The sequence below is a fragment of the Petromyzon marinus genome, unplaced genomic scaffold (assembly GCF_048934315.1).
Source record: "Petromyzon marinus isolate PM22_M1 ecotype Great Lakes invasive population unplaced genomic scaffold, UKy_Petmar_22M1.pri1.0 PM_G_Scaffold_17, whole genome shotgun sequence".
NCBI lineage: Eukaryota > Metazoa > Chordata > Hyperoartia > Petromyzontiformes > Petromyzontidae > Petromyzon > Petromyzon marinus.
Genome location: NW_027422728.1, coordinates 3,597,417 through 3,740,238, shown reverse-complemented (window position 1 = coordinate 3,740,238; position 142,822 = coordinate 3,597,417). Strand labels below are relative to the sequence as shown.

The following is a 142,822-nucleotide window of genomic DNA, read 5'->3' as shown; positions in this document are numbered from 1 at the left end:
AGAATGAGAATAAAATAATAAATTGATCAAATGAAATAACACAATAATATTCTCACGACGTTTCGGCCACAACACAAGCGGCCTTCATCAGGTGAAGGGACGAGACTGTCTGGTAGGACAGCGCTGGAGTGAAAGAGCCACGTTCAGATCACGACCTTTAAGCTGTGTGAGAGGAAACAAAGCGCCTTGACAGGTGAGCTGAGTTAAGTACAGAAGAGGTGGTCTTACCAGTGAATGGCTGCAAGGTCTCAGATATCGGGCCAGTTCGTAGGTGGGTGAGCCAATGGTGGAGACGATGGGACGGAGTGGTGTACCTTCTTTATGGATTTTTGGTAAGCCATATAATCTGGGTGGTCTAGCAGCAGAAGGTTTTAAGGAAAACCGTTTGGTCTGTTCAATTAATGAAGCTGAATCAGTGATGATGCTGTTCGTTTTTGTAACGAGGCTGTTGGTGGGATCTCTTTAAATTTTTTGTGTAGCTACCATCATTAAGTAGCTCCTGAATTGTTATTGTTCTATGTGATTTTGTCCATGATGACCGTGGCATTGCCCTTATCGGCTGAGAGGATCATGATATCATCTCTCTTTTTCAATTGAGATAACTCAAAACTCTCATCCTTACTGACATTGCTGACTGGCATCTTAGCGCTCTTGAGGGTTGCAGCGATCTCAGATCTTGTCGCGTCTGCAGCGACGTGCCCCCAAACCCTTAAGAGCGACATGGACCTGGGCAACGATATCATCCGCTGGTTTGTGGTGACTACAAAGTTTAACCGTTAGCCAAAGCCGGCTTCAGACCGTTGCAAATAGGGCTATTACTCAAGATTAATAACAACCTCGTCAACGTCAAACTTTTTAACGTGTTGATCTGACTTCTTATTGGAAAGGAGGTTGAACTTGGAAATCAGGTTATCTTTACATTCAGCTGACACGTTATCTACATGTTCCCAATCAGACGTAGACATTTTATTTCCCCCCCGTCATTGTTAAGTGCGATTTCCAGAGTGTCTCGTCCGCGTGATCTAGTTCAGCGTGTAGCAGTCTAATTCTCTCTTAGATCAGGGGCCAAGCTATAGGCCCCTGAACAAGATTCGTTTGGCATTGGAAGACGTGATGTGTGGTGCCACCGGAGCGGGGCAGCTCGGCCTCCCCCCCCCCACGAACGCACGCACGCCCCCACTAAACACTCGCATGCGCCCCCCGTAGGGTCTCGAGGAGGGATCACGTGGTATGATGGGTTTCCACCCGAGAACTCCATTAGCAGGGATCACGTGGTACGATGAGTTTTCACCCGAGGACCCCACTAGCAGGGATCACGTGGTACGATGGGTTTTCACCCGAGGACCCCGCTAGCAGGGATCACGTGGTACGATGGGTTTTCACCCGAGGACTCCACTAGTAGGGATCACGTGGTACGATGGGTTTTCACCCGAGGACCCCACTAGCAGGGATCACGTGGTACGATGGGTTTTCACCCGAGGACCCCGCTAGCGGGGACGTTCCACGGTTTCCCCGAACCAGGAAATTTTCCGAGCCCCCCCAGACAGGATTATGTGGCGCCCTCCCCCCACAAAAAAGGGGGGCATAGAGCTTAGAGCTTTACAGGCCGGCCGCGATGAAGCATACACAACACGTGGGGGTGGTGGGAACTTCATCCAGCACCCAGTGTCGGAGTAAACAGCGGGCTGGGAGGGTTAAAGCAATGGGCCGATAATAAGTAGACACAGAGAGACAATGGGGAGGGGGGTGGATGACGCGACCACCCCCTCCCCCCATTCCCAACGGCCAGAGCGCTCCTAACGGCCCCAAAGAGGATTCGATTGGATGCGCAGGATGACGTCACATGACCCGGGGGAGGGGGTGGGGGGGATTCGATTGGATGCACAGGATGACGTCATATGACCCGGGGGGGTGGGGGGCGGGGTTAAGGGGCTTGGGACATATATAAGGGTGGTGCAGGAGGGAGAATTTGTGGCAGAGTCCTTCTGGAGCGGCGGCGGCGGCGGGAGACAAGCTAGCCGTCCTCAGGGTCCGCGCTCGGGACGCCCGCAGGGTGGAGCTGAGAGCGATCGACGAGACAAAGTTTTCCAAGGCGAGAGAGAGAGAGAACATCTCCCTTGGCCCCGTCGGGCAGCAGCAGCAGCGGCCGCAGAGGTGAGCGGCGGACACGGACAAGGGAGGCCAGTTCGATCGGCTCGGGCTTAGGCGGTAGACGCACTCTGAGACGGGTAGGTGAGAGAGGAGGAAGGGCTGCTGCTGGCTGGAGGGAGACATACACGGGAAATAAATCTTAGCGCAGACTGCTGACTTTGTGACGCGTGTGTGCGTGTGTGTGTGAAGAGCGGTTACGGCCTTCATAGGTGCTGCTCGCTAACAGCACTTGCCCCTACAGTCTGTTAAGGCTATACAGGGGATCTTTGTGAAGAGCGGTGGGACAGCGATCGGCGTACCACGCTGTGTGTGTGTGGGTGGTTTAATCAGCATAGGCACCCATAAATAAATAATTAAACAGAGGGACGTTTGACCTTCACCGCGAGCGAGCGCGCAGAGATTAATTAATTAATTGCTTACCGAGCGCGCGCCGCGTATTAAACAACCCTACTGCGGCTGCCCGCACCCACGCGCGTGGGGCGGGGGGGTCACGTGGGTGGGGGAGGGCCGTCCAGCGCCCGTTGGCTGTTGACAACGGCTTAGTATAAATAAATAATTAACTCTGAGCAGCCGCCAGCGGCGAGTGGGGGGGGGGTGGAGGGGTGCTGACGTCACACCCCACCCGCTCGCGGGGGAGTGAGGAGGGGGAGATCAGCCCCCCCCCACCTAGTGGTGAGTGTGGAGGGGGGCATTAGCCCCCCACAGATGGAACCAGGGGGGTCGGTGTGTAAATGAGATCAGCGTTCCCTTTGAGAGTGGCTCACATCTCTTCAGGACATGCGAGCGACTCGATCGGGATGGGCTTTCTTGTGCTCGGGAGTTTGTTAAAAGATCTTCACGGCGACGTGGAGACGCTCCCCGTAGAGGCTTCACAGCTCTTGGGATTCTCCTCCTGCAAGCTGAACACAACAGCAGCCTCCATCTGTCACGCACCGGGGCTGTGGGCGGGGCTGTGGGTGGGGCTGTGGGCGGGGCTGTGGGCGGGGGCGGAGCCTGTGAGGGGCGGGGCTTTGTGGGGTAGTGAGTGTGTGTGGAGTGTGACCTCTGTGGAGGAGGAGGCTCGTGAAGGACGCTGCTGCTGCTGGGTAGTTGGAGGCAGTCGCCCTCCAACAACAACGAAGGGTGGAGGAGCGACGCTCACAACAACGAGCGGAGCGCCAGCTGGATAAAGCACAGCAGGTTGGCACAGTAGGGGGCACAGGTGGTGCATCAGCCACTCATCTCGGTCACCCGTGGCACCTGCTGGGTCTGCCCCGTGACCTCCTGCCAGCGGGCGTTCGACACTTCACGTGACTGCCTCAATGTGCACCTAGCCTGGCACAAGCGTCGTGGTGACGTCACGTTGTGTAGTGTGAGGCTGTGTGTGTGGTGTGAGGCTGTGTGTGTAGTGTGAGGCTGTGTGTGGTGTGAGGCTGTGTGTAGTGTGAGGCTGTGTGTGTAGTGTAAGGCTGTGTGTGTAGTGTGAGGCTGTGTGTGGTGTGAGGCTGTGTGTGTTTAGTGTGAGGCTGTGTGTGTACTGTGAGGCTGTGTGTAGTGTGAGGCTGTGTGTGGTGTGAGGCTGTGTGTAGTGTGAGGCTGTGTGTTGCCCTGGCTTGCCCTGGCTTGCCCCGGCAACGTCACGTGGTGTGCCTCGTCACTGCTGCTGCTGCCACCACAACACGCTTAGGGCTTTAAGGCTTTTCTGTTTATTATTAATCTGTCATTTTCCATGATTAGTCTGTGGTTTTCATTATTAATCTGTCATTGTTCATTATGAGTCTGTCATTAATCTGTCATTTTTCATTATTAACCTAATTTGTGTGTATTATTAATCTGTCATTTTTCATTATTAACCTAATTTGTGTTTATTATTAATCTGTCATTTTACGACGGCAAAAACGTGGTAGTCACGGCGACATTTGTCATCAGTGTTGTGAGTAGCCCGCAGTGAGAGCACGACTACACACACACAGACATACACAGACACACAGGTTGTGTGTCTGTGTGTGTGTGGGGTGAGGTTGCACAAGAGACACACACACAGACACACAGAGACACACACAGACACACAGGTTGTGTGTGTGGGGTGAGGTTGCACAAGAGACACACACAGACACACACAGAGACACACACAGACACACAGGTTGTGTGTGTGTGTGGGGTAAGGTTGCACCACAGACACACACAGAGACACCGACACACACAGACACACAGAGGTGGTTGTGTGTGTGGGGTGAGGTTGCACCAGAGACACACACACACAGACACACACACAGACACACACACAGACACACAGAGAGACACACACACAGACACACAGAGGTTGTTGTGTGTGTGTGTGGGGTGAGGTTGCACCAGAGACACACACACAGACACACACACACACACAGACACACAGAGAGACACACACACAGACACACAGAGGTTGTTGTGTGTATGTGTGGGGTAAGGTTGCACCAAAGACACACACAGACACACACACAGAGACACAGGTTGTTGTGTGTGTGTCTCTGTGTGTGTGTGTCTGTGTGTGTGTCTCTGTGTGTGTGTGTCTGTGTGTGTGTGTCTGTGTGTATCTGTGTTTGTGTATCTGTGTGTGTGTCTTTGTGTGTGTGTCTGTGTGTGTGTCTGTGTGTGTGTCTCTGTGTGTGTGTGTGTCTGTGTGTGTGTATGTGTGTGTATCTCTGTGTGTCTGTATGTGTCTGTCTCTGTGTGTGTGTTAAGGTTGCACCATGTCGAGCCCATTGAAGCTGATCGTGAGCGCCGATTCCAACCGTGGGGGGCGGCGCTACATGGAGAACATCACAGAGGTGGGCGGAGTCTCTGTGTGTGTGTGTCTGTGTGTCTGTGTGTGTGTGTCTGTGTGTCTCTGTGTGTCTGTGTGTGTCTGTGTGTGTCTCTGTGTGTGTGTGTCTGTGTGTGTGTCTCTGTGTGCCGGACGGGCAACTCTGTCGTGGACAGTGCTGTGGGGGGAGATCCAATTTTGAGTGGCTCCTCCCCTCATGGCATATGTGTCCACCACAGGGGCTAAACGGGGGCTCTGGACGGGTGCGAGGGGCTGGTAACCCCTCCACCTTCAATTAATTACCACGAAACCACGAATTAAACTGAAATATGTAACTAATAAGCTTGTGCCGGAGGCCCCGGGGGGCCAGGCGTCTATGACGTCTCCTGGCCAAACCCCAATTGGCGGAGCCAGGAGATTGAATACCTACCCTCGGGGCTACTCCAGAAACAACGAAAAGCAACTACGGGTGGCCACGTGGAATGTTCGAACGCTCACTGCAGAGGAGAGGCTGCCACTCCTCTGTCGGGAGCTGGACCGGTACCGCCTGGATCTATGCGGCATTCAGGAGGTCCGGTGGACCGGCTCTGGCTCCTGCCACCATGAGGGGTGGACAGTCCTCTACTCGGGGCAGCAGACTGCCAAACAACAGGGTCTGGATCTTCTTTTGAACAAAAGAATGAAGGGGACGTGGGAGCGTGGCGGTGAGGTGTGGGAAGCTGTAAGCCCCAGGCTACTTTGGGCTCGCCTTCCCATCAACCGGAGGCGAGGAATGGTGGTCGTGGTTACTTATGCCCCCACCGAAGATGAACATCCGTGGAGGGATGCAGGCAAAGCCGATGAGTCAGATGCCTTCTATGACCTCCTGTCACAGGTGCTGGCTAAAGTGGCCCCTCGGGATAGAGTCATCATGTTGGGTGACTTCAATGCCCGAGTTGGTTATGATACTGGCACCTGGTCTGGAGTGATTGGAGGGCATGGGCCAGATCAGCTCAATAACAACGGTAGGAGGCTGCTAGATTTTTGTGCAGCCCATGGGCTTGTAATTACCAACACGCTGTTCCGGCATCGGCGCATCCACACAACATCATGGATGCATGCCGGGTCCAAGCAAGAACATCTGCTGGACTACATAGTGACGGACCAGCGAATGCGAGCCCATGTCCTTGACACCAGGACCTACCGTGGAGCTGATCTGCCCTCTGACCATCGACTAGTCATCTGTAAGTGGCGCCTGCCATTCTTCCACTCCGGTGGTGGGTGTACACCCAGGACCCCATTCCAAGATAAAGTGGCCTGGTCTCAGTTATCTGATGAAAGTTGCAAGCGAGAATTTCATCATCGCTTGCGGCTGGGATTGGCATCGTCCCCGACCCCTCCTGATGTCGAGGGTAAATGGGCGAGGTTTAGGACTGTGACTCATGCAGCTGCAATGGCTGCTTTGGGTACGCGGTCCAGACCTCCCCAGAGACCCTGGCTGACAGAGGAGGTGTTCAGGATGGTTGAGAAAAAGCGACAGGCCCACTGTCATCGGCTACAGAATCCCACGTCAGAGAATGAGGAGGCTTACCGCAGCCTTCGCTCGGAGGTTCGGAGAGCCGTGAGGCGCTGCAAGGATGGGTGGTGGTCGCGGGTTGCTGAGGAGATGGAGTCTGCCTCAGTGGCCCGTGATCACAAATCTCTATTTAACTCCATCAAAAAAGTAACCTGCAGCACCACACCTATTACCATCATTAGGGGAAAAAACGGTGATCCAATCTCCGATCCCCAGGAACAGGTTCGCAGATTTGCTGAGCATTTCTGTAAGGTCCTGGGGGAGGGAAAATCCCTCAGCCAGGAAAACATCGTGGCACAAAGTGAGGATGACCCTGCTGAGGCTGCGGTGCCTCAAATATTGGAAGAAGTCACCCCCTGTGAGTGGCTGGCTGAGGTGCCATCTGCTGAGGAAGTATTGAAGGCGATCCGGAGTCTGAGACCAGGAAAGGCAGCGGGCAGAGATGATCTCCCAAGCGAAATGCTGAGGGAGGGTGGCGTTTGTGCACAGACTGCCCTATATGACATAACAGTCTGGACCACTGGACGGGTTCCGCAGGATTGGAAGGATGCCCTGGTGGTCCCCCTTTTTAAGAAGGGGGACCGCACAGACTGTAACAACTACAGGGGCATCTCACTCCTCAGTGTGCCGGGAAAGATCCTGGCAAGGATTATTCAGCATCGCCTTGCCAGGCACGCTGAGGAGAGGCTGGCGGAGCCCCAATGCGGTTTCAGGAAAGGGCAGTCCTGCACAGATTCCATATTTTCTGTCCGTCTGCTACAGCAGAGGTGTAGGGAATTCCAACAAGACCTACATCTCTGCTTTATTGACCTGGTCAAGGCCTATGATACCATCAGTAGGCCTGGGCTCTGGGTAGTTCTTCGTGCTTTTGGAGTACCTGACCCTCTGCTCACGATCATTAAGGACCTTCATGATGGTGAGCGGGCCCGGGTAAAACTACGTGGCCGGGAGTCAGAGCCATTCCCTGTACACCTTGGGGTGCGACAGGGATGTCCTCTGGCTCCCACATTATTTAACATCTATTTTGACCACGTAGTTCGTGAAGCCTTCAATAGCTGTACCGGGGGAATCTCCATATGGTACAGATATAATGGGAGGCTAATCGATGCCCGGGTGCGGTCAAGGGATGGCTCCCTATTGCTCAACCACGTTATGTATGCTGATATGGTAATAGCTGCTCAGTCAGAGGAGGAGTTGGAGACGCTGCTGCTGAGACTGGAGCGTGCCACTAAGAGGTGGGGCCTTACCATCAGCCCCACCAAAACTAAGCACCTGCCTGGGTATTTTGTACCATCGGACACTCCACCCCCACAACTCCCAATCGGTGATGGGGCAGTTGTGGAGAGAGTGGAGAGTTTCCCATACCTGGGCAGTGTGCTTATGACTGGCTCCAGTTTAACAGCAGAGGTCTCACTCCGAATCAGTCGAGCGGCAATATCTTTTCATCGGTTGCGTAACGCTGTGTGGAAGCTACCTGGTCTGTCGCTCCGCACTAAGCTTCAGGTCTTCTCGGCCACGGTCATTCCCTCCCTTCTCTACGCTTGCGAAACGTGGACCCCCCTAATGGTACATCTTCGCTGGTTAGAAACATTTAGGCTGGCCTGCCTACGATCCATCCTGGGTTTAACCAGACTGGATTGTGTGAGGAGCTCACAAATCCTTGAAAGATCTGGGCAGGGTCCCATCGGTGAGCTCCGGCAGGCAAGGCTGCGATGGCTGGGTCATGTAGCCCGCATGCCCAGCCACCGCATGCCGAAACAGCTTTTGTTTGGCCGGATTGAGGGGGGTAAGCGGGTGCGGCACGGGCTAGAGAAGAGACGGAGTGATGTGGTACAGGAGGACGTGGAGCTGAGTGGACTTGCCGATGACTGGTACCAGCGGTGTCAAGATCGGCCTCTGTGGAGGAGGCTCGTGAAGGATGCTACTGGGCAGTTGGAGGCAGTCGCCCTCCAACAACAACGGAGGGCAGAGGAGCGACGCTCAGAACAACGAGCTGAGCGCCGGGTGGCTAAAGCACAGCAGGTTGGCACAGTAGGGGGCACAGGTGGTGCATCAGCCAGTCATCTCAGTCAGTCGACCCGTGGCACCTGGGTCTGCCCAGTGACCTCCTGCCAGCGGGCGTTCGACACTTCACGTGGCCTCACGGTGCACATAGCCTGGCACAAGCGTCGTGGTGACGTCACCGCCACTTAGTGGCGAATGGCGGTTGTTGTTGTGTCTCTGTGTGTCTCTATGTGTGTCTGTGTATCTCTGTGTGTGTGTCTGCCTCTGTGTATGTGTCTCTGTGTGTGTGTCTCTGTGTGTGTGTCTGTGTGTGTGTCTCTGTGTGTGTGTCTCTCTGTGTGCGTGTCTGTGTGTGTGTGTCTCTGTGTGTGTGTCTCTGTGTGTGTGTGTCTCTGTGTGTGTTTGTCTCTGTGTGTGTGTCTGTAAGCCTCACGCAGCCCGTCAGGGAGACTACACGGGGAGACATTTGTGTTGTCTCTGTGTGTGTGTCTGTGTGTGTGTCTCTGTGTGTCTCTGTGTGTGTGTGTCTCTGTGTGTGTCTCTTTGTGTGTCTGTGTCTCTGTGTGTCTCTGTGTGTGTGTGTCTGTGTGTGTCTCTGTAAGCCTCACGCAGCCCGTCAGGGAGACTAAACGGGGAGACATTTGTGTTGTCTCTGTGTGTGTCTCTGTGTGCGTGTCTCTGTGTGTGTTGTGTCTGTGTGTGTCTGTGTGTGTGTCTCTGTGTGTCTCTGTGTGCGTGTTTCTGTGTGTGTCTGTGTCTCTGTGTGTGTGTCTCTGTGTGCGTGTCTGTGTGTGTGTCTCTGTGTGTGTGTGTCTCTATGTGTGTGTCTCTGTGTGTGTCTCTGTGTGTGTGTCTCTGTGTTTGTGTGTAAGCCTCACACAGCCCGTCAGGGAGACTACACGGGGAGACATTTGTGTTGTGTCTGCCTCTGTGTGTGTGTCTCTGTGTGTGTCTCTGTGTGTGTCTCTGTGTGTGTGTGTCTGTGTGTGTCTCTGTGTGTGTCTCTGTGTGTGTCTCTGTGTGTGTGTGTCTGTGTGTGTGTGTGTAAGCCTCACGCAGCCCGTCAGGGAGACTACACGGGGAGACATTTGTGTTGTCTCTGTGTGTGTCTCTGTGTGTCTGTGTGTCTGTGTGTGTCTCTGTGTGTGCGTTTCTCTGTGTGTCTCTGTGCGAGTGTCTCTGTGTGCGTGTGTCTCTGTGTGTGTCTCTGTGTGCGTGTTTCTGTGTGTGTGTCTCCCTGTGTGTGTGTCTCTGTGTGCGTCTTTGTTGCCTGTGTGCGTGTCTCTGTGCGAGTGTCTCCGTGTGTGTGTGTCTGTGTGTGTGTCTGTGTGTGTCTCTGTGTGTTTCTGTGTGCGTGTCTGTGTGTGTCTGTGTGTGTCTCTGTGTGCGTGTCTGTGTGTGCGTGTCTCTGTGTGTCTCTGCGTGTTTCTGTGTGTGTGTCTGTGTGCGTGTGTCTCTGTGTGTGTGTCTGCCTGTGTGTGTGTCTCTGTGTGCGTCTTTGTTGCCTGTGTGCGTGTCTCTGTGTGCGTGTCTCTGTGCGAGTGTCTCTTTGTGCGTGTTTCTATGCGTGTCTCTGTGTGTGTGTCTCTGTATGTGTGTTTCTGTGTGTGTGTCTGTGTACGTGTGTCTCTGTGTGTGTGTTTCTGTGTGCGTGTCTGTGTGTGTCTCTGTGTGTGTGTCTGTGTCTCTGTGTGTGTCTCTGTGTGTGCGTGTCTCTGTGTGTCTCTGTGTGTGTGTTTCTGTGTGTGTCTGTGTGCGTGTGTCTCTGTGTGTGTGTCTGCCTGTGTGTGTGTGTCTCTGTGTGCGTGTCTGCCTGTGTGTGTCTCTGTGTGTGTGTCTCTGTGTGTGCCTCTGTGAGTGTCTCTGTGTGTCTCTGTGTGCGTGTCTCTGTGTGTCTCTGTGTGCGGTCTCTGTGCGAGTCTCTGTGCAAGTGTCTCTGTGTGCGTGTTTCTGTGCGTGTCTCTGTGTGTGTGTCTCTGTGTGCGTGTGTCTCTGTGTGTGTGTCTCTGTGTGTGTGTCTCTGTGTGTGTCTCTGTGTGTGTGTCTCTGTGTTTGTGTGTAAGCCTCACACAGCCCGTCAGGGAGACTACACGGGGAGACATTTGTGTTGTGTCTGCCTTTGTGTGTGTGTCTCTGTGTGTGTCTCTGTGTGTGTCTCTGTGTGTGTCTCTGTGTGTGTCTGTGTGTGTGTGTGTAAGCCTCACGCAGCCCGTCAGGGAGACTACACCGGGAGACATTTGTGTTGTCTCTGTGTGTGTCTCTGTGTGTCTGTGTGTCTGTGTGTGTCTCTGTGTGTGCGTTTCTCTGTGTGTCTCTGTGCGAGTGTCTCTGTGTGCGTGTGTCTCTGTGTGTGTCTCTGTGTGCGTGTTTCTGTGTGTGTGTCTCCCTGTGTGTGTGTCTCTGTGTGCGTCTTTGTTGCCTGTGTGCGTGTCTCTGTGCGAGTGTCTCCGTGTGTGTGTGTCTGTGTGTGTGTCTGTGTGTTTCTGTGTGCGTGTCTGTGTGTGTCTGTGTGTGTCTCTGTGTGCGTGTCTGTGTGTGCGTGTCTCTGTGTGTCTCTGCGTGTTTCTGTGTGTGTGTCTGTGTGCGTGTGTCTGTGTGTGTGTGTCTGCCTGTGTGTGTGTCTCTGTGTGCGTCTTTGTTGCCTGTGTGCGTGTCTCTGTGTGCGTGTCTCTGTGCGAGTGTCTCTTTGTGCGTGTTTCTATGCGTGTATCTGTGTGTGTGTCTCTGTATGTGTTTCTGTGTGTGTGTCTGTGTACGTGTGTCTCTGTGTGTGTGTTTCTGTGTGCGTGTCTGTGTGTGTCTCTGTGTGTGTCTGTGTGTGTGTGTCTCTGTGTGTGTCTCTGTGTGTGCGTGTCTCTGTGTGTCTCTGTGTGTGTGTTTCTGTGTGTGTGTCTGTGTGCGTGTGTCTCTGTGTGTGTGTCTGCCTGTGTGTGTGTCTCTGTGTGCGTGTCTGCCTGTGTGTGTCTCTGTGTGTGTGTCTCTGTGTGTGCCTCTGTGAGTGTCTCTGTGTGTCTCTGTGTGCGTGTCTCTGTGTGTCTCTGTGTGCGTGTCTCTGTGCGAGTCTCTGTGCAAGTGTCTCTGTGTGCGTGTTTCTGTGCGTGTCTCTGTGTGTGTGTCTCTGTGTGTGCGTGTGTCTCTGTGTGTGTGTCTCTGTGTGCGTGTGTCTCTGTGTGTGTGTCTGTGTGTGTGTGTGTGTCTCTGTGTGCGCCTCTGTGTGTGTGTCTGCCTGTGTGTGCGTGTGTCTCTGTGTGTGCGTGTCTCTCTATGTGTGTTTCTGTGTGTGTGTCTCTGTGTGTGTCTCTGTGTGCGTGTCTCTGTGCGAGTCTCTGTGCAAGTGTCTCTGTGTGCGTGTTTCTGTGCGTGTCTCTGTGTGTGTGTCTCTGTGTGCGTGTGTCTCTGTGTGTGTGTCTCTGTGTGTGTGTGTCTCTGTGTGCGCCTCTGTGTGTGTGTCTGCCTGTGTGTGCGTGTGTCTCTGTGTGTGCGTGTCTCTGTATGTGTGTTTCTGTGTGTGTGTCTCTGTGTGTGTCTCTGTGTGCGTGTCTGCCTGTGTGTGTGTCTCTGTGTGTGTGTCTCTGTGTGTGCCTCTGTGAGTGTCTCTGTGTGTCTCTGTGTGTGTGTCTCTGTGTGTGTGTGTCTCTGTGTGCGCCTCTGTGTGTGTGTCTGCCTGTGTGTGTCTGTGTGCGTCTTTGTTGCCTGTGTGTGTCTGCCTCTGTGTGTGTCTCTGTGTGCGTGTGTCTCTGTGTGTGTCTCTGTGTGTGTCTCTGTGTCTGCCTCTGTGCGTGTCTCTGTGTGTCTGTGTGCGTGTCTGTGTGTGCGTCTTTGTTGCCTTGTGGGGAGCGATAGTGTAGCGGTTAACGCGCTGCGCTATGCACCTGGCGACCCGGGTTTGATTCCCGCTCACGGCCAACACCAGTGACGATTATCTGAACCGGTCCCGGGCCTCCCCTAGGTCGACTCAGCCTCAAATGAGTACCTGGTGCGGTGTGTAAACATTGCCACTAGGGAGACAAAGGCGGTCGGGCGTGGTGCTGGCCACCCACCCCCTCGTGTACCGTTCCGGCCTTCATAGGTGCCCGCTAACAGCACTTGCCCTACAGTCTGTTAAGGCTATATGGGGGATCTTTGTCTTTGTTGCCTGTGTGTGTCTCTGTGTGTGTGTCTCTGTGCGCCTGTCTCTGTGTGTGTGTCTCTGTGTGTGTGTCTCTGTTGCCTGTGTGCGTGTCTCTGTGTGTCTTTGTTGCCTGTATTCGTGTCTCTGTGTGCGTCTTTGTTGCCTGTGTGTGTGTCTCTGTGCGCGTGTCTCTGTGTGCGTGTTTCTTTGTGTGTGTGTCTCTGTGTGTGTGTTTCTGTGTATGTCTCTGTGTGCGTGTCTCTGTGTGTGTCTCTGTGTGTGTCTCTGTGTGCGTGTTTCTGTGTGCGTGTCTCTGTGTGTGTTTCTGCGCGCCTGATGTCTGCGAGTGTGTCTCTGTGTGTGTCTCTGTGTGTGTGTCTCTGTGTGCGTGTCTCTGTGTGCGTGTCTCTGTGTGTGTGTCTCTGTGTGTGTGTCTCTGTGTGCGCGCCTCTGTGCAAGTGTCTCTTGTGTGCGTGTTTCTGCGCGCCTGATGTCTGCGTGTGTGTCTCTGTGTGTGTCTGTGTGTGTGTGTCTCTCTATGTGTCTCTGTGTGCGTGTCTCTGTGTGCGCGCCTCTGTGCAAGTGTCTCTTGTGTGCGTGTTTCTGCGTGCCTGATGTCTGCGTGTGTGTCTCTGTGTGTGTCTGTGTGTGTGTGTCTCTCTATGTGTCTCTGTGTGTGTGTCTCTGTGTGCGCGCCTCTGTGCGAGTGTCTCTGTGTGCGTGTTTTTGCGTGCCTGATGTCTGCGTGTGTGTCTCTGCCTGTGTGCGTGTCTCTGTGTGTGTCTCTGTGTGCGTGTCTCTGTGTGTGTCTCTGTTTGTGTGTCTCTGTGTGTGTCTCTGTGTGCGTCTCTATGTGCGCGTCTCTGTGCGAGTGTCTCTCTGTGAGTGTTTCTGCGCGCCTGATGTCTGCTTGTGTGCAGTCTCGGCCCGAGTCATGATTCCCATCGGAGCCCTGACCTCCTCCTTCTCATTGGAGGGTCACCAGGACCTCAAGATCCTTCAACCCTGGTGGGACGTGTTGTGCGACATGCTCTCCGTGCCCATGTTCATGATCGGCATCTTTGCCGGGATGCTGCAGGTGCGTCGTTCCAACAACGCTCCAGAGAGCCCCCCCACGCACATTCATCAATGTCGCCGCCTTGCTCATGGACATTGTATAACATCGCGCCACGGTGGCCGGGAGATATTGACGACCTCGCCTGGTATGTAGGAGGTCATAGGTTCCATCCCCGACCCCTGCTGCATATTTGGACTCTGCGTATGTCTCATCAGCACGGTGGCCGCGAGATGTTAACTACCTCGCCTGGCACGCAGGAGGTCGTGGTCTCCAACTCTGCGTGCGAGCTAACTCAAAGCGCTGGCTAGAGAGCGAATCTTGGGTCGATTTGGGTTGCCCCCCCCCCCCGTATACACCGGGAATCGCGCAAAGTGAACCACCTGCGTGGAGCGGCGTCCTCCAGGAGACCACACGGTGTCACGTGACCATGACGACCGCTCGTCATGGTCACGCGGTACCCACTTCCCCCGCCTCCGCCCAGAACATGAACGAGCGCATCCTGTGTGTGCCGGTGCCGAGCGGCTTCGACGTGGATCTGAAGGAGTGGAACGAGACCGTGCTGAGGGACCTCGTGGCCAACCCCAGGGCCCACAGGGTGAGTGAGGGTCCCCCTCGGGCCGGCTCGGCACCACCTTGTTGCCAGCGGAAAGGCCGGCTGCGCCACCGACAGTTGCCCGAGGAATAGTGTCGTGTATAGTGTAGTGTATAGTGTAGTGTATAGTGTAATGTATAGTGTCTATAGTAGTGTAGTGTATAGTGTAATGTATAGTGTAGTGTATATTGTAATGTACATTATAGTGTAATGTATAGTGTAGTGTAATGTATAGTGTGGTGAATACTATAATGTGGTGTGTAGTGTATAGTGTAATGTATAGTGTAGTGTAATATATAGTGTAGTGTATAGTGTAATGTATAGTGTAGTGTATAGTATAACGTGTGGTGTGTAGTGTATAGTGTAATGTATAGTGTAGTGTATAGTAGTGTAGTGTATAGTGTAATTTATAGTGTAGTGTATATTGTAATGTACATGATAGTGTAGTGTATAGTGTAATATATAGTGTAGTGTATAGTGTAGTGTAATGTATAACGTGTGGTGTAATGTATAGTGTAGTGTATAGTGTAGTGTAATGTATAGTGTAATGTATAGTGTAGTGTAATGTATAGTGTAGTGAATACTATAATGTGGTGTGTAGTGTATAGTGTAGTGTAATATATAGTGTAGTGTATAGTGTAGTGTAGTGTATAGTATAACGTGTGGTGTGTAGTGTATAGTGTAATGTATAGTGTAGTGTATAGTAGTGTAGTGTATAGTGTAATTTATAGTGTAGTGTATATTGTAATGTACATGATAGTGTAATGTATAGTGTAATATATAGTGTAGTGTATAGTGTAATATCCTAGTACAGCACACCAGTGTGTTGGAGAGCAAAGCCACAACATTGACGATCTTGAGTACGGTGACGTTTCGCCAGTAATTACAACCGGCATCATCAGGCGAAAGCCAGATTTGAGCCAGCTCTGTCACCCTGCAAGGGAGGGGCATGCGATATCACCGCCACGCCAGTTCACTTTGCCCTTCTGCGTGCGTTCCCACACTCGCCCAGACCGGCTTCGACCAGTACCAGTACCGGTTGATCAACCAGTTCTGCTACGACAACGCGGTGCTGTGGATCAGCAAGTACTTCCCGCACCTCGTGGTGCTGCACACGCTCGTCCTGACGGCCACCAGAAACTTCTGGTTCAGGTTCCCGGAGACGAGCTCCAAGATTGAGCACTTTGTGTCCGTGCTGGGCAAGTGCATGGATTCGCAGTGGACCACGCACGCCGTCCACGAGGCCGCGCTTGACGGGGTGGCAACAACGGCGGCGGCGTTGCGGCCGCCGCTGCTCGCCACGGCGGGGAGCTGCAGGTCAGAAGGGGGCTGACGGAGAGACGGCCCACGGCTCCTTCCTGGTTATTATCCCCTCTCTTGCCTTTGTCATTCCTTCCCCCCTTAAGTAAAAAAAAACCTAAAAAGTTCCCCTTTCACCCTGCAGGGGGACCCCGCGTGGGTTTGGGGCAGCGAGCCCGTTCACACATATCTCTATCCCCCTGCTTTTCATAACCGGTTTGGCTTACGGTTGGCGGTGTGCGTGTGTGTGTACGTGTGTGTGTATGTGTGTGTGGGGAGCGGTAGTGTAGCGGTTAGCGCGCTGCTGTGCTATGAACCTGGCGACCCGGGTTCGATTCCCGCTCACGGCCAACACCAGTGACGATTATCTGAACCGGTCCTGGGCCTCCCCTAGGTCGACTCAGCCTCAAATGAGTACCTGGTGTGGTGGATAAAAACATTGCCACTGCGGAGACTAAGGTGGTCGGGCGTGGTGCTGGCTGCCCACCCCCTCGTATACCGTTCCGGCCTTCATAGGTGCTCGCTAACAGCATTTGCCCCTACAGTCTGTTAAGGCTATAAGGGGATCTTTGTTTTGTTTTTGTGGGGAGCGGTAGTGAAGCGGTTAGCGACCTGCGCTATGAACCCGGCGACTCAGGTTCGATTCCCCCTCACGGCCAAGACCAGCGACGATTATCTGAACCAGTTCTGGGCCTCCCCTAGGTCGACTCGGTATCAAATGAGTACCTGGTAAACATCGCCACTGGGGAGACAAAGGCGACCAGGCGTGGTGCTGGCCACCCACCCCCTCTTGTACAATTCCAGCCTTCATAAGTGCTCGCTAACAGCACTTGCCCCTACAGTCTGTTAAGGCTATACAGGGGATCTTTGTGTGCGTGTGTATGTGCGTAATGATGTGGGTGTCTGTGAGTCTGTATGGGTCTTTGTGGGTCTCTACGGGTCTCTGTGAGTCTCGATGGGTCTCTGCGGGTATCTGTGAGTCTCTATGGGTCTCTGTGGGTCTCTATGGGTCTCTGTGGGTCTCTGCGGGTCTCTGTGAGTCTCTATGGGTCTCTGAGTCTCTAAGGATCTCTATGAGTCTCTATGGGTCTCTGTGAGTCTCTATGGGTCTCAGTGAGTCTCTATGGGTCTCTGAGTCTCTATGGGTCTCTGTGAGTCTCTATGGGTCTCTATGGGTCTCTGCGGGTCTCTGTGAGTCTCTATGGGTCTCTGTGAGTCTCTATGGGTCTCTGCGAGTCTCTGTGAGTCTCTATGGGTCTCTGAGTCTCTGCGGGTCTCTGTGAGTCTCTATGGGTCTCTGTGAGTCTCTATGGGTCTCTGCGAGTCTCTGTGAGTGTCTATGGGTCTCTGAGTCTCTAAGGGTCTCTGTGAGTCTCTATGGGTTTCTGTGCATCTCTGCGTCATGACGCGTTGCCCGATGTCCACGCAATCCCACGTACGCAGCGACCCGAGATCCGGCGAAATCCCCATGGAGAAGCTGCCTCCTGAGTCTCCGCCGGGACCGCCCCGGCCCTCCGTCCAGTTTGTCGACCTCGGCGAGGCCGCACCACCCGACCGGTCCCCCCCGGAGCAGAGCGAGGACCGGCGGACGCCATCGGATGATCGCATCCTGGACAAGAAGGAGGGCGAGCAGGCTAAGGCTCTCTTCGAGAAGGTGAAGAAACTCCGCGCTCACACGGAGGCGGGCGGCGGGCTCCACAGGATATACGTGTTGCAGACGGCGGCCCGCTTGCTGCAGGCGCTGGTGGTGCTCGCGTACACCGGCTACGCCTGCCCCAATATGCGCTACCACATCCACTGCGTGGAAGGCGAGTACATCACGGGCTACAGGAACTTCTACTGCGTCCACGGGCTGTGGCGCATCTTCCGCATGATGTGGATGGCCTACGCGACCACGATGTGCGTTTACGCGCTCACCTGTGCCTACGTCGTCTACTGGGTGGTGACCTGCAGGTGAGAGGGGGGGGGGGGGCGGCGGTGCTGCCGCAGAGCGGTTGTGTGGCACTGGATCGCCGTCCGGCAGCCTTCTGGCTTTGGCCTACGGGCTTTTCGGCGATCGTGGAGATGCGGTTAGCGCGGACGGCGACACTGCTACGAAGATCTAAACGTAACGTTTTACTAGTGGCTTCGTGGGAGATCTTCCGCGTCAGGACGAGGGTCGACGGGCGCTGAGTTCTCTGTGCTGGGGGGTGGGGGGGGGGGGCGCTGACACTGCAGGCTCAAGGAGTACAGCTTCGCGGAGACGCGCCAGGAGACGGGGGTGGACGACATTCCGGACGTGCGCAACGACTTCGCCTTCCTCCTGCACCTAGTGGACAAGTACGACCCTTGCTACGCATCCAAGTTCTCCGTCTTCCTGTCCGAGGTGAGGAGAAGCCGCTCGCAGAGCACGCTGTGCGCTGCACGCACGCCGTACACTGGACGGAGCCGACCGCGCTGATCAGAGATGCGGTGTTAGGACAACAAACTGTGGGTCTCTGTGTGGTGAGCGTGGTGCTGGCCACCCACCCCCTCGTGTGCCGTTCTGGCCTGGCCTGCATCGGTGCTCGCTAACAGCACTTGCCCCAACAGTCCATCGAGGCTATAGGGGGGATGTTGAGTCTTTGGGTCTCTGTTTGAGTCGTGTTAGTCCATGTGTAATGACAGGGTGTCACCTGTCGGCCTGGAGGGGTAATCGCAGTTATAGGCAAGTTATGTAATGACTAATTATAAGGGGGGGGGGGCGTATCGGTAGTAAAGGTCAAAGGCTGAGTCAGACCGCAAGCACCGGGAACCTGCTTGAAGATTCTGGAAGGGGGCGTGGCCGGAGGCGGGGCTTGGCCGCACCGGGGTGTACATGAGGGGGTCCTGAGTCCTGGCTGCGTCGCCGCTCGCCGTCATCTCTCTTTGCCGTCCTGCCACGTGGTCGATCTTCTGCAGGGCTCTCATCGTCGCCGTCGCTGCGCTAAGTCAAGTAACTGTGTAGTTGGACGCCGACGATGGGGTTGTGTAGCCACGTAGAGACGTTTACATATACGTATTGTCCAGTGTGAGAATAAATAAGAAGGCCTCTACACGATGTGTCTCGGAAGTTGCTCACTACATATGTATAACATGGGGCGGTACGGCTCATTGGGCCCTCGCTGCTGAAACAAATAAAATCCATCCACGCTTGGCTGCTGGTGCTGTTGCTGCTGCTGCTGCAGGTGAGCGAAAATAAGCTGAGGCAGGTCAACGTGGATCAAGTGTGGACCCTGTCGCATCTGACGGGGCTGCTTGAGATCAACGCGCAGGGCGAGAGCGAGCTACGCCTCTGCAAGCTGGCAGCGGTGCCAGTGGACACATACCGCCTCACTCAGATACAGGTGCCCGTGGACACACCCATGCACCCACCCACCCACCTGCTCACTCACCCATCAATTCACTCACCCAGACACCCACTTACCCACCAACTCGCCCACACACCCACCCAACCACTCTCGCACACACCCACCCACTTGCTCACTCACCCACTCGCTTGCCAACACACCCACTCACGCACACACCCACCCACACACCCACTCACTCACCAACCCACTCACCCACACACCCATCCACTCACCCAGACACCCACCAACTCACACACCCACCAACTCACTCACCCACACATCCACTCGTCTACCAACTCACCCACTCGCCCAACCAACTCACCCACATACCCACTGACCCACACACCCACTCACCCACTCACCCACCAACTCACTCACCCTCATACCCAATCCCCCACCGAAGGTGCTGACGCTGGACTCGATGCACGGGGTGACGCTGGGGGCGGCGGTGGTGCAGTTGGTGAACCTGCACCAACTCCGGCTGCTGAACTGCACCGTGAGCGTCGACAATCGCGCACTCGCCTTCCTCAGTGAGGAGCTGCACCAGTTGGAGGTGCGTGGGTGGGTGGATGGGCAGGCGGGCGTGAGGGTGGGTCGGTCGGAGCGGTCCATTCGGCTCCACTGACCCGGCCGTGACATCACCAAAAAGTCACCTCCCCCACCAAATGTATTTAAGTCGCAGTGTCGGGGACCGATATTCACCGTTGCCGTTCGCGGCGTCCGCCCCCCCCCCCGCGCCCTCTTGCAGGTGAAGTTTGCGGTCAAGGCGGAGGTCCCGGGCTGGCTGCGTGAAATGCGCCACCTGGAGGAGCTGTCCCTGGAGGGGCCCCTGACGCCCGCGCTCCTTAAGCCGCTGGGCGGCCTCAGGCGCCTGCGGGGCCTGCGCCTGACGACAAGCGTCGCCCGCCTCCCGCCCGGCCTGGCCGCCGTCGCTAGCGGCGGCGTGCGCTCGTTCGCCCTCGACAACGGCGGCGTGCGCCTCGAGTCGCCGGCGCCCCTGAGCAAGCTGCGCGGCTTGGAGACGCTGCGGCTGACGCGCTGCGGCCTGGAGCCCGCCGAGCTTCCGCGGCCGGGTTGGTCACCCGGAAAATATATCCCCGCTCCGGCACACCGCGTCCGGTATACCACGGAGTCGAGCGCCACCTACCGCAGTTTACCGGCGACCAGGTGAACAAATGGCGAGGCGCCAAACCCCGTGAGGGGGACCCCTGGAATACCGCATGCCGGGTGCCGCCGACGCGCGGCCGAGCCGCCCGCGGCGGTGGCGCCGTACCGGCCTTGCTGCGCTGGCACGCCTCCGCGGCGAGGGCGCACGACATGCTGACGATGCGCTCCAGCTCCTGCACGTGCACCTCCGCCTTGCCCCGCGTCGCCTCGCAGCTCGCCGGCGACGGCGGCGGCGCTGCGTTCTGCACGCTGGCAACGCGGAGCGGGCGGGGAAATGTGACGGCGGGCGGTCGCGGCAGTGCGAAACCGGAAGGCGGCCCCGGTTAATACCGCGACGCACCGTGACGCGTGCGTGACGACGCGAGCGTGACGACGCTGTACCTGGACTTGGCGAGCATCGCCTTGATCCGCTCCGTGTTCTTCTGCCACGCCTCCATTCCCAGGGGGATCGGCGGCTCCTCGGGGTCCTCGTCCACGTGGCGCTCGGGCACCGTCACGTGGCGACGAGGGGGGGGCACCTGCGGGCCGGGGGGAGGGGGCATAACCGTGACCGGCTCGTCATCAACATCATCGCTCCCGTTATCATCGGTAAACATCATCGTCATCGCTCGCTGTCATCGTCACCATCAAATGCCGTTGCAAACATCGTAACCATGGTCATGAATAGTGACATCGTCATGGCTCTCTTTACCACTGTCATCGTCATGACAATCGTCGTCATAACTACGGTTATCATTGCTGCCTTTGCCATCATCATATACATAATTAGCATTGCTATAATCAAAATCATTTTCTACATCACAACGCTACCATTGCATTTATGGCTGTGATCACCAGCACCTAACAACAGACACAGAACAATGCTCAGATTTGGATCTCTCTCTCCGTGACCTCCTGCCCGGGTCCAGCTGTTTTCGCTCCTGACCTCCGACTCCTGATTGGAACCCAGGCCTCGTAAGCCCAAAATCCCAGAACTCTCAGCAGCATTTGAAACATCACCGCCAAGCGCCACATCTCTCACCATCCCAACACCCCCCCCCCCCCCCCTCTCACTCATCAACCGGATATAGCTCTCAATCCAGACCCGGATCTCTACCCACTGATCTCTAACCCTGGATCACCTCTGACCTTGGCTGTGTCTCACCTCTGACCTTGGCCGTCTCTCACCCCTGGCCCTAGTGTGTCTCACTCCTGACCCCGGCTGTGTCTCAACTCTGACCCAGGCTGTGTCCCACCCCTATGACCCTGCCATCTCACCTCCCACTTTCACCCAGGATTTGGCTGTCTCTCACCTCTGACCCTCACCGTCTCTCACCCCGAACCCCCGGCTGCATCTCACCTCTGACCCCGGATCGTAGCTGCCGTCGAGCTCCGTGCATGCGGTGCGGAGCCGCGCGATCTCCTGCGCCGGCGTCTCAGGCGCCGGCGCGTCCTGCACAGCGCGCTCCATCTCGGCGATGTCCAGGTCGTCTTGGCGCTGCCTCAACTTCGTGAGCTGCAATGACGCGGCGGCGGTGTTGGATAAGGCAGGCGGACACCACACCACCACGGCCTCATGGCCCATGGCCTCGTGGCCCAAAACCTCATGGCCCAAGGCATCGCCCACCGTCTCGCCACGGTGTCTCCCCCGCGATAAAATGCGCCACATCGGTTGACGCCAGGCCCACCGAGTGGTAATGACGCGGAAATGGCGGCACCTCAACGTAGCAACGGCGCGAAAAGCCACGGCTCGTGGAACGTGTCGACTGACTGGGATGGCCGTCCTCTCTGTGCTACTTTGTACGTGCCATGGGTTGACTGACTGAGATAGACTGGCAAATGCACCACCTGTGCCCCCCTACTGGTGCCAACAAACAAACCGTCGGGGCAAACGCTGCTAGCGAGTAGCAGCACCTATGAAGGCCGGCACGGCACACGAGGGGGTGGGCTGGCCAGCACCACGGTCGTGCCAACACACACACAGGGCACGTGCCATCTTCAACCCACACATACAGGGCACGTGCCAACCCCAACACACTCACACACCCGCGAGACGTCCACGGACGCGGGCCGTGTGGGCGACCGCGCCGCCAGGACGGTCCGGCGGTCGAGCGTCATCGCGTGGCCGCGTCGGCCCGATCCCCCCGGGGTCACCGTCGTCGCCGCGTCCCCCCCGACGCCGCTCCCGGCCGCCGCCGCCGCCGCCTTTTGATTAAGCTTGAGCCGCTCCAGTTGCTCCTCCGCGGTCATCTTGCCCCGGGCGGCACCGCCCGCGGGACCGCCCGCCGGGTACAGCGCGTCCATCGCGCTCTTGGGCCGCTCCTAGCAATGACAAAAACGATGGCCACGATGACGATGGCGGCGACGATGGTGACGATGATGACGACGGCGGTGACAAACAATGGGCGACGCTCGCAACAACGAGCAAACGGTCACAACAACGAGTGATGGTCACAACATTTGTGGCCAGGTCGCCTCTGATTGGGTGGGGGATGAGAGGGATGGGGGGGGGTGATCGGGTGGGGGATGGGTGGGTGGGAGGATGGGAGGTTGAGGGGATGGGAGGGTGAGGGGATGGGGCATGGGGGTCCCTCTCACCCGGCTGAGCCGGGCGCCGTCTGCACGGAGGTGCACGAGGTCAGCCTGCAGCAGCAGCCGTTGCTGCTGCTGCTGCTCGTGTGAGCGTCGCTGAGCGATCTGCAGGTGCAGCACCTCCAGGGACGACTCGATGCACGCCTGCGCCGCCACGCACACACGCACGTACCCACACATGTACGCAACCACGTACCCACACATGCACCCACACACGTACCCACACACGCACGCACCCACATACACACGCACGCACCCACGCACCCACGCACGAACCCACGTACCCACGTACCCATGCACACACACACACACGCACGCACGCACACACGCACGCACACACACACGCACAAAGATAAAGATGCCTTCCATCCACCCGGGTAGCCTTTGCAAGCTGTCGGGGCAAGTGCCGTCACGGCGAGTAGCGTCGCCACGTCCCCCCACTGCCGATGATTCCACTTCGCACAGAGCACTCATTTAAGTCCGAGTCGACCTCGGTGAGGACCAGGACTGGTTCAGATAATTGCCGTCACTGATGCAGGCCTTGAGCGGGAATTGAACTCGGGTAGATGGGGTTTCAGCGCAAGCGTGGCCCTAATCACTGCACCATCGCTCTCCAAAATCAAATAAAAGTGCCTTGACAGACTGTTGGGGCAAGTGCTGTCAGTGAGTAGCAGCAGCAGTGCCTATGAATGAGACAAAGATCCCCCATATAGCCTTAACAGACTGTTGGGGCAGGTGCTGTCAGCGAGTAGCAGCATCAGTGCGTATGAATGAGACAAAGACCCCCCGTATAGCCTTCACAGACTGATGGGGCAAGTGCTGTTAGCGAGTAGCAGCAGCAGTGCTTATGAATGAGACAAAGATCCCCCGTATAGCCTTGACAAGACTGATGGGGCAAGTGCTGTTAGCGAGTAGCAGCAGCAGCTATGAAGGCCAGCACAAGCGGGTGGGTGGTTGGTCAGCATCACGCGCGCTACAAAGACAAACATCCCCTGAGTAGCCTTAACAGACTGTTGGGGAAAGTGCTGTAAGCGAGCACCTATGAAGGCTGGCACAGCACACCACTCCCGGTCGCCTTTGTCTCCCCAGTGGCGATGTTTAATACACACCGTACCAGGTACTCATTTGAGGCCGAGTCGACCTAGGGGAGGCCCAGTACCCGGTTCAGATAATCGTCACCAGTGTTGGCCGTGAGCGGGAATCGTGAACTCACCTCCTCACTATCGTGACCTCACCATCGTGACCTCCCCTCCTCACCATCGTGAACTCACCTCCTCACCATCGTGAACTCACCTCCTCACCATCGTGACCTCACCTCCTCACCATCGTGAACTCACCTCCTCACCATCGTGAACTCACCTCCTCACCATCGTGAACTCACCTCACCATCGTGAACTCACCTCCTCACCATCGTGAACTCACCTCTTCACCATCGTGAACTCACCTCTTCACCATCGTGAACTCACCTCCTCACCATCGTGAACTTACCTTCTCGTTGCGCAGATGCCTCAGCCTGGTCTCCTGCTCGTGAAGTGTTTTGTTGAGGTCACACAGCCGCGTCAGCTTCATCTGTCGCAGCCACAACAGACAAAGATCACCCCCTGCCCAGTGGAGGCCTTGAAGAGACCGCTGGGGCAAGCGCGTCTCGCGGCCACAGGCACACACAGACACACAGACACAACCAGACCCACAGAGACACACAGAAACACACAAAGACAAAGATCCCCCATATAGCCTTAACAGACTGTAGGGGCAAGTGCTGTAAGTGAGCACCTATGAAGGCCGGAACGGTACACGAGGGGGTGGGTGGCCAGCACCACGCCCGACCGCCTTTGTCTCCCTAGTGGCAATGTTTACAAACCACACCAGGTACTCACTTGAGGCTGAGTTGGCCTAGGGGAGGCCCGGGACCGGTTCAGATAATCGTCACTGGTGTTGGCCGTGAGCGGGAATCGAACCCAGGTCGCCAGGTTCATAGTGCAGCACGCTAACCGCTACACTATCGCTCCCCACACACAAAGACAAAGATGTGTGTGGGGAGCGATAGTGTAGCGGTTAGCGCTATCGCAGACCCACACAGATACACACAGACCCACACAGAAAGATGCAGACAGACACACGCAGACACACAACAACAACCGCCATTCACCACTAATTGGCGGTGACGTCACCACGACACTTGTGCCAGGCCATGTGCACCTTGAGGCCACGTGAAGTGTCGAACGCCCGCTGGCAGGAGGTCACGGGGCAGACCCAAGTGCCATGGGTCGACTTAGATGACTGAGATGACTGGCTGATGCACCACCTGTGCCCCCTACTAGCCAAACTGCTGTGCTTTAGCCACCTGGCGCTCCGCTCGTTGTTGTGAGCGTTGCTCCTCCGCCCTCCGTTGTTGTTGGAGGGCGACTGCCTCCAACTGCCCAGTAGCGTCCTTCACGAGCCTCCTCCACAGAGGCCGATCTTGACACCGCTGGTACCAGTAATCGGCAAGTCCACTCAGCTCCACGTCCTCCTGTACCACATCACTCCATGTCTTCTCTAGCCCGTGCCGCGCCCGTTTAGCCCCCTCGATCCGGCCGAACAAAAGCTGTTTAGGCAAGCGGTGGCTGGGCATGCGGGCTACATGACCCAGCCAACGCAGCCTTGCCTGCTGGAGGAGCTCACCAATGGGACCTTGTCCAGATCTTTCAAGGATTTGTGAGCTCCTCACACAATCCAGCCTGGTGAAACCCAGGATGGATCGTAGGCAGGCAAGCCTAAATGTTTCTAACCGGCGAAAATGTGCCATTAGGGGGGTCCACGTTTCGCAAGCATAGAGAAGGGAAGGAATGACTGTGGCCGAGAAGACCTGAAGCTTAGTGCGGAGCGACAGACCAGGTAGCTTCCACACAGCATTACGCAACCGATGAAAAGATATTGCCGCTCCACTGATTCGGAGTGAGACCTCTGCTGTTAAACTGGAGCCGGTCATAAGCACACAGCCCAGGTATGGGAAACTCTCCACTCTCTCCACAACTGCCCCATCACCGATTGGGAGTTGTGGGGGTGGAGTGTCCGATGGTACAAAATACCCTGTGACCCCATCGTGTGACCTGGAGACCCGCCTGTGACCCTCCGTGACTGTGTGTGACCCCCGTGTGACCCCCCCCGGTGGCCCCGTGACCTCCCGCGTGACCTCGTGACCCCTCCCCCCCCGTGCCGGACCTGTGACTGGTTTCTCTGCAGCTGGATGAGCAGCAGGGTCAGCTCCTCTGGCTGTGCGTAACCACCGCCATCACCGTCGTCGCTGCTATCATTATCATCATCATCGTCGTCGTCGCGTCAGCATTATCAACACCGCCATCGCCGCACAAACGGAGCAACATCGGCCGCCACCCCGTTACCATTGCACCGGCGTTGTCCACCCCGATAGCGGGATTGCCGTGGACGCACCGACCAGACAGCCACCGGGTGGCGCAGCCGTCGGGCGGGGCGAGAGCGGTTTGACTCGCCGTCGGAAGGAAAGGTCAAGAGGTCAAGAGGTCAATGTTCGTTGAACTTCTTTTGCGAAGGGTGGGGGGGCGTGGGGGTGAGCGGGAAGGGTGAGCGGCGAGGGTGAGCATGGGGGTGAGCGCGGGGGTGAGCGTGGGGGTGAGCGGCGAGGGTGAGCATGGGGGTGAGCGCGGGGGTGAGCGGCGAGGGTGAGCGGCGAGGGTGAGCGTGGGAGTGAGCGCGGGGGTGAGCAGGGAGGGTGAGTGGGGAGGGTGAGTGTGGGGGTGAGCGGGGAGGGTGAGTGGGGAGGGTGAGTGTGGGGGTGAGCAGGGAGGGTGAGTGGGGAGGGTGAGTGTGGGGGTGAGCGGCGAGGGTGAGCGGCGAGGGTGAGCGCAGGAGTGAGCGTGGGGGTGAGCGGGGAGGGTGAGCGGTGAGGGTGAGCGTGGAGGTGAGCGCGGGGGTGAGCAGGGAGGGTGAGTGGGGAGGGTGAGCATGGGGGTGAGCGGCGAGGGTGAGCGTGGGGGTGAGCGGCGTGTGTCTCACCGTGCGGCCCTGCAGGCTGGGCGGGGTGGACTGCGGGGTGGACTGCGGGGTGGACGTGTGCACCATGGACGGTGTGGGCCTCCTATCCAGCGTCTGCATGCACTGCGAGACCATAGGGAAAGACAGCCAGACAGTCAAACAGCCCGATACACAGACAGCCCGATAAACAGACAGCCCGATAGACAGACAGCCCGACAGACAGACAGCCTGACAGCCAGACAGTTAGACAGCCCGATAGACAGACAGCCCGATAGACAGACTGCCTGACAGACAGCCTGATAGACAGACAGCCCGATAGACAGACAGCCCGATAGACAGACAGCCCGGCAGACAGACAGCCTGACAAATAGCCAGACAGTTAGACAGCCCGATAGACAGACAGCCCAATAGACAGACAGCCCGATAGACAGACAGCCCAACAGACAGACAGCCTGACAGACAGCCAGACAGTTAGACAGCCCGATAGACAGACAACCCGATAGACAGACAGCCTGACAGACAGCCCGATAGACAGACAGCCCGACAGACAGACAGCCTGACAGACAGCCAGACAGTTAGACAACCCGATAGACAGACAGCCCGATAGACAGACAGCCCGACAGACAGACAGCCTGACAGACAGCCAGACAGTTAGACAGCCCGATAGACAGACAGCCCAATAGACAGACAGCCCGATAGACAGAAAGCCCGACAGACAGCGCCATACGTGTGTGGGGGGGGGGGGGCAACCGTACCCGCGCTCCGTGGCCGTGGCTGAACTCGGCAGCGCGTTGCCGGCGCGCCCCCGGGGCGGCCGCCGCCACGTCCACCCCCCCGGGGGCGCCCACCACCACCACCAGCGACTGGCGGTAGCTGGGCATGGACCTGGGCAGCGTCTGGGTGGACGCGATGCTACGGGGGGGGGGGGGGGGGTGGGGAGGAGGGAGAGGGGGGGGGAGAGGAGAGGAGAGGGGAGGAGGAGGATGGAGGGGGTCAGGGCCCGTTCCTTGCTCAAGGTTTCACAGCGACGCCTCACCGCTGCGACCCGCAGGGTTCACAGCCACGCGTGTCCATCCCCCCCATCTCGTCTCTAACCATTCTCCACCTCCTCCCCTCCACCTCCTTCCCTCCACCTCCCATCTTCACCCCCCCCCTCCTCCTTCACTCCCTGTCACCAATCTTTGAGCTGCTCCCCCCCCACCCCTCCTCTACCCCCCCAACCGCACCCCGGCGTCTCCCTCCTTTCAAGCGGTCTCTCTCGTTCTTCTCCTTCAGCGACCGCATCATCCACTGCTCCAGCTGCACCGTGGAGTCACGCGTCTGCCTCTCCAGTGCCGCCGCCGCCCGGTGGCCCTCGCCGGCGCCGCCAGCCGCCCCGTAGCCAAACTCGTCCTGGTTGAACGCGGACAGGCTGCTGCTGCCGGCAAGCCCCATCCTGTCCGTGCTGTGCCGCTGCAGGCGCAGCTGCAGCTGCAGCGGCTGCTGCGGTTGCTGCGGCTGCTGCTGGTTCGGGTGACATAGAACCACGCCGGACTTCGCCGCCGCTTCCGGCCGTAAGATCGCGGCGCCGGCGGTGGGGTGATCGGCGGCCTCCGCGGTCGTTCGGCCTGGGCCCGCCGACGGGTCGAACCTCTCGTCGCCGTCCCGCCGCTCCGCGGCCGCCCCCCTCTCGCCATCGCCGTCGCGCAGCTGCCGCCGGAGCTCCTCCGCGGCCACGGCTGCCGCCGGAGCGTCGTCGTCCGTGCCGGCCCGCGAGCGAGCCGGCCCCTCCTCTGTCACGATCTCCACATCGCCACGAGGGCCGCCCCCCCGTTCGTCGTCGTCGTCGGAGCGCGGCGGCCTCCACCGGGCCGGCGCCGCGACATCTCCCGGCGCCCCACGGAGCCCGTCAACGAGCACCTGCCCCCCCGCCTCCTCCTCCGCCGCCGCTCGCCCGCGTGAGCGGTTGCCCCCGCCGCCGCCACCGCCGTTGCTGGACGTTGGGATCAGATCGCGTGAGACGCCGCGGTGGCTGGGAGATGTTGACTACCTCGCCTGGTACGTGGGAGGTCGTGGGTTCAATCCCGACTCTCTCTTCCGTGGGTTACGTGGATTCTTCTCCACATTTAGAATTGATATCCCAGGTTTTTTTCTTGGGTTAGATCGCGTAAATGTGTAAATGTTGTGTCGTTAAAACCCGCCACCACCCGACACAGCCAACTTGTAAGGGTTGTCATGTAAACAGAACGTGGCCAATTCGTCACTAGTACAGCACTAGTGTGTAGTGTATAATGTAGTGTATAGTGTAGTGTATAGTCGTGTAGTGTATAATGTAGTGTATAGTAGTGTAGTGTATAATGTAGTGTATAGTGTAGTGTACTAGTACAGCACACCGGTTGTGTGTTGGAGAGCCAAGCCACAACATTTAAATTCTGAATATTGTGACGCTTCGCCAGTAAATACAACCAGATTCATCAGGCGACAGCCAGATTTGTGGAGAAGTCCTCCACCTGCTACGTTCCTTATATAGAGGCGTAGATGTGGTGACCACACTTCTGCGCTCTTGCGCAAAGTGGGGGGGGGATTACTGAGTCAACCTAAGAGCCTACGCGTTAAACTGATATAAATATGGCGTTGAACCCACCAGCCAACCGACATTGAGCAAGGTTTGTCACCTAAATCGACGGTTTAGAGTGTATGGCTTGCGAGAAATGTCCACTTCGTTGAACTATCGTTTGTGGCCACGTCGCTGTGAACTCCCAGGCGGTGTACGTGCCGGGCGGTGTACACCCTGCGCCACCCTGCGCCACCCTGCGCCACCCTGTGCCACGCTACCATCCGATATTGGGAAGCCGCTGGAGCCGCTGGAGCTACGCAATTTTAAATCATCATCATCTAGATTGACAAACTAAATTCTTGAGAACTCCTCTTTGTGTATAGGTTGCTGTCCTTCCCCCGCACCTCCGATTAGCACGGCTGGCTACGTACGTTGCGTTCAACGCACACGCACGCGCGCGCAAACGCACGAGGGGGGGTTGGAGGGGAGGAGGTGTCTCACCCCTGCGGGATCTCCATCTGCAGCTGCGACGCCTGCGCCATCGCCTTCATCCACACGCGCATTTCCTCCAGCGAGTCGGCGGCGAAGTAGTAGGTGCGCATGCCAGCGTGCCGCGCCTGCCACGGCACACGAGTCAAGTGGCGCCCCCCCCACCCCCCGCCGGCTTCTCGTGCCTCTGGCTCGGAGGCCCAGCTTGTGGAGGGAGGGGGGGGGAGAACAGAGGAGGTGGGCACGCACGCACGCAGGCAGGCAGGCACGCAGGCACGCACGCAGGTCAGCTGCATTATAACCCAGTCAGCTGCATTATAACCCAGTCAGCTGCATTATAACCCGACCAGCTGCATTATAACCCAGTCAGCTGCGTTATAACCCAGTCAGCTGCGTTATAACCCAGTCAGCTGCATTATAACCCAGTCAGCTGGATTATAACCCAGTCAGCTGCATTATAACCCAGTCAGCTACGTTATAACCCAGTCAGCTGCATTATAATCTGGTCAGCTGCATTATAACCCGGCCGGACTTTACGTCGTGAACTCTGTCGCGATTGTATTTCCCGTTTTTGCCTGCATTGCTTTGATGCATTCGAAGTAACGGCGAGGTGTAACTTCACTGTTGCAGTTGTATTCGTCTGGCATTTAACTTATGAGATTAAAAAAAATACATACTTTGCGTGAATGCGTGAGCGTGCACGAACACAGACATCGCACGCGTGTACACAAGTGCGTATTTGTTCGCATACAAGTGAGGCTTTCCAGAGCACCAAAATTACATCGTAAATAAATATTCATTAATGTCATCGATTCATCAATGAAAGCCCATTAAAATAGCCATTGTTATCAACTCTTCGTTTTGCCAATCCACTGCCGGATGAAGCCCTCCTCATGCCGTGTCAGCCACGGGGGTTGTTTGGCCATACTTCACCGCTCTGGAAAGCCTCGGGCCCAGCGAGTCTCCGAAACTCCATTCCTCAGGAGGGTCCCTGCCCCCCGACCTGATTGGCCAACAGCTTCCTCTCGAGTAGCTTTGCATTTTTTATTGTTTTAGCCCCGTGCGACGACGTGCAGGTCAGCTCGTCTTATAAAAAGAAAATTCGACGCGAGTATTTTCTCCCGTCGGCTTTCCCCCACGTCTTATAAGGGTTTCATTTATTTTTTAATCGACGTACGGCAACGTCAATAATTTCCGCTTTTGAAAAAAAATCGTCGCCGGTTTTTGAACTCCTTTGGAGACGAGAGAGAGCGGCATCCGCCAGTAGGAGCCCACCGCGGAAAGCGCCTAGGCGTGTCCGGAGAACGCCACGAGGAAGGAGGCGTCCCAGAACCACTCCCGAGATCCAACGCCCCATGGCGACCGCACGGAAATTTTTATCTGAAAAGCCGAGGAGCTGTTTTGGGCTAAAAACAAAACGCGGCAAGAACCCCCCCCCCCCCGTCCATCCCCAAATCCTCGCGACCCCTAGCCCAGCCATGCGGGCGCGTACCTTTGTCCGGCGAGCGAAGCCGCCTTGCGAGCGAGCGGCTCGCGAGGTCGGAGTGAAAGGAGCGACGGTCCAACCGAGAAGACACCCAGAGAGGCACGGAGAGGAGGAAGAGGCGTTCCCAGAGTTCCCAGGGGGTCACGCGGCACGGGGGGGGGGGAACACATTGACGACGGCGACGCACGCACAAGCAGCCACGCGCATCACACCCAGTCCCCGCATCGCACCCAGACCCCCCCGCACCGTCTCACCGCACAGCGGCGGTTTCTCAAACTCACGCGCTGTACGGGGCGTAGCAGCTGCAGCAGCCGGCTGCGGCACGGAGACCGTGCAGGAAAGGTAATTTCTGAAAGTGCACGGGGGGGGGGGGGGGGGGGCAAACCGACGTCGCCTCGGTGGCCGTGCCGTTACTACCACGTGCGTCGAGACGCAGCGTCGCTTTGAGAGCAAGCCGCAACGCCGATCGTTAGAACAGTCTAGACGTGTGGCGTGGGGTGGGGGTGATGGAGCTATCCAGAATTTCCCAACGTCCACTTTGAACGAAGCAGATGGTGCGTGGTGATTACTGCGGTTAATACCACACACACACGCACACGTTAATACCACACACGCGCGCACACACGCTAGTACGTCACACATCACGCCTTCTACGTGAGCGAGGGGACAGCGTGAGCGGCGTAGCGGGCAAGCGGTCGCACCCCCCGCACCCTCCACCCGAGGCCCCCACCCCTGCCCACCTGAGCAGGGCGTTAGTGAGCGCGCGGCAGGGAAATCCGTTAGTGGGCGGGCAGTCGAAAAGTTAGCGAGCCGAAAAAAAATAATAAAAACACCCCCCCCCCCCACCCCCGTGCAACGACGAGCACGCTTCACATTCACGTCATGTCGCATCCGAGAACACAAAGCACACGTGACCAGCGGCCACTTAAAACGATGGTGAATATTATTGTTGTGATGACAATCACAAAAACGAGAGTGTGCGGGCGTTCGTCAATCCGCCGCGGGATGAAAGGCTCCCCCCCCCACTGCCACCTCCCACGTGCCGCGGTCGTTGTCTCGGTGACCGTACTTCACCGCGACGGTCGGTGATGCGAGTGAGCGGCGGTGACCCGGCGCCGTGGGCCCCCCGCGTGCGAGCGGAAGGGGGCATCCCGGCACACGACGAGGGTGTGGGTGGCTGGCACCACGCCCGGCCGTCTTCGTCTCCCCAGTGGCGATGTTTACACGCCGCACCACCAGGCCCGCCCGCTAGGCCCCGCCCGCCAGGCCCGCCTGCTAGGCCCACTCGCTTGCCCACCGTACCTTGAAGGCGAACTTGCGGTTGATTTTATCGTCGGCTTCCACCGGATTCACCTGGAAGCTGGGCAGGAAGATGCTGCCCAGGACACCCTCCTCCTTGTTGTCTGCACTCCCCCACGGCAGGGGGCCACGGGGCAGGTGGGGGGGGGCAGAGTCAGCATGGTTGGGAGGGCAGGGGGGGGGACAGCGAGCCCGTTGCCAGGGAGCTCCCGTGGCGCGGGGCGGAATGTCGGACATCGAGGCCCCAGCGACGGCACGACGGCGGAGCGACCGGGCCCGCCCACTCGTGGCGACTCGGCTCCCGGCACGTCACAAGTAACCGGGGTAACGAGATGGTGAGGGCTCGGGTTGAGAAGTCAGGGGTCAGAGTGCACCACTCACCTTTGTAGTAGAACAGGCAGAAGTCGGACAGCACGAACCAACGCTGCTTCCACAGCTTCATCCCCGTGCTGTCCTGTGGTGCCGACAGCCACACAGCCACTGCGTTAGGACGAGACTCCTCTATGTGAGTCTATGCGTCTCTGTGTGATGAGTCTGTGGGTCTCTGTGAGTCTGTGGGTCTCTGTGTGAGTCTGTGGGTGTCTTTGAGTCTGTGGGTCTTTATGCAAGTCTGTGGGTCTCTGTGTGATGAGTCTGTGGGTCTCTGTGTGATGAGTCTGTGGGTCTGTGTGAGTCTGTGGGTCTCTGAGTGAGTCTATGCGTCTCTGTGTGATGAGTCTGTGGGTCTCTGTGAGTCTGTGCATCTCTGTGTGAGTCTGTGGGACTCTGTGTGAGTCTGTGGGTGTCTTTGAGTCTGTGGGTCTTTATGCAAGTCTGTGGGTCTCTGTGTGATGAGTCTGTGGGTCTCTGTGAGTCTGTGGGTCTCTGAGTGAGTCTGTGGGTCTCTGTGTGATGAGTCTGTGGGTCTCTGTGAGTCTGTGGGTCTCTGTGAGTCTGTGGGTCTTTATGCAAGTCTGTGGGTCTCTGTGTGATGAGTCTGTGGGTCTCTGTGTGATGAGTCTGTGGGTCTGTGTGAGTCTGTGGGTCTCTGTGTGAGTGTATGCGTCTCTGTGTGATGAGTCTGTGGGTCTCTGTGAGTCTGTGGGTCTCTGTGTGAGTCTGTGGGTCTTTATGCAAGGCTGTGGGTCTCTGTGTGATGAATCTGTGGGTCTCTGTGAGTCTGTGGGTCTCTGTGTGAGTCTGTGGGTCTCTGTGAGTCTGTGGATCTTTATGCAAGTCTGTGGGTCTCTGTGTGATGAGTCTGTGGGTCTTTATGCAAGTCTGTGGGTCTCTGTGTGATGAGTCTGTGGGTCTCTGTGTGAGTCTGTGGGTCTCTGTGTGATGAGTCTATGCGTCTCTGTGTGATGAGTCTGTGGGTCTCTATGAGTCTGTGGGTCTCTGTGTGAGTCTGTGCGTCTCTGTGTGATGAATCTGTGGGTCTCTGTGAGTCTGTGGGTCTCTATGTGAGTCTATCGGTGAATCCACCCCACCTGTTTGTGAAGCCAACCCCGGATCATGACGGGCGCGTTGGGGTTCCGCCGGATGGAATGCGAGCGTTTGCCGAAGTTCTGGAGCTTCCTGGAGCCCTTGGCGTTCTGCGTCACACGCGTAACGTTCCGTCACCACCACCACACGATCGCACAAGCACGTGCAGTCCTCTTGCCGATCCACTGCCGGATGAGGGCTTCCCCAACGAGCCCCCCCCCCCTCGCTGTGTTCTAGCCGCCCGGCGCTGCGCTCGTCGTTGCGAGAGTCACTCCTCTGCCCTCCGCTGTTGCTGTCGGGCTGCTGCCTCCAACTGCCCAGTAGTCTCAGAGCGCACCTAGCCCGGCACCGCCCGGTAGCGTCCTTAACGAGCCTCCTCCGCAGAGGCCGATCTTCACGCCGCTGGCAACACAAGGGCCCGTCCCTTCTCACGCGCGTCCCTTGCGTCCGTTCAGCCCCCCCTCTCTATCCAACAAATCGTAAGATGCCTGGGCGGGTTTGCGGTGGCCGGACACGCGGGCTACGTGACTCCAGCCAGCTTGCTCCTCGCACAATCCGGCCTGATTAAACCGTGACGGATCGTAGGTGGGGGGGGGGGGGGGGGGCGGGGAGCCGGCCTGAATGTTTGCGCAACCGGCGCAACCGGCGCTCGGGGACAAAGAGTGTCCCCGTTGTCACAAGCGTAGAGAAGAGGAGGGGGGCGCGACCGTGGCGCGACAAGCCCCAAAGCGTCGTGCGGAGACGGGCACGGCAGGTCCCGCGCGCGCGGCGTCACGCGACCTGGTGAAAAGATAACGCCGCTCTAACGGCCTAGAGAACCGCCGGGGAGCTTCTGCTGCCAAAGCGGAGGCGGTGTGCGAGAGGCACGCCGCCCAGGTGTGGCAACTCGTCAGCCCTCTACGCGAGCGCAGCCTCGACTCGCGCAGAGCGCAGTGGGGGTCGGAGTGTCTGATGGGGCGCAGCGTAGAGGCAAACGGTGGGGGGGGGGGGGGGGGGGTTGTTCGTTTCACACGCAATAAACTTTCGCAACCAATATTATTGTTGATAATCAAGGTTTTTGGGTCCGATCGCACGCACGCACCTTAGGCACGGGGATGGGGGGGGTGCTCCCCCCGTCGTGCTCTCCCCCTGCCGAGTGGCCGGACATTACGGCGGTGGCGGCGGTGGTGGCGGCGGTGGTAGCGGTGGCAGAGCTCCCGCTGGAAACGCTGACCGGGCGCGCCAGCGCCGCGTCACACACCACCAGCAGCTCCTCCTCCCCTCCTCCGTTGCCTCCGCCCAGCTGATGCTGCTGCTGATGATGGTGTTGGTGCTGCTGCTGCTGCTGCTGATGTTGCTGATGATGTTGTTTCTGTTGCGGCGGCTGCTGTTGTTGTTGCGGTGGTTGCGACGATTCGGAAATCCTGGGGGAGACGTTGCGTTATACCGACGTCAGCAGAAACCACACGGGGGTCATCGTCGTCGTCATGTTTCAAGTTTATGCTGTGTGACAAGGCGGAGAACTCGTTTGCAAGAGTGAGCGACTGAGTGAGTGGGTGAGTCAATGAGCAATCGACCGAGTGAGTGGGTGGGTGAGTGGATGAGTGAGCGGGTCGGTGGGCGAGTGGATAGTGGGTGTATGAGTGGGTGGGTGAATGGGTGGGTGGGTGTGTGGGTGAGTGGGTGGGTGGGTGAGTGGGTGAGTAGGTGAATAGGTGAATGGGTGGGTGGGTGGGTGTGTGGGTGAGTGGGTGGGTGGGTGAGTGTGTGGGTGAGTGGGTGAGTAGGTGAATGGGTGAATGGGTGGGTGGGTGAGTGAGTGGGTGGCTGGATGGGTGGGTGAGTGGGACTTGGATCCACCACGCGCGGCCACCTTTGTCTCCCCAGTGGCGATGTTCACACACTACAGCAGTTACTCGTTTAAGGCTGAGTCAACCTAGGGGAGGCCCAGGACCGGTTAAAATAATCGTCACCGGTGGTGGCCGTGAGCGAGAATCGAACTCGGGTCGCCGGGTTCGTAGCGCGGCGTAGCGCTAACCGATACACTACAATACGTTACGCTTCCACACACACACAGATACACACACAGACACACACACAGACACACACAGACACACACACACACAGACAACGCTAACCACTACGCTACAATGCGTTACGCTTCCACATGCGCGGGCCATGGTGACAGATTTGACGTCACAGCTCACTTGCCGTACAAAAAAATTGATGCATTATTGAGCTCCTCCCCCCCCTCCCCCTATAATGTTTGCACGGTGTACAGTCTGGAAAGTACCCACGTGGCAAATTTCAAGATTGTTGCATGTCAGGAAGTACGCTAAACATTTTGAACAGACACACACAATCACAACTTTGCCTTTTTATATATATGGAGATGATGATGCATAAGCGACAGCGTCGACAATTTACGATTGTCGACGCTACCGATGAGATCGATTGGTGCTGTGCATTACAACAACAACGATGGTTGTGGAGTGTACAACAACAAAAACAATCCTCACCTTTTGTGTTTGTCGACTTTAAACTTTAACATTATCCTCGGCCCTTCGCGTGTGGCACGACATCCAAACAAAGCAAGTTGGCGCCTCGCTTCAAACGTCCACGTGAATCGACGTCTTCATCCATCCAAAGTCATCACCTCCACCACCTCTTCTTCTGCACGATACCAGGACGGTGAAGTGTGGTCAAACACAATTCGGGCAAATCGCCTCGACGGGAGGCTCGGCTCGTTGGGATCGCTCGCGAAACGTCGTACTTCAGAGTGTAAGCTAACGTCGTGGCTCTCGCTCTCCTCGTTCTGTTGACGCTCCGTCCCCTAAACCCCTCACGACTCCGCTGTGTCGGGTGGCGGCGGGTTTCACGACACACAGCCACCACACACAAACAAACTACTTGTCAGAGGCCTCTCTCTTATCCAGCAGTGGATATGGCAAACAGCTCGCGCTCTGAAACGCGTCTTCGCAGCTGCTGCAGGGTCCCCCTGCGAAACGTTGATCTCCTTGTCAGCCTCCCATCACCACTGTTGGTAAATCTCTCCGCAAATGTCGTCAGGTCTTGACGTTCGTCGAATCGTCGTCTTCGTCAGCGTGGTCTTCTTGCAGGACTTGTAAACACATGGCCCACATCCACACCCACATTGCGATACACAGTACACACATATACACACCCTCGTGTGTGTGTTGTGTACACGACGTGTGTGTGTACACGTTTGTGTGTGTGTACACGTGTGTGTGTGCGTGTCTGTTGTGTACACGACGTGTGTGTGTGTGTACACGTGTGTATACAGTACTGTATATAGGTGTCTGTGTGTATAGGTGTGTACACGTGCGTATTAGTGTGTGCACGTGTGTATTAGTGTGTGTACACGCCTGAGTGTGTACACGCGCGTATTAGTGTGTGCACGCGTGTGTGTGCGTGTACACGACTATACAAGCACGCGCACACACACACGTGGGTCGGTGGTGGGGGTGGGTAGGTGGGTAGGTGGTGGGGGTGGGTAAGTGGGTGGGTGGTGGGGGTGGGTAGGTGGGTAGGTGGTGGGGGTGGGTAGGTGGGTGGGTGGTGGGGGTGGGTGGGGGGGCCACTCCGCCTACCGCGCGCTTCATAGACGCCGCGCACTCACACACGCTGACCAACCCACCCACCACCACCACCACCTAGCCACAACCAACCCACCTACCCACCCCCACCACCTACCCATCTACCCACCCCCAACCACCTACCCACCCCCACCACCTACCCACCCCCACCACCGACCCACTACACAGCACCCACCCACCTACCCACCCCCACCACCGAAGCACCCCCACCACCTACCCACCCACCCCACCACGACCCACCTACCCACCCCCACCACCTACCCACCACCCACCCACCTACCCATCCCACTACCAACCCACATACCCACCCCCACCACCGACCCACCCACCTACCCACCACCTACCCACCCACCTACCCACCCCCACCACCCACCCACCTACCCACCCCCACCCCATAGTCTTCGCTGTTACAAACTGCTTCACCACGCTGTCGCTAAACAACGCGCACTGCTACTTAAGTGGCTGTACAAAGCTACAACACCGTGCTGCTTTGTACATCATGCAGCCCCGAAACACCGCGCACTCAGAGAGGCTGACCACCCCAGTCCTCGCGATGCAGAGTCTCACGATCTGTATGTAGACTGCAGGAGGAGGAATCCGAGGAGCTATGAAGCGCTTTTCCACACACGTCCAGTAGGGGGGTCACAGGGGTCAGTAAGCGACCACAAACTTCAGCAAACTGATAACCGCGTGCTCTTACCAAAAGGCTCCACAAACGCCGCGCACTCGCTAATCGCGCTCTCCCGATTAAAAAAAATGTTTATTGCCCAGAGCATCATCCTCTGCATAGACGAAGCACACCTCTCACCCCCTCCCCCAAACGCTCCCGAAGCAACACGAAAATTCCCACTTGCCTCCATCAGCTCTGGAATTCCCTCCCGTCCCCTCTTCTCCTCATCCCCACAAGTTCTTGATTCTTGATGACAACGACCTCGGCTCAATTCAAGACACATCGAACCCTAACTACATTCTAACTACATTTTGACATTTGCCGATAGTTGCTGACCGCTCGTTTGACTTTTGTGCCTATGCTCAGCAACTGTTTAACAACAAAGTACCCGAAACTAACTCCTACGTATACACACACGTGTACACACACGCGTGTACACACACGTATACACACACAGGTGTACACACACACGCGTGTACACACACACGTGTACACACACGCACGCATGTACACACACACACGTGTACACACACACGTGTACACACACGTGTACACAGACAGGTGTACACACACACGTGTAAACATACACGCGTGTACACACACACGCGTGTACACACACACGTGTACACACACGCACGCATGTACACACACACACGTGTACACACACGCGTGTACACACACGTGTACACACACAGGTGTATACACACGTGTAAACATACACGCGTGTACACACACACGCGTGTACACACACACGTGTACACGCACACACGTAGACACACACACGTAGACACACAACAACCGCCATTCGCCACTAAGTGGCGGTGACGTCACCACGACGCTTGTGCCAGGCCATGTGCACCTTGAGGCTGCAGTCACGGGAAGTGGGAAGGACGTCTTGGACGAGTGTGATCCTTCTACAGATGTCTCTGCATTTTTCGAAGCGATTTTTTTCTTCGGATATCTCGGGATTTTGTTTGACTCTCCAGATTTCTCAGGAGTTTCGCAGACTGTATCCAATACTTTTCAGATAGTCTCTAGATTTCCCAATATTTTTTTTTTACCAAAGCTCTCCGATTTCCTGCAGATTTCTCTTTGCCGTACTATCTCCAGATTTCTCGATTAACAAACAAAAAAATATTCTCAAGAATTGCCAGTTACTTTTGCATCCAGATTTCACAGATTTTCGAAAGTTAATCCACAGCTGAAAAAAAACATGTAGCAGGAACGCTTAGTAAACGTCACAACGTTTATGCTCTCGTGGGGGCTGACGCCCCGCTCCCCGTGAGAGGGCGGGATGCCCCCCCCCCCCCCCAGCTGCTAAGCCCTTGTGTCAACACGGCGACCGCCCTCGAGTGGTTATTTATTAACTCGCTGGCAGCTGCAGAAACTCCGCAGCTGTACGGATACTCATTAGTTTGCGCTCTCGGTATAACCACCCAGTTTCATTTATTTGGTGTATAGCCCTGTGAGCCATTCGGCTCTTGAATCGGGTGCAACCGCAACAAACAAAAACGCGAATAAGAAAACATTTTAAAGTGACTTTGTGACTTTGTGGAAACAGAAAATCCAGGAAAAAATCCTGAAAAAGCACCGTACACCAACGCTGTGTGCAAAAATCCCATCAGTCTAACTCCGTACTACAACAAACATGGCCAAACCAAACCCACTAATTTTTATCACCCACACACGGCAGTGTGCCAATCGCTGTTCCACCACTCTTCACACACGCACAACGCGTCGACCATCAATCTTGTACCAAGGTTTTATTCCCGGCGTGAATAGTGAACCCCTGTTTATGCCCCCCCACCCAGCGAACAGTCCACGGATCTCGCCTAGCCTCTTATTTCCCACCCCTCGCGATGTGCGACTATTCTCAGGCTAGGGCTAACGGCTAACAGGGCTGAATTGAAGCAATTGGCGGGACCCCGGGGGTCTCATCACTGCCCCGGGGTGGGAAAAACTGCGTAGCGACACGAGTCTTGCCTTACCGACAGCAAAACTAGTGGTCAATCAATTGGCCTCGTTGAGAGCTACTCGGGGAACTAAGTTTCGTAAAAAGTTGAAAAATTACATAAACACGTTAAATTCACTGCGCGCGCAGGCTCGCCTTGGCATAGAAGCTGAGGATCGATGGCTGACCGGAGGGCGGACTGAAAAATAATAAATATTGACCTGATTTTTTCGGGACCCCGGGGTCACGCCAAATGAAGTTGACCAACTGAACGATCACTCACCTCGCACGGTGGAAGTTGGGGAGGACGCTGGGCAGCGAAGACTCTGCCTGGGCAATGGTTCGCAGCTGCACCCAACGGGCGTCAGGCGGACGCTGAGGGCGGCTGGGATTCAGCGCGGCTCCAGGTGAACTCTGAATTCAATTTGCTCTCTCCCTCCCCTCTTATCTTCTCAAAGCCTGTTAATCCCCGGGTGACATGATGTCATCTTGCACGTCCAATCGAGTTCTTTTTACGTGTCCCACCCATCACTACCTCTTCCTACCAACCCCCCAGTTGCTAAACCTCGATCCTCCACTCTGCTCACAGACATACACACATTCTTTGTGCTTTCAAGAAACAATACCAAGATCCCCCGTGTAGCCTGCAACAGACTGCCGGGGCAAGTGCTGTTAGAGAGCACCTATGAAGGTCGGTACGGCACACGAGCCGGTTGGGTGGCCAACACCACGCCCGGCCGCCTTTGTCTCCCCAGTGGTGATGTTTACGACACACCGCACAAGGTACTCATTTGAGGCTGAGTCTATCTAAGGGAGAACCCAGGATCGGTGCAGATAATTCGTCACTGATGTTGGCGGAATCGAACTCCGGTTGCCTGGGATCGTGGCTAAGTGCGCTAACCACTGCGCCATCACTCCCCCACATGTAAATAGACAGAGGTTCCCCGTGTAACATGTAACAGACTGTAGGGGCAAATGCTGTTAGCGAGTAGCAGCAGCAATGTCTATGAAGGAGACAAAGATCCCCCGTGTAGCCTGTAACAGACTGTGGGGGCAAGTGCTGTTAGCGAGAAGCACCTATGAAGGTCGGAACGGCACACGAGGGGGGGGGGGGTAGGTGGACAGCCTTTGTTTCACACGCACACACACACCACCACTCTGTAACGTTTGCCGGTTTGAACATTTGGCTCCGCTTTTAATGCTCCTATTATTCTTCACAGAGTCTTTGAAGAAGAGCACACGCGTGTGTGGGTGTCTGTGCGTGTGGGTGTCTGTGTGTGCCCTGTGTGTGTGTGTGCGTGTGTGTCTGTGTGTGGGGAGCGATAGTGTAGCGGTTAGCGCGCTGCGCTATGAACCTGGCGACCCGGGTTCGATTCCCGCTCACGGCCAACACCAGTGACGATTATCTGAACCGGTCCCGGGCCTCCCCTAGGTCGACTCAGCCTAAAATGAGTACCTGGTGTGGTGTGTAAACATCGCCACTAGGGAGACAAAGACGGTCGGGCGTGGTGCTGGCCACCCACCCCCTCGTGTACCGTTCCGGCCTTCATAGGTGCTCGCTAACAGCACTTGCCCCTACAGTCTGTTACAGGCTATATGGGGGATCTTTGTCTTTGTCTGCGTGTGTGTGTGGGGGGCCTTAGAAGAGCCACACCCTGTTGTTTGGCAGTCTGCTGCCCTGAGTAGAGAACTGTCCACCCCTCATGGTGGCAGGAGCCAGAACCGGTCCACCGGACCTCACACGCACACACACACCACCACTCTGTAACGTTTGCCGGTTTGAACATTTGGCTCCGCTTTTAATGCTCCTATTATTCTTCACAGAGTCTTTGAAGAAGAGCACACGCGTGTGTGGGTGTCTGTGCGTGTGGGTGTCTGTGTGTGCCCTGTGTGTGTGTGTGCGTGTGTGTCTGTGTGTGGGGAGCGATAGTGTAGCGGTTAGCGCGCTGCGCTATGAACCTGGCGACCCGGGTTCGATTCCCGCTCACGGCCAACACCAGTGACGATTATCTGAACCGGTCCCGGGCCTCCCCTAGGTCGACTCAGCCTAAAATGAGTACCTGGTGTGGTGTGTAAACATCGCCACTAGGGAGACAAAGACGGTCGGGCGTGGTGCTGGCCACCCACCCCCTCGTGTACCGTTCCGGCCTTCATAGGTGCTCGCTAACAGCACTTGCCCCTACAGTCTGTTACAGGCTATATGGGGGATCTTTGTCTTTGTCTGCGTGTGTGTGTGGGGGGCCTTAGAAGAGCCACACCCTGTTGTTTGGCAGTCTGCTGCCCTGAGTAGAGAACTGTCCACCCCTCATGGTGGCAGGAGCCAGAACCGGTCCACCGGACCTCCTGAATGCAACAGAGATCCAGGCGGTACCGGTTCAGCTCCCGACAGAGGAGTGGCAGCTCTTCTCCGCAGTGAGTGTTCGAACATTCCACGTGGCCATCCGTAGTGGCTTTTCCTTGTTTCTGGAGGAGCCCCGAGGATAGAGATTCAATCTCCTGGCTCTGCCAATTGGGGTTTGGCCAGGAGATGTCATAGACGCCTGTCCCCCCAGGGCCTCCGGCACAAGCTTATTAGTTACATATTTCAGTTTAACTCGTGGTTTAGTGGTAATTAATTGAAGGTGGAGGGGTTACCAGCCCCTCGCACCCGTCCAGAGCCCCCATTTAGCCACTGTGCTGGACACAGACGCCATGAGGGGAGGAGCAAATCGGAATTGGCCCTCTCCCCCCACAGCACTGTCCACGACAGAGTTGCCCGTCCGGCACCGCGAGGAGATAGGGGGCGTGGGAGCGTGGCGGTGAGGTGTGGGAAGCTGTAAGCCCAAGGCTACTTTGGGCTCGCCTTCCCATCAACCTTAGGTGAGGAGTGGTGGTCGTGGTTAATTATGCCCCCACCGAAGACGAACATCCGTGGAGGGATGCAGGCAAAGCCGATGAGTCAGATGCCTTCTATGACCTCCTGTCACAGGTGCTGGCTAAAGCGGCACCTTGGGATAGAGTCATTATGTTGGGTGACTTCAATGCCCGAGTTGGCCATGATGCTGGCACCTGGGCTGGAGTGATTGGAGGGCATGGGCCAGATAAGCTCAATAACAATGGTAGGAGGCTGCTAGATTTTTGTGCAGCCCATGGGCTTGTAATTACCAACACGCTGTTCCGGCATCGGCGCATCCACACAACGTCATGGATGCATGCCGGGTCCAAGCAAGAACATCTGCTGGACTACATAGTGACGGACCAGCGGATGCGAGCCCATGTCCTTGACACCAGGACCGACCGTGGAGCCGATCTGCCCTCTGACCATCGATTAGTCATCTGTCAGATGCGCCTACCATTCTTCCACTCCGGTGGTGGGTGTACACCCAGGACCCCATTCCAACCTAAAGTGGTCTGGTCTCAGTTATCTGATGAAAGTTGCAAGCGAGAATTTCATCATCGCGTGTGGCTGGGATTGGCATTGTCCCCGAGTCTTCCTGATGTCGAGGGTAAATGGGCGACGTTTAGGACTGTGACTCATGCAGCTCCAATGGCTGCTTTGGGTACGCGTTCCAGACCTCCCAAGAGACCCTGGCTGACAGAGGAGGTGTTCAGGATGGTTGAGAAACAGCGACAAGCCCACTGTTATTGCCGTGAGGCGCTGCAAGGATGGGTGGTGGTCGCGGGTTGCTGAGGAGATGAAGTCTGCCTCAGTGGCCCGCGATCACAAATCTCTATTTAACTCCATCAAAAAAGTAACCTGCAGGGCCACACCTATTACCATCATTAGGGGAAAAAACGGTGATCCAATCTCCGACCCTCAGGAACAGGTTTGTAGATTTTCTGAGCATTTCTGTGAGGTCCTGGGGGAGGGAAAATGTGGGGGCTACCGTCCCCCGCCATCACTGAATTGTCGGGGCCATTGCCCACCGACTCCCCCGTTCCACTCATACCGCTACCCCCCGGCTGCTCTGTCGGGTCCAGACTACCGACCCCTAATGCCTCGCCCCCCTGTACCTCTGCCTGGGATGTCGACCGCGTTTGCGTAGCTTAATTAGCGGCTCGTACGCTTTACGCTCGCGATGCGCTACCCTGTTGAACGGCGGCGTGTCGCGGTGAGCGCGCTCGCAAAGTAAAACCCTGTCCTGCACGGGAATAAACAAGCGCGGCGCGCCCCCGTGGGATTCCCTCCCACCCACGCTCCACGCACTTAAGCAAAAACAAACACGCCTCGATTACTTTGCTCCGATTTAACGGGCTGTTTACACAGCTGCGTATTCGCGCACGCCAGGCGCTTAATTCGCTATTAGACACAGGCGCGCGAGCGTAAAGCGCTACTGTAGGCTATTGCGCAGGTACGCGAGCGCTGGGCACCACCGAAGATATTCGTGTAGGTACGCGCGCGCTGAACGATACTGTAAACGATCGTACAGGTACCGGCACTAAGCATGTTCTACTCCCTTATTCGCTGCAAACAGCCGCGTATGCGCGCGAACACAAAACACTCTGTACACACTCGTACCGGTATGCGAACACCAAACACTCCGTCTCCCTCCTCGCACTCACAGTGACCACGACACAGCTTTATCCTATTAGTGGTTTTATTCCCCGCGAGTATAGAACTAGACTGTGTGTGTCAGTACGGACCAGCAGGACAGGTCTAACCTATCTCGCTACTGCCTGATACTTAATGGACCTGTCTGCCCTCTATTTTCTCTCCGAATTTCGTTCCTTTGTCTTACCTCTCTCCCTCGTACTTACGGTCCGACCTCGCAGCGATGGAGGTCGCGGATTGATGATGCTGTAAACAGAATCTGGCTGTTCTCTGTCTCACGGACGTGTGAGTAACAATCAGGTGACGGCTCCTCGATCCCTCCCTCCTGTTGATCTCCAGTCAAATAAAATAAATGGCCCCGTGCTTGCCCAAAGCGTCCCTTTTTATGCTCCTTTGAAAGCCCTCGCACCACCCGTCCGCGGTGCATCACGGGTCAGGCCGTTAATCCGCGGTGCATCACGGGTCAGGCCGTTAATCTGCGGTGCATCATTGGTAGGGCCGTTAATCCGTGGTGCATCATGGGTAGAGACGCTAGCCCGCGGTGCACCATGGGTAGAGACGCTAACCCACGCTGCCCTGGTCCCCACCTGTCTGCTGGCCCGTGTGTGTCCTGGGCATCTCCTCAATGCGGTTCTCAGCGAGTTCTCCGTGGTCATTAAATTCTAAGTTAAGCCACGGTGCCGCAGTGCCAGTTGGCCTGGGGGGGGGGGTGGCGGGGGAAGTGCTGTGATGGGAGCCTGGTGGCTTCTCGGTCGCAGCAGCACAGCGACGGCCCCGGTTTCGACGGAGCGGCTTCGCTGTTGTGGCACCACACACTCTCATTGTGTGTGTGTGTACACACAGTGTACACACACACACAATGTACACACACACTGTACACACACACAGTATATACACACAGTGTACACACACACAGTATATACACAGTGTACACACACACAATATACACACACAGTGTACACACACACACACAGTGTACACACACACAGCGTACACACACTGTCCACACACACACAGTGTACACACACACACACAGTGTACACACACACAGTATATACACAGAGTGTACACACACACACAGTACACACACACACACAGTGTACACACACACAGTGTATACACACAGTGTACACACACACACAGTGTACACACACACAGTGTACACACACACACAGTGTATACACACAGTGTACACACACAGTGTACACACACACACAGTGTATACACACACACAGTGTACACACACACAGTGTACACACACAGTGCACACACACAGTGTACACACACAGTGTACACACACAGTGTACACACACACATTGTGTACACACACAGTGTACACACACAGTGTGTATGTACATACAGTGTATATACATACACACAGTGCACACAGTGTATACACACATTGTGTACACACACACAGTGTACACACACACAGTGTACACACACAGAGTGTACACACACAGACACAGTGTACACACACACACAGTGTATACACACACACACAGACAGTGTACACACACACACATTGTACACACACACAGTGTATACACACAGTGTATACACATATACACAGTGTACACACACACAGTGTACACACACAGTGTATACACACAGTGTACACACACACAGTGTACACACACACAGTGTGCATACACACAGTGTACACACACACAGTGTACACACACAGTGTACACACACACACAGTGTATACACAAAGTGTACACACACATACACAGTATACACACACACAGTGTACACACACACACAGTGTATACACAATAATGGCCACGTTGTTGTAGCTGAGCCCACGCACCCAAGGGAGGGAGCAATGAAAATGAATCTAAATCAACTTAAACTCCAATCCCGCTCTGTGACGTCACCACTCAGCATTACTTCATCGGTGTGAAACGCCAGGGGGAGGTGTACCTCGTTAGTGACGTCATGTCATCAAGGTATTCCACCGAGCTCTTGAGCGTGACGTCAACTCCGCTTGGGTTACTGCCGATTGCATTCCAGTGCCAATCCTTATTTGGGCAAAGCTACGCCCAGTGACGGCAACTCATTAACATAATGTGTTCGTTAAAGCCGTCGCGAGTTTATTGCGACGGGTTCATTGCCCACGACATATGGGACGAGTTACATTAACATAATATATTAATTCTCTAATTTGTTCAGTTACGGATCGCTCATTGTGGGAGGAGCGTGTCTCGTACCCCCGAAGTGACGTCACGTCACCTGCTGCTGCGTGACGTCACGAGGTAACAGGAAGCTATCGCTTCCTGCACTGAAATCCGAGGTGATAAATTCTCATTGCGATTGTGGTTGTTGTGGTGGTGGTTGTTGTGGTGGTGGTTGTTGTTTACCAAGGTAGAGCCTCTCTCTCGTAGGGATGTCAGTTGAGTAGCAGCGAGCATGGGAATCGATGTCCAGGTTGGAACTTTACAACGCGGGGCCTAGCCACGCGGGGCCTTGCCTCCTGCCCTCGCCTTATTGCGTTTACTTTAATTATCTCGCTTAAGTTTAATTTGTCTTCACCCGGCTCGCTACTTTGTAACTTTGTTTTATTGTCAATATTCACGCAGTTTTTATTTTCTTTTGTTACCATGCCAAGCCCGCTTGAGCTGCTATACCGCTCTTGTTATCAGAAGCGACCTGCCCACAACAACACAAGGTGAGGCTTTGTCAACGTGTGTGAATGTTTTGACTTAAATCTTTGGTGACTGCAGGAATTAATATTCTTGGTTCTTTCGATAAAGTCACGTAGATAGAAAATAAAATTAAAATAACATAATAAATTAAATGAAAAATATATATATTTTTAAAATGAATAAAAAAACTCACGACGTTTTGATCGCAACACAAGTGGTCTTTATCTTATTAAATTTAATCTGTTATTTTTATTTTCTATCTACGTGACTTTACTGAAAGAACCAACAATACGTGTGTCAATGTATCTATCGATCAAAGATGCTAAGCGCGTGCCGCTGTTGACTCTGAATGTGTGGAGGGGAACACGTTCACCACGGGGAGAGAGAGACAGAGACACGGATAGCCTCGGCTATGTTGATTGATCCTCGATTCATTACTTGGTGGAGTGAGGAAGAATTAATGCTGAGCAGATGAAGGTGGCCAGGCATGGTGCTGGTCACACCACCACCTGTTTACTCATGGCAGTGTGTGACAGTGTCAAGTTTGTGTTTGCAGTAAAGTCTATTAACTCTGTTGAACAAGGAGGTTATATCAAAACAATAGTTTATTTTTGTTTTCCTCTGGAACTCTTACTAAGAATGGAAACAGGGAGTTTACACAGCACACACATTCAGCTGAAGTCGGAACTGTTCATCCCCAGCATTCAAGGACATCTGAGCTTGGATTCACACCTCTAATTTGCGATTGAACATTAATTCATGCATTTCTGCATAACACAGATAGTATTGTTTTCAACACCCTTTGCTATGTCAGCTGAATTTAGCTTTCATAAATATCCCTTTTGTAGTCAGACAGCCGAAATTGTGTGCTTAGAGTTTTGGGTTAACATTCATCTTGAAGATATGAAGGCTTCCAGGCATATTAATGACTTTTTCCCTCTCATTGTGTGCCATAGCAGCCCGTGGAGAGAAACCCTTCAGGTGCACTCTGTACGTGAAGGCGTTTGCACAGTCACCACATCTAAAAGTACACCAGAGAACACACATGGGAGATAAACCCTTCAAGTTGCAGGGTGTGCGTGAAGGCATTTGCACGTTCATCAAATCTGATGAATTTGGGAAACTTTTTCACTACATCATGAATATATTAATAAGTATAGACGTGTAAGTCACGTGTGCATTCCTCTGTGCCTGACGTGTAGATGGTGTGGATATTCTTTTTTTCTGTCTGCAGCTGACGCTTCCTCTGCAGAATTGGTCTGATGGAGCAAAGGCACTCAGCGCAGCTCGGTACGACAAGTCAACAATGCGACCAGCGTGCATACGGCACGGATCAGACTGGAAATTTGACACGGCACCAGAGAACTCACACAGGAGAGAAACCCTTCAAATGTACTGTGTGTGGGAAGGCATTTTCATGGTCATCTGCTCTTAAAAAACACCAGAGAACACACACGGGAGAGAAACCCTTCAAGTGCACTGTGTGTGGGAAGGCATTTTCAGATTTATCTACTCTTAAAAAACACCAGAGAACACACACAGGAGAGAAACCCTTCAGGTGCACGATGTGCGGGATGGCGTTTACACAGTCATGTAATCTTGTAACACACCAGAGAACACACACAGGAGAGAAACCCTTCAAGTGCAGTGTGTGCGTAAAGGCATTTGCACAGTCATGTAATCTTGTAACACACCAGAGAACACACACGGGAGAGAAACCCTTCAAGTGCAGTGTGTGTGGGAAGGCATTTTCAGATTTATCTACTTTTAAAAAACACCAGAGAACACACACGGGAGAGAAACCTTTCAGGTGCACTCTGTGCGGGAAGGCATTTGCACATTCATCAAATCTTCAAGTACACCAGAGAACACATCGGAAGATCCACAAGGAGCGGAGTCGGAGTCTGAAATCAGCTTGTGAAAGTCAAAGTGCCGCAATGAGCCCATCCCTCATGAAACAAGAACCGGACGAAAATCCCAGCTTGGACACTTTTAAAGGTATCGAGGTGAAATATGAAGAGGTGAAGGTGAAATGTGAAGAAGTGATGAGCGAAGAAGTGAAGGTAAAATGTGAAGATGACGATTCAACTCCAAAATGGGACCTTCACATCGTGAAGCAGGGGGAGAATTCTGACTGAGGCAGAGCGAGGCAACTCCCAGCAGTTTGTGGAAGTGGAGGCGTGGGTGGACTTGCTCCTAGACAATACAAAGTCAAGTGGAGACCCGGTAGATGTGTAAGCCAGAGACGATGTCGCTACAATAGATGCACCTTTGTCACAGACCTTTAATGACAAGAACGTGAAGTTGACCACTTTGTGGGCCCGTGGGTTGGGTAGATCTCTAACCAGGAGCAAGAGCCAATAAGCTCCCAAGCATTCACTATGTTATCATAATTGCTTTTACATGGTGCTTGCTTAATCGCCTCAGCAACTCGGAGTTTTGTGTCGTACCTCATCACAAACACTCAAAGAGCATCCCCAAGTAGCAGCTGCCCCTGTGTGGCACAGGGTGGTGGCCCTGCACCGGCCTGCATGTGGACAAGAGCCTGTCAGTAGGGGGCGATGATTGATGTGTCATCTCAGTTGTGTAGTTTGTAGGTAATGTTTAGAATTTGCTACATTTTCACTCAGACGCCAGCATGCAATGGCCTACTCGTTTTGAATGACACAATAGTATGTTTTACATACACTGTGAAGCAGACTGTGCATTTTTTTAAAAGCTTGTTAATACGATGTAACGTGATGCAGTATATTTCACTGCAGTAATCCAATTTTGTTAATATGCCTGTCAATAATTTAGAATGTATACTTGTCTGGTTTTGTGCATACTTGTAACATTTGATCTGTAAGGGTCAAACATTGAATAAGTGATGTTAGGACAAAGTGTGTGTGTATTTGAAAGTAACCTGTACAGAGAACTCAGGTGGGACCCGTTGTTCTTGTGATACAGGTCAAACGGTGTTTTTGTGTTCCACGAAGCATCTGGAGCAACTCATTGTCTTTGAAATAGGTAGCACGCTCGGATCATTCATCAGTTACAAGGCATACCACTTGAAAGTTACACGTATAGGAGGAGGTACATTCTCTACAACACGAATTGTAGTTTTGTCTTACGTGTTGACGTAGATTTTGTCTAACTGGGACTAGAAATGCACCTTGCTGATTGACGTCTGGATGTTCGTTACCTATCGGTTGAAGCAAACCCCACTGCCGTTGTTGAGACGCTGTGCACCAATAAGGGTCCAACACATTGACGGCCTTCAGGCCAGGAAAGTCACAACATTTGCACACGAAGGACGAATTCACACAAGCACCCCTTGCTCCGTTTTGAAGTTGTAAAATGAAACATCTTTGAATTGTGTTGTGTTTTGAATTAGATGATTTTATTTCTTCATTAAAAGCTTGTATCAATTTTCATCTGGAAGACTTCATTGAAAAGGACATTTCGCGTGAATTTTCTCTCATCATTAAGTAGATGGCCTTGCCGGGGGTTCGGTTCAATGCGGACACAAACTGTACACACACACAGTGTACACAAGCACACAGTGTACACACACAGTGTACACACACACAGTGTACACTGTGTGTACATAGTGTACACACACACAGTGTGCACACACAGTGTACACACACACTGTACACACACAGTGTACACACACAGTGTATACACACTGTACGCACAGTGTACATACAGTGTACACACACAATGTACACATTGTACACACAAAGTGTACACACACACTATACATACAGTATACACACAGTGTACACACACAGGGAACACAGTGTATATATACACAGTGTACACAACAACCGCCATTCGCCACTAAGTGGCGGTGACGTCACCACGACGCTTGTGCCAGGCTATGTGCACCGTGAGGCCACGTGAAGTGTCGAACGCCCGCTGGCAGGAGGTCACTGGGCAGACCCAGGTGCCACGGGTCGACTGACTGAGATGACTGGCTGATGCACCACCTGTGCCCCCTACTGTGCCAACCTGCTGTGCTTTAGCCACCCGGCGCTCCGCTCGTTGTGAGCGTCGCTCCTCCGCCCTCCGTTGTTGTTGGAGGGCGACTGCCTCCAACTGCCCAGTAGCATCCTTCACGAGCCTCCTCCACAGAGGCCGATCTTGACACCGCTGGTACCAGTCATCGGCAAGTCCACTCAGCTCCACGTCCTCCTGTACCACATCACTCCATCTCTTCTCTAGCCCGTGCCGCGCCCGCTTAGCCCCCTCAATCCGGCCAAACAAAAGCTGTTTCGGCATGCGGTGGCTGGGCATGCGGGCTACATGACCCAGCCATCGCAGCCTTGCCCGCCGGAGGAGCTCACCGATGGGACCTTGCCCAGATCTTTCAAGGATTTGTGAGCTCCTCACACAATCCAGTCTGGTTAAACCCAGGATGGATCGTAGGCAGGCCAGCCTAAATGTTTCTTAGCGGTGAAGATGTTCCATTAGGGGGGTCCACGTTTCGCAAGCGTAGAGAAGGGAGGGAATGACCGTGGCCGAGAAGACCTGAAGCTTAGTGCGGAGCGACAGACCAGGTAGCTTCCACACAGCGTTACGCAACCGATGAAAAGATATTGCCGCTCAACTGATTCGGAGTGAGACCTCTGCTGTTAAACTGAAGCCAGTCATAAGCACACTGCCCAGGCAGGGGAAACTCTCCACAGTGTACACACACACAGTGACACACACAGTGACACACAGCGACACACAGTGACATAGTGTACATACAGTGTACACACACAGTGTATACACAATAATGTCCACGTTGTTGTAGCTGAGCTCACACACCCAAGGGAAGGAGCAATGGAAAATGAATCTAAATCAACTTAAACTCCAACTCTGTGACATCCCTACTCTGCATTACCTCATCGGCGTGAAACGCCAGGGGGAGGTGTACCTCGCTAGTGACGTCATGTCACCAAGGTATTCACCCGTCCCCCGCGCTCTTGAGCGTGACGTCACCTCCACTTGGGTCACTGCCGATATCGGTCCAGTGGCAATCCTTATTTGGGCAAAGCTACGCCCAGTGACTGGTGGCTCATTAACATAATGTGTCCGCTAAAGCCGTCGCGAGTTTATTTTGATGGGTTCAGTGCCCACGCCCCCATCCCTCGACATATGGGCCGGCGTCAGTAACATAATTTATTCAATTTTGATTTAAAGCTTTCGTGACTGCAGTAATTCATATTACTTCATATTACTAATTGCCGGGGGTTCGGTTCGATGCGGACTTTCACCTGTTTGGGATTGCGGGATCGAGATAAGGCGACATCGAGCTGCTGGCCGTGCGAGAAGACCACGTAATCAAACGTCTGTCCCTGCGCCTCCGTCGTCCATGCAGGGGGTGTGTAGGTTTGCAGCGCCCCCTGCATGAAAACAACAGAAAGTGCAGCGCTCATCACAGATAGATAAAGTTGTGCGCTTATATTTAAAATGTTATTCTTTTATAAGGTGATGTTGAAATCGAAAAGTGTTTAGCCAGTTAATGATTTGAATCAGATTGATTAATTTATTATGAACCAATATCTGAGCTTTTATGGTCCTGTTGAGCTAAAGTTGGAAAAAGTCCGTGACTATAACTTCGCTCAATATTGTAAACGTGTTTCTATTATTTAGTTATTGTTTAATACAAACTACTTTAGATAATGGGTTTCAAGATGTACTTGAATGGCACGTTCGTTGTTCCGGTGTTTAATGGCTTGGACGTCATGGCAAATGGTGTATGACGTCACAAAGCAGTCCTTACAAGGGCCTCAATGCACATTGGTGTGTGACGTCTCAAAGCAGTCCTTACAAGGGCCTCAATGCACGTTGGTGTATGACGTCACAAAGCAGTCTTTACAAGGGCCTCAATGCACGTTGGTGTATGATGTCGCAAAGTAGTCCTTATAAGGGCCTCAATGCACGTTAGTGTATGACGTCACAAAGCAGTCCTTATAAGGGCCTCAATGCACGTTGGTGTAGGACGTCACAAAGCAGTCCTTACAAGGGCCTCAATGCACGTTGGTGTATGACGTCACAAAGCAGTCACGAGGCCGTCCCACAGCGCGACAAATGCGGTTTCCTCCTCCACCCCCCCCTCCCCACCGAAATCTTTGGCCTTTCCGCGGTGAGAGCGTGGAGCGGTTTTGCAATTTTTGCAAAATTTGGGCACAAAGCGGCGGTAATACGACAAAGCTGCAAACGTCACCCACCGACGTGGGGGTTGGCCATGTTGCGCACGCACGCAGTTTTGTTGGGGTCCGTGGCTATCCCGGACTCGCTGACGATGTGCCCCAAGTAGCGAACCGATGTCTGCAGGAGATGACACTCCTGTGGTTTAAACGTAAGATTGGCCGCCCGAACGTTTAACAAACACCGATCGCGACCGCTGCAGCTGCTCCTGGAACATGCATCCGAAGACGATCACGTGGTCCAAATAAATAAGGCACGAGTCCCATTGGAGGCCTGCTAGGACCAGCTGCGTGAGTCGCTGGAACGTGACCGGAGCCGAGTGGAGTCCCATCGGGAGACAATTAAACTGGAACAGAGCCCGAGGTGTTCAGAACGCAGGATTTGGTTTAGAGCTCTCATCAAGAGGCAACTGCCAACACCCTGACGACAAGTCAAGTGTGGTAGAAAACCCACACGGCCGACAGGGCATCCAATGAATCGTCCATCCGTGGGAGCGGGTGTGCATCTGCCACGGAGACCCTGTTCAATTGGTGGAAATCCACGCGAAGCCGCAGACTCCCATCGTGTTTCTTAACGGGAACAACGAGAGCTCCCCTCGTCGACCGCAGTGGCGAACGTGGTCCTCCTCCTGACGACTGAGCCCGTGTGAATTCTGGCGTACGGAAGCGGCGTTGCCCGTGTCAATGCGGTGCTGCCATCAGGGACGTGCGGCCAAAGTGTCATATTTACCCTGACTGAAAATGTTTTGAAAATTCGCCCCGCCGCTCGCCGGATAAAATCGGAATTCTTGCAGCGCAGCGCGTCCATCCATGATTCGTCCGGCTCGCTCCTCCGCTTCACCATGGCCACGAGACATCTGTGGTCGCCTTGCCGGCCTCCCCACAACACACGGCCACTGCGTGGGCTAGAACGGTGCCCGCCTGGACGACCGCAGCACCCAGGCCGACGTTGAACACTCTGAACGGCTACGTATGCATAGTCACACCGTGAGTGTCAGTAGCATAACTCTCAACCACTTATCAGTGCCCTACCTTATTACAGAGCAACTCAGACCTTACTGATCACCCCATGCCCTTAGAAATCTCAACGTTCATCCTATACATTATACTACACTATACACTACACAGCTGTCAACCCCTTATCAGTGCCCTACCTTATTACAGACCAATTCAGACCTTGTCGATCACCCCGTGCCCCTTATAAATCTCAACGTTCATCCTATACATTACACTACACTATACACTACACAGCTGTCAACCCCTTATCGGCGCCCTGCCTTATTACAGACCAATTCAGACCTTACTGATCACCCCGTGCCCCTTATAAATCTCAACGTGCATCCTATAGATTATACTACACTATACACTACACAGCTGTCAACCCCTTATCAGTGCCCTACCTTATTACAGACCAATTCAGACCTTACTGATCACCCCGTGCCCCTTATAAATCTCAACGTTTATCCTATACATTATACTACACTATACACTACACAGCTGTCAACCCCTTATCAGTGGCCTACCTTATTACAGACCAATTCAGACCTTACTGATCACCCCGTGTCCCTTATAAATCTCAATGTTCATCCTATACATTATACTACACTATACACTACACAGCTGTCAACCCCTTATCAGTGCCCTACCTTATTACAGACCAATTCAGACCTTACTGATCACCCCGTGCCCCTTATAAATCTCAACGTCAATCCTACAAAGTCCCATCACAAGGAAGAAACACAAACAAATCGACACGGATTTTTATTGTTCTTTGCCCGTATTGAAACGGCTGTACGCCCGTACGGGCCTGAGAACTCACTTTGCCTGCGCAAAGACCACGACGGGGTAAAAGCGTGATGGGCTTCTACAGCTCCGCAATAGTCGAGTGTGAATAGTCGCCTAATAGTCGCTATTGGCTATTAGAGGTTCTCCCCAACAACCAGTCAAACAACGTGAGCGGTCATCTTAGGTAGGGGGGGTGTGTGGTGGCTTCTCCCTTACCAAGATGGCAACCCCCTTCCCACCACGAGTCACGTGGTATTGATATTTCGTGGGTGTTTTTTAATTGGTCAGCTCCATTGCACGTGACATTGAACTTTATTTCATAGCCCGGATTAAGGCCCATGGTAAATAGCATAGACTAGATAAGGCGCTGCTGCGTTTCAGACTATACCAAGCATAGCCCGGAAGAGGGGGAGGGGGATGAAAAGCATCAAAACTCAAGACGCGCTGAATAAATGTAGCGAATTTGTTTGATGTTTAATTATTTCATCCATAGCGACAAGAAGCAAGAGGGGCTCGCTAGCGTTAGTGAAAGGTGGGGTTTGCTGTGTACCCCCCTAAATTAAAACAATTTAAGTTCGCTGGTGGCATTCACCCCTCCCTCGCCCGCTGCCCGTGTTGGTTTCGCCCACGACCCTCTCCCTCCACCACCGAAGTGTCGCGTTTTGGCGGGAGAAGGCGGCTGTGTGTTCTGAGGAGACTAACAACCACCACCACAACATCTATAATCATAAGTATAACTACTACTATAATAACAATAACATCTACAATCGTAACTATAACACTAATAATAACATCAACAACTTACAACAGCAATAATATAAACAATTACACTAGTAATAAAAACATGAACTGCTATAATAACTAATACTGTAATATCAACAACTACTACGACTATAATAAAACAAAAACGTGAACGAGAGCGAGCGACACAACAAGGAGGGCGGTGAGTGAGAGAGTGGAGCCGACCTCTCGCCCTCACAATGTTAAAGTCTCCCATAGACTTCAATGTTAAAGTCTCCCATAGACTTCAATGTTAAAGTCTCCCATAGACTTCAATGTTAAAGTCTCCCATAGACTTCAATGTTAAAGTCTCCCATAGACTTCAATGCTAAAGTCTCCCATAGACTTCAATGTTAAAGTCTCCCATAGACTTCAATGCTAAAGTCTCCCATAGATTCAAACAGTACGGACACAGTAACCAACCTTATTTATTCACTCTAAGCCCTGCGCAGTTTTAATGAAGGTTATACCTGATTGTAAATCAAATGCTAAATCAAATGCTACTTCATTTAATTTCAAAGGCACGAACCAATAATGCTAATAAAACACAATGCGGGAATATAGATGAGTTAAAAATGAAAATGCGTTTTTTCTTTGCAAGCTGACTGTATGAAAAATTATATCTGTTGAAAAAATAAATTACTTGCTCAGAGGATTAAATCACCTTCCATTACTCAATGCGCATCTCAGATTACTGTTTCTGTGACTAAAGACAATGCAAGTATAATCATTGCTGAGATTTGTTGCCAAGATTTGTTCCACTTGCTTGTGTACGGTATATATATTACTTTCATGTTACTGTTTAAATAGAAGGAAGACGTCGTAATGACCCAACGCCACCTATTTCACGGCATGACTCCACAGGTGAGCCAGGTGATAGGTTTAAGTCTTCTCGACGATTGCCTTGACCTTTGCTAAGATTAGCCAAATAAGCGGATTCTTTACTCATCCATCCCTCGAAGTTGGCTGTATCACTTGGGGTAGCTAATACCCACATTAGAATGAGCCAGCACCGTTTTTAATGACAGACAGTAAAATGGAATGTAATCCATTGATATCAATATCGATTTCACATTTAATTAAGCATGCATTGAATCGAATATGAAAACAATGGATTATTTTTATCTGAATGTTTATGCAATGGGCCCAAGACCACTGCTAAATTCACTACAATGTTATAAAAAACGGATAGATGATTTTATTTAAATTGCAGCAATTCATCTAATCACGAGGTGCAACTAGTGACATCATTGTTACACCTACATCAGAGAGCCACCTTGCATTTTTCTTTTCACTTAATTTGGATTCGACCAACTCTGAGAGTGACACACACTACACACAGTACTCACACTACACACAGTACTCACACACTACACACAGTACTCACACACTACACACACAGTACTCACACAATACACACAGTATTCACACAATACACACACAGTACTCACACACTACACACACAGTACTCACACACTACACACACAGTACTCACACACTACACACAGTACTCACACACTACACACAGTACTCACACACTACACACACAGTACTCACACAATACACACAGTATTCACACAATACACACACAGTACTCACACACTACACACACAGTACTCACACAGTACTCACACAGTACTCACACAGTACTCACACACTACACACACAGTACTCACACACTACACACAGTACTCACACACTACACACACAGTACTCACACACTACACACACAGTACTCACACACTACACACACAGTACTCACACACTACACACACAGTACTCACACACTACACACACAGTACTCACACACTACACACACAGTACTCACACACTACACACACAGTACTCACACACTACACACACTACACACACAGTACTCACACACTACACACACGGTACTCACACACTGCACACAGTATTCACACACTACACACAGTACTCACACACGCCCGACCGCCTTTGTCTCCCCAGTCGCGATGTTTACACACCGTACCAGGTACTCATTTGAGGCTGAGTCGACCTAGGGGAGGCCCGGGACCGGTTCAGATAATCGTCACTGGTGTTTGGCCGTGAGCGGGAATCGAACCCAGGTCGCCAGGTTCATAGCGCAGCGCGCTAACCGCTACACTATCGCTCCCCACACTGACACACACACAGACACACAGACACACACACACACACACAGACACACACACACAGACATACACACACAGACACACACACAGACACACACACAGACACACACACACAGACACACACACAGACACAGACACACACAGACATACACACACACAGACATACACACACACACAGACATACACACACACAGACATACACACACACAGACATACACACACACAGACAGACACACACACACAGACAGACACACACACAGACACACACACAGACACACACATACATACCAACAGACACACACACAGACAAACAAAGATCCCCCATATAGCCTTAACAGACTGTAGGGGCAAGTGCTGTTAGCGAGCACCTATGAAGGCCGGAACGCTACACGAGGGGGTGGGTGGCCAGCACCACGCCCGACCGCCTTTGTCTCCCAAGTGGCAATGTTTACACACCGCACCAGGTACTCATTTGAGGCTGAGTCGACCTAGGGGAGGCCCGGGACCGGTTCAGATAATCGTCACTGGTGTTGGCCGTGAGCGGGAATCGAACCCGGGTCGCCAGGTTCATAGCGCAGCGCGCTAACCGCTACACTATCGCTCCCCACACACACAGACACACACACAGACACATACTAACACACACACACAGACATACACACACACAGACACACACAGACACACACACAAACACACACACACACAGACACACACACAGACACACAACAACCGCCATTCGCCACTAAGTGGCGGTGACGTCACCACGACGCTTGTGCCAGGCTATGTGCACCCTGAGGCCACGTGAAGTGTCGAACGCCCGCTGGCAGGAGGTCACGGGGCAGACCCAGGTGCCACGGGTCGACTGACTGAGATGACTGGCTGATGCACCACCTGTGCCCCCTACTGTGCCAACCTGCTGTGCTTTAGTCACCCGGCGCTCCGCTCGTTGTTGTGAGCGTCGCTCCTCCGCCCTCCGTTGTTGTTGGAGGGCGACTACCTCCAACTGCCCAGTAGCATCCTTCACGAGCCTCCTCCACAGAGGTCGATCTTGACACCGCTGGTACCAGTCATCGGCAAGTCCACTCAGCTCCACGGCCTCCTGTACCACATCACTCCATCTCTTCTCTAGCCCGTGCCGCGCCCGCTTAGCCCCATCAATCCGGCCGAACAAAAGCTGTTTCGGCATGCGTTGGCTGGGTATGCGGGCTACATGACCCAGCCATCGCAGCCTTGCCCGCCGGAGGAGCTCACCGATGGGACCTTGCCCAGATCTTTCAAGGATTTGTGAGCTCCTCACACAATCCAGTCTGGTTAAACCCAGGATGGATCGTAGGCAGGCCAGCCTAAATGTTTCTAACCGGCGAAGATGTTCCATTAGGGGGGTCCACGTTTCGCAAGCGTAGAGAAGGGAGGGAATGACCGTGGCCGAGAAGACCTGAAGCTTAGTGCGGAGCGACAGACCAGGTAGCTTCCACACAGCGTTACGCAACCGATGAAAAGATATTGCCGCTCGACTGATTCGGAGTGAGACCTCTGCTGTTAAACTGGAGCCAGTCATAAGCACACTACCCAGGTATGGGAAACTCTCCACTCTCTCCACAACTGCCCCATCACCGATTGGGAGTTGTGGGGGTGGAGTGTCCGATGGTACAAAATACCCAGCCAGGTGCTTATTTTTGGTGGGGCTGATGGTAAGGCCCCACCTCTTAGTGGCACGCTCCAGTCTCAGCAGCAGCATCTCCAACTCCTCCTCTGACTGAGCAGCTATTACCAAATCATCAGCGTACATAACGTGGTTGACCAATAGGGAGCCATCCCTTGACCGCACCCGGGCATCGATCAGCCTCCCATTATATCTGTACCATTTGGAGATTCCCCCGGTACAGCTATTGAAGGCTTCACGAACTACGTGGTCAAAATAGATGTTAAATAATGTGGGAGCCAGAGGACATCCCTGTCGCACCCCAAGGTGTACAGGGAATGGCTCTGACTCCCGGCCACGTAGTTTTACCCGGCCCGCTCACCATCATGAAGGTCCTTAATGATCGTGAGCAGAGGGTCAGGTACTCCAAAAGCACGAAGAACGACCCAGAGCCCAGGCCTACTGATGGTATCATAGGCTGTGACCAGGTCAATAAAGCAGAGATTTAGGTCTTGTTGGAATTCCCTACACCTCTGCTGTAGCAGACGGACAGAAAATATGGCATCTGTGCAGGACCGCCCTTTCCTGAAACCGCATTGGGGCTCCGCAAGCCGCTCAGCGTGCCTGGCAAGGCGATGCTGAATAATCCTTGCCAGGACCTTTCCCGGCACACTGAGGAGTGAGATGCCCCTGTAGTTGTTACAGTCTGTGCGGTCCCCCTTCTTAAAGAGGGGGACCACCAGGGCATCCTTCCAATCCTGCGGAACCCGTCCAGCGGCCCAGACCGTTGTTATGATGTCATATAGGGCAGTCTGTGCACAAACGCCACCCTCCCTCAGCATTTCGCTTGAGAGATCATCTCTGCTCGCTGTATTTCCTGGTCTCAGACTCCGGATCGCCTTCAGTACTTCCTCAACAGATGGCACCTCAGCCAGCCACTCACAGGGGGTGACTTCTTCCAATATTTGAGGCACCGCAGCCTCAGCAGGGTCATCCTCACTTTGTGCCACGATGTTTTCCTGGCTGAGGGATTTTCCCTCCCCCAGGACCTCACAGAAATGCTCAGCAAATCTGCAAACCTGTTCCTGGGGGTCGGAGATTGGATAACCGTTTTTTCCCCTAATGATGGTAATAGGTGTGGCGCTGCAGGTTACTTTTTTGATGGAGTTAAATAGGGATTTGTGATCACGGGCCACTGAGGCAGACTCCATCTCCTCAGCAGCCCGCGACCACCACCCATCCTTGCAGCGCCTCACGGCTCTCCGAACCTCCGAGCGAAGGCTGCGGTAAGCCTCCTCATTCTCTGACGTGGGATTCTGTAGCCGATGACAGTGGGCCTGTCGCTTTTTCTCAACCATCCTGAACACCTACTCTGTCAGCCAGGGTCTCTGGGGAGGTCTGGACCGCGTACCCAAAGCAGCCTTTGCAGCTGCATGAGTCACAGTCCTAAACCTCGCCCATTTACCCTCGACATCAGGAGGAGTCGGGGACGATGCCATTCCCAGCCGCAAGCGATGATGAAATTCACGCTTGCAACTTTCATCAGATAACTGAGACCAGGCCACTTTAGGTCGGAATGGGGTCCTGGGTGTACACCCACCACCGGAGTGGAAGAATGGCAGGCGCATCTTACAGATGACTAGTCGATGGTCAGAGGGCAGATCAGCTCCACGGTAGGTCCTGGTGTCAAGGACATAGGCTCGCATCCGCTGGTCCGTCACTATGTAGTCCAGCAGATGTTCTTGCTTGGACCCGGCATGCATCCATGATGTGTGGATGCGCCGATGCCCGAACAACGTGTTGGTAATTACAAGCCCATGGGCTGCACAAAAATCTAGCAGCCTCCTACCGTTGTTATTGAGCTGATCTGGCCCATGCCCTCCAATCACTCCAGACCAGGTGCCAGTATCATGACCAACTCGGGCATTAAAGTCACCCAACATGATGACTCTATCCCGAGGGGCCACTTTAGCCAGCACCTGTGACAGGAGGTCATAGAAGGCATCTGACTCATCGGCTTTGCCTGCATCCCTCCACGGATGTTCATCTTCGGTGGGGGCATAGGTAACCACGACCACCATTCCTCGCCTCCGGTTGATGGGAAGGCGAGCCCAAAGTAGCCTGGGGCTTACAGCTTCCCACACCTCACCGCCACGTTCCCACGCCCCCTTCATTCTTTTGTTCAAAAGAAGAGCCACACCCTGTTGTTTGGCAGTCTGCTGCCCCGAGTAGAGGACTGTCCACCCCTCATGGTGGTAGGAGCCAGAGCCGGTCCACCGGACCTCCTGAATGCCGCATAGATCCAGGCGGTACCGGTCCAGCTCCCGACAGAGGAATGGCAGCCTCTCCTCCGCAGTGAGCGTCCGAACATTCCACGTGGCCACCCGTAGTGGCTTTTCGTTGTTTCTGGAGGAGCCCCGAGGGTGGATATTCAATCTCCTGGCTCCGCCAATTGGGGTTTGGCCAGGAGACGTCATAGACGCCTGGCCCCCCGGGGCCTCCGGCACCTGTCCAGAGCCCCCGTTTAGCCCCTGTGGTGGACACATATGCCATGAGGGAAGGAGCCAATCAAAATTGGATCTCCCCCCACAGCACTGTTCACGACAGTTGCCCGTCCGGCACCGCGAGGAGGTAGAACATCTTTCCAATGGTTGCTTAATTTGAAACCATCTTCTCGGTTGAAATTGTGTCTGTGTTTGTAGATCTGAATTGCCTCGTGAAGAAATCTCTGATTTAAAAAAACCCGTGGGTTTGCAAAGAACCTTGGTATCGGAGAAAATTATATCGTGATCACCCACAGCTTTGTAACAGTGATCAGCTACGGCAAAAGAATTCGTTCTGCCGTGTTTCAAATCTGATTTGTGCTCGCGAATTCGGTCAGAGACATGTCGCTTCGTCTCCCCGATATAGCAATCACTGCAGGTACAACTCAATTTGTAAACCCCGGGGTACTGTAAGTCAGGAATGACATCCTTCACGGATGGGATCAGATCACAAATTTTGTGTACTGTATTGAACCGGACCTGTATCTCATGTTTGTTTAGAATTTTTGGAAATCTTTTTAGTGACGCCTGCTATATATGGTAGTGTGATGGTTTTGACCAGAGTATCAAGTGGTTGTTTCTGTATGGAGGGAGAGACAGAAACAACCACTTGATACTCCGAGCATTGAAATAGCTGAGGGATTAGTTTGTGACTGGTCACAGAAATGGCTATGTTAAAGTCAAAGCCTACACATCCACAGAGGCACCTAGTACAAATCAAACAGGAGAATTTAGCATTGAAATAACTGAGGGATTAGCTTGTGACTGGTCATAGAAATAGCTATGTTAAAGTCAAAGCCTACACATCCACAGATTATTATTTCCCTTCTACGTGACTTTGCCGAAAGAACCAAGAATATCTTCTCTGCGATGCGCTTTGTCTTAAATGGTGGAGATTTTTCTACGAAGGTTTTCTGACCGCTGTCCTTGCAATATGCCTGTGTCCATAAGAATCCGTGCCACCGGGGAGATGTGTGACGATCTGAAGTGCCAAGCCTCTTCAGTGCAACAAACATTCACGAGAGGTACATTCTCAACATTGACGGTGTGACACGTTTAGCGATTAAACTTGCTTGTCTTTGACTCACGTGGGTCACGTGCGTACGGTGATAATGGACATTGACGGTGTAACACATTTAGTGATTAAACCTGCTTGTCGTTGACTCACGTGGGTCACGTTCGTGCGGTGATAATGGACGTTGACGGTGTAACACGTTTAGTGATTAAACTTGATTGTCGTTGACTCACGTGGGTCACGTGCGTACGGTGATAATGACATTGACGGTGTAACACGTTTAGTGATTAAACCTGCTTGTCGTTGACTCACGTGGGTCAAGTGCGTACGGTGATAATGACGTTGACGGTGTAACACGTTTAGTGATTAAACTTGCTTGTCGTTGACTCACGTGGGTCACGTGCGTACGGTGATAATGAACATTGACAGTGTAACACGTTTAGTGATTAAACTTGCTTGTCATTGACTCACGTGGGTCACGTGCTTGCGGTGATAATGAACATTGACTGTGTAACACGTTTAGTGATTAAACTTGCTTGTCGTTGACTCACGTGGGTCACGTGCGTACGGTGATATTGACAGCTGAAGCAGAAAAGGAAAACACGGAATATGTTAACTTGTCACGGAAGCAAGAAACGAAGGTAAATGTACGATACATTTTTTATTTTGTTTTAATTTAATTGTATTTCTTGACAAACGTATAATGGTATAAACGTGCACACGTGCACATTTCATATTGATGCTTAAACCCTGCTGTCATCTTCCTTTAAAGACATTTGCGGTGACTCTCGGCGATTTAAATTTAAAGACTCAAAATAACAAGAACGTTACGTTGGACAAAGGTGAGTCTCGTGCATGGTGACGCAATGCATAGCTCAGTAATAAGAAGGTTTTGTCAAATATATAGAGCACCAATGTCCTGAAACTGTCATATATCGTATATTTGTTTGGGCACAGTGGTGCATGCTTGTAAGTAAACTACAAACCCGTTCGGCTGTGAAGTGGCGGTACAGAAAATGGGCCCCTTGATTCCAGCTGTGCGAAGCTTTTAAGTGGTGTGAGCTTGAGTTTTACTGATAGGAACCTCCTGGTTACACCACCAGCCCACAGGGGGTTATTCAAGTGGTGTTAGCTTGAGTCTTACTGGTAGGAACCTCCTGGTTAGACCACCAGCCCACAGGGGATTATTTAAGTGGTGTGAGCTTGAGTTTTACTGGTAGGAACCTCCTGGTTACACCACCAGCCCACAGGGGATTATTTAAGTGGTGTGAGCTTGAGTCTTACTGGTATGAACCTGCTGGTTACACCACCAGCCCACAGGGGGTTATTTAAGTGGTGTGAGCTTGAGTCTTACTAGTAGGAACCGCCTGGTTACACCACCAGCCCACAGGGGATTATTTAAGTGGTGTGAGCTTGAGTTTTACTGGTAGGAACCTCCTGGTTACACCACCAGCCCACAGGGGGTTATTTAAGTGGTGTGAGCTTGAGTCTTACTAGTAGGAACCGCCTGGTTACACCACCAGCCCACAGGGGATTATTTAAGTGGTGTGAGCTTGAGTTTTACTGGTAGGAACCTCCTGGTTACACCACCAGCCCACAGGGGATTATTTAAGTGGTGTGAGCTTGAGTTTTACTGGTAGCAACCTCCTGGTTACACCACCAGCCCACAGGGGATTATTGTGTCCGTCCGTTCGTCGTGCATCCAAAAATGGGAGGGGTGGGGCTGGGTGGAGAGGGGAGGGTGGGGAGGGAGGGAGGGGCTGAGTGGGGAGGGAGGGGCTGGGTGGGGGGTGGGAGGGGTGGGGCTGGGTGGGGAGTGGCTGGTCACCCCGTGGTGCCCTTATAAAACTCAACGTGTAACCTACTCACGCCGGCTTTGTGCCCGCCCTCACAGTCGGGCATATTTGCGGAATACACCACGTGGTGCCGCCATTGACCGGGCAACCCAACGTTCCTACCAGCTCCCTCCACAGGAGAATGTGTTATCTGGGTCGTGTGGAATCCTTCCACTTGCAAAAATAGGCACTGAAGTTATCGATCGTTGAATATCACCTGCTTTGTCACGCGGATTAGAAATCTGGACTTCGACAGTGAGAATGGAACAAAATCTGAAAAGTGCACAAATAAGGATCATTGAAAAGGATCAGAGACCGAACGGAAATTCGAGACACGCAGCGTCGAGTGTTAAGGTGAAAGTAAGTTGGGCTTGGTCGGGTACACGTCGCTCGAACGGGTGATGGTCGATGTCGAGGCTGGTGACAACATTGGGCAGCCAAATGAGGGACGGCTACCACGGAGATGGAGCCATGGGATCCGGCTCGCGTGCAGCAGCAGCAGCAGCAAGGCCATGAGGGTTGACGGTGGCTTGGGGAGGCCTCCATCGAGCAGTGGATAGAGCACTGTCGATGCTGATCAATGACAGTTGTGGTTTTCCTGGATGAATATTGATGCGCTCAACTATTTTGTTGAAATGTTGATTTTAAGCTTTCGCGACCGCAGCGATTCATATCCTTGGTTCTTTCGGTAAAGTCACCACGTAGAAGGGAAACAATAACATAATACAAATATATATTAAACAATAAAATTCTCACGACGTTTCGACTGTAACACAAGCAGTCATCATCAGGTGTGAAAAACCAACGGCAAGAGACATTTGATGTATGCTGGCTTTCAGACAGCATACATAAAATTTTCGTCTCCCCGCCCTCCTCTTTTCCGAACATAGATGGACTCGTCCATCTAAACAAACTGCCAAATCGCTATCCGTGGTGCCAACGCTTAAAAATAAATAAATGCAAACACCGTTAAAAAATAAATAAATGAATACAAACCGCCACTTCTTTCAAATGTTTCTTGCCGTTGGTTTTCACACCTGATGATGACTGTTTGTGCTACAGTCGAAACGTCGTGAGAATTTTATTGTTATATATATTTTATTATTTTATTGTTTCCCTTCAACGTGACTTTACCGAAAGAACCAAGAATATTTTGTTGAACATACGATGCGGGTGTTGTACGCAGTGGAAGTAGCTGTGGAAGAAATGGGAAGAGCGCAGTGGGACTTTACAATCAAGATGACGATTAAAGAAAGCCAGGTTCGTGTGAAATCATGAGCTGATCGCTTTTGCTCACATTTTAAATGCATATTTAGAACAAAATATTGGATTAAATTGTCATGTGTTACATTTTACAAACTAGTGTATATACAGCACAAACATAAGGGTCTGTTCTAATACAGGCTCATATTCTTTGTTGATTTCAAATGTAAGAAATTCAGCTCCCAAAGACATGCCTCTCTCAATCATGAAATATCCTTTGAAGAGTAAGATCACCTTCAAATAAAAACTGACGCATTCATGTTCCTATCCCAAACTATTGCCTTTAACGCCTACTATTGCCATTCTGTACATTGGGTAATACATTGGTTTTACAATTTACAAACGTCTGTATATCAATACAATGCCTAAAATGTGACTTATTTCCACTTTAAAACGTATTTAGTGCCCAACATTCATTTGTTCAACGAAATATATGGGATGTACACATTTTTACCTCTTCACGTTGATTTTTCAAGTTCTTTTCATTCTCGTAAACAAAACTTAGTTGAATTAAATGATGACTTGCAAACCAGAAAGCATGCCTTGCCCAGCAGATTCGTGCATACAGTCATATTATTTTAATAGGGTGTTTCCCCTTTTTTCTGGCAACAAAACTGAAACCTTTTTACAAGGATTCATGTCACTGTATTAACCACAATACCTGCAGTCAAAATGCAAACAAAAAACACGCCAAAAGACGTCATCTGGTCGAGCACCAATTGGGTCGAGGCTCAAAAGAAAGCCGTCCCTTGGTGTGGACCAATCAGTTTCAAGGACGATGCATCATATATTATCATAGTATGTGTTTTGTTTGCATTTTGACTGCAGGTATTGTGGTTAATGCAATAACATGAATCCTTGTAAAAAAAAAAGGTTTCAGTTTTGTTGCCAGAAAAAAAATGGGAAAAAACCCCTATTATGATATTTTGGTACTGGCAAAAGAGGTCTAATGATGTAGTCGTAGCATTGTTCAGGAGTTAGCAACATACACCGTTCTGTCTTTCGCTTTAAGGTCAAAGAAAATTCTGAGCTATTGGAGTTAAGAAATGAAGTACTCAAAACGACCTCTCACGCGTTGCAAGATCCCAGTTCAAACTGTGCTGGACTCGAAGGAATAAAGCGTGAGAGTGCATTTACATTCAGACTTGATTTGAAGCTTTCGTGACTGCAGGGATTACTCTTTGGTTTTTTCAGTAAAGTCACGTATAAATAAGAAATAATAAAATAACACAATAGCAGCACAAGCAGCCATCATCGGGTACAGAAGAGCTAAATTATGAGAGAGGGGAGACACATAACCTCAGATGTATATAAAGACACCCAAGTAGGGGGAACTAACACAGATACAACAGGGGACACAGAGAGAGAAGCATACCAGACAAACAGGGTTTACCCAAAAAAAATTTGGAAACCATGTAAAGCAACACAGATGGTCGGTCAAAACACAATTAACGCATAGTCCGGTTGATCACGCTATTTCAAAAGATTGCTCAATTGCAAGTAAAGTTTGATACTCAAAACACAGACCGCACACACACACACAGACAACCAAGTAGAGCGAGCCAGCACAGAGACAAGCACACAGTAAAGTTGCCTTTACTGTGTGCTTGCATTAACATTGTGGGCGTTTGCCAACAGCCTGGATATGTGTGCGGTAGGCAGGCAAATGTCTGCGCATCTGACCGCGAAAGTTGATCTCAATTTTGTTTGTTTTACGCGAATTGACAGGCAACTTTCCAACACGACTTGAGCAAGCACAGGAAGAAATTAATACCCTCAGTCTTGAAAGAGATCGCCGTCAGGAAGTTGAAAGCACACTTCAGGTGACAAATCCATTCATGTTTATGTAGAAGATTGTCTGCGTACCTATTTCTGTATATTTTGATCTGAATGGTCTTCTGTAGCCTTTTTGCAAATCTCAGCTCTTTACTGTATCTGAAAGATGTAGCGGGTCTAATGCCTCATTGATTTAATCTTCATCTATATATATAAAAGGAAAATTTGTGAATGTGTGCGTTTGTTCGAAATGTATCGCATACTTCCCAACATGCAACAAACTTGAAATTTTGCACGTGGGTAGTTTCCAGACTGTACACAATGAAAAATGTATAAAAATATACTTGTTTTATTTGGGGGGGGGGGGGGAGGCACGATAATTGATATAAAACATTGCACAAGTGAGCGGTGACGTCACATCTGTGATGTCACCCGCATGCGGCAGCGTTATGCAATGTGCCTGCTGACGTCACACATCCCCCCCCCCCGACCCTCCGCGCAGGCCGCGTGTCCCGCACAAATGCGCGGTACAGCTGTCTCGATTTTCTACGTCAACGCGACTATTTTCAGCGCGCTCTTAAATATAAAGCAGAAGATCCGTTTGTGTGCGAAGCAGCAAAAACTCTAGAACGCTGAGCTCTGACGTTGTGAAATTTGCACAGCCGACGCCGTCTGGAATTTCTAAGGGAACGCGACGATTTTCAGCTCGCCACGTCATTCCCTCCCCGAGTTGCCTTAATCGAACCTTACGCATAAGTGGGTTATGGTTAAATTTCTGTCAGCGAAAAACATCCGTGTCAAATTGATTTGTTTCGGCTGTTTTATTTCTTGCAAGTGTCAATTTTTTTTCCAGGGTTTTTTGTCAGTGAAATGTAAGGGAATGTGAAATTAATCCAAGACAAGAATCCAAGTCCCGGGCGAAGCCGGGTAGTAAAGCTCGTACGGTATTAATGGAAATATTACTTTCAGAAATAGTGATGACTAAACGTGTTTTCTGCCACTGCTGTATTATGAGTAGATTCAAAACACGGAGAGCAGTCTTGCAGTGGAGGAGCGAGAGCACACTACAAGCACGACGGAGCTGCAACAATCGCGTGACCAGCCGCAACACGAACATCGGGACCTAAACGTAATTGTGCAAAACCTAGAGAAGGCAAACGAAGAGTTGCCGGAAGCAGCCGGCCAGAGGCAAGTGGTGAACTTTTTACAGCACAGCAAGTCGGGTGCGCTGAGATGTTATCATTACATCGCTCTTGTTACGTACCACGCTGGTTGACGCATGGAAGCCCCTCACCAGTGTTCTTAACTAATTTTCAGAGGCAGGGAGGGTGGGGAGGGTGGGCAGGTTCGCCGATAAGACATCGTAAAGTTTGAGGGCCGCCACACGTTTAAAACCGCTGGGTTCAACACCAGCACGACGATGGTGGGGAGGTGTTTTCAGATCTGTGTATTGCCGCGTGTCAGGGGCCGCACTAAAGGCCACCACCAGGGGCCGCTGGTGGCCCGCTGGGCTTGCGGTGGAGAACACCGCCCCACAGTAATAATAAGAGAGGGGGTTTTTCCACTTTTTTCTGGCAACACAACTGAAACCTTTTTTTACAAGGATTCATGTTACTGCATTTACCACAATACCTGCAGTAAAAATGCAAACAAAAAAACACACTATGATCATATCTGATGCATTGTCCTTGAAACTGATTGGTCCACACCAAGGGACGGCTTTCTTTTGAGCCTCGACCCAATTGGTGCTCGACCACATGACCCCAAAAGGCGTCACACAGCTCAAAGACAATGCACTATCAAAGTAATGAGGGCTCGGGGTGAGCATCTACATCATTAGACCTCCTTTGCCAGTACCAAAATGTAATAAAAGTGGAGAAACCCTTTTATTATATTTTGGTACTGGCAAAGGAGGTCTAATGATGACTGCCCCACGGTGTTAATGTTTAGAAGGTGTCTGCAATTATTTTGCAGTAGGGGGCGACGATTGCTTTGTGTTTCCCCCAGTTAAGTTATTAGCGAGTTTTCAAGTTTGTAAATGTCAGACATTGCGAGCTGCTCAGGAGGAGGCGCTACAACTGTAAATGTTGTGGTGTATTCACTCTTCAACACCACCGGTGTGGGGCTAAAGTAGTGAACTATTTTGCCTTTTTATATTCTTGGTTCTTTCGGTAAAGTCACCACTTAGAAGAGAAACAATAAAATAATAAAAATACAAAACAATAAAATTATCACGACGTTTCAAATGTTCTTGCTGTGGTTTTCACACCTGACGATTGCTTGTGTTGCAGTCGAAACGTCGTGAGAATTTTATTATTTTATATTTTTATTATTTTATTGTTTCCCTTCTACGTGATGGTGACTTTACCGAAAGAACCAAGAAGATGAATCCCTGCAGTCACGAAAGCTTTAAATAAAAATGTATTTGTCTTTTGTCAACGTGACACTTTATTGCTGATTGGCCGTGTCGGGTGGTGGAGGGTTACGACACATTTATAAAGAACGTGATCTAACCCACAAACCTTTATTATGAGCACTACATTCCGTAGAACATCTGACTGTTGTATCTGTAAAGCAAAACAAATACGGTACATTTTGTGCACTGATGCAGTTTTCCGCATCGTTTAATCTGGCTTCTGCCGCACATCACGGACACAACGTTCGTGTGACGATTGTCTGAACCGGTCCTGGGCATCCCTTTGGTCGACTCGGCCTCAAATGAGTACCTGGTGCGGTGTGTCAACATCGCCACTGGGGAGACAAAGGCGGCCGGGCGTGGTGCTGGCCACCCACCCCCTCGTGTACCGTGCCGGCCTTCAATGATGCCGGCGAGCAGCACTTGACCCAACAGTCTGTTAAGGCTACACGGTGGAATTTCGTCTTGCATTGAGAGTGTGCTGCATTGCCTATACATTTTTTAAACAATGAAATGAGGCAGATGTCTTGTTACGTTTTTTTGCAGGTGCAGTGAAGAAGCTGAGATTCGTAGCAGGCTTGAAACAAATATTCGTGGAAAAAATACAGAAATAGGTACGCAACGTTTGAGAGTGTAAATGTCCATTGCGAGTGTTAATTATTTATCGCATGTGCGACATTTTACTTCTATCAGGTGTGTACATTATTAACATCTATTGTATATTTTCATCATGTCCAACATTCATTGATAGTCCTTTTATTAATATGATTACTTTATTATTTTCAGATAACATGACAATTGCAAGTGACAATAACAATGCGAAACATCAAGAAACGCTGGTGAGTACATTTTAATGTCGTTTTCACAATATCAGCCAGAAGAGTGGACAATATTCAACGTTACAATTGAAGTTCATACGTTTATTACCTAAGTAAAGCCCATTGGGCCAAAAAGCTCTCTTGCAAGTGTGGCTCAGATGTAAGACGACAGCAAATAATTATATTGTAACAATGTCTAAAGCCGGTCTACGTGCTATACTGTAAGAGCAGAATGTGGGAGTCAGGTGTTGTTGACTTTATAAATAGCAGACAGCGCGTGATGACATTAACATTGACAGCACTTCTAAAACAACCCCTTTTTATCACGAGCTTTGTATTAACTCACTCTGTTGCATCCTCAAATCTTGTAACTCAATGTTAACCCACTTCCCAATGTGGTATCGACCGCAAACTTGGTATACTTATGTCATACTGATGACAATACTATATTCATGTATTTAAACGTTATGTATTTAAACGTTATTTTTTATATGTTATGTTTGGGCTTGGGTCTCATTGTCAACTGACGTTGGCTGTGATTGGCCACAGGCCCCTTACTTTGTGGCGAGTTTCGGGGCCACTTCCTGGAGTCGTGGAGTTCTGGCATCACCAGCACGGCGCACATTACATTAAAGCGTGTTTTTTTTAAAGTACTTTTTTAAATATTTAAACATCTCAAACCCAAGCAGTCTTTACGGTGACTGCAAGGTTCGCGATGACCGTGTTCACTTTGCAGATCAAGGATTTGGAGTCTGAAATGGACTCGCTGAAGCGACGGCACGAGCAAGCGCGCAACAACTCAGCGGCAGAGTTGGCGGATTGCAGGGAGCAGATAAAGCACCTGAAAGAGGTTTGCGGAAAGAAGTTGACAAATGTTTTTTTTACCTCCGTTTTCAGTCTTGGTTAAAAAAACAACGCACCGAGCATAATGTGTGTGCACGTTGAACTTCTTTCGCGCCGTACGTAGCCGAGCATGATAATCGGGAGGTGCGGGGGTTGAAGGACATCAAACTAAACACAACAAAAAGCAGTTGACGCTGAAACTAATAAGAGTGCCATTTATTTATTCAGTGAAACCTCACCCAAGCCTTGAGCTCTTTTTCTCTTTCACGTGAGAGTTCTGCTCGGAGATTGTTGGCCACGTCCCATCACCTGTGAGTGTCGTGAGTCCGGTATATTGAAACCGGAGCATCTGGCCAAAGATGCACCGCGCATACGAGTTCAATTCAGTCACAGGTTTGCACCATCTACTTTTCGTGTATTTTCTTGGCCTCCTCATCAGCAGAAGTTGGGTTCGGGGGTTTCCACAAACGATCAACGACCTTGGCCTTTCTTCGAAGGGTGCCGGATTCGCAGACAGCCAAACCCACCGCGCGCAGCGAAGAGGATGCTGCGTGTTGTCGCGTGCGAACTGTGATTTATACAAGTGTTATGGTGTAAATGACGACGCGGAAGGCAGACGTTGTCGGGGCTGACGCCAACGGTTTATTAAGGGCTGTCGCCTAGCTTTTGGGGAAGGGCTAACACGGGACTTGGTGGTTAAGCTAAATCTCCCCAGGGGAAAGGTACCGGGAACCCCTACGCCCCCCCCCCCCCCCCCAGGCTAACGGGCTCTCCCCACGGCGCTGACCAACTCGGCCAGCCGAGTCAAGTAGCCCCCCTACCCTGGGTCCCCACTTTCCTACCGCTCACGACCCCGGCTCCTCGCGAAGACCCCGAACACGTCACCAGTCCTCCCTCAAATACCCCGAGGGGACATGACGTCACTCCTCCCGAGGCGAGTGTGACATTCCGTCACCCCTTTACTCCTCAACACAAGCACGGTGGAGTCTAATGGTGCCGTAGCAGATGTTACTTTTTATACGTGGAGCGTTAACTTGCACCGATGTTAAGTAAAAAAAAAAAACAGCAAATATTTTGCTTTCATGGCATTTAGTAATGAATTTCTTTCTTATCGAGTCAAAATCCCAGGCGCATAGCGTGACCGTTGGGTTTTTTTTACCCTCTTCCAGATAAATTCCCGGAGTATTTCAGCTGAGATTGAGCAAGTGAAAATCAGAGCGGAAAAAACTGCACAGTTCAAAATCACGGAAATGATTGCGATGGCGGAAGAGTACAAGGTAACGCGCGGAAGTTGGCACTTCGTGCTTTAAGCTGCTTCAAAATATCTGCAAAGTTTGTCAAAGGAAGTAACGAAGTGTCTTTTTTTCTTCTGATTGTTCATTGTCAATGGTTGGATTGAAAACGACATTGCGCATTTGTTCATAACGCTCTGCAATTGCCCCCCTTCTTAACGGCAACAATAACGTTTTAAACTTGTAACTCGCACGGCATTCGCTCACCCTATCATAGAGAGACGTAACAATGACTCGGGCATGAGGAGCTACGGACAAGCAGCACGGCAGCCACACGATGAGCCCTGAGCCGACAGTTGCCCAAGCTCTGGCTCCTCTCTGTATATCATTATAATCAGAATATTTATTTAGACTGCAGGAGGAATGCGATGAGCTATAAAGCTGTTTTTATTCTTGGTTCTTTCGGTAAAGTCACCACGTAGAAGGGAAACAATAGAATAATAAAAATATAAAACAATAAAATTCTCACGACGTTTCGACTGCAACACAAGCAATCACCGTCAGGTGTGCAAACCACAGCAATAAAATTTGAAAAAAGTGGCGTTTTTTTAACGTTAGCACCACGGAGAGCGATTTGCCAGTTTGTTCAGATGGACGAGTCCATCTGTGTTCGGAAAAGAGGAGGGGGGAGACTAAAATAATGGATGCGGTCTGAAAGCCACCGTAAGCGTGAACAATCAATTAAGACCCGAAATGGTTTTTCGAATCCTTCCAATGATTGCTAAGCCAGAATCCATCTTCAGCTATAAAGCTGTTTTTCACAAATGTCCAGTAGGGGCACGGGGTCAGAACGTTACAACAACAACAACAAATAATAACCAAAACACGGTAGGAGTGCAAAGTATAGGAAAGGTAAACGAATAGCTTAAAAAAATATATACACAAATAAAACTAGGTAAAACCCACTGAGCTATATTTATATATTATATGCAGGTTTTATCATCCAATTAATGAGTGTTTAACCTGTACGTATGCTGAACTTCTTTCGCACTGTACGTAGCCAACCGTGTTTATCGGAGGTGTCGGGGAAGGACAACAAACTAAGCACAGAGATTAGAATATTTATTTAGGCTGGAGGAGGAATCAGATGAGCTATAAAGCTCTCTTTCACCGATGTCCAGTAGAAATTAGTTTCTCGATCTAGATTTCAAAGTTAATCGCTCTGGTGGTTTCCTAATATCAAAATGAAGAGCGTTCCAGACGGCCCCAGAAGGGCATCTGAAAGCGACGCGCGATGCCAGGGTCATTGCCCGAAAGTTTCCCTTCGTATTTTTGATGTTCTTCTTTAGGGAAGTTTTATTGACAAATGTGTTGGATTTCTGTGAATGTACATTTGCCGGTGTTTATGTTTCAATTTATTTATTTTTGGGTTTATTTACTTTTAGTGGAAAGTTTGTTAAGAATTTTGAAGCGTCGTCTTTCGTCCCTACATTGTTCGCGATATATTCACGAAATGTTTCGAAACGCAAATTGTAACCGTAGCCAAAACACACACACACACACATCTATTTCCTTAGTTTTTGTGCAAGTTGGTGAATGCCGTTAAAATGTTTTGCATTTTCTTTCTTGCGATCCCCGACGTAAAGCGCCAGTGTGACCGGAATCTGGCAGCTAAAGAAAAGCAATATTGTTATATCGGCCACAAACATCAGGAAGCACTTGAAAATGTGCAAACGTCGGTAAGTTTAGCTTCTGTATCATTCGTTGGTTCCTCCGTTGGTAAATCATCGTTGAGAATGGTCACGCTCACGTTCCACCCCACCCTCACAATCCCGGTGATGTTATGGCAGGCGAGCAATGTTGCCAAGTCACACGGCAAATTAAAGACTCATCGTATGAACAGAACGGTGACATATTCTTGGTTCTTTCGGTAAAGTCACCACCACGTAGAAGGGAAACAATAAAATAATAAAAAAAACATAAAACAATAAAATTCTCACGAGGTTTCGACTGCAACACAAAGCAATCATCGTCAGGTGTGAAAACCACAGCAAGAAAAATACAAAATAAATTCTTGCTGTGGTTTTCACATCTGACGATTGCTTGTGTTGCAGTCGAAACGTCCCGAGAATTCTATTGTCTTATATTTTTATTATTTTATCGCTTCCCTTCTACGTGGTGGTGGCTTTACCGAAAGAACCAAGAATATGAATCCCTGCAGTCACGGAAGCTTTCAATCAGAACGGTGTCAAATTTTGCTGAAGGAAGAGCAAGCGCCCCATTTGCACGGTCGCACACTGCACACGATTTAACCGAGAGACGGTCCGCTCAGTCGTCCTACCTATGAAATACTCGACGGATCTGCAGTTCAATTATCGTACCGATTGACTCTCGTGAAATTAGTCGACACTGAGATGCACGTAGAGACACAAAGACAGAGATCCCCCCGTGTAGCCTTAACAGACTGCTGGGGCAAGCGCTGTTAGCGAGCAACGCCTATGAAGGCCGGCACTGTGGCACACGAGGGGGTGGGTGGCCAGCACCACGCCCGACCGCCTTTTTGTCTCCCGAGTGGCGATGTTTACACACCGCACCAGGTACTCATTTGAGGCTGAGTCGACTTAGGGGAGGCCCAGGACCGGTTCAGAGAATCGTCACTGACGGTGTTGTCCGTGAGAGGGAATGGAACTCGTGTCGTGGGGTTCGTAGCGCGACGCGCTAACCGCTGCGCTACCGCTCCCCACTCTGAGATACTGAGCCACGTGACAGACACACAGATAGGGAGGCACAGAAACACGTACAGATGCACGTGAAGTTTCCTTGATAATGCAAGTAGCTTATAATGCGTGTGCCATTCATATCCCCAGTCGCGCCTGCGTTATAGAGAGGTTCTTGGTGTATGTAGACAACTCAAGTATACAATGTCAATCACCGTGACGTTTTTGTTTGTTGAAAGCAGAACAATGAAATGAGAGCAGAAATAGCAAAGTTAAAGGAAGAATTGAAGCAGAAGGTGAGTGTATGAGTGAGTGAGTGTATGAGTGAGTGTATGAGTGAGTGAGTGTGTGAGTGAGTGAGTGTGTGAGTGAGTGTGTGAGTGTGTGTGAGTGAGTGAGTGTGTGAGAGGGTGAGTGTGTGAGAGAGTGAGTGTGTGAGAGAGTGAGTGTGTGAGAGAGTGAGTGTGTGAGAGAGTGAGTGTGTGAGAGAGTGAGTGTGTGAGAGAGTGAGTGTGTGAGAGAGTGAGTGTGTGAGAGAGTGAGTGTGTGAGATAGTGAGTGTGTGAGAGAGTGAGTGTGTGAGAGAGTGAGTGTGTGAGACAGTGAGTGTGTGAGTAAGTGAGTGTGTGAGTAAGTGTGTGAGTGAGTGAATGTGTGAGTGAGTGTATGAGTGAGTGAGTGTATGAGTGTATGAGTGAGTGAGTGTGAGAGAGTGAGTGTATGAGTAAGTGAGTGTGTGAGTGAGTAAGTGTGTGAGTGAGTGAATGTGTGAGTGAGTGTATGAGTGAGTGAGTGTTTGAGTGAGTGTATGAGTGAGTGAGTGTATGAGTGAATGAGTGTATGAGTGAGTGTATGAGTGAGTGAGTGTATGAGTGAGTGAGTGAGTGTATGAGTGAGTGAATGTGTGAGTGAGTGAGTGTATGAGTGAGTGTTTGAGTGAGTGTATGAGTGAGTGAGTGTATGAGTGAATGAGTGTATGAGTGAATGAGTGTATGAGTGAATGAGTGTATGAGTGAATGAGTGTATGAGTGAATGAGTGTATGAGTGAGTGAGTGTATGAGTGAGTGAGTGTGAGTGAGTGTATGAGTGAGTGAGTGTATGAGTGAGTGAGTGTATGAGTGAGTGTATGAGTGAGTGTATGAGTGAGTGTATGAGTGAGTGTATGAGTGAGTGTGTGAGTGAGTGAGTGTGTGAGTGTGTGAGTGAGTGAGTGTATGAGTGAGTGAGTGTGTGAGAGAGTGAGTGTATGAGTAAGTGAGTGTGTGAGTGAGTGAGTGTATGAGTGAGTGAGTGAGTGTATGAGTGAGTGAGTGTATGAGTGAGTGAGTGTTTGAGTGAGTGTATGAGTGAGTGAGTGTATGAGTGAGTGAGTGTGTGAGAGAGTGAGTGTATGAGTAAGTGAGTGTGTGAGTGAGTGAGTGTATGAGTGAGTGAATGTGTGAGTGAGTGTATGAGTGAGTGAGTGAGTGTATGAGTGAGTGAGTGTATGAGTGAGTGAGTGTATGAGTGAGTGAGTGTTTGAGTGAGTGTATGAGTGAGTGAGTGTGTGAGTGAGTGAGTGTATGAGTGAGTGAGTGTATGAGTGATTGAGTGTATGAGTGAGTGGGTGTATGAGTGAGTGTATGAGTGAGTGAGTGTATGAGTGAGTGAGTGTATGAGTGAGTGAATGTGTGAGTGAGTGTATGAGTGAGTGAGTGTATGAGTGAGTGAGTGTATGAGTGAGTGAGTGTATGAGTGAGTGAGTGTTTGAGTGAGTGTATGAGTGAGTGAGTGTTTGAGTGAGTGTATGAGTGAGTGAGTGTGTGAGTGAGTGAGTGTATGAGTGAGTGAGTGTATGAGTGATTGAGTGTATGAGTGAGTGGGTGTATGAGTGAGTGTATGAGTGAGTGAGTGTATGAGTGAGTGAGTGTATGAGTGAGTGAGTGTATGAGTGAGTAAGTGAGTGTGTGAGTGAGTAAGTGAGTGTGTGAGTGAGTAAGTGAGTAAGTGTATGAGTGAGTGAATGTGTGAGTGAGTGTATGAGTGAGTGTATGAGTGAGTGTATGAGTGAGTGAGTGTATGAGTGAGTGTATGAGTGAGTGAGTGAGTGTATGAGTGAGTGAGTGTGTGAGAAAGTGAGTGAGTGTATGAGTAAGTGAGTGTGAGTGAGTAAGTGTATGAGTGAGTGAATGTGTGAGTGAGTGTATGAGTGAGTGAGTGAGTGTTTGAGTGAGTGAGTGTTTGAGTGAGTGTATGAGTGAGTGAGTGTATGAGTGAGTGAGTGTATGAGTGAATGAGTGTATGAGTGAGTGTGTGAGTGAGTGTATGAGTGAGTGAGTGTATGAGTGAGTGTATGAGTGAGTGTATGAGTGAGTGAGTGTATGAGTGAGTGAGTGTATGAGTGATTGAGTGTATGAGTGATTGAGTGTATGAGTGATTGAGTGTATGAGTGATTGAGTGTATGAGTGATTGAGTGTATGAGTGATTGAGTGTATGAGTGATTGAGTGTATGAGTGATTGAGTGTATGAGTGATTGAGTGTATGAGTGATTGAGTGTATGAGTGATTGAGTGTATGAGTGATTGAGTGTATGAGTGATTGAGTGTATGAGTGATTGAGTGTATGAGTGATTGAGTGTATGAGTGATTGAGTGTATGAGTGATTGAGTGTATGAGTGAGTGAGTGTATGAGTGAGTGAGTGTATGAGTGAGTAAGTGAGTGTGTGAGTGAGTAAGTGAGTGTGTGAGTGAGTAAGTGAGTAAGTGTATGAGTGAGTGAATGTGTGAGTGAGTGTATGAGTGAGTGTATGAGTGAGTGTATGAGTGAGTGAGTGTATGAGTGAGTGTATGAGTGAGTGAGTGAGTGTATGAGTGAGTGAGTGTGTGAGAAAGTGAGTGAGTGTATGAGTGAGTGAGTGTATGAGTGAGTGAGTGTTTGAGTGAGTGTATGAGTGAGTGAGTGTATGAGTGAGTGAGTGTGTGAGAGAGTGAGTGTATGAGTAAGTGAGTGTGTGAGTGAGTGAGTGTATGAGTGAGTGAATGTGTGAGTGAGTGTATGAGTGAGTGAGTGAGTGTATGAGTGAGTGAGTGTATGAGTGAGTGAGTGTATGAGTGAGTGAGTGTTTGAGTGAGTGTATGAGTGAGTGAGTGTGTGAGTGAGTGAGTGTATGAGTGAGTGAGTGTATGAGTGATTGAGTGTATGAGTGAGTGGGTGTATGAGTGAGTGTATGAGTGAGTGAGTGTATGAGTGAGTGAGTGTATGAGTGATTGAGTGTATGAGTGAGTGGGTGTATGAGTGAGTGTATGAGTGAGTGAGTGTATGAGTGAGTGAGTGTATGAGTGAGTGAATGTGTGAGTGAGTGTATGAGTGAGTGAGTGTATGAGTGAGTGAGTGTATGAGTGAGTGAGTGTTTGAGTGAGTGTATGAGTGAGTGAGTGTGTGAGTGAGTGAGTGTATGAGTGAGTGAGTGTATGAGTGATTGAGTGTATGAGTGAGTGGGTGTATGAGTGAGTGTATGAGTGAGTGAGTGTATGAGTGAGTGAGTGTATGAGTGAGTGAGTGTATGAGTGAGTAAGTGAGTGTGTGAGTGAGTAAGTGAGTGTGTGAGTGAGTAAGTGAGTAAGTGTATGAGTGAGTGAATGTGTGAGTGAGTGTATGAGTGAGTGTATGAGTGAGTGTATGAGTGAGTGAGTGTATGAGTGAGTGTATGAGTGAGTGAGTGTATGAGTGAGTGAGTGTGTGAGAAAGTGAGTGAGTGTATGAGTAAGTGAGTGTGTGAGTGAGTAAGTGTATGAGTGAGTGAATGTGTGAGTGAGTGTATGAGTGAGTGAGTGTATGAGTGAGTGAGTGTATGAGTGAGTGAGTGTTTGAGTGAGTGTATGAGTGAGTGAGTGTATGAGTGAGTGAGTGTATGAGTGAATGAGTGTATGAGTGAGTGTGTGAGTGAGTGTATGAGTGAGTGAGTGTATGAGTGAGTGTATGAGTGAGTGAGTGTATGAGTCATTGAGTGTATGAGTGATTGAGTGATTGAGTGTATGAGTGATTGAGTGTATGAGTGATTGAGTGTATGAGTGATTGAGTGTATGAGTGATTGAGTGTATGAGTGATTGAGTGTATGAGTGATTGAGTGTATGAGTGAGTGAGTGTATGAGTGAGTGAGTGTATGAGTGAGTAAGTGAGTGTGTGAGTGAGTAAGTGAGTGTGTGAGTGAGTAAGTGAGTAAGTGTATGAGTGAGTGAATGTGTGAGTGAGTGTATGAGTGAGTGTATGAGTGAGTGTATGAGTGAGTGAGTGTATGAGTGAGTGTATGAGTGAGTGAGTGAGTGTATGAGTGAGTGAGTGTGTGAGAAAGTGAGTGAGTGTATGAGTAAGTGAGTGTGTGAGTGAGTAAGTGTATGAGTGAGTGAATGTGTGAGTGAGTGTATGAGTGAGTGAGTGTATGAGTGAGTGAGTGTATGAGTGAGTGAGTGTTTGAGTGAGTGTATGAGTGAGTGAGTGTATGAGTGAGTGAGTGTATGAGTGAGTGAGTGTATGAGTGAATGAGTGTATGAGTGAGTGTGTGAGTGAGTGTATGAGTGAGTGAGTGTATGAGTGAGTGTATGAGTGAGTGTATGAGTGAGTGAGTGTATGAGTGATTGAGTGTATGAGTGATTGAGTGTATGAGTGATTGAGTGTATGAGTGATTGAGTGTATGAGTGATTGAGTGTATGAGTGATTGAGTGTATGAGTGATTGAGTGTATGAGTGATTGAGTGTATGAGTGATTGAGTGTATGAGTGATTGAGTGTATGAGTGATTGAGTGTATGAGTGATTGAGTGTATGAGTGATTGAGTGTATGAGTGATTGAGTGTATGAGTGATTGAGTGTATGAGTGATTGAGTGTATGAGTGATTGAGTGTATGAGTGATTGAGTGTATGAGTGATTGAGTGTATGAGTGAGTGAGTGTATGAGTGAGTGAGTGTATGAGTGAGTGAGTGTGTGAGAGAGTGAGTGTATGAGTAAGTGAGTGTGTGAGTGAGTGAGTGTATGAGTGAGTGAATGTGTGAGTGAGTGTATGAGTGAGTGAGTGTATGAGTGAGTGAGTGTATGAGTGAGTGAGTGTATGAGTGAGTGAGTGTTTGAGTGAGTGTGTGAGTGTTTGAGTGAGTGTGTGAGTGAGTGAGTGTATGAGTGAGTGAGTGTATGAGTGATTGAGTGTATGAGTGATTGAGTGTATGAGTGAGTGAGTGTATGAGTGAGTGTATGAGTGAGTGAGTGTATGAGTGAGTGTATGAGTGTATGAGTGAGTGAGTGTGTGAGAGAGTGAGTATATGAGTGAGTGAGTGTGTGAGTGAGTAAGTGTATGAGTGAGTGAGTGTATGAGTGAGTGAGTGTATGAGTGGGAGAGAGACCAGGGGTTAGGGCAGTTAAATAACCCCTGGTCTCTCTCCAGCTTGAGTAAACAATGTCCTTGCTGTGGTTGTCACACCTGACGATGATTTGCTTAGCGTTGCGATCGAAATGTCGGGATTGATTTATTTAAAAAAAAAATTCGCTTAAAGAGCGCGGCTCCCGCTTTGCCCACGGGACTCGCTCCGTCTAAGCGAGCCCGAGAACTTTGCCCGCGGCGAAGGCGGCGACTCGATCCTCTCGCGTTCCCCCCGCAGGAGGGCGGCGTCGACGCGTCGCTCCGACCCCGAGCCGCGCCCCAGGCGGCGGTCACGGCCGGGACTTCCGCGGCGACGCCGGCGACGGGCGACGGGAACGCGCTCGCTCCCGGTTCGGCGGGGGACGAGGCGCCGCGCGAATCCTCTCGGGGGTTCCGCCGGCGTCCACGCGAGAGAGCCACGCAGGTACGTCGCGCGTTTCGTCGCGCACGGGAGCCGATCCCCGTCGCTCCCCGGGCTCGAGGGCGGTCGGCCTCTCTGGGGGCGTCCTCGCCTTCGGCCGCCGTTCCGTCGCGAGTCTCGCCAAGTCGGCTGGCTGCCGTCGTCCGTTCCGGCGAAAGTATATCCGGCCAAAGCCCGCTCGCGTTTTCTTCGCGATATCCATCTCTCCGTTTGGTACGATGATAAACATCTACGTTTTGATTTTAAGCTTTTGTTCGTATTTTTATTATTTTGTTGTTTCCCCTTCTACGTGACTTTACCGGGAAAAAAAACAAGAATAACAATAATAATGTCTCTTAAGCCACCGTCCCACAATTGCCTTCTGTTGTATCAACATTGTTTTGAGACAATTGAACTCTCTGGGCCTTGTGTTGACACACGACGAGTGTGTACACGTCAGCCTTGTGTACACACCTGACTGAGTGTGTACACGTCAGCCTTGTGTACACACCTGACCGAGTGTGTACACGTCAGCCTTGTGTACACACCTGGCCCAGTGTGTACACGTCAGCCTTGTGTACACACCTGACCGAGTGTGTACACGTCAGCCTTGTGTACACACCTGACCGAGTGTGTACACGTCAGCCTTGTGTACACACCTGACCGAGTGTGTACACGTCAGCCTTGTGTACACACCTGACCGAGTGTGTACACGTCAGCCTTGTGTACACACCTGACCGAGTGTGTACACGTCAGCCTTGTGTACACACCTGACCGAGTGTGTACACGTCAGCCTTGTGTACACACCTGACCGAGTGTGTACACGTCAGCCTTGTGTACACACCTGACCGAGTGTGTACACGTCAGCCTTGTGTACACACCTGACCGAGTGTGTACACGTCAGCCTTGTGTACACACCTGACCGAGTGTGTACACGTCAGCCTTGTGTACACACCTGACCGAGTGTGTACACGTCAGCCTTGTATACACACCTGACCGAGTGTGTACACGTCAGCCTTTTGTACACACCTGACCGAGTGTGTACACGTCAGCACTGGGGGGGAGACATGTGACCAGGTGAGGTGCTGGCCACGGCAACCCCCCTCCTCGTGCGCTGCGCTGGCCAAGCCGGCGTGAGGTGGCTCACTCCCCCTCTCTCTCTGAAAGCCAGGAGTGGAAATTCCACATTCTTATGACGGGGCCCACAAAATCGGATTTCAACTCAACGCTTTTCGTTAACAATCCACGTGGTCTCATCTCTGCACATCTCTGCACCACATAATTGAAATTGATTTTGTATTGAGACTCATTTTTTATTGTGGGACGTTACGGGTAACAATGTATTCTGTGTTTACACATACACGCACGTAATAGATGCTTTGGCCATCAGCCTTTTGGCATTACAGACCAATATTATTCAGCAGTTTTCATTCAAGCTAGCAAGATCTGGAGCAGTTTTTTTTACTTTCTTGGGTCTTATTCATCAGTCAGGCTTGTTAAATAAATCCCGCTGGGTTAAGCGACGATGTTCGGTATTTGCGATCAGCACGGCACCCCTGTAGCCTGCGAGACCTAAATGGGGGATCTTTGTCTGTGTGCCCGTGTGATCTGCAAGACTTCACCCCTGTAGCCTGCGATACCTAAATGGGGGATCTTTGTCTGTGTGCCCGTGTGATCTACAAGACTTCACCTTTGCCCGCACCAGTAACAGCGGTCAAGTTGGCTCCCGAGGGCATTCGCAAGCCCCTTGCCACGGGGGAGATGGCGAATGCAAAGCGAAAGTTACTCTATTGGTCGGACTCCGAGAGCTCTGAAGGCATGGATTTGACGGTGAGTTAATGCGACCGCTTTGATTGTAATTCTTCGGACGCCGCAATGGGACTTGATCCACTCTGGTAGGGGAAGGAGCGGCTCGCTTGACCCCAGGCATGATTCGCGTCATGCCAGGTTCACTTGTGGATGTTCGTGCTGAATAGAGGCATTCCTCCTAATGTACGGCGCGCAGTCAAACCACTCAAAGCCGGACCAACTGGGGGGAGAGCCTTTCCCGTTTAGCTTCTGTATCATTTGTTGGTTCCTCCGTTGGTAAATCATCGTTGAGAATGGTCACGCTCACGTTCCACCCCACCCTCACAATCCCGGTGATGTTATGGCAGGTGAGCAATGTTGCCAAATCACACGGCAAATTAAAGACTCATTGTATGAACAGAACGGTGACATATTCTTGGTTCTTTCGGTAAAGTCACCACCACGTAGAAGGGAAACAATAAAATAATAAAAAAACATAAAACAATAAAATTCTCATGAGGTTTCGACTGCAACACAAAGCAATCATCGTCAGGTGTGAAAACCACAGCAAGAAAAATAAAAAATAAATGTCTTGCTGTGGTTTTCACACCTGACGACGATTGCTTGTGTTGCAGTCGAAACGTCCCGAGAATTCTATTGTCTTATATTTTTATTATTTTATCGCTTCCCTGCTACGTGGTGGTGACTTTACCGAAAGAACCAAGAATATGAATCCCTGCAGTCACGGAAGCTTTAAATCAGAACGGTGACAAATTTTGCTGAAGGAAGAGCAAGCAACCCATTTGCACGGTCGCACACTGCACACGATTTAACCGAGAGACGGTCCGCTCAGTCGTCCTACCTATGAAATACTCGACGGATCTGCAGTTCAATTATCGTACCGATTGAGTCTCGTGAAAGTAGTCGACACTGAGATGCACGTAGAGACACAAAGACAGAGATCCCCCCGTGTAGCCTTAACAGACTGCTGGGGCAAGCGCTGTTCGCGAGCAGCACCTATGAAGGCTGGCACTGTGGCACACGAGGGGGTGGGTGGCCAGCACCACGCCCGACCGCCTTTTTGTCTCCCGAGTGGCGATGTTTACACACCGCACCAGGTACTCATTTGAGGCTGAGTCGACCTAGGGGAGGCCCAGGACCGGTTCAGAGAATCGTCACTGACGGTGTTGGCCGTGAGAGGGAATGGAACTCGTGTCGTGGGGTTCGTAGCGCGACGCGCTAACCGCTGCGCCACCGCTCCCCACTCTGAGATACTGAGCCACGTGACAGACACAGATAGGGAGGCACAGAAACACGTACAGAGATGCACGTGAAGTTTCCTTGATAATGCAAGTAGCTTATAATGCGTGTGCCATTCATATCCCCAGTCGCGCCTGCGTTATAGAGAGGTTCTTGGTGTATGTAGACAACTCAAGTATACAATGTCAATCACCGTGACGTTTTTGTTTGTTGAAAGCAGAACAATGAAATGAGAGCAGAAATAGCAAAGTCAAAGGAAGAATTGAAGCAGAAGGTGAGTGTTTGAGTGAGTGAGTGTATGAGTGAGTGTTTGAGTGAGTGAGTGTATGAGTGAGTGAGTGTATGAGTGAGTGAGTGTGTGAGTGAGTGTTTGAGTGAGTGAGTGAGTGTATGAGTGAGTGAGTGTATGAGTGATTGAGTGTATGAGTGAGTGAGTGTATGAGTGAGTGTATGAGTGAGTGAGTGTATGAGTGAATGAGTGTATGAGTGAGTGAGTGAGTGTATGAGTGAGTGTATGAGTGATTGAGTGTATGAGTGAGTGAGTGTATGAGTGAGTGAGTGAGTGTATGAGTGAGTGAGTGTATGAGTGAGTGAGTGTGTGAGAGAGTGAGTGTATGAGTAAGTGAGTGTGTGAGTGAGTAAGTGTATGAGTGAGTGAATGTGTGAGTGAGTGTATGAGTGAGTGAGTGTATGAGTGAGTTAGTGTATGAATGAGTGAGTGTATGAGTGAATGAGTGTATGAGTGAGTGAGTGAGTGTATGAGTGAGTGTATGAGTGATTGAGTGTATGAGTGAGTGAGTGTATGAGTGAGTGAGTGAGTGTATGAGTGAGTGAGTGTATGAGTGAGTGAGTGTGTGAGAGAGTGAGTGTATGAGTAAGTGAGTGTGTGAGTGAGTAAGTGTATGAGTGAGTGAATGTGTGAGTGAGTGTATGAGTGAGTGAGTGTATGAGTGAGTGAGTGTATGAGTGAGTGAGTGTATGAGTGAGTGAGTGTATGAGTGAGTGTATGAGTGAGTGAGTGAGTGTATGAGTGAGTGAGTGTATGAGTGATTGAGTGTATGAGTGATTGAGTGTATGAGTGAGTGAGTGTATGAGTGAGTGTATGAGTGAGTGAGTGAGTGTATGAGTGAGTGTATGAGTGAGTGAGTGTGTGAGAGAGTGAGTGTATGAGTAAGTGAGTGTGTGAGTGAGTGAATGTGTGAGTGAGTGTATGAGTGAGTGAGTGTATGAGTGAGTGAGTGTATGAGTGAGTGAGTGTATGAGTGAGAGAGTGTATGAGTGAGTGAGTGTATGAGTGAGTGAGTGTTTGAGTGAGTGTATGAGTGAGTGTATGAGTGAATGAGTGTATGAGTGAGTGAGTGTGTGAGTGAGTGTTTGAGTGAGTGAGTGTATGAGTGAGTGAGTGTATGAGTGAGTGAGTGTATGAGTGATTGAGTGTATGAGTGAGTGAGTGTATGAGTGAGTGTATGAGTGAGTGAGTGTATGAGTGAGTGTATGAGTGAGTGAGTGAGTGTATGAGTGAGTGAGTGTATGAGTGAGTGAGTGTGTGAGAGAGTGAGTGTATGAGTAAGTGAGTGTGTGAGTGAGTGAGTGTATGAGTGAGCGAGTGTATGAGTGAGTGAGTGTTTGAGTGAGTGTATGAGTGAGTGTATGAGTGAATGAGTGTAAGAGTGAGTGAGTGAGTGTATGAGTGAGTGAGTGTATGAGTGAGTGAGTGTATGAGTGATTGAGTGTATGAGTGAGTGAGTGTATGAGTGAGTGAGTGTATGAGTGAGTGTATGAGTGAGTGAGTGTATGAGTGAGTGAGTGTATGAGTGAGTGAGTGTGTGAGAGAGTGAGTGTATGAGTAAGTGAGTGTGTGAGTGAGTAAGTGTATGAGTGAGTGAATGAGTGAGTGAGTGTATGAGTGAGTGAGTGTATGAGTGAGTGAGTGTATGAGTGAGTGAGTGTAAGAGTGGGAGAGAGACCAGGGGTTAGGGCAGTTAAACAACCCCTGATCTCTCTCCCGCTTGAGTAAACAATGTCCTTGCTGTGGTTGTCACACCTGACGATGATTTGCTTAGCGTTGCGATGGAAACGTCGGGATTGATTTATTTAAAAAAAAAATTCCGCTTAAAGAGCGCGGCTCCCGCTTTGCCCACGGGACTCGCTCCGTCTAAGCGAGCCCGAGAACTTTGCCCGCGGCGAAGGCGGTGACTCGATCCTCTCGCGTTCTCCCCGCAGGAGGGCGGCGTTGACGCGTCGTCCCGACCCCGAGCCGCGCCCCAGGCGGCGGTCACGGCCGGGACTTCCGCGGTGACGCCGGCGACGGGCGACGGGAACTCGCTCGCTCCCGGTTCGGTGGGGGACGAGGCGCCGCGCGAATCCTCTCGGGGGTTCCGCCGGCGTCCACGCGAGAGAGCCACGCAGGTACGTCGCGCGTTTCGTCGCGCACGGGAGCCGATCCCCGTCGCTCCCGGGCTCGACGGCGGTCGGCCTCTCCGGGGGCGTCCTCGCCTTCGGCCGCCATTCCATCGCGAGTCTCGCCAAGTCGGCTGGCTGCCGTCGTCCGTTCTGGCGGAAGTATATCCGGCCAAAGCCCGCCCGCGTTCTCTTCGCGATATCCATCTCTCCGTTTGGTACGATGATAAACATCTACGTTTTGATTTGAAGCTTTTGTTTCGTATTTTTATTATTTTGTTGTTTCCCCTTCTACGTGACTTTACCGGAAAAAAAACCAAGAATAATAATAACGTCTCTTAAGCCACCGTCCCACAATTGCCTTCTGGGAGCGCACAGTTGTATCAACATTGTTTTGAGACAATTGAACTCTCTGGGCCTTGTGTTGACACACGGCGAGTGTGTACACGTCAGCCTTGTGTACACACCTGACCGAGTGTGTACACGTCAGCCTTGTGTACACACCTGACTGAGTGTGTGCACGTCAGCCTTGTGTACACACCTGACCGAGTGTGTACACGTCAGCCTTGTGTACACACCTGACCGAGTGTGTACACGTCAGCCTTGTGTACACACCTGACCGAGTGTGTACACGTCAGCCTTGTGTACACACCTGACCGAGTGTGTACACGTCAGCCTTGTGTACACACCTGACCGAGTGTGTGCATGTCAGCCTTGTGTACACACCTGACCGAGTGTGTACACGTCAGCCTTGTGTACACACACGGCGAGTGTGTACACGTCAGCCTTGTGTACACACCTGGCCCAGTGTGTACATGTCAGCCTTGTGTACACACTTGACCGAGTGTGTACACGTCAGCCTTGTGTACACACCTGACCGAGTGTGTGCACGTCAGCACTGGGGGGGAGACATGTGACCAGGTGAGGTGCTGGCCACGGCAACCCCCCTCCTCGTGCGCTGCGCTGGCCAAGCCAGCGTGAGCTGGCTCACTCCCCCTCTCTCTCTGAAAGCTAGGAGTGGAAATTCCACATTCTTATGACGGGGCCCACAGACTCGGATTTCAACTCAACGCTTTTCGTTAACAATCCACGTGGTCTCATCTCTGCACATCTCTGCACCACATAATTGAAATTGATTTTGTATTGAGACTCATGTTTTATTGTGGAACGTTACGGGTAACAATGTATTCTGTGTTTACACATACACGCACGTAATAGATGCTTTGGCCATCAGCCTTTTGGCATTACAGACCAATATTATTCAGCAGTATTCATTCAAGCTAGCAAGATCTGGAGCAGTTTTTTTACTTTCTTGGGTCTTATTCATCAGTCAGGCTTGTTAAATAAATCCCGCTGGGTTAAGCGACGATGTTCGGTATTTGCGATCAGCACGGCACCCCTGTAGCCTGCGAGACCTAAATGGGGGATCTTTGTCTGTGTGTCCGTGTGATCTGCAAGACTTCACCTTTGCCCGCACCAGTAACAGCGGCCAAGTCGGCTCCCGAGGGCATTCGCGAGCCCCTTGCCACGGGGGAGATGGCGAATGCAAAGCGAAAGTTACTCTACTGGTCGGACTCCGAGAGCTCTGAAGGCATGGATTTGACGGTGAGTTAACGCGACCGCTTTGATTGTAATTCTTCGGACGCCACAATGGGACTTGATACACTCTCGTAGGGGAAGGAGCAGCTCGCTTGACCCCAGGGATGATTCGCGTCATGCCAGGTTCACTTGTGGATGTTCGTGCTGAATAGAGGCATTCTTCCTAATGTACGGCGCGCAGTCAAACCACTCAAAGCCGGACCAACTGGGGGGAGAGCCTTTCCCGTTATTGGTGGCTGACTGGCATGCCGCAGATAATTAAATATTTGCTATAATCTAATGAAAATAATTGCTTAATAATTGCATGGCTGTGTAACTGGAATCTTAAGGCATTCATTTGACAATTGGCACTAAAAGATCAATTTTAAATGAAAAACACAAACAAAATCTCTCCTCTGCAGTTTAATGTGAGTCTCCATCACCATGAATCGGAATAAAAGGCCGCGGTCACTGGATGCGTGAAGGTGGAATAAACATCGTGGCGAGCTTGGAGCATTTGTTAAATAACCGTAGGATGGATGTGCCAGAGACGGAGCGCTCACAAAGCATGCCCGTGACCAGGGGACGGGTTTCTGAATTCCCAAAAATCTCAACGTGCAACACCTCGACGAAGATTTATATTTGCTCGTGCGTTGCGCGCACGGGAACTGATTTTTTTTGTAAAGTAAATTATTATTTAAAAAAAATTCAGGAAGCCTTTTGGCTTATGCCGTATTCCAGCAAGGCCGAATAATTTTTGTTTAATTGCAGGATCTATGCATGTGCACGATTTATCTTCATCGATATTTATGAATGTACGTTAGGTGGATGAACAACTCCTAGAGAGTGCGTCTGGCGCGATGCCATCCAAGCGAAGTGACAAGGCCAGGGCAGCAGGCAAGGTGAGGGTCTCCGACGTCTTCCTCACGTAGATGTCGAGGTTTCGCTGACGCGGCACCAATGGTGCCTGCACTCGACCAGGTTAAACCTGAACTGTTTATGGACCAGTCACATGCTAATTCCTCACGTTAACATCATGCTAATCTCCCAGTTACATGCTAATCCCTCACACTAACATCATGCTAATCTCCCAGTTACATGCTAATCCCTCACATTAACATCGTGCTAATCTCCCAGTTACATGCTAATTCCTCACATTAACATCATGCTAATGTAGTGGGGTAGATAATGTGCATAGGAATTGGCCATATACAGTACATACAGACAGACAAGGAGAACGGGTCACACGAGGTCGAACAGGTGGTCGAGTCGCGAGTGGCGTAAACAAACCCAAGTAATTAAGGGAGTCGTGGCACGAGGGCTGTGATTGGTCGAGAGGCTGTTAGCGTTAAGTGGTAGCGTCTGAATGTCTAATGAAGGGGACAGGTGCGGGCTGGCGGGAAACGGCCAGCGAGCCACGTGGCAATTAATTAAGGCTAATGCGAGAGGGGATAAAACGCGAGGTGGTTTGAACGGAGGGGAGTTGCTGTTGGAGAGTTGCTGTTGGAGAGTTGCTGTTGGAGAGTTGCTGTTGGAGAGTTGCTGCTGGGGAGTTGTTGCTGGAGAGTTGTTGCTGGGCAGTTGTTGACGAGAGGTGAAGAGATACGAAGAAGACAGCTGGAAATGTTAGGGAAGAATAGATAGAGAGCCGGACTCCAAAGACAGTAAATAGCGATAGGGAGAGTCAGCGTTAGCGGAGATAGATAGAGTCACTGTGTGTGAATAGATGGAAGTCACTGCGTGTGAAGAGATAGCGGCGATACTGTGTGTGAGGAGATAGAAGACGAACCACTGTGTGTGGAAGGGAAGATACTGTGTGTGAAGAGATAGGCGAAGAAACACTGTGTGTGGAAGGTGATGCACGGACGATGCTGAAGTAAATCGGAGTGTCCGAGTTGGCGGAGCATGAAGAGAATTACTGTGTGTACGGAACGATGGAATAAAAGTGACGGAGGAAAAAGAGACGGTTGTCGTACGAGTGAATTCACGGCACTACACTAATCTCCCAGTTACATGCTAATCCCTCACACTAACATCATGCTAATCTCCCAGTTACATGCTAATTCCTCACATTAACATCCTGCTAATCTCCTAGTTACATGGTAATCCCTCACATTAACATCATGCTAATCTCCCAGTTACATGCTAATTCCTCACATTAACATCATGCTAATCTCCCAGTTACATGCTAATTCCTCACATTAACATCCTGCTAATCTCCCAGTTACATGCTAATTCCTCACACTAACATCATGCTAATCTCCCAGTTACATGCTAATTCCTCACATTAACATCCTGCTAATCTCCTAGTTACATGCTAATCCCTCACATTAACATCATGCTAATCTCCCTGTTACATGCTAATTCCTCACATTAACATCATGCTAATCTCCTAGTTACATGATAATTCCTCACATTAACATCCTGCTAATCTCCCAGTTACATGCTAATCCCTCACATTAGCATTATGCTAATCTCCCAGTTACATGCTAATTCCTCACATAAACATCATGCTAATCTCCCAGTTACATGCTAATCCCTCACACTAACATCATGCTAATCTCCCAGTTACATGCTAATTCCTCACATTAACATCCTGCTAATCTCCCAGTTACATGCTAATCCCTCACATTAACATCATGCTAATCTCCCAGTTACATGCTAATTCCTCACATTAACATCATGCTAATCTCCCAGTTACATGCTAATCCCTCACACTAACATCATGCTAATCTCCCAGTTACATGCTAATTTCTCACACTAACATCATGCTAATCTCCCAGTTACATGCTCATTCCTCACATTAACATCCTGCTAATCTCTCACATTAACTTAGCTACTTCAATGATAAATTCCTCTGTTGATATGTAAACTCCTTTGTCAAGGGGCTCTGCTCCTCCCACCCAGCTTAAAAGACGCTGCCAAGCTTAGCGGTGTTCACTGGAGCGCTGTCGTCCAGACAGTTCTGTTCCTTCACCTGAGGATGGCTGCTTGTGTTGTGGCCGAAACGTCGCCCCCCCCCCCCCTGAATGAGCTGTTTTAATGAATGGGATTGATTACTTCAAGTGACTTGATTTTTAATGGAAACAATTTCCTCAACTGAATAACTGTAACCGGGGCCTTGAAAGGACTCAGGCAGCTTTGAAACGTGGCTGTGCCAAGTGCAGCAGCTACGTCATTGAGGCATTTGTGGAATGAAATTGGTCGTGGCTGCAGTGCACGCGGTGTGCAAGATGTGGTTGAAGGAGGTGAACCTAGAAATTGATTTGACCTCTGAAGATGCCCAAGTTTATTTGTGCTAATCACTGTTTACATTTTCCTCAGAACCTTTTTGATGCCGAGGGGTCAGGTGACTCCGATGACTATGACACGGGCACAATCCGAGTGAGGCTTTACCACTACACTTTAAATTCTTGCAAAATTGTTTGTGGCAGATGTTGAATATACCTTGTGGGGTCTGCTAACGATACCAGGTGTTGCTATGAAGTTGCCAAGGATATGCCTGTATAGTATTGGATTCATAATCTTGGTTCTTTCGGTAAAAATAAAACAATACGACAATTATTGTTTTATTTGTTTTATTTTATTATTTCCCTTCTACGTGACTTTACCGAAAGAACCAAGAAGATGTTTTTGGTTGTTCCATCATATCTGCCGTGTTCTAGACTATTTAATTTCCTAGTTAATTTCCCCCCCCCCCCCGCATCCCCAGCGTTTGGTTTTGTTGCTGCATTGGCATTGTTGCTACATTGGCATTGTTTGATACATTGGCATTGTTGCTACATTGGCATTGCTGCTACATTGGCATTGTTGCTACATTGGCATTGTTGTTGCATTGTTGCTACATTGGCATTGTTGCTACATTGGCATTGTTGCTACATTGGTTTTGTTGCTACATTGGCATTGTTGCTACATTTGCATTGTTGCTACATTGTTGCTACATTGGCATTGTTGCTACATTGGCATTGTTGCTACATTGTTGCTACATTGGTATTGTTGCTACATTGGCATTGTTGCTACATTGTTGCTACATTGTTGCTACATTGTTGCTACATTGTTGCTACTTTGTTGCTACATTGTTGCTACATTGTTGATACATTGTTGCTACATTGTTGCTACATTGTTGCTACATTGGCATTGTTGCTGCACTGGCATTGTTGCTACATTGGCAGTGTTGCTACATTGGCATTGTTGCTACATTGACATTGTTGCTACATTGGCATTGTTGCTACATTGGTTTTGTTGCTACATTGGCATTATTGCTACATTGGCATTGTTGTTACATTGGCATTGTTGCTGCATTGGCATTGTTTGATACATTGGCATTGTTGTTACATTGGCATTGTTGTTGCATTGGCATTGTTGTTACATTGGCATTGTTGCTACATTGGCATTGTTGCTGCATTGGCATTGTTGCTACATTGGCATTGCTGCTACATTGGCATTGTTGCTACATTGGCATTGTTGCTACATTGGCATTGTTGCTACATTGTTGTTACATTGGCATTGTTTGATACATTGGCATTGTTGTTACATTGGCATTGTTGCTGCATTGGCATTGTTTGATACATTGGCATTGTTGTTACATTGGCATTGTTGCTGCATTGGCATTGTTGTTACATTGACATTGTTGCTGCATTGGCATTGTTGTTACATTGGCATTGTTGCTGCATTGGCATTGTTGTTACATTGGCATTGTTGCTACATTGTTGGCTACATTGGCATTGTTGCTACATTGGCATTGTTGTTACATTGGCATTGTTGCTGCATTGGCATTGTTGTTACATTGGCATTGTTGCTGCATTGGCATTGTTGATACATTGGCATTGTTGCTACATTGGCATTGTTGCTGCATTGGCATTGTTGCTACATTGGCATTGTTGCTACATTGTTGGCTAAATCGGCATTGTTGCTACATTGGCATTGTTGTTACATTGGCGTTGTTGCTGCATTGGCATTGTTGTTACATTGGCATTGTTGCTACATTGGCATTGTTGCTGCATTGGCATTGTTGCTACATTGGCATTGTTGCTGCATTGGCATTGTTGTTACATTGGCATTGTTGCTGCATTGGCATTGTTGTTACATTGGCATTGTTGTTACATTGGCATTGTTGCTACATTGGCATTGTTGCTACATTGGCATTGTTGCTACATTGTTGGCTACATTGGCATTGTTGTTACATTGGCATTGTTGCTGCATTGTCATTGTTGTTACATTGGCATTGTTGCTGCATTGGCATTGTTGTTACATTGGCATTGTTGCTACATTGGCATTGTTGCTGCATTGGCATTGTTGCTACATTGGCATTGTTGCTACATTGTTGGCTACATTGGCATTGTTGCTACATTGTTGCTACATTGGCATTGTTGCTACATTGGCATTGTTGCTACATTGTTGCTACATTGTTGCTACATTGGCACTCGTGCACCGCCCGTGCTTCTGGTGTGCTACACTTGGGCTATGCCCCCCATCCCCAAACCTTCACAAACACTTTGGCTTTAGAGGCTGACCCCTTTGCCTGATGATGACCGCTTTGTGTTGCAATCGAAACGTCGTGGTTTAATTTATATTTAACCTTTATTTTTATTTTCTTTACCTACGTGACTTCACCGAAAGAGCCAGAGTGTGTGGATCCTTTACAGTCACGACAACTTCCAATCTAGAATGAGTGCGCTTCGCTTGCAATCCGGCTTGATCTCCCTGGGCGCTGCGGTTTCAACAATGCCCACGACGTAACGCACTTTTGTCTCTCGCTCCAAAAGATCATTGTTGCTCTCCAGCAACGTTTCACGCGGCAAGCCGCTTCGTAGAGCTGCCGTCTGTGGCCAGTTCGCCGCTCTAAAAGAAGCTCATCGTTCAATGGGCCTTACCTGCTGAGATAAAAAAAAAATTGGTTTTCATTTTCTTTGGTTCTTTCGGTAAAGTCACGTAGAATGAGAATAAAATAATAAATTGATAAAATAAAATAACACAATAATATTCTCACGACGTTTCGGCCACAACACAAGCGGCCTTCATCAGGTGAAGGGAGCGAGACTGTCTGGTAGGACAGCGCTGGAGTGAGAGAGCCACGTTCAGATCACGGCTTTTTAAGCTGTGTGAGAGGAACAAAGAGCCTTGACGAAGGAATTAGCATAAAATTTAGCATTGAAATGGCTGAATGATTAGCTTGTGACTGGTCACAGAAATAGCTATGTTAAAAGTTAAAGCATACACATCCGCAGAGGCACCCATTGTTAAAAGGAATTAGCATAGAATTTAGCATTGAAATAGCTAAATTAAGGCATACACATCCGCAGAGGCACCCCTTGATAATGGGATTAGCATAGAATTTAGCATTGAAATGGCTGAGTGATTCGCTTGTAACTGCTACAGAAATAGTTACGTTGAAGTCAGAGCATACACATTCACCGAGGCACTTAGTACAAATCAAACAGGAGAATTTAGCATTGAAATAACTAGGCGAATTTAGCATTGAAATAACTGGGTGATTTGCTAGTGACTGGTCACAGAAATGACTACACATCTGAGCTATTCACAGTACTATATAGTGAACCAATAAAAACTAAAATATAAATTACCTTCATGTTATCAATAAACTCTATATTCTCCAATCAGCTAAGCTACCAACCATAAGTCGTTATATATCACAATGCTATATGGCGAAAAAATGGGTGGATTCTTACCCTCAAATTTCCGTACCACGGATAGCTACAGGCCCCGTTCAGACGGACGAGTTCGTCCATGGTCGGAACAGAGGAGGGGGAGAGAGACAGCTGCGAAGCCCTAGTATACTCCATGTTGTAAACCATACCATTAACCGTGGTGTGAGAGGTATTAAGAGGCAATGCTGGCAAAAGAGCTGCGGTCTGAAGGTCATCGTAAAATTACAATTAATTAAGAACAGAAATGATTTAACACATCTTTCCAGTGGTTACTAAGCCTGAATCCATCTTCTCGGTTGAAATTGTCTCTGTGCTTGTATATGTGAATGGCCTCATGAACGAATCTCTCATGGTAGCCAGTTGGTTTGCAAAGAACCTCCGTCTTGGAGAAGTCAATGTCATGTGAGCCCACTGAATTGTAACAGTGATCTGCCACGGCAGAGGAGTTCGTCTTACCGTGTTTCAAGTCTGCTTTATGTTCGCGGATGCGGTCCGAGATATGTCTTTTGGTTTCTCCAATGTAGCTACTACCACAGAGGCACTTTAGTTTGTAAACGCCCGGGTACTGTATGTCTGGAAGAGCATCTTTTACAGATGGAACTAAATCACGGATTTTGTGTACTGTGTTGAATCGGACCTGGATCTTGTGTTTATTCAGGATTTTGGAGATCTTTTTAGTGACCCCTGCAATGTAGGGTAAGGTGATGGTTTTGAGTGGCTCCACAAGAGGATCCTTCTTCATGACTGGAGTGATGGCTTTGCGGATTGTGTAGTCGGAGTAGCCATTAGCCCTGAGAGCCTGGTGTACGTGCTTGAGTTCACTGGTAATGTGTTCCTGGTCGGAAATGCATTGGGCTCTATGGTATAGAGTCTTGATGAGGCAGTTCTTCTGGGATGGATGGTGGTGGGAATCCGGTTTCAAGTAAGCATCTGTATGGGTAGCTTTCCTGTAGACAGAGTGGCTCATTGAACCATCATGTCTCCTTTTAATTAAGACATCCAGAAAGGGTAGTTTGCCATCTTTTTCGACCTCCATGGTAAATCTGATGGCTGGGTGTATGGAATTGATGTGGTCGCGGAATTGGTCTAGAGCAGGCTGGCCATGTGGCCAGATGACAAAGGTGTCATCAACGTACCTCTTCCATAAGGTCGGGCGTAGAGTGGCAGTCTGGATGGCGTCAGTTTCAAATTTTTCCATGAATACGTTGGCTACAACCGGAGATAGGGGGGAGCTCATTGGGGTGCCCTCAGTTTGTTTGTAGAAAGTTCCATTCCAAAGTCCCGGTACCTGACACCATCGCTATCATTGAAGACCTGGTTCATCAAGGACTGCATACTGATGTACCCCCCCTGGTGAGACATTGCTTAACCAACACATACTTCACCTGGAATGGAACTTTCTACAAACAAACTGAGGGCACCCCAATGGGCTCCCCCCTATCTCCGGTTGTAGCCAACGTATTCATGGAAAAATTTGAAACTGACGCCATCCAGACTGCCACTCTACGCCCGACCTTATGGAAGAGGTACGTTGATGACACCTTTGTCATCTGGCCACATGGCCAGCCTGCTCTAGACCAATTCCGCGACCACATCAATTCCATACACCCAGCCATCAGATTTACCATGGAGGTCGAAAAAGATGGCAAACTACCCTTTCTGGATGTCTTAATTAAAAGGAGACATGATGGTTCAATGAGCCACTCTGTCTACAGGAAAGCTACCCATACAGATGCTTACTTGAAACCGGATTCCCACCACCATCCATCCCAGAAGAACTGCCTCATCAAGACTCTATACCATAGAGCCCAATGCATTTCCGACCAGGAACACATTACCAGTGAACTCAAGCACGTACACCAGGCTCTCAGGGCTAATGGCTACTCCGACTACACAATCCGCAAAGCCATCACTCCAGTCATGAAGAAGGATCCTCTTGTGGAGCCACTCAAAACCATCACCTTACCCTACATTGCAGGGGTCACTAAAAAGATCTCCAAAATCCTGAATAAACACAAGATCCAGGTCCGATTCAACACAGTACACAAAATCCGTGATTTAGTTCCATCTGTAAAAGATGCTCTTCCAGACATACAGTACCCGGGCGTTTACAAACTAAAGTGCCTCTGTGGTAGTAGCTACATTGGAGAAACCAAAAGACATATCTCGGACCGCATCCGCGAACATAAAGCAGACTTGAAACACGGTAAGACGAACTCCTCTGCCGTGGCAGATCACTGTTACAATTCAGTGGGCTCACATGACATTGACTTCTCCAAGACGGAGGTTCTTTGCAAACCAACTGGCTACCATGAGAGATTCGTTCATGAGGCCATTCACATATACAAGCACAGAGACAATTTCAACCGAGAAGATGGATTCAGGCTTAGTAACCACTGGAAAGATGTGTTAAATCATTTCTGTTCTTAATTAATTGTAATTTTACGATGACCTTCAGACCGCAGCTCTTTCGCCAGCATTGTCTCTTAATACCTCTCACACCACGGTTAATGGTATGGTTTACAACATGGAGTATACTAGGGCTTCGCAGCTGTCTCTCTCCCCCTCCTCTGTTCCGACCATGGACGAACTCGTCCGTCTGAACGGGGCCCGTAGCTATCCGTGGTACGGAAATTTGAGGGTAAGAATCCACCCATTTTTTCGCCATATAGCATTGTGATATATAACGACTTATGGTTGGTAGCTTAGCTGATTGGAGAATATAGAGTTTATTGATAACATGAAGGTAATTTATATTTTAGTTTTTATTGGTTCACTATATAGTACTGTGAATAGCTCAGATGTGTAGTCATTTCTGTGACCAGTCACTAGCAAATCACCCAGTTATTTCAATGCTAAATTCGCCTAGTTATTTCAATGCTAAATTATCCTGTTTGATTTGTACTAAGTGCCTCGGTGAATGTGTATGCTCTGACTTCAACGTAACTATTTCTGTAGCAGTTACAAGCGAATCACTCAGCCATTTCAATGCTAAATTCTATGCTAATCCCATTATCAAGGGGTGCCTCTGCGGATGTGTATGCCTTAATTTAGCTATTTCAATGCTAAATTCTATGCTAATTCCTTTTAACAATGGGTGCCTCTGCGGATGTGTATGCTTTAACTTTTAACATAGCTATTTCTGTGACCAGTCACAAGCTAATCATTCAGCCATTTCAATGCTAAATTTTATGCTAATTCCTTCGTCAAGGCTCTTTGTTCCTCTCACACAGCTTAAAAAGCCGTGATCTGAACGTGGCTCTCTCACTCCAGCGCTGTCCTACCAGACAGTCTCGCTCCCTTCACCTGATGAAGGCCGCTTGTGTTGTGGCCGAAACGTCGTGAGAATATTATTGTGTTATTTTATTTTATCAATTTATTATTTTATTCTCATTCTACGTGACTTTACCGAAAGAACCAAAGAAGATGAATCATTGCAGTCACGAAAGCTTTAAATCGAAATTTGGTTTTCATTTATTTTTATTTTATTGATTTTTTTTACCTACGTGACTTTACCGAAAAAAAACAAAGAGTAAGATCAAAATGGTTTAGTTTTTTTTGTTTATATTTTTTTATTCATTTTTTTTACCTTTCCTATACTTTGCACTCCTATTGTGGTGTTCTTGTATTGTTTGCTGTTGTGACGTCTGACATGGCCTTCTTACCGGTGGAGAAATGTTAACGGCCTCACCTGGCATACAGGAGGTCGTGGATTCCATGCCGACTCTGACGCCTGCTGTATATTTGGAGCTTGCGTGTTCTCCACGTGGTTGCGTGGATGTTTCTCCAGGTCCTCCGATTGTTCCCTACACATTTAAAAACGTGGCTTTTTAGAGTATTTGGCTGCTATACATTTCCACGTGATAAGCCACTTGGTCGAGCTATCATTTGTGGCCAGGTCACTTCTGAACGAGAGCTATACAGCTCAGTGGGCCTTACCTGGTAAAATAAAAAAAATAGTTAATAGTACCGGACATCTGTGAAAAACAGCTTCATAGCTCATCGGATTCCTCCAATATAAATACAACTTCTCATTCTGGATAAATGGGTGCGCCATTTAATCGATCGGCTGGTTGTGTGTGGTGGGGTCAAGTTGCGGCTACTCCCACCATCTTCCAAGACGTCGTGGACAGTGCCGCTCACCCTCTGTAGAACTCCTTCCAAGACGTCGTGGACAGCGCCGCTCACCCCCTGTAGAACTCATTCTGCCTGCAGTGTGGCATGAGCCAGCAATTGCAGCTCTGCGCCGTCACTTCTATTGTCCACTTATCTCATTGCATTGCTTCTAGGCGTCTCATTCCCAGTCCGCGTATTGCAGCGTCACTTCTATTGTCTACTTATCTCATTGCATTGCTTCTAGGTGGTCGCTCTCATTCCTAGTCCGCGTATTGCAGCGTCAATGCCAGTCACCCGATTGGTCACCCACCCATTCAAGCCAACAATTTTGACCGATCTTTAAATGGGCCCACTCTTGTCAGATCTCAGACACTAAGCAGGAATTAGCCGGTGCAATACTTGCATGGGAGACTGCCGGGGACTACCAGGCTTGGCCTACGAGGTGGTCAGGAGATGGCAGCGTAGCAATGGATTCTTGAATCTATCAGTGTGGAGCTTTTGAGTGCTCCCCCCCCCCTTTTATGTAAATGCTGTTTAATGTTTACAATAATATTGTGTTCGTGTCACATGTTTGGTGCCCTCGTTTTCACGATTCTACATTCTTGTTTTTGTGGCATGGAGACTCCCATCAGCCGTAATCATTCCACTTTCCGGACGGAGGCCTCCCCGCGCAATCGCCACCTCTCTCGCGATCCTGCAGATCTATGATCCACACTTAGCGCCTGTGCACGCGGGGCTCAATTCATCGCTCCATCTCCTCGGTTGTCGCCGCCTCGGTCGAGTATCTTCCGTTGGATGCCACTCCGGTCCTTTTTTTCCTTGGCCATCGTCCCATCGTCCCTCTCCTGCCCAAGGTGGCTTCTCTCAACAGTTTGAACGATGTCACGAAACCCCCGTGTGTATTATCTGACCCTCGTGTTGTCCGTGCAGTACGTGTGTTGAACTACTTTCGCACCACCGTGCGTAGCCACGAACCCTGTGTACATTATCTGACCCTCGTGTTGTCCGTGCGTGTGTGTGTACGTGCGTGCGTACGTGCGTGCGTGTGTACGTGTTGAACTACTTTGGCACCACCGTGCGTAGCCAACTGTGCTAATCGAAGGTGCGGGTGGATGGACAACGAAAACGTTGTTCCTTTCACCATCTCTCAGTGTAATCCCAAGGGAGCATCTCGCCGTGGTTCTTTGTGAGCGCCTCTGCGTTTGCATCCCGCATCTTTGTGACTGTTGACGATGGCGGTGTTGTTGTGGCGTCTTCGATGTGTTCATTTATCACAGGCGAGCGAGATCTCAAGAAAAGCTGCGTCGACAAGAAAGGTCAAACGAGGGAGGATGATCTCTGCGTTACCTCCCAGCAAGCCTCCTGCAATAGAGTGGGGCAACATCTTTGACTGGTTTTAGGATCCAGATGTCTACGCTTTTGAACCTGAGGATTAAGTCAGAGTATTTTTTTGAGCGACGTTGTTTTAACGTTGTTTTAACGTTGTTTTGCGTTCAATGTTCTTGGCGAAATGGTGGCCAGGGTGGAGACTTTTAGCCACCGCGGTTAAAATATTTTGGGTGTTCAGTTTTAAGTAAGTGTTTTTCTGTTGATTTAAAGCTTTCGTGACTGCAGGGATTCATATTCTTGGTTCTTTCGGTAAAGTCACCACGTAGAAGGGAAACAATAAAATAATAAAAATATAAAACAATAAAATTATCACGACGTTTCGACTGCAACACAAAGCAATCGTCATCAGGTGTGAAAACCACAGCAAGAAAATTTGAAAAAAAATTATTGCTGTGGTTTTCACACCTGATGATGATTGATTGTGTTGCAGTCGAAACGCCGTGAGAATTTTGTTTTATATATTTTTATTATTTTACTGTTTCCCTTCTACGCGGTGGTGACTTTACCGAAAGAACCAAGAATAATAAAAGTGTTTCTCACCAATTTTCAGAGAGGAGGGGGGAGACACTTTCGCCGATAAGTTTGAGTTGGGCGGCCACACATTTGAAACCACAGCTGGGGTTGACAGCAGCATGATGATGATGGGGGGGGGGGGTGTTTTCACATTTGTGTATTGTCGGGGGGGGGGGCGCACGTCAGAGGGCCGCGCTAAAGGCCCATCAGTGGCCGCTAGTGGCTTGCGGGCCTTGCAATGAAGAGCGAACTGTGTGTAGGTCGACTTTTGAAGGCTACGCCATTCAAGACGTGAAACAACAAGCTGGGTAATTCGGAATAGGCAACACATGGTTCACGTCAGTAGCAATGAACTGGCCATAAACTGTTTAATAAACACGCTTGACAGAACAGGAGCAGTATAACGTCACTGGCGGGCGTGGACTTTCGTGGTATTATATAAGTTGCGATTGTAAAGTAAATGTTCATTTTGTTCTGTTCGTTGCTGTAATATCGCTTCATCGAGTGCCGTCTCGTAAGGGCGACGTCAAGTGTACGCTCGAAATTAAAGCGCTTAAAATCTGCGAGTAATTCCGTGCCCTTTTTTTTGATTGTTCGACGTGAGGAAATACGTTGGGAAAGGTCGCGAGTTCGTGAAACCCCGTCGCGAGTGTCAACTCGGCCCTTCGCAACTTTCGGCGTTGTTGATATCACCGGTTTCGATGAGGTCGGAGCTGCACGTGGCTGAGCTCCGGAAAATCGATCCCCTAGGTCGTCTTCAGCCTCGAGTGAAGGACCGGAGGGGGGCGGTGCGTGAACAAACATTTTAAACTCGACGCGACGACCTGACCCCCCCCTTCTTAAACGGACGGGCGCGAAAAAAAAGCGCCATTTAGAGTCGGTGACGTTCGCGAACATCGCGGTACAAGGGGCGCGCGCTGTGACCGCGATACTGAGAAACGTTTATTTTTTTTATTTTTCCGGGTACACATGTATATAACAAAAACAGAGAAGCGATAACTCAACGCGTGGAACACTTACAGCAGCAGCTAAATGCTCATGAAAAATAAACATCCCGTAGAGACGTTTCTAAATGCGGAGCGGGGGAAAACACCGGAGCACCAGGAGAAAACTCGCACTGCCATGGGGAGACGCGCAAACTCCAAATACAGCAGCAGCAGGAGGCCGTGTCAAGGTCTGGAGTGAACCCACGACCTCCTGCGTACCAGGAGGTCGTGGGTTCATCTCCTAGCCACCGTGACTAGCAGTCTCTGCCTACCCCGCAAGGGTGAGAGCACGGTGGTACGGCATTACGGTACGGGATTGCTCTGCTGCTTGTGCGGTACATCGTGTGGACCGTACGATGTGTTGTTGTTCCGTGACGAGTGTCACGGTGGTGTCCTTCCTCAGCAGCGCAAGTGATCAATCAAGCTAAAGTTTTTAATTTATAATAATTAAACTACGCCCTTGATAATCAAACGACGCTCTTGTCCTCAAGGGTGGATTAAAAACAGAACTGAAACATCAACATCAGCAGCAGCAGGACGTGAGGTGGGTGTGGTGGTAGTGGTGGGTGTGGTGATAGTGGTGGTAGTGGTGGGTGTGGTGGTAGTGGTGGTAGTGGTGATAGTGGTGGTAGTGGTAGTAGTGGTAGTAGTAGTGGTAGTAGTGGTGATAGTGGTAGTAGTGGTGGTAGTGGTGGGTGTGGTGGTAATAGTGGTAGTAGTGGTGATAGTGGTAGTAGTGGTGGTAGTGGTGGGTGTGGTGGTAGTGGTGGGTGTGGTGGTAGTGGTGGGTGTGGTGGTAGTGGTGGTAGTGGTGGGTGTGGTGGTAGTGGTGGTAGTGGTGATAGTGATGGTAGTAGTAGTGGTAGTAGTGGTGGTAGTGGTAGTAGTAGTGGTGAGTGTAGTGGTAGTAGTGGTAATAGTGGTGGTGGTAGTAGTAGTGGTGAGTGTAGTTGTAGTGGTAATAGTGGTAGTAGTGGTGGTAGTAGTGGTGAGTGTAATAGTAGTGGTAGTAGTGGTGATAGTGGTAGTAGTGGTGGTAGTGGTAGTAGTAGTGGTGAGTGTAGTGGTAGTGGTAATAGTGGTAGTAGTGGTGAGTGTAATAGTAGTGGTAGTAGTGGTGATAGTGGTAGTAGTGGTGGTAGTGGTGATAGTGGTAGTAGTAGTGGTGAGTGTAGTGGTAGTAGTGGTGATAGTGGTGGTAGTGGTAGTTGCAGTGGTAGTAGTGAGTGTAGTAGTAGTGGTGATAGTGGTAGTAGTGGTGGATGTTCTCAGTCTGAGTCGCCAGCGTACAAGTCCGCCAGCTTGTGGAAGTCCGACAGATTGTGGAAGAAGTTCGGCCCCCACGTGTCCAGGACCCCGTGGCTGTGGTCGGCGTCCCACGGTGAGGAGCCGCTCAGTGAGGAGCTCAGTGAGGAGTTCAGTGAGGAGCTCAGTGAGCTCGCGAGCTCAGTGAGCCGGCCTCGGAGCCGGAGCCCTCGTACGCGAAGACGGCCAGCGAGTCGTACGGAGGTGACATTTCATCGGCATCGGCCGCACGCAAACTCTGCAGGCGCAGCGGCGGTGGTTCAAGTGAGTGGTGTGTGATGGTGGTGATGGTGGTGATGTTCAGGTGAGTGGTGTGTGATGGTGATGGTGTTCAAGTGAGTGGTGTGTGATGGTGGTGATGTTCAAGTGAGTGGTGTGTGATGGTGTTCAAGTGAGTGGTGTGTGATGGTGGTGATGTTCCAGTGAGTGGTGTGTGATGGTGTTCAAGTGAGTGTTGTGATGGTGATGGTTCAAGTGAGTGGTGTGTGATGGTGGTTCAAGTGAGTGGTGTGTGATGATGGTGATGGTGTTCAAGTGAGTGGTGTGTGATGGTGGTGATGGTGGTGATGGTGTTCAAGTGAGTGGTGTGTGACGGTGGTGATGGTGTTCAAGTGAGTGGTGTGTGATGGTGATGATGTTCAAGTGAGTGTTGTGATGGTGATGTTCAAGTGAGTGGTGTGATGATGGTGGTGATGGTGTTCAACCCCCTACCTCCTCGCGGTGCCGGACGGGCAACTCTGTCGTGGACAGTGCTGTGGGGGGAGGACCAATTCCGATTGGTTCCTCCCCTCATGGCGTCTGTGACCACCACAGGGGCTAAACAGGGGCTCTGGATGGGTAGAGGGGCTGGTAACCCCTCCACCTTCAAAAAATTACCGCGAAACTATGACTTAAAATATGTGTAGAGGTGTTAACTACGCGCTGTTGCGTAACCTGCATTGCCACCGGGGCAGTGCAGCATTACCCCTGGGTACAACGGTTGGGGTCAGTGGAGGTGAAACGGATCGTAGCCAGGGTTTAGTACGAACCAATCAGACGGTTCCACGTGGGAATGTATGATTGGTTCTACCTGGCCACGAAGGGGTATAAGACGGGTGACCCAACGGATCTCGGGGAGTTCTCTCCCTGCACGAAGACAGAAGACTAGGCTGAAGCCTAGCTAGGACCCTGGACCAGCCTCCCAGCCCTTCTAAGGGCTAAGGCTCGGCATACCCAGTGGTCAGGACCCACCGGGCCAGCGGTGGGTCAGATAGCCTCCCCTAGGTCCTAGCCGGAGGACTAGGATAGCGGTAGACGTGTGAGTCCCGCCACGTCCGGAGGTTGTACCTCCTTAGGTATCAAGGAGGTTAGCGATAGACGTGTGAGTCCCGCCAAGTCCGGAGGCTGTACCTCCTTAGGTATCAAGGAGGTTAGCAGTAGACGTGTGAGTCCTGCCAAGTCCGGAGGCTGTACCTCCCTAGGGTATCGGGTGAGGGGACCGAATATCCCTCTGTGTGTGTTAAGCATTGTATAAGGAAATAATACAATAAACAGAGTGTGCCTCCTAAAGAAGTCTGCTCATCCTTACAACACTACATATGTAACAAATAAGCTTGTGCCGGAGGCCCCGGGGGGACAGGCGTCTATGACGTTTCCTGGCCAAACCCCAATTGGCGGAGCCAGGAGATTTAATCTCAACCCTCGGGGCTCCGCCAGAAACAACGAAAAGCCACTACGGATGGCCACGTGAAATATTTGAACGCTCACTGCGGAGGAGAGGCTACCACTCCTCTGTCGGGAGCTGGATCGGTACCGCCTGGATCTCTGTGGCATTTAGGAGGTCCGGTGTATCGGTTCTGGCTCCTGCCACCATGAGCGGTGGACAGTTCTCTACTCGGGGCAGGAGACTGCCAAACAGGGTGTGGCTCTTATTTTGAACAAAAAAATGAAGGGGGCGTGGGAGCGTGGCGGTGAGGTGTGGGAAGCTGTAAAACCCCAGGCTACTTTGGGCTCGCCTTCCCATCAATCGGAGGCGAGGATTGGTGGTCGTGGTTACTTATGCCCCCACCGAAGACGAACATCCGTGGAGGGATGCAGGCAAAGCCGATGAGTCAGATGCCTTCTATGGCCTCCTGTCACAGGTGCTGGCCAAAGTGGCCCCTCGGGATAGAGTCATCTTGTTGGGTGACTTCAATGCCCGAGTTGGTCATGATGCTGTCACCTGGCCTGGAGTGATTGGAGGGCATAGGCCGGATCAGCTTAATAACAACGGTAGGAGGCTGCTAGATTTTTGTGCAGCCCATGGACTTGTAATTACCAACACGCTGTTCCGGCATCGGCGCATCCACACAACATCATGGATGCATGCCGGGTCCAAGCAAGAACATCTGCTGGACTACATAGTGCCGGACCAGCGGATGCGAGCCCATGTCCTTGACACCAGGACCTACCGTGGAGCTGATCTGCCCTCTGACCATCGACTTGTCATCTGTAAGATGCGCTGCCCATTCTTCCGCTCTGGTAGTGGGTGTACATCCAGGACCCCATTCCAACCAAAAGTGGCCTGGTCTCAGTTATCTGATGAAAGTTGCAAGCGAGAATTTAATCATCGCCTGCGGCTGGGGTTGGCATCGTCCCCCACTCCTCCTGATGTCGAGGGTAAATAGGCGAGGTTTAGAACTGTGACTCATGCGGCTGCAATGTCTGCTTTGGGTACGTGGTCAGGACCTCCCCAGAGACCCTGGCTGACAGAGGAGGTGTTCAGGATGGTTGAGAAAAAAAGACAGGCCCACTGTCATCGGCTACAGAATCCCACGTCAGAGAATGAGAAGGCTTACCGCAACCTTCGCTCAGAGGTTCGGAGAGCCGTGAGGCGCTGCAAGGATGAGTGGTGGTCGCGGGTTGCTGAGGAGATGGAGTCTGCCTCAGTGGCCCGCGATCACAAATCTCTATTTAACTCCATCAAAAAAGTAACCTGCAGTGCCACACCTATTACCATCATTACGGGAAAAAACGGTGATCCAATCTCCGACCCCCAGGAACAGGTTTGCAGATTTGCTGAGCATTTCTGTGAGGTCCTGGGGGAGGGAAAATCCCTCAGGCAGGAAAACATCGTGGCACAAAGTGAGGATGACCCTGCTGAGGCTGCGGTGCCTCAAATATTGGAAGAAGTCACTCCCTGTGAGTGGCTGGCTGAAGTGCCATCCGTTCAGGAAGTAATGAGGGCGATCCGGAGTCTGAGACCAGGAAAGGCAACGGGCAAAGATGATCTCCCAAGCGAAATGCTGAGGGAAGGTGGAGTTTGTGCACAGACTGCCCTATATGACATCATAACAACAGTCTGGACCACTGGACGGGTTCCGCAGGATTGGAAGAATGCCCTGGTGGTCCCCCTCTTTAAGAAGGGGAACCGCACAGACTGTAACAACTACAGGGGCATCTCACTCCTCAGTGTGCCGGGAAAGGTCCTGGCAAGGATTATTCAACATCGCCTTGCTAGGTACGCTGAGGAGAGGCTTGCGGAGCCCCAATGCGGTTTCAGGAAAGGGCGGTCCTGCACAGATGCCATATTCTCTGTCCGTCTGCTACAGCAGAGGTGTAGGGGATTCCAGCAAGACCTACATCTCTGCTTTATTGACCTGGTCAAGGCCTATGATACCATCAATAGGCCTGGGCTCTGGGTTGTTCTTCGTGCTTTTGGAGTACCTGACCCTCTGCTCACAATCATTAAGGACCTTCATGATGGTGAGCGGGCCCGGGTAAAACTACGTGGCCGGGAGTTCGAACCTTTCCCTGTACACCTTGGGGTGCGACAGGGATGTCCTCTGGCTCCCACATTATTTAACATCTATTTCGACCACGTAGTTCGTGAAGCCTTCAATAGCTGTACCGGGGGAATCTCCATATGGTACAGATATAATGGGAGGCTGATCGATGCCCGGGTGCGGTCAAGGGATGGCTCCCTATTGCTCAACCACGTTATGTATGCTGATGATTTGGTAATAGCTGCTCATTCAAAGGAGGAGTTGGAGACGCTGCTGCTGAGACTGGAGCGTGCCACTAAGAGATGGGGCCTTACCATCAGCCCCACCAAAACTAAGCACCTGCCTGGGTATTTTGTACCATCGGACACTCCACCCCCACAACTCCCAATCGGTGACGGGGCAGTTGTGGAGAGATTGGAGAGTTTCCCATACCTGGGAAGTGTGCTTATGACCGGCTCCAGTTTAACAGCAGAGGTCTCACTCCGAATCAGTCGAGCAGCTACCTGTTCATCGGTTGCATAACGCTGTGTGGACGCTACCTGGTCTGTCGCTCCGCACTAAGCTTCAGGTCTTCTCGGCCACGGTCATTCCCTCCCTTCTCTACGCTTGCGAAACGTGGACCCCCCTAATGGGACATCTTCGCCGGTTAGAAACATTTAGGCTGGCCTGCCTACAATCCATCCTGGGTTTAACAAGACTGGATTGTGTGAGGAGCTCACAAATTCTTGAAAGATCTGGGCAAGGTCCCATCGGTGAGCTCCTCCGGCGGGCAAGGCTGCGATGGCTGGGTCATGTAGCCCGCATGCCCAGCCACCGCATGCCGAAACAGCTTTTGTTCGGCCGGATCGAGGGGGCTAAACGGGCGCGGCACGGCTAGAGAAGAGATGGAGTGATGTGGTACAGAAGGACGTGGAGCTGAGTAGACTTGCCGATGACTGGTACCAGCGGTGTCAAGATCGGCCTCTGTGGAAGAGGCTCGTGAAGGACGCTACTGGGCAGTTGGAGGTAGTCGCCCTCCAACAACAACGGAGGGCGGAGGAGCGACGCTCACAACAACGAGCGGAGCGCCGGGTGGCTAAAGCACAGCAGGTTGGCACAGTAGGGGGCACAGGTGGTGCATCAGCCAGTCATCTCAGTCAGTCGACCCGTGGCACCTGGGTCTGCCCCGTGACCTCCTGCCAGCGGGCGTTCGACACTCCACGTTGCCTCAAGGTGCTCATGTTCTGGCACAAGCGTCGTGGTGATGTCACCGCCACTTAGTGGCGAATGGCGGTTGTTGTTGTTGTTGTGTGATGGTGGTGGTTCAAGTGAGTGTTGTGTGATGGTGATGGTGGTGATGATGTTCAAGTGAGTGGTGTGTGATGATGTTCAAGTGAGCGGTGTGTGATGGTGGTGATGTTGTTCAAGTGAGTGTTGTTGTGATGGTGGCGGTGGCACCGACCTTGCCGATGAAGGCTGCCATGTCTCTGGGCAGCACGGTCTCTCCCAGGCAGAGTGATCCGGGACAATCGCCGCACGGCGGTGACGGCGGTGACGGCGATGACGGCGGTGGTTCAAAGCGCAGCAACGTCGCATCGTAGTCCTGCAGTGCAGACACCGCAGCCTCACCACAGTCTCACCACAGCCTCACCACAGTCTCACCACGGCCTCACCACAGCCTCATCGCAGTCTCACCACAGTCTCACCACAGCCTCACCACAGTCTCACCGCAGCCTCACCACAGCCTCACCACAGCCTCACCACAGTCTCAGCGCACGCCATCTCATTACACCGCATCGTCCGTGTCACTGTGGGTGGTGTCACTGTGTCACAGTCGAGCGGCAATATCTTTTCATCGGTTGCGTAACGCTGTGTAGAAGCTACCTGGTCTGTCGCTCCGCACTAAGCTTCAGGTCTTCTCGGCCACGGTCATTCCCTTCCTTCTCTACACTTGCGAAACGTGGACCCCCCAAATGGAACATCTTCGCCGGTTAGAAACATTTAGGCTAGCCTGCCTACGATCCATCCTGGGTTTAACCAGGATGGTTTGTGTGAGGAGCTCACAAATCCTTGAAATGCGATGGCTGGGTCATGTAGCCCGCATGCCCAGCCACCGCATGCCGAAACAGCTTTTGTTCGGCCGGATCGAGGGGGTTAAACGGGCACGGCACGGGCTAGAGAAGGGATAGAGTGATGTGGTACAGGAGGACGTGGAGATGAGTGGACTTGCCGATGACTGGTACCAGCGGTGTCAAGATCGGCCTCTGTGGAGGAGGCTCATGAAGGACGCTGCTACTGGGCAGTTGGAGGCAGTCGCCCTCCAACAACAACGGAGGGCGGAGGAGCGACACTCACAACAATGAGCGGAGTGCTGGGTGGATAAAGCATAGCAAGTTGGCACAGTCAGTCGACCCGTGGCACCTGGGTCTGCCCCGTGACATCCTGCCCGCAGGCGTTCGACACTTCACGCGGCCTCAGGGTGCACATAGCCTGGCACAAGCGTCGTGGTGACATCACCGCCACTTAGTGGTGAATGGCGGTTGTTGTTGTAGGTGTCACTGTGGGTGGTGTCACTGTGGGTGATGTCACTGTGGGTGGTGTCACTGTGGGTGGTGTCACTGTGGGTGATGTCACTGTGGGTGATGTCACTGTGGGTGGTGTCACCGTGGGTGGTGTCACCGTGGGTGGTGTCACCGTGGGTGGTATCACTGTGGGTGATATCACTGTGGGTGGTGTCACTGTGGGTGGTGTCACTGTGGGTGGTGTCACTGTGGGTGATGTCACTGTGGGTGGTGTCACCGTGGGTGGTGTCACCGTGGGTGGTATCACTGTGGGTGGTGTCACTGTGGGTGGTGTCACTGTGGGTGGTGTCACTGTGGGTGGTGTCACTGTGGGTGATGTCACTGTGGGTGATGTCACCACCTCACCCGGTCCTCCTCCCCCCCGCCCTGCTCCGTGTAGTCAGTGGCCGCGTCTCCGCGCGGCTCCACGAGGCTCCACCTGCCCACTTTGTCTCCATGGCGACGCCGTTTCAACGCCAAGAGAAGGGAGCCTAGAACGCCTGTGCGGGGGTCACGGGGTCACGAGGTCGGAGCGGGGGTCGTGGGTCAGGATGAGGTGTGGGGGCAGGGCAGGGTCACGGGGTCGGAGCGGGGTCGTGGGTCAGGATGAGGTGCCGGGGTCACGGGGTCGGAGCGGGGGTCATGGGTCAGGATGAGGTGCGGGAGGAGGGCGGATGAGGAGAGGGAGGAGGGGGAGGAGGAGGGAGGAGAAGGAGGAGTGAGTGAGTGAGGAGTGAGTGAAGGAGGAGGAGTGAGTGAGTGAGTGAGGAGTGAGTGAGGGAGGAGGAGTGAGTGAGTAGTAGGAGTGAGTGAGTGAGGAGCTGACCCAGTAAGATCACCATGGCCGAGACGGCGCTGGCGGCTCCGCTGGCGGCGCTGGCGTGGAGGCAGCGGCCGCGGCGGTCGCACGCGGCGCAGAGCGCCACCTGCAGCTGCCGCACGGCACTCAGCGGCGGCGTGCCCGAGTCCCCGACGAGCAGCGCCACCCAGTGGAGCCCCTCCGCCAGCGACGACTTGGCCAGCAGCTGCGAGCTATTGCCTGCGCCGCCGCCGCCGCCGCCGGGGGGACGCAGCACGTGGACAGACGCGGGGCCGTCGGAGGTGCCGGGGGGAGGGGCAAGGAAGTAAACAACAACAACAACATTATTCTTGGTTCTATTCGGTAAAGTCACCACGTAGGTAAAAAATAAAACAACAAAAATCACGACGTTTTGGCCACAACACAAGTGGCCTTCATCAGGTGAAGGGACCGCACTCCAACGCTGTCCTCATGACAGCACGGTCCCTTCACCTGATGAAGGCCACTTGTGTTGTAGCCGAAACGTCGTGATTTGTGTTCTTTTAATTTTACCTACGTGACTTTACCGAAAAGAACCAAAGAGCATGGATCCTTGCAGTCACGAAAGCTTCAAATCTAGAAACAATATTCTTGGTTCTTTCGGTAAAGTCACCACGTAGAAAGGGAAACAATAAAATAATTTAAAAATAAAACAATGAAATTCTCACGACGTTTCGACTGCAGCACAAGCAATCATCGTCAGGTGTGGAAAACACAGCAAGAAAATTTCGAATGTTCTCGCTGTGTTTTTCACACCTGACGATGATTGCTTGTGTTGCAGTCGAAACGTCGTGATAATTTGATTGTTTTATATTTTTATTATTTTATTGTTTCCCTTCTACGTGGTGGTGACTTTACCGAGAGAAGCAAGAATATGAATCCCTGCAGTCACGAAAGATTTAAATCAAAACAACAACAATGGCAAGCGTCACGGAAATTAGTTTGTCAATGTAAATGACGACAATGACAACGACGACGACGATGATTTAAATTTCGATTTAAAGCTTTCGTGACTGCAAGGATTCATCTTCTTTGGTTCTTTCGGTAAAGTCACGTAGAATGAGAATAAAATAATAAAATAACACAATGAAATTCTCACGACGTTTCGGCCACAACGCAAGCGGCCATCTTCAGGTGAAAGGTACAGAACTGTCGGGACGACAGAGCTTCAATGAACGATGTTAAGATTCATAGCGACTTTTAAGCTGGTTGGGAGAATTGAGGCACCTTGACAAAGGTGTTTACATATCAAATAGCTGAGGGATTAGCTTTTGACTGGTCACAGGAATGGCTATGTTAAAGTCAAAACCTACACATCCACAGAGGCAACTAGTAATTTAGCATTGAAATAGCTAAGGGATTAGCTTGTGACTGGTCACAGAAATAGATGTTAAAGTAAAGGCCTACACATCCACAGAGCTTCAATGAACGCTGTTAAGATTCGTAGCGACTTTTAAGCTGGTTGGGAGAGGTGAGGCACCTTGACAAAGGGGTTAGCTTGTTCAAATAGCTGAGGGATTAGCTTGTGACTGGTCACGGAAATGGCTATGTTAAAGTCAAAACCTACACATCCACAGAGGCAACTAGTAATTTAGCATTGAAATAGCTAAGGGATTAGCTTGCGACTGGTCACAGAAATAGATGTTAAAGTCAAAGCCTACACATCCACAGAGGCACCTCGTACATGGACGCCAAAGGGGGCTGCAACAAATCAACTGTCATACAGTAAACCGATGCGAAAAACCTAATTCTAAATTACATCAATATAATAAATGTTCTCAATATATTCTTCAATAAGCTGAGCTATTAACATTAACTGGGTATACACTACACTATATAATGAATACCATATAGTAAACCAATAAAAACTAAAATATAAACTACCTCAATGATATATCACAATGTTATATGGTGAAAAAACGGGTGGATTCTTACCTTCCACTTCAGCACCACAGACAGCTACGAGCCCCGTTCAGACGGACGAGTCCATCCATGGTTGGAGTGGAGGAGGAAGGAGGGGAGAAACAGCTGCGAGGCGCTGTTATACTCCATGTTATAAACCATACCATTAACCGTGGTGTGAGAGGTATTAAGAGTCAGTGCCAGCGAAAGAGCTGCGGTCTGAAGGTCCTCGTAAAATATAATTAATTAAGAACCAAAATGGTTTAAAACATCTTTCCAATGGTTACTAAGCCAGAATCCATCTTCTCGGTTGAAATTGTCTCTGTGTTTGTATATGTGGATGGCCTCATTAACGAATCTCTCATGGTAAAGAACCTCCGTCTTGGAGAAGTCAATGTCATGTGAGCCCACTGAATTATAACAGTGATCTGCCACGGCAGAGGAGTTCGTTCTACCGTGTTTCAAGTCTGCTTTATGTTCGCGGATGCGGTCCGAGATATGTCGTTTGGTTTCTCCAATGTAGCTACTACCACAGAGGCACTTTAGTTTATAAACGCCCGGGTACTGTATGTCTGGAACAGCATCTTTTACAGATGGAACTAGATCACGGATTTTATGTACTGTGTTGAATCGGACCTGGATCTTGTGTTTATTCAGGTTTTTGGAGATATTTTTAGTGACCCCTGCAATGTAGGGTAAGGTGATGGTTTTGAGTGGCTCCACAAGAGGATCCTTCTTCCTGACTGGAGTGATGGCTTTGCGGATTGTGTAGTCGGAGTAACCATTAGCTCTGAGAGCCTGGTGTATGTGCTTGAGTTCACTGGTAATGTGTTCCTGGTCGGAAATGCATTGTGCTCTATGGTATAGAGTCTTGATGAGGGAGTTCTTCTGGGATGGATGGTGGTGGGAATTCGGTTTCAAGTAAGCATCTGTATGGGTAGCTTTCTTGTAGACAGAGTGGCTCATTGAACCATCAGGTCTCCTTTTAATTAAGACATCCAAAAAGGGTAGTTTGCCATCTTTTCGACCTCCATGGTAAATCTGATGGCTGGGTGTATGGAATTGATGTGGTCGCGGAATTGGTCTAGAGCAGGCTGGCCATGTGGCCAGATGACAAAAGTGTCATCCACGTACCTCTTCCATAAGGTCGGGCGTAGAGTGGCAGTCTGGATGAAGTCAGTTTCGAATTTTCCCATGAAGACGTTGGCTACAACCGGAGATAGGGGGGAGCCCATTGGGGTGCCCTCAGTTTGTTTGTAGAAAGTTCCATTCCAGGTGAAGTATGCGTTGGTTAAGCAATGTCTCACCAGGGGGGGTACAGCAGTGTGCAGTCCTTGATGAACCAGGTCTTCAATGATAGCGATGGTGTCAGGTACCGGAACTTTGGTGAACAAGGACACCACATCAAAACTGACAAGCAGGTCGTCTGGGGACAGGGAAATGCCTTTGATTATCGATACCAAGTCAGTGGAATTTAGTACCGCAGAGGTGGTTTTTCCAATGAAAGGTCGTAGTATATCAGAAAGAAAATGTGCCAGTTTATAGGTGGGGGAGTTGATAGTAGAGACGATGGGACGAAGGGGTGTATCTTTCGATTTAAAGCTTTCGTGACTGCAAGGATTCATCTTCTTTGGTTCTTTCGGTAAAGTCACGTAGAATGAGAATAAAATAATAAATTGATAAAATAAAATAACACAATAATATTCTCACGACGTTTCAGCCACAACACAGGTGGCCTTCATCAGGTGAAGGGACGAGACTGTCTGGAGGACAGCGCTGGAGTGAAAAAAGCCACGCTCAGATCGCGACCTTTAAGCTGTGTGAGAATTCACAAAGCGCCTTGACAAAAGAATTAGCATAGAATTTAGCATTGAAATGGCTGAGTGATTAGCTTGTGACTGGTCACAGAAATGGCTATGTTAAAGTTAAAGCATACACATCCGCAGAGGCACCCCTTTACAAAGGAATTAGCATAGAATTTAGCATTGAAATAGCTAAGTTAAAGCATACACATCCGCAGAGGCACCCCTTGACAAAGGAATTAGCATAGAATTTAGCATTTAAATAGCTGAGGGAGTAGCTTGTAACTGGTCACAGAAATAGCTATGTTAAAGTCAGAGCATACACATTCACAGAGGCACCTAGTACAAATCAAACAGGAGAATTTAGCATTGAAATAACTAGGCGAATTTAGCATTGAAATAACTGAGTGATTAGCTTGTGACTGGTCACAGAAATGGCTATGTTGAAGTCAAGGCCTACACATCTGAGCTATTAACAGTAACTGGGTATACACTTCAATATATAATGAATACTACATAGTGAACCAATAAAAAACTAAAATATAAATTACCTCAATGTTATCAATAAACTCTATATATTCTCCAATCAGCTAAGCTACCAACAATAAGTCGTTATATATCACAATGCTATATGGCGAAAAAAATGGGTGGATTCTTACCCTCAACTTTAGCAACATGGATAGCTACGGGCCCCGTTCAGACGGACGAGTTCATCCATGGTCGGAACAGAGGAGGGGGAGAGAGACAGCTGCGAGGCGCTGTTATACTCCATGTTGTAAACCATACCATTAACCGTGGTGTGAGAGGTATTAAAAGTCAATGTCAGCGAAAGAGCTGCGGTCTGAAGGTCATCGTAAAAAACTATTAATTAAGAACGGAAATGGTTTAAAACATCTTTCCAATGGTTACTAAGCCAGAATCCATCTTCTCGGTTGAAATTGTCTCTGTGCTTGTATATGTGAATGGCCTCATGAACGAATCTGTCATGGTAGCCGGTTGGTTTGCAAAGAACCTCCGTCTTGGAGAAGTCAATGTCATGTGAGCCCACTGAATTATAACAGTGATCTGCCACGGCAGAGGAGTTCGTTCTACCGTGTTTCAAGTCTGCTTTATGTTCGCGGATGCGGTCCGAGATATGTCGTTTGGTTTCTCCAATGTAGCTATTACCACAGAGGCACTTTAGTTTGTAAACGCCCGGGTACTGTATGTCTGGAACAGCATCTTTTACAGATGGAACTAGATCACGGATTTTATGTACTGTGTTGAATCGGACCTGGATCTTGTGTTTATTCAGGATTTTGGAGATCTTTTTAGTGACCCCTGCAATGTAGGGTAAGGTGATGGTTTTGAATGCCTCCACAAGAGGATCCTTCTTCATGACTGGAGTGATGGCTTTGCGGATTGTGTAGTCGGAGTAACCATTAGCCCTGAGAGCCTGGTGTACGTGCTTGAGTTCACTGGTAATGTGTTCCTGGTCGGAAATGCATTGGGCTCTATGGTATAGAGTCTTGATGAGGGAGTTCTTCTGGGATGGATGGTGGTGGGAATCTGGTTTCAAGTAAGCATCTGTATGGGTAGCTTTCCTGTAGACAGAGTGGCTCATTGAACCATCATGTCTCCTATTAATTAAGACATCCAAAAAGGGTAGTTTGCCATCTTTTTCGACCTCCATGGTAAATCTGATGGCTGGGTGTATGGAATTGATGTGGTCGCGGAATTGGTCTAGAGCAGGCTGGCCATGTGGCCAGATGACAAAAGTGTCATCCACGTACCTCTTCCATAAGGTCGGGCGTAGAGTGGCAGTCTGGATGGCGTCAGTTTCAAATTTTTCCATGAATACGTTGGCTACAACCGGAGATAGGGGGGAGCCCATTGGGGTGCCCTTAGTTTGTTTGTAGAAAGTTCCATTCCAGGTGAAGTATGTGTTGGTCAAGCAATGTCTCACCAGGGGGGGTACATCAGTATGCAGTCCTTGATGAACCGTGTCTTCAATGATAGCGATGGTGTCAGGTACCGGGACTTTGGTGAACAAGGACACCACATCAAAACTCACAAGATCCAGGTCCGATTCAACACAGTACATAAAATCCATGATTTAGTTCCATCTGTAAAAGATGCTGTTCCAGACATACAGTACCCGGGCGTTTACAAACTAAAGTACCTCTGTGGTAGTAGCTACATTGGAGAAACCAAACGACATATCTCGGACCGCATCCGCGAACATAAAGCAGACTTGAAACACGGGAGAACGAACTCCTCTGCCGTGGCAGATCACTGTTATAATTCAGTGGGCTCACATGACATTGACTTCTCCAAGACGGAGGTTCTTTGCAAACCAACCGGCTACCATGAGAGATTCGTTCATGAGGCCATTCACATATACAAGCACAGAGACAATTTCAACCGAGAAGATGGATTCTGGCTTAGTAACCATTGGAAAGATGTTTTAAACCATTTCCGTTCTTAATTAATTGTATTTTACGATGACCTTCAGACCGCAGCTCTTTCGCCAGCATTGACTCTTAATTCCTCTCACACCACTGTTAATGGTATGGTTTACAACATGGAGTATAACAGCGCCTCGCAGCTGTCTCTCTCCCTCTCCTCTGTTCCGACCATAGATGAACTCGTCCGTCTGAACGGGGCCCGTAGCTATCCATGTTGCTAAAGTTGAGGGTAAGAATCCACCCATTTTTTCACCATATAGCATTGTGATATATGACGACTTATTGTTGGTAGCTTAGCTGATTGGAGAATATATAGAGTTTATTGATAACATTGAGGTAATATATATTTTAGTTTTTTTTTATTGGTTCACTATATAGTATTCATTATATATTGTAGTGTATACCCAGTTACTGTGAATAGCTCAGATGTGTAGGCCTTGACTTCAACATAGCCATTTCTGTGACCAGTCACAAGCTAATCACTCAGTTATTTCAATGCTAAATTCGCCTAGTTATTTCAATGCTAAATTCTCCTGTTTGATTTGTACTAGGTGCCTCTGTGAATGTGTATGCTCTGACTTTAACATAGCTATTTCTGTGACCAGTTACTAGCTAATCACTCAGCTATTTCAATGCTAAAAAAAATCTATGCTAATTCCTTTGTCAAGGGGTGCCTCTGCGGATGTGTATGCTTTAACTTAGCTATTTCAATGCTAAATTCTATGCTAATTCCTTTGTCAAGGGGTGCCTCTGCAGATATGTATGCTTTAACTTTAACATAGCCATTTCTGTGACCAGTCACAAGCTAATCACTCAGCCATTTCAATGCTAAATTCTATGCTAATTCTTTTGTCAAGGCGCTTTGTTTCTTCTCACACAGCTTAAAGGTCGCGATCTGAGCGTGGCTTTTTTCACTCCAGCGCTGTCCTCCAGACAGTTTCGTCCCTTCACCTGATGAAGGCCGCTTGTGTTGTGGCCGAAACGTCGTGAAAAAATTATTGTGTTATTTTATTTTATCAATTTATTATTTTATTCTCATTATACGTGACTTTACCGAAAGAACCAAAGAAGAAGGAGTGTATCCTCTTTGTGTATCTTTGGGAGGCCATATAATCTTGGTGGTCTGGCAGCAGAGGGTTTCAATGAGAACTGTTTGGTCTGATCAATTAATGCTGTTGACTTTAACATAGCCATTTCCGTGACCAGTCACAAGCTACACACACGTACACACACACACACACGCACAAGCTAATCCCTCAGCTATTTGATATGTAAACCCCTTTGTCAAGGTGCCTCACTTCTCCCAATCAGCTTAAAAGTCGCTACGAATCTTAACAGCGTTCATTGAAGCTCTGTGGATGTGTAGGCCTTTACTTTAACATCTATTTCTGTGACCAGTCACAAGCTAATCCCTTAGCTATTTCAATGCTAAATTACTAGTTGCCTCTGTGGATGTGTAGGTTTTGACTTTAACATAGCCATTCCTGTGACCAGTCACAAGCTAATCCCTCAGCTATTTGATATGTAAACACCTTTGTCAAGGTGCCTCACTTCTCCCAACCAGCTTAAAGTCGCTACGAATCTTAACAGTGTTCATTGAAGCTCTGTGGATGTGTAGGCCTTTACTTTAACATCTATTTCTGTGACCAGTCACAAGCTAATCCCTTAGCTATTTCAATGCTAAATTACTAGTTGCTTCTGTGGATGTGTAGGTTTTGACTTTAACATAGCCATTCCTGTGACCAGTCAAAAGCTAATCCCTCAGCTATTTGCACAAGCTAACCCCTTTGTCAAGATGTCTCACCTCTCCCAACCAGCTAAAAGTCGCTACGAATCTTGACAGCGTTCATTGAAGCTCTGTGGATGTGTAGGCCTTAGCTTTAACATCTATTTCTGTGACCAGTCACAAGCTAATCCCTTAGCTGTTTAATGCTAAATTACTAGTTGCTTCTGTGGATGTGTAGGTTTTGACTTTAACATAGCCATTCCTGTGACCAGTCACAAGCTAATCCCTCAGCTATTTGATATGTAAACACCTTTGTCAAGGTGCCTCACTTCTCCCAACCAGCTTAAAGTCGCTACAAATCTTAACATCGTTCATTGAAGCTCTGTCGTCCCGACAGGTCTGTACCTTTCACCTGTGACCGAAACGTCATGAGAATTTTATTGTGTTATTTTATTATTTTATTCTCATTCTACATGAACTTACCGAAAGAACCAAAGAAGACGACAATGATGACGACGTTGATGATGACGACGATGACGACAATGATGACAATGACGACGATGACGACGACGTTCATAATGACGATGATGACGGCGATGACGACGACAACAATGACGATGACGACGTCGATAATGACAATGACGACGACGTTGATGATGACGACGATGACGACAATGATGATGACAATGACGACGACGACGACGCCGAGCGCCATCTCCCGAGCGGTGCATTCCCCCTTCCCCCCTGCAGCGCTCACCGTCGACCTGGCGGAGCGTCCAGTCGTCGTCGCCGCCGCCGCCGGGCGCCAGCCAGAAGCGGAAGGGGCGGCCGTTGGGGTCCTCGTCGGCGTCCGAGGCGACGACGGCGACGCCGGTGCGGGGACACGCGGCGGTCTCACGCGGCCACACGGCGGCCGTGGGGGCGTTGTCGTTGACGTCGCTCAGCAGCAACTCCAGCGTGGCGGTGCCGCTCGCGACGGGGGAGCCTGCTCACACACACGCATACACACGTACACACACACACGTACACACACACAAACGTACACACACGTACACACACACATGTATACACACACACACATGTACACACACACGTACACACACGCACACACACGCACACGTACACACACACGTACACACACACAAGTACACACACACGTACACACACGCACGCACACAAACGCACGTACACACACACACACACGTACACGCGGCCACACGGCAGCCGTGGGGGCGTTGTCGTTGACATCGCTCAGCAGCAACTCCAGCGTGGCGGTGCCGCTCGCGACGGGGGAGCCTGCTCCACCGTCGCAACGTGCGCACGCACGCACACACACACACGTACACACACACACGCACACACACACATGTACACACACACGCGCACACACGTACACACACGTATACACACACACGCACGTACACACACGTACACACACGTACAGACACACACGCATTTACACACACGTACGTACACACACACACGCACGTACACACACACACGCACACACAACACACGTACACATGCACACACCACACACGTACGTACACACACACGCACGCACACAGGCACACACACACGTACGCACACACGTACACACACACGTACGCACACACACACACACGTACACACACACACGTACACACACACGTACACACACGTACACACACACACGCATGTACACACACACACGCACACACGTACACACACGTATACACACACACGCACGTACACACACGTACACACACGCTGGTACACACACGTACGTACACACACACGCACGCACACACACGTACACACACACACGCACGCACACACACACACACGCACGCACAACACACGTACACACGCCACACACCACACACGTACGTACACACACACGCACGCACACACACGTACACACACACGTACACACATAAAATGTAGTGAAGGTGGGTCACTAGGGGGCGTAGCGTTGTTTACACAGAGGGGAATTGTGGGTGCAGTAGCCCTCTCTGCCAGCAGGGCATGCAATGTCATGGAACGGGACCTAGGGGGCGTAGTGCTGGTGGCTGTCAGAGGACGTAGCAGCCCGGCTGGCTTGCAGGGCACGTGATAGGCCAAAGGTGACAGATGGGACACGTGGGGCACGGCCCAGACACCTTCTGGTAGGTTTCAGAAGGGGGCGTGGCCGAGGGCGTGGCCAGGCCACGCCGGGGGCCATAAAAGGGAGGTCCCGAGGCCGGGTCGGGGCCGTCTGCTGGAGTGGAGTCCTCGCTGCCGCGCCTTCCCCTGGGTCCTCGCTCTTCACGCTCGGCATTGTGGGTCAGGCAGCATGCTGAGCGTCCTGACCCGTCTGCAGTGATCCCATGTGTGAACAGAGTGTCTAAAAGTGTAGAACAAACGTGTGTGTGTGTGCCTCCTACTACCAGCATCTCAGAAGTGACCCTCTACACACGTACACACACACACGTACACACACACGCGCACGCAGCGACGGCAAGCGTGGCTGTGAGCGAGGGCGTGGCCGCGGGCCCCGCTCCCCTGTAACCCCGCACCGTCGTCAGTCGCCAGGAACGTGGCTGTGTAGACGTTGCGCTGCACAAGAGGCGACTCGCGGTCGAGCTCCGCCGCCGTGCTCACCGCGCCGCCGGCCGCGTCAATGTCAAGCCAGTCGCCCGGTACCCGCAGCTTGCGGTAGCTGCACGCACGCACAAAGATCCCCCAGGTAGCCTCGACGGACTGTCGCGGCGAGTGCTCTTAGTGGCGAGTAGGCAGACACCTACACACAGACGAAGATTCCCTACCGTGTAGCCTCAACAGGATGTAGCGGCAAGTGCTGTTAGCGAGTAAAGTGTAGTGTATAGTGTAGTGTATAGTAGTGTAGTGTATAGTAGTGTATAGTAGTGTATAGTGTCGTGTATAGTAGTGTAGTGTATAGTGTAGTGTGAAGTGTAGTGTGTAGTGTATATTGTATAGTGTTGTCTAGTGTCACGCCATGAACAGACTGTGGTAACTTACCTGCAGTAGCAGACATACATCAGCAGGGGGTGGTATGTGGGCTGCTAGGGTTCCCCAGACCCCAAGAGGCGGTGGGCTGGGGGAATATTCCAGGATCCCCCAGAACATTCTGGAAGGGAGGTGTGGCCAGGGGCGGAGAGACCCTGGAGGGTTATAAAAGCCGGACCCTTGAACGGGTTCGGCAGTCATCCCCAAGCCGAAGACTGAAGACCGCCGGGCTTAGAGTAGGACCCTGGGAACCCCCAGACCCGACGTCCTTGTGAGGGCAGGGACTTAGTGGGACAGTGGTTGGACCCTGGGAAACCCCAGACCCTACGTCCTTGTAAGGGCCGAGACTTAGTAGGACAGTGGTTGGACCCTGGGTACCCCCAGACCCGACGTCCTTGTGAGGGCAGGGACTTAGTGGGACAGTGGTCGGACCCTGGGTACCCCCAGACCCGACGTCCTTGTGAAGGCAGGGACTTAGTGGGACAGTGGTCGGACCCTGGGTACCCCCAGACCCGACGTCCTTGTCAGGGCAGGGACTGAGTGGGACAGTGGTCGGACCCTGGGTACCCCCAGACCCGACGTCCTTGTGAGGGCAGGGACTTAGTGGGACAGTGGTCGGACCCTGGGAACCCCCAGACCCTACGTCCTTGTAAGGGCCGGGACTTAGTAGGACAGTGGTCAGACCCTGGGTACCGCCAGACCCGACGTCCTTGTGAGGGCAGGGACTTAGTGGGACAGTGGTCGGACCCTGGGTACCCCCAGACCCGACGTCCTTGTGAGGGCAGGGACTTAGTGGGACAGTGGTCGGACCCTGGGTACCCCCAGACCCGACGTTCTTGTCAGGGCAGGGACTGAGTGGGACAGTGGTCGGACCCTGGGTACCCCCAGACCCGACGTCCTTGTCAGGGCAGGGACTGAGTGGGACAGTGGTCGGACCCTAGGTACCTCCAGACCCGCTGTCCTTCTAAGGTCCGGGACTGAGTGGGACAGTGGCCAGGACCCGAGGACCTTGGCTGGGTCGGGTCAGGATAGCCTCCCCTAGGGCCCCTAGCCAGAGGGCTGAGAGTGGTCCCAGTGTTCGGAGGCACGATAGCCCGGAGGCCAAACCTCCCCAAGCAGCGGATGAAAGGGGCCGTTACCCCTCAGTGTTAGGGACCTTGTATTGAGTTATTGTCAAACAAAAGTGTTGCCTCAAGTACCGGCTCTCCCTCGTCTTTGGGCTCACTACACTCGTACAGCACTAACCAGTAGTGTATTGGAGAGCAAATCCACGACATTTCCTATCTGAGTACCGTGACATTTCACCAGTAATTACGACAATGACACCCAGCTTCATCAGGCGACAGCCACATTGGCGGAGAAGTCTTCCTCCTGTTTAGGTTGTTGTGGTTGTTGTTGTGGTTGTTTTGCTTGTTGTTTTGGTTGTTGTGGTTGTTGTGGTTGTTGTTGTGGTTGTTGTTTTGGTTGTTATCCGCTTGGCGGGGAGTTGTCCTCACCGCAGGCTCTGCTTCTGTGCGGTGTCCGGGTCCCGTGCCACCAGCGTGGTGACGGCACTGCCCAGGGCGAGGCCTTCGGCCAGCATCACCTGCTGTAGCCGCGGCTCAAACAGCGGAGCCTCGTTCTCATCCTCAACACTCACCTGCCGGGGAGAGACGCGGCGCACGGGGAAAAACATGGAGATAGGTACGGGGAGAGACACGGGGAGAGATGCGGGGAGAGATGCGGGGAGAGACGCGCACGGGGAGAGACACGGAGAAAAACAAGGAGATAGGAACGGGGAAAGACACGGGGAAAAACATGGAGATAGGTACGGGGAGAGACACGGGGAGAGATGCGGGGAGAGACACGCACGGGGAGAGACATGGGGAAAAACATGGATATAGGAACGGGGAGAGACACGGAGAAAAACATGGAGATAGGTACGGGGAGAGACGCGGGGAAAAACATGGAGATAGGTACGGGGAGAGACATGGGGAAAAAACATGGAGATAGGCACGGGGAGAGACACAGGGAAAAACATGGAGATAGGTACGGGGAGAGACACGGGGAAAAACATGGAGATCGGTACAGGGAGAGACACGGGGAAAAACATGGAGATAGGTACGGGGAGAGACACAGGGAAAAACATGGAGATAGGTATGGGGAGAGACACGGGGAGAGATGCGGGGAGAGATGCGGGGAGAGATGCGGGGAGAGACGCGCATGGGGAGAGACACAGGGAAAACATGGAGATAGGCACAGGGAGAGACACAGGGAAAACATGGAGATAGGTACGGGGAGAGACACGGGTAAAAACATGGAGATAGGTACGAGGAAAGACGCGGGTAAAAACATGGAGATAGGTACGGGGAGAGACACGGGGAGAGATGCGGGGAGAGATGCGGGGAGAGATACGGGGAGAGGTCGGGGGTGGCGGCTTTTCCGCAGGAATCTTTGTTCGTGGCGGGAGAATCCGAACAGCTGTGAAGCTCTTGAGCAGCTCGCAGGTGTCCAGAGCCGGGTGCGGGTGGCACGGGAAGACCGTGGCGGGGCCGTGCGTGGGCCATGTGGGGGCCGTGGGGGTCACTCACCGTGACGGTGGCGGTACTCTCTGGAGGGGGCCGCACGGTTTTCACGAGCGGCTCCTCGTTATCCACGAAGACGATGAGTTGGTATGACGATGACGTCTCAAAGTCTAAGGGCTGCGGCGTACACGCACACGTACACACACACGTACACACGTACACACACACGTACACGTACACACGTACACACACACACGTACACACGTACACCCACACGTACACACACACACGTACACACGCACACGTACACACACACGTACACACGTACACACGCACACGTACACACACACGTACACACGTACACACACACACGTACATACACACGCACACGTACACACACACGTACACACGCACGTACACACGTACACACACGTTCACACACACGCACGCACACGTACAAAAGGCAAAGATCCCCCGTATAGCCTTAGCAGACCGTTTGGCCAAGTGTTGTTAGCGAGCACCTATGAAGGCTGGAATGGCACACGTGGGGGTGGGGAGCCAGCACCACGCCCGTCCGCCTTTGTCTCCCCAGTGCTGGCGACGTTGATGTTCGGACCCCGTGCCCCCCCCCCCTCACCCCCCACTGGACGTCTGTGAAAAAATACCTCCCTAGCTGCCTCCATCTTCTCCCTCCCCATCCTCCCCTCCCTCCCCTCCTTCCCCTTCCTTCCCTCCCCCACTTCCTTCCATCCCCCTCTCCCCTCCCCATCCTCCCCTCCCTCCCCCACCTCCTTCCATCCCCCCCTCCCCTCCCCTCCCTCCGTCCCTCCCTCCCTCCCCTCCTTTCCCCCCCTCCCCTTCCATCCCTCCCCTACCTCCCCTCCCTCCCCTCCCTCCCCTCCCTCCTTTCACCCCCTCCCCTCCCTCCCACGCGTTACCTTGACAACGACGATCCTGCCATTGTTGGTGCCGGGGTCGGTCTCCACGACAAACAGGTCGCCGGGGTCTCCCGCCCCCCACTCCCCCCCCCCCTGCCCCCCCCCGCGGAGGGAATAGTGGACACGCCAAGCCGCCGTGCCGGCCTCGTCCGAGTCGATCACTGAGAGGGGCGGCATCGTCACCGGCACCCCCACGGCGTTCTCACGGACCGTGCCGAACCACTACGGCGATGAAAATGCCGAGAGAAGGGGGCGGGCAGGGGGGGTGACGTTGTTGTTGTTGTTGTATACCGCCTATGGTGCAGTGTTGAGTCTATGGTGCAGTGTGAGTCTATGGTGCAGTGTTGAGTCTATGGTGCAGTGTTGAGTCTATGGAGCAGTGTTGAGTCTATGGTGCAGTGTTGAGTCTATGGTGCAGTGTTGAGTCTATCATGCAGTGTTGAGTCTATGGTGCAGTGTTGAGTCTGTGGAGCAGTGTTGAGTCTATGGTGCAGAGTCTATGGTGCAGTGTTGAGTCTATCATGCAGTGTTGAGTCTATGGTGCAGTGTTGAGTCTATGGTGCAGTGTTGAGTCTATGGTGCAGTGTTGAGTCTATGGTGCAATGTTGAGTCTATGGTGCAGTGTTGAGTCTATGGGGCAGTGTTGAGTCTAAGGGCAGTGTTGAGTCTATGGGCAGTGTTGAGTCTATGGTGCAATGTTGAGTCTATGGTGCAGTGTTGAGTCTATGGTGCAGTGTTGAGTCTAGAGTGCAGTGTTGAGTCTATGGTGCAGTGTTGAGTCTATGGGCAGTGTTGAGTCTATGGTGCAGTGTTGAGTCTAAGGGCAGTGTTGAGTCTATGGTGCAGTGTTGAGTCTATGGTGCAGTGTTTAGTCTATGGAGCAGTGCTGAGTCTATGGTGCAGTGTTGAGTCTATGGAGCAGTGTTGAGTCTATGGTGCAGTGTTGAGTCTATGGTGCAGTGTTGAGTCTATGGTGCAATGTTGAGTCTATGGTGCAATGTTGAGTCTATGGTGCAGTGTTGAGTCTATGGTGAAGTGTTGAGTCTATGGGGTAGTGTTGAGTCTAAGGGCAGTGTTTAGTCTATGGGCAGTGTTGAGTCTATGGTGCAATGTTGAGTCTATGGTGCAGTGTTGAGTCTATGGTGCAGTGTTAAGTCTATAGTGCAGTGTTGAGTCTATGATGCAGTGTTGAGTCTATGGGCAGTGTTGAGTCTATGGTGCAGTGTTGAGTCTATTGTGCAGTGTTGAGTCTAAGGGCAGTGTTGAGTCTATGGTGCAGTGTTTAGTCTATGGAGCAGTGCTGAGTCTATGGTGCAGTGTTGAGTCTATGGAGCAGTGTTGAGTCTATGGTGCAGTGTTGAGTCTATGGTGCAGTGTTGAGTCTATGGTGCAGTGTTGAGTCTAGAGTGCAGTGTTGAGTCTATGGTGCAGTGTTGAGTCTATGGGCAGTGTTGAGTCTATGGTGCAGTGTTGAGTCTATTGTGCAGTGTTGAGTCTAAGGGCAGTGTTGAGTCTATGGTGCAGTGTTGAGTCTATGGTGCAGTGTTTAGTCTATGGAGCAGTGCTGAGTCTATGGTGCAGTGTTGAGTCTATGGAGCAGTGTTGAGTCTATGGTGCAGTGTTGAGTCTATGGTGCAGTGTTGAGTCTATGGTGCAATGTTGAGTCTATGGTGCAATGTTGAGTCTATGGTGCAGTGTTGAGTCTATGGTGAAGTGTTGAGTCTATGGGGTAGTGTTGAGTCTAAGGGCAGTGTTTAGTCTATGGGCAGTGTTGAGTCTATGGTGCAATGTTGAGTCTATGGTGCAGTGTTGAGTCTATGGTGCAGTGTTAAGTCTATAGTGCAGTGTTGAGTCTATGGTGCAGTGTTGAGTCTATGGGCAGTGTTGAGTCTATGGTGCAGTGTTGAGTCTATTGTGCAGTGTTGAGTCTATGGTGCAGTGTTGAGTCTATGGAGCAGTGTTGAGTCTATGGTGCAGTGTTGAGTCTATGGTGCAGTGTTGAGTCTATGAGCAGTGTTGAGTCTATGGTGCAGTGTTGAGTCTATTGTGCAGTGTTGAGTCTAAGGGCAGTGTTGAGTCTATGGTGCAGTGTTGAGTCTATGGTGCAGTGTTGAGTCTATGGAGCAGTGCTGAGTCTATGGTGCAGTGTTGAGTCTATGGAGCAGTGTTGAGTCTATGAGCAGTGTTGAGTCTATGGTGCAGTGTTGAGTCTATGGTGCAGTGTTGAGTCTATGGTGCAGTGTTGAGTCTATGGTGCAGTGTTGAGTCTATGGTGCAGTGTTGAGTCTATGGTGCAGTGTTGAGTCTATGGTGCAGTGTTGAGTCTATGGTGCAGTGTTGAGTCTATGGTGCAGTGTTGAGTCTATTGTGCAGTGTTGAGTCTATGGTGCAGTGTTGAGTCTATGGAGCAGTGTTGAGTCTATGGTGCAGTGTTGAGTCTATGGTGCAGTGTTGAGTCTATGAGCAGTGTTGAGTCTATGGTGCAGTGTTGAGTCTATTGTGCAGTGTTGAGTCTAAGGGCAGTGTTGAGTCTATGGTGCAGTGTTGAGTCTATGGTGCAGTGTTGAGTCTATGGAGCAGTGCTGAGTCTATGGTGCAGTGTTGAGTCTATGGAGCAGTGTTGAGTCTATGAGCAGTGTTGAGTCTATGGTGCAGTGTTGAGTCTATGGTGCAGTGTTGAGTCTAAGGGCAGTGTTGAGTCTATTGTGCAGTGTTGAGTCTATGGTGCAGTGTTGAGTCTATGGTGCAGTGTTGAGTCTATGGTGCAGTGTTGAGTCTATGGTGCAGTGTTGAGTCTATGGTGCAGTGTTGAGTCTATGGTGCAGTGTTGAGTCTATGGTGCAGTGCTGAGTCTATGGTGCAGTGTTGCGTCTATGGGCAGTGTTAAGTCTATGGTGCAGTGTTGAGTCTATCGTGCAGTGTTGAGTCTAAGGGCAGTGTTGAGTCTATGGTGCAGTGTTGAGTCTATGGTGCAGTGTTGAGTCTATGGTGCAGTGTTGAGTCTATGGTACAGTGTTTGGTCTATGGTGCAGTGTTGAGTCTATGGTGCAGTGTTGAGTCTATGGTGCAGTGTTGAGTCTATGGTGCAGTGTTGAGGTTGGGTGGTGGTGACGGTGTGAGTGTGGGTGGTGTGTGGTGGTGGCGGTGGTGGTGCCGGCGTGCCGTACGGTTCTTCTCGTGAACTCGGGGGCGATGTCATTGATGTCGGTGATGGTGACAATGGCGGTGGCCGTGGTCGAGAGTCCGATGTTGGCGTCTCCCTCCATGTCCGAAGCCATCACCACCAGCGAAAAGTGCGCCACTCTCTACACAGAGCGGACACTCCCACACCGTCACCCCCCGGCACACGCACGGAGTGGGTTTGTAGCGCAGAGCGGTAACCGCTATACATGGCGTGCACAGAGAGACAGAGACACACACACACAGACACACACACACACACAGACACACACACAGACAAACACACAGACACACACAGACACACACCTCAAACAGACAAACACACACTAGAGACAAACACACACACACAAACACACACACAGACACACACATAGACACAGACACACAGACACACACAGACACACACACGGACACACACACAGACACACACAGACAAACACCTCACAGAGACACACACACACTAGAGACAAACACACACACAGACACACACACAGACACACACACACACACAGACAAACACCTCACAGAGACACACACACAGTAGAGACAAACACACAGACACACACACACACACACAGACACACACAGACACACACAGTAAAGACAAACACACAGACACACACACAGACACACACACAGACACACACACACAGACACACACAGACACACACAGACACACACCTCACACAGAGACACACACATAGTAGAGACAAACACACAGACACACACATAGACACAAACACATACACACACATAGACACAGACAAAGATCCTCCATATAGCCTTAACAGACTGTAGGGGCAAGTGCTGTTAGCGAGCACCTATGAAGGCCGGAACGGTACACGAGGGGGTGGGTGGCCAGCACCACGCCCGACCGCCTTTGTCTCCCTAGTGGCAATGTTTACACACCGCACCAGGTACTCATTTGAGGCCGAGTCGACCTAGGGGGGCCCGGGACCGGTTCAGACAATCGTCACACGAACGTTGTGTCCGTGATGTGCGGCAGAAGCCAGATTAAACGATGCGGAAAACTGCATCAGTGCACAAAATGTACCGTATTTGTTTTGCTTTACAGATACAACAACAGTCAGATGTTCTAGACACAGACTCACACAGACACACACACACAGACACGCACAAACACCTCACAGAGACACACACACAGTAGAGACAAACACACAGATACACACACAGACACACACACACAGTAGAGACAAACACACAGACACACACATAGACACACACACACAGACACACACCTCACAGAGACACACACAGTAGAGACAAACACACACACAACAACAACCGCCATTCGCCACTAAGTGGCGGTGACGTCACCACGACGCTTGTGCCAGGCTATGTGCACCCTGAGGCCACGTGAAGTGTCGAACGCCCGCTGGCAGGAGGTCACGGGGCAGACCCAGGTGCCACGGGTCGACTGACTGAGATGACTGGCTGATGCACCACCTGTGCCCCCTACTGTGCCAACCTGCTGTGCTTTAGCCACCCGGCGCTCCGCTCGCTGTTGTGAGCGTCGCTCCTCCGCCCTCCGTTGTTGTTGGAGGGCGACTGCCTCCAACTGCCCAGTAGCATCCTTCACGAGCCTCCTCCACAGAGGCCGATCTTGACACCGCTGGTACCAGTCATCGGCAAGTCCACTCAGCTCCACGTCCTCCTGTACCACATCACTCCATCTCCCCTCTAGCCCGCGCCGCGCCCGCCCAGCCCCCTCAACCCGGCCAAACAAAAGCTGTTTCGGCATGCGGTGGCTGGGCATGCGGGCTACATGACCCAGCCATCGCAGTCTTGCCCGCCGGAGGAGCTCACCGACGGGACCCCGCCCAGATCCCTCAAGGATTTGTGAGCTCCTCACACAATCCAGTCTGGCCAAACCCAGGATGGATCGTAGGCAGGCCAGCCCAAATGTTTCCAACCGGCGAAGATGTTCCATTAGGGGGGTCCACGCCTCGCAAGCGTAGAGAAGGGAGGGAATGACCGTGGCCGAGAAGACCTGAAGCCTAGTGCGGAGCAACAGACCAGGTAGCTTCCACACAGCGTTACGCAACCGATGAAAAGATATTGCCGCTCGACTGATTCGGAGTGAGACCTCTGCTGTTAAACTGGAGCCAGTCATAAGCACACTGCCCAGGTATGGGAAACTCTCCACCCTCTCCACAACTGCCCCATCACCGATTGGGAGTTGTGGGGGCGGAGTGTCCGATGGTACAAAATACCCAGGCAGGTGCTTAGTTTTGGTGGGGCTGATGGTAAGGCCCCACCTCTTAGTGGCACGCTCCAGTCTCAGCAGCAGCGTCTCCAACTCCTCCTCTGACTGAGCAGCTATTACCAAGTCATCAGCATACATAACGTGGTTGAGCAATAGGGAGCCATCCCTTGACCGCACCCGGGCATCGATTAGCCTCCCATTATATCTGTACCATATGGAGATTCCCCCGGTACAGCTATTGAAGGCTTCACGAACTACGTGGTCAAAATAGATGTTAAATAATGTGGGAGCCAGAGGACAACCCTGTCGAACCCCAAGGTGTACAGGGAATGGCTCTGACTCCCGGCCACGTAGTTTTACCCGGGCCCGCTCACCATCATGAAGGTCCTTAATAATCGTGAGCAGAGGGTCAGGTACTCCAAAAGCACGAAGAACGACCCAGAGCCCAGGCCTACTGATGGTATCATAGGCCTTGACCAGGTCAATAAAGCAGAGATGTAGGTCTTGTTGGAATTCCCTACACCTCTGCTGTAGCAGACGGACAGAAAATATGGCATCTGTGCAGGACCGCCCTTTCCTGAAACCGCATTGGGGCTCCGCAAGCCTCTCCTCAGCGTGCCTGGCAAGGCGATGCTGAATAATCCTTGCCAGGACCTTTCCCGGCACACTGAGGAGTGAGATGCCCCTGTAGTTGTTACAGTCTGTGCGGTCCCCCTTCTTAAAAAGGGGGACCACCAGGGCATCCTTCCAATCCTGCGGAACCCGTCCAGTGGTCCAGACTGTTGTTATGATGTCATATAGGGCAGTCTGTGCACAAACGCCACCCTCCCTCAGCATTTCGCTTGGGAGATCATCTCTGCCCGCTGCCTTTCCTGGTCTCAGACTCCGGATCGCCTTCAATACTTCCTCAGCAGATGGCACCTCAGCCAGCCACTCACAGGGGGTGACTTCATCCAATATTTGAGGCACCGCAGCCTCAGGAGGGTCATCCTCACTTTGTGCCACGATGTTTTCCTGGCTGAGGGATTTTCCCTCCCCCAGGACCTCACAGAAATGCTCAGCAAATCTGCGAACCTGTTCCTGGGGGTCGGAAATTGGATCACCGTTTTTTCCCCTAATGATGGTAATAGGTGTGGCGCTGCAGGTTACTTTTTTGATGGAGTTAAATAGAGATTTGTGATCACGGGCCACTGAGGCAGACTCCATCTCCTCAGCAACCCGCGACCACCACCCATCCTTGCAGCGCCTCACGGCTCTCCGAACCTCCGAGCGAAGGCTGCGGTAAGCCTCCTAATTCTCTGACGTGGGATTCTGTAGCCGATGACAGTGGGCCTGTCGCTTTTTCTCAACCATCCTGAACAACTCCTCTGTCATCCAGGGTGTCTGGGGAGGTCTGGACCGCATACCCAAAGCAGCCATTGCAGCTGCATGAGTCACAGTCCTAAACCTCGCCCATTTACCCTCGACATCAGGAGGAGTCGGGGACGATGCCAATCCCAGCCGCAAGCGATGATGAAATTCTCGCTTGCAACTTTCATCAGATAACTGAGACCAGGCCACTTTAGGTTGGAATGGGGTCCTGGGTGTACACCCACCACCGGAGTGGAAGAATGGCAGGCGCATCTTACTAGTCGATGGTCAGAGGGCAGATCAGCTCCACGGTAGGTCCTGGTGTCAAGGACATGGGCTCGCATTCGCTCGTCCGTCACTATGTAGTCCAGCAGATGTTCTTGCTTGGACCCGGCATGCATCCATGATGTTGTGTGGATGCGCCGATGCCGGAACAGCGTGTTGGTAATTACAAGCCCATGGGCTGCAAAAAAATCTAGCAGCCTCCTACCGTTGTTATTGAGCTGATCTGGCCCATGCCCTCCAATCACTCCAGACCAGGTGCCAGTATCATGACCAACTCGGGCATTGAAGTCACCCAACATGATGACTCTATCCCGAGGGGCCACTTTAGCCAGCACCTGTGACAGGAGGTCATAGAAGGCATCTGACTCATCGGCTTTGCCTGCATCCCTCCACGGATGTTCATCTTCGGTGGGGGCATAAGTAACCATGACCACCATTCCTCGCCTCCGGTTGATGGGAAGGCGAGCCCAAAGTAGCCTGGGGCTTACAGCTTCCCACACCTCACCGCCACGCTCCCACGCCCCCTTCATTCTTTTGTTCAAAAGAAGACCCACACCCTGTTGTTTGGCAGTCTGCTGCCCCGAGTAGAGGACTGTCCACCCCTCATGGTGGCAGGAGCCAGAGCCGGTCCACCGGACCTCCTGAATGCCGCATAGATCCAGGCGGTACCGGTCCAGCTCCCGACAGAGGAGTGGCAGCCTCTCCTCTGCAGTGAGCGTTCGAACATTCCACGTGGCCACCCGTAGTGGCTTTTCGTTGTTTCTGGAGTAGCCCCGAGGGTAGGTATTCAATCTCCTGGCTCCGCCAATTGGGGTTTGGCCAGGAGACGTCATAGACGCCTGGCCCCCCGGGGCCTCCGGCACAAGCTTAGTTGTTACATATTTCAGTTTAATTCGTGGTTTCGTGGTAATTAATTGAAGGTGGAGGGGTTACCAGCCCCTCGCACCCGTCCAGAGCCCCCGTTTAGCCCCTGTGGTGGACACATATGCCATGAGGGGAGGAGCCAATCAAAATTGGATCTCCCCCCACAGCGCTGTCCACGACAGAGTTGCCCGTCCGGCACCGCGAGGAGGTAGGGGGTTGTTTTGCCTCACACAGACAAATACACACTAGAGACAAATACACAGACACACACATAGACACAGACACACACACACAGACACACACAGACAAACACACACACTAGAGACAAACACACACACAGACACACACATAGACATAGACACAGACACACACAGACACACACACACAGACACACACAGATACACACACACAGACACACACAGACGTGATACCCACCTCTCGGTCCAGCCGGACAGTATTGGTGATGATGCCTGTGAATCTGTCGATGGTGAACACGCGGTGTGCAGTCATCATGGGAACCTGCAACACTATATGGTAGCGAATCGCTCCGTTGAGCGTCAAGGGGTCATCCATGTCACTCGCCACCACCCTCATCACGAAAGTGCCTGACACGGCCGGAGGGAGAGGGAGGGGAAGGAGTGAGTGTTTGTGAGTGTATCTGTGTGTATGTGTGTGTGTCTGTGTGTGTGTGTCTGTGTGTGTGTGTGAGTGTGTGAGTGAGTGAGTGTGTGAGTGTGTGTGTATGCGTGAGTGTGTGTATCTGTGTGTATGTGGGGAGCGGTAGTGCAGCGATTAGCGCGCTGCGCTAATCGCTACACTAGGTCGACTCAGCCTCAAATGAGTACCTGGTGCGGTGTGTAAACATCGTCACTAGGGAGACAAAGGCGGTCGGGCGTGGTGCTGGCCACCCACCCCCTCGTGTACCGTTCCAGCCTTCATAGGTGCTCGCTAACAGCACTTGTCCCTACAGTCTGTTACAGGCTATACGGGGGATCTTTGTGTGTATGTGTGAGTGTGTGTATCTGTGTGTATGTGTGAGTGTATGTGAGTGTGTGAGTGAGTGTGAGTGAGTGTGTAAGTGTGTATGTGTGAGTGTGTATGTGTGTGTGTGAGTGTTTGAGTGTGTATGTGTGAGTGTGTATGTGTGTGAGTGTGTGAGTGAGTGTGTGAGTGAGTGTGTGAGTGTGAGTGTATGTGTGTGTATGTGAGTGAGTGAGTGTGAGTGAGTGTGTAAGTGTGTATGTGTGAGTGTGTATGTGTGAGTGTTTGAGTGTGTATGTGTGAGTGAGTGTGTATGTGTGAATGAGTGTGTGAGTGTGTGAGTGTGTATGTGTGAGTGTGTATGTGTGTGTGTGTGAGTGTGTATGTGTGTGTGTGAGTGTGTATGTGTGTATGTGCCGGATGGGCAACTCTGTCGTGAACAGTGCTGTGGGGGGAGGTCCAATTTCGATTGGCTCCTCCCCTCATGGCGTCTGAGTCCACCACAGGGGCTAAACGTGGGCTCTGGACGGGTGCGAGGGGCTGGTAACCCCTCCACCTTCAATGAATTACCACTAAACTACGACTGAAATATATAACTAATAAGCTTGTGCCGGAGGCCCCGGGGGGCCAGGCGTCTATGACGTCTCCTGGCCAAACCCCAATTGGCGGAACCAGGAGATTGAATATCTACCCTCGGGGCTCCTCCAGAAACAACGAAAAACCACTACGGGTGGCCACGTGGAATGGTCGAACGCTCAATGCGGAGGAGAGGCTGCCACTCCTCTGTCGGGAGCTGGGCCGGTACCGCCTGGATCTATGTGGCATTCAGGAGGTCCGGTGGACCGGTTCTGGCTCCTGCCACCATGAGGGTTGGACAGTCCTCTACTCGGGGCACCAGACTGCCAAACAACAGGGTGTGGCTATTCTTTTGAACAAAAGAATGAAGGGGGCGTGGGAGCGTGGCGGTGAGGTGTGGGAAGCTGTAAGCCCCAGGCTACTTTGGGCTCGCCTTCCCATCAACCGGAGGCTAGGAATGGTGGTCGTGGTTACTTATGCCCCCACCGAAGATGAACATCCGTGGAGGGATGCAGGCAAAGCCGATGAGTCAGATGCCTTCTATGACCTCCTGTCACAGGTGCTGGCTAAAGTGGCCCCTCGGGATAGAGTCATCATGTCTGGTGACTTCAATGCCCGAGTTGGTCATGATACTGGCACCTGGTCTGGAGTGATTGGAGGGCATGGGCCAGATCAGCTCAATAACAACGGTAGGAGGCTGCTAGATTTTTGTGCAGCCCATGGGCTTGTAATTACGAACACGCTGTTCCGGCATCGGCGCATCCACACAACATCATGGATGCATGCCGGGTCCAAGCAAGAACAGCTGCTGGACTACATAGTGACGGACGAGCGGATGCGAGCCCATGTCCTTGACACCAGGACCTACCGTGGAGCTGATCTGCCCTCTGACCATCGACTAGTCATCTGTAAGATGCGCCTGCCATTCTACCACTCCGGAGGTGGGTGTACACCCAGGACCCCATTCCGACCTAAAGTGGCCTGGTCTCAGTTATCTGATGAAAGTTGCAAGCGAGAATTTCATCATCGCTTGCGGCTGGGATTGGCATCGTTCCCGACTCCTCCTGATGTCGAGGGTAAATGGGCGAGGTTTAGGACTGTGACTCATGCAGCTGCAATGGCTGCTTTGGGTACGCGGTCCAGACCTCCCCAGACACCCTGGATGACAGAGGAGTTGTTCAGGATGGTTGAGAAAAAGCGACAGGCCCACTGTCATCGGCTACAGAATCCCACGTCAGAGAATGAGGCTTACCGCAGCCTTCGCTCGGAGGTTCGGAGAGCCGTGAGGCGCTGCAAGGATGGGTGGTGGTCGCGGGTTGCTGAGGAGATGGAGTCTGCCTCAGTGGCCCGTGATCACAAATCTCTATTTAACTCCATCAAAAAAGTAACCTGCAGCGCCACACCTATTACCATCATTAGGGGAAAAAACGGTGATCCAATCTCCGACCCCCAGGAACAGGTTTGCAGATTTGCTGAGCATTTCTGTGAGGTCCTGGGGGAGGGAAAATCCCTCAGCCAGGAAAACATCGTGGCACAAAGTGAGGATGACCCTGCTAAGGCTGCGGTGCCTCAAATATTGGAAGAAGTCACCCCCTGTGAGTGGCTGGCTGAGGTGCCATCTGTTGAGGAAGTACTGAGGGCGATCCGGAGTCTGAGACCAGTAAAGGCAGCAGGCAGAGATGATCTCCCAAGTGAAATGCTGAGGGAGGGTGGCGTTTGTGCACAGACTGCCCTATATGACATCATAACAACGGTCTGGACCACTGGACGGGTTCCGCAGGATTGGAAGGATGCCCTGGTGGTCCCCCTCTTTAAGAAGGGGGACCGCACAGACTGTAACAACTACAGGGGCATCTCACTCCTCAGTGTGCCGGGAAAGGTCCTGGCAAGGATTATTCAGCATCGCCTTGCCAGGCACGCTGAGGAGAGGCTTGCGGAGCCCCAATGCGGCTTCAGGAAAGGGCGGTCCTGCACAGATGCCATATTTTCTGTCCGTCTGCTACAGCAGAGGTGTAGGGAATTCCAACAAGACCTACATCTCTGCTTTATTGACCTGGTCAAGGCCTATGATACCATCAGTAGGCCTGGGCTCTGGGTCGTTCTTCGTGCTTTTGGAGTACCTGACCCTCTGCTCACGATCATTAAGGACCTTCATGATGGTGAGCGGGCCCGGGTAAACTACGTGGCCGGGAGTCAGAGCCATTCCCTGTACACCTTGGGGTGCGACAGGGATGTCCTCTGGCTCCCACATTATTTAACATCTATTTTGACCACGTAGTTCGTGAAGCCTTCAATAGCTGTACCGGGGGAATCTCCATATGGTACAGATATAATGGGAGGCTGATCGATGCCCGGGTGCGGTCAAGGGATGGCTCCCGAATGCTCAACCACGTTATGTATGCTGATGATTTGGTAATAGCTGCTCATTCAGAGGAGGAGTTGGAGACGCTGCTGCTGAGAATGGAGTGTGTCACTAAGAGGTGGGGCATTACCATCAGCCCCACCAAAACTAAGCACCTGCCTGGGTATTTTGTACCATCGGACACTCCACCCCCACAACTCCCAATCGGTGATGGGGCAGTTGTGGAGAGAGTGGAGAGTTTCCCATACCTGGGCAGTGTGCTTATGACTGGCTCCAGTTTAACCGCAGAGGTCTCACTCCGAATCAGTCGAGCGGCAATATCTTTTCATCGGTTGCGTAACGCTGTGTGGAAGCTACCTGGTCTGTCGCTCCGCACTAAGCTTCAGGTCTTCTAGGCCACGGTCATTCAATCACTTCTCTACGCTTGCGAAACGTGGACCCCCCTAATGGAACATCTTCGCCGGTTAGAAACATTTAGGCTGGCCTGCCTACGATCCATCCTGGGTTTAACCAGACTGGATTGTGTAAGGAGCTCACAAATCCTTGAAAGATCTGGGCAAGGTCTCATCGGTGAGCTCCTCCGGCGGGCAAGTCTGCGATGGCTGGGTCATGTAGCCCGCATGCCCAGCCACCGCATGCCGAAACAGCTTTTGTTCGGCCGGATTGAGGGGGCTAAGCGGGCGCGGCACGGGCTAGAAAAGAGATGGAGTGATGTGGTACAGGAGGACGTGGAGCTGAGTGGACTTGCCGATGACTGGTACCAGCGGTGTCAAGATCGGCCTCTGTGGAGGAGGCTCGGAGGGCGGAGGAGCGACACTCACAACAACGAGCAGAGCGCCGGGTGGCTAAAGCACAGCAGGTTGGCACAGTAGGGGGCACAGGTGGTGCATCAGCCAGTCATCTCAGTCAGTCGACCTGTGACATCTAGGTCTGCCCCGTGACCTCCTGCCAGCGGGCGTTGGACACTTCACATGGCCTTAAGGTGCATATGGCCTGGCACAAGCGTCGTGGTGACGTCACCGCCACTTAGTGGCGAATGGCGGTTGTTGTGTGAGTGAGTGTGTGTGTCTGTGTGTACCTGTGATTGTGTGTGAGTGAGTGTATGTATGAGTGAGTGTGTGTGAGTGTATGAGTGAGTGTGTGAGTGTATGAGTTAGTGAGTGTATGAGTGAGTGTATGAGTGAGTGTATGAGTTAGTGAGTGTATGAGTGAGTGTATGAGTGAGTGAGTGTGTGAGTGAGTGCATGAGTGAGTGAGTGAGTGGTTGCCATGGCGACATCATCGTCATCATCCTCGCCATCGTCGTCGTCATCATCATCGTCATCATCATCGTCATCATCATCATCATCATCGTCGCCATCGTCATCATCGTCATCATCGTCATCGTTATCATCGTCATCATTGTCATCGTCATCATCATCGTCATCATCATCATCGTCGCCATCGTCATCATCATCGTCATCATCATCGTCATCATCGTCATCATCATCATCACCATCATCGTCATCATCATCGTCATCATCATCATCACCATCATCGTCATCATCATCATCGTCATCATCACCATCATCACCATCATCATCATCGTCATCATCATCATCGTCATCATCGTCATCATCGTCAGCGCACCTTGCGGGGATCCTTCGACGACGCTGCCGTGAAAGACTTCCTTGGCGAACGTGGGACGGTTGTCTTTGACGTCAGTGACATCAACGACGAGGTCCACTGGCTTCTCCAGATGACGCCCACTCGTGTCCACAGCGTAGCACTTGAGCTGCAGTCACAACACTGTGGTGTAGTAGTGTATAGTGTAGTAGTGTATAGTGTAGTAGTGTATAGTGTAGTAGTGTATAGTGTAGTAGTGTATAGTGTAGTAGTGTATAGTGTAGTAGTGTGTAGTGTAGTGTAGTAGTGTATAGTGTAGTATAGTGTAGTAGTGTATAGTATAGTAGTGTATAGTGTAGTAGTGTATAGTAGTGTAGTGTATAGTGTAGTGTATAGTGTAGTGTATAGTGTAGTGTATATAGTGTAGTAGTGTATATAGTGTAGTAGTGTATAGTGTAGGTGTGTATAGTGTAGTAGTGTATAGTGTAGTAGTGTATAGTGTAGTAGTGTATAGTGTAGTAGTGTATAGTGTAGTAGTGTATAGTGTAGTGGTATATAGTGTAGTAGTGTATAGTGTAGTAGTGTATAGTGTAGTAGTGTATAGTGTAGTGTATAGTGTAGTGTATAGTGTAGTGTATAGTGTAGTAGTGTATAGTGTAGTAGTGTATAGTGTAGTAGTGTATAGTGTAGTAGTGTATAGTGTAGTAGTGTATAGTGTAGTAGTGTATGGTGTAGTGTATAGTGTAGTATATAGTGTAGTGTATAGTGTAGTGTATAATGTAGTGTATGGTGTAGTGTATAGTGTAGTGTATAGTGTAGTGAAGTAGTGTAGTAGTGTAGTGTATGGTGTAGTGTAGTAGTGTAGTGTATAGTGTATGGTGTAGTAGTGTATAGTGTAGTGTAGCGTGAGTGGTCCGTACCCGATACTGAGCGATCACCTCCCGGTCCAGGCTCCTGGTGACTGAGACTCTCCCCGTCACGGTGTCCATGACGAACAACCCCACAGGATGCTGGTCGGCGCCGTCCCCCAGCAAGGCATAGCGGATGTCCACCCCGGTGGTGTTGGACTTCACCTGTTGGGGTGCCGTGACGAACGTGGGGGCGGCGATGATGCTGTGACGGCCGCTCCTACGCTGGACTTCTTTCAGCGCTCTCACGCTCACCTCACCCTCGACTCTCGACACTGCCCCACAGACCTCCCACGGCGGCGTGCGGATGTCTCGGCTGTCCGCGTCTCGTCGATTCGTTGACCTTTCCCTGGACTCTGCGCCACCGCCAGAAGCGTTTCTGTCACCCCCCACTGTGCCCCCTACTGAGCGTGGCAGAAAAAAGCTTCCCGGCTCTACGGATTCCTCCTCCTCCCCCTCCTCCTCCTCTACCTCCTCCTCCTCGTCTCTCTGGTCCAGCTCCACCACCTCCACCTTCTCCACGCGTCCTAACCCTAGGCTAGGGTTAGTTTAGGGCTAGTTAAGGGCTAGTTAAGGGTTATATTCTTAGTTTTTTCGGTAAAGTCACGTTGAAGAGAAACAACAAAATAACAAAATATATATAAAAAACAATAAAAAATTCTCACGACGTTTCGACCATAACTCAAACGGTCATCATCAGGTGTGTCGGTTTGCAAACCGACACACCTGATGATGACCGTTTGCAAATGACCGTTTGCAAATGATGATGATGATGACCGGTTTGCAAACCGACACACCTGATGATGACCGTTTGAGTTATGGTCGAAACGTCGTGAGAATTTTTTATTGTTTTTTATATATATTTTGTTATTTTGTTGTTTCTCTTCAACGTGACTTTACCGAAAAAACTAAGAATATGAATTACTGCAGTCACGAAAGCTTTAAATCAAAATTTAGTTAAGGGTTAGTTTAGGGTTAGGTTACGGCAAGTTTAGAGTTAGTTCATGGTTAGGTTAGGGTTAGTTGAGGGTTAGTTTAGGGTTGGGTTAGGTTAGAGTTAGTTAATGGTCAGGTTAGGGTTAGTTGAGGGTTATGTTAGGGTTAGTTTAGGGTTAGTTGATGGCTAGTTTAGAGTTAGTTAATGGTTAGGTTAGGGTTAGTTGAGGGTCATGTTAGGGTTAGTTTAGGGTTAGTTGAGGGCTAGTTTAGAGTTAGTTAATGGTTAGGTTAGGGCTAGTTGAGGGTTATGTTAGGGGTAGGATGAGGTTATACGACAATAAGAATGAGAACGCGCCACGTCCGTCATGCAGCGCACCTGCACCAGCAGCTTGGGGAAGGGCCCGCGGTCATTCTCGGGCACGGACACCTTGGGGATGAGCCAGGTCCGTCTCCAGCGACGACGACTCGCACCTTGGCCTGGCTGCTGGAACCTCACCACCACCTCCTGCTCCTCCTCCTCCTCCACCTCCTCCTCCTCTTCCTCCACCTCCTTCTCCACCTCCTTCTCCACCTCCTCCTCATCTCTCTCCTCCAGCTCCACCACCTCCACCTCCTTCTCCACCTCCTTCACCTCCTCCTCGTCTCTCTCCTCCTCCTCCTCCACCTCCTTCTCCACCTCCTCCTCGTCTCTCTCCTCCTCCGCCTCCTCTACCTCGTCCTCCACCTCCTTCTCAACCTCCTCCTCCATCTCCTCCACCTCCTTCTCCACCTCCTCCTCGTCTCTCTCCTCCAGCTGCACCACCTCCACCACCTCCACCACCTCCACGCGTCTCTCCCCGCGCTCTCCCTGTGCGGGGTGCGGTGAAGACGACACCAAACGTCATCGTGAGCGAGGCCACTTCATTCCTTTTGTCGGCTGGTGGAGGGATTCTTAACGACACGGAATTTGGCCAGATAGTGACGCGTGTGTACGTGTGTGTGTATGTGTGTAAGTGTGTGTGTACGTGTGTGTGTGTCTCTGTGTGTACGTGTGTGTGTATGTGTGTAAGTGTGTGTGTACGTGTGTGCCGGACGGGCAACGCTGTCGTGGGCAGTGCCGTGGGGGGAGGGCGAATTCCGATTGGCTTTTTGTCCCATGTAACCACCACAGCAGCTAATTGGGGGCTCTGGATGGGTGCGAGGGGCTGGTAACCCCTCCACCTTCAATTAATTACCACTAAACCACGTTTTAAATATCTAATTAATAAGCTTGTACAGGAGGCCTCGGGGGGATAAGCATCTATGACGTCTCCTGGCGAAAACTTCATTTGGCAGAGCCAGGAGACTGAATCCTTACCCTCGGGGCTCCTCAAGAAACAACAAAAAACCACTGTGTGGCCACGTGGAATGTTCGAACGCTCACTGCGGAGGAGAGGCTGCCACTCCTCTGTCGGGAGCTGGACCGGTACCGCCTGGATCTCTGTGGTATTCAGGAGGTCCGATGGACCGGCTCTGGCTCCTGCCACCATGAGAGGTGGACAGTCCTCTCCTCGGGGCAGCAGACTGCCAAACAACAGGGTGTGGCTCTTCTTCTGAATAAAAGAATGAATGAGGCGTGGGAGCGTGGCGGTGAGGTGTGGGAAGCTGTAAGCCCCAGGCTACTCTGGGCTCGCCTTCCCATCGACCAGAGGCGAAGAATGGTGGTAGTGGTTACTTATGCCCCCACTGAAAACGAACATCCATGGAGGGATGCAGGCAAGGCCGATGAGTCAGCTGCCTTCTATGACCTCCTGTCACAGGCGGTAGCTAAAGTGACCCCTCGGGATAGTCATTTTGGTCATGATGCGGGCACCTGGTCTGGAGTAATTGGAAGGAATGGACCAGATCAGCTCAATAACAACGGCAGGAGGCTGCTAGATTTTTGTGTAGCCCATGGGCTTGTAATTACCAAATGTGTTTCCATCATCGGCGCATCCACACTACATCATGGATGCATGCCAGGTCTAAGTGTAGTGTTGTAAGGACGAGCAGACTTCTTATGGAGGCACACTCTGTTTATTGTATTATTTCCTTATACAACGCTTAA

The 142,822-nt window shown here is 51.2% G+C and overlaps 4 protein-coding genes across 12 annotated transcripts; 3 read left to right on the top strand and 1 right to left on the bottom strand.

Annotated features, from left to right (window-relative positions):
- Positions 1-13,509: 13,509 nt before the first annotated feature.
- Positions 13,510-20,374, top strand: LOC142911185 (volume-regulated anion channel subunit LRRC8C-like). The gene is made up of 9 exons (XM_076060287.1): positions 13,510-13,663; positions 14,124-14,237; positions 15,247-15,551; positions 16,977-17,486; positions 17,751-17,898; positions 18,719-18,877; positions 19,284-19,433; positions 19,629-19,953; positions 20,130-20,374. The coding sequence occupies exons 1-9, from the start codon at positions 13,520-13,522 to the stop codon at positions 20,372-20,374; spliced, it is 2,100 nt and encodes a 699-aa protein (XP_075916402.1). The 5' UTR covers positions 13,510-13,519.
- Positions 20,375-55,893: 35,519 nt separating this feature from the next.
- On the top strand, positions 55,894-69,529 carry LOC142911158 (uncharacterized). Of its 6 annotated transcripts, XM_076060260.1 has the most exons (9): positions 55,894-56,191; positions 56,839-56,892; positions 63,300-63,373; positions 63,946-64,004; positions 64,136-64,205; positions 66,385-66,458; positions 67,474-67,582; positions 68,190-68,284; positions 69,256-69,529. In XM_076060260.1, the coding sequence occupies exons 3-9, from the start codon at positions 63,319-63,321 to the stop codon at positions 69,511-69,513; spliced, it is 720 nt and encodes a 239-aa protein (XP_075916375.1). In that variant the 5' UTR covers positions 55,894-56,191; positions 56,839-56,892; positions 63,300-63,318; the 3' UTR covers positions 69,514-69,529. The 6 variants fall into 6 exon arrangements, 4 of the variants coding, with proteins under 4 accessions (XP_075916375.1, XP_075916377.1, XP_075916379.1 ...); XR_012933328.1 differs by lacking the exon at positions 66,385-66,458 and having other exon boundaries at positions 69,256-69,452; XM_076060262.1 differs by lacking the exon at positions 56,839-56,892.
- A 1,674-nt stretch (positions 69,530-71,203) lies between these two features.
- Positions 71,204-101,911, top strand: LOC142911157 (uncharacterized). 4 transcript variants are annotated; one of them, XM_076060257.1, is made up of 14 exons: positions 71,204-71,267; positions 71,440-71,492; positions 72,208-72,321; positions 73,484-73,591; positions 75,193-75,285; positions 76,506-76,559; positions 81,888-82,073; positions 83,733-83,879; positions 85,318-85,371; positions 87,321-87,506; positions 88,956-89,102; positions 89,900-89,977; positions 92,400-92,459; positions 101,137-101,911. In XM_076060257.1, the coding sequence occupies exons 2-14, from the start codon at positions 71,445-71,447 to the stop codon at positions 101,257-101,259; spliced, it is 1,398 nt and encodes a 465-aa protein (XP_075916372.1). In that variant the 5' UTR covers positions 71,204-71,267; positions 71,440-71,444; the 3' UTR covers positions 101,260-101,911. The 4 variants fall into 4 exon arrangements, with proteins under 4 accessions (XP_075916372.1, XP_075916371.1, XP_075916374.1 ...); XM_076060256.1 differs by having other exon boundaries at positions 76,503-76,559; XM_076060259.1 differs by lacking the exon at positions 75,193-75,285.
- Positions 101,912-104,176: 2,265 nt separating this feature from the next.
- On the bottom strand, positions 104,177-141,309 carry LOC142911184 (cadherin-2-like). The gene is made up of 15 exons (XM_076060286.1): positions 141,134-141,309; positions 139,831-139,983; positions 138,935-139,079; positions 133,822-133,991; positions 128,648-128,785; positions 125,481-125,702; positions 124,609-124,719; positions 123,535-123,677; positions 121,588-121,730; positions 120,254-120,346; positions 119,808-120,035; positions 111,162-111,374; positions 110,702-110,835; positions 109,237-109,377; positions 104,177-104,290 (listed from the first exon to the last, which is right to left on the bottom strand). The coding sequence occupies exons 2-15, from the start codon at positions 139,897-139,899 to the stop codon at positions 104,177-104,179; spliced, it is 2,064 nt and encodes a 687-aa protein (XP_075916401.1). The 5' UTR covers positions 139,900-139,983; positions 141,134-141,309.
- Between the last annotated feature and the right edge of the window lie 1,513 nt (positions 141,310-142,822).

Excerpts from the sequence above, each read along its gene's own strand:
- LOC142911158 (XM_076060262.1), top strand. The coding sequence starts at position 63,319 with ATGTGTGACGATCTGAAGTGCCAAGCCTCTTCAGTGCAACAAACATTC. Across the intron at positions 64,005-64,135 it reads CACGGAAGCAAGAAACGAAG|ACATTTGCGGTGACTCTCGG; the intron begins GTAAATGTACGA and ends CTTCCTTTAAAG. Across the intron at positions 64,206-66,384 it reads GAACGTTACGTTGGACAAAG|TGGAAGTAGCTGTGGAAGAA; the intron begins GTGAGTCTCGTG and ends TGTTGTACGCAG.
- LOC142911157 (XM_076060256.1), top strand. The coding sequence starts at position 71,445 with ATGACAATTGCAAGTGACAATAACAATGCGAAACATCAAGAAACGCTG. Across the intron at positions 73,592-75,192 it reads CGATGGCGGAAGAGTACAAG|CGCCAGTGTGACCGGAATCT; the intron begins GTAACGCGCGGA and ends CCCGACGTAAAG. Across the intron at positions 76,560-81,887 it reads AGGAAGAATTGAAGCAGAAG|GAGGGCGGCGTCGACGCGTC; the intron begins GTGAGTGTATGA and ends TTCCCCCCGCAG.
- LOC142911185 (XM_076060287.1), top strand. The coding sequence starts at position 13,520 with ATGATTCCCATCGGAGCCCTGACCTCCTCCTTCTCATTGGAGGGTCAC. Across the intron at positions 15,552-16,976 it reads GCCACGGCGGGGAGCTGCAG|CGACCCGAGATCCGGCGAAA; the intron begins GTCAGAAGGGGG and ends CCACGTACGCAG. Across the intron at positions 17,899-18,718 it reads TCTCCGTCTTCCTGTCCGAG|GTGAGCGAAAATAAGCTGAG; the intron begins GTGAGGAGAAGC and ends CTGCTGCTGCAG.
- LOC142911184 (XM_076060286.1), bottom strand. The coding sequence starts at position 139,899 with ATGGACACCGTGACGGGGAGAGTCTCAGTCACCAGGAGCCTGGACCGG. Across the intron at positions 133,992-138,934 it reads CGTCGAAGGATCCCCGCAAG|GCACTTTCGTGATGAGGGTG; the intron begins GTGCGCTGACGA and ends CGGCCGTGTCAG. Across the intron at positions 109,378-110,701 it reads GCGGGGGGGAGGAGGACCGG|GACTACGATGCGACGTTGCT; the intron begins GTGAGGTGGTGA and ends TCTGCACTGCAG.